General features: G+C 32.3%; 1 pseudogene; it reads left to right on the top strand.

Moving 5' to 3' along the window:
* Positions 1 to 2,970: 2,970 nt before the first annotated feature.
* Positions 2,971 to 3,089, top strand: LOC118609521 (annotated as a pseudogene).
* Positions 3,090 to 144,179: the final 141,090 nt, after the last annotated feature.

Genomic DNA, 144,179 nt, shown 5'->3' on the forward strand with positions numbered 1-144,179 from the left:
AACTAGATGCTCCGTAGAAATACAGATCTGTGATCAAATACTGTCCTTTTTCATTACTGCCAAAGTCCATATTTCTAATATGGCACAGGACTCATAACATTTCCTTTTGTGAATGTGTAATAACAAATTCCTCCTACTAGGACTTTACTCTCTACTTTACTAAAAGCAGGATTAATCTCAGTTACTGATTATTTAAAAGAGTAGCAGTGAATCCTGAGAATGTACTCACTTTCTGAAATGCTTTCATCAACTTGTTTTTTCTTAATTCACTTCCATTTAAAATTGTAAAATAAACATTTTTTTTTATGATACAGCCATGATTATGGAAAAAAGCATTAAACTAAACATACTTCCCTGAGTGTCGCTGATTACATTATAATGCACTCGGTGTATTAATTTTTTATTACTGTTGTAATAAATTACCTCCAACTTAGTGTCTTAAAGCAACAGAAATTTATTATGTTATAGTTCTGGAGATCATAAATATAAAAGTAGTCAGCAGGGCTGCATTTTTTTTTTCTTTTGAATGCCCTAAAGGGGAATTGAGGAGGCAAGGACTGGAATCTGTTCCAACTTCTAGAGACCGTCTTAATTTCTTGCCTCATGATCCCATCCTCACATCATTCGAACCTCTCTGTTTCAGTCATATCTCCTTCTTTGACTTTGACCTTCCTACCTGCATTTCATAAGAACCCTTGTGATTATAGTAGACCCACTCAGATAATACAGGATAAACTTTTCCAGGATTCTTAATTTAACAACAAGAACAACTGCAAAGTCTATTTGCCATGCTAGATAGCATAATCACAGGTTCTGGGTATTTAGACACGGACATCCTTAAAGGATCATTTGTCTGCCACACTTGGAATCAAGAAATTATTATTATTATTAAATATTAAATTTAATATTTAGATTACAAAACCTAGTAAGTTCTTACACACACACACACACACACACACACACACACACACACACGGCATTCCAAAGACTGGTCTCCATCTTAACTTTCCAATAGGCAAACATTTTTCTTTCAATTTATTGAAGGATTTAGCCCCAGAGAGGTACAATTATCATTTTAGATAATAAACATAAGCATTTACTTCACAAACTTCTACTTTAATTATAATTGAAATATATTATTATATACTATTTATATATTATATCATATAATATATACTATATTATACAAGATTAAAACTATGTTGTTTTAATCTTGTATAATATAGTCATTCACAGAGGTGTTTTAGGGTATGTGTGTGTAATAGAAGACAAGTTTTGTGGAATTCTTGTACTTCCTTTTGAATACAATATTAAATATACTGTTTCTACACTGTCTTAATATATTAAATGGATTGATAATTAATTCTAACATTAAGCATATATTTTATACTAAGAAGCATAGTTGAGGTTATTCAGCTGATTTTCTGATTATTTTATCAATCAGTTACAAATAAGTGGAACATATATTAATATGGTTAAAATAACCATTGAAAAATTATTTATTTATATAATTTCAGCTGCTACATTGACAGAAAAACTATAGTATGTTGAGTGTGTATCTGCTAGTTATTCTTAAGTCTGACAGTTTAAATCCTACACTCAATGAGATTTCTGTGTTAATTAAGTATGCAAACCAAATATCTAGCTATTTTTGGAGTGTTGGAATTTCAATATTTGGTCACCTTTTCAGACCATTTTGTTTTGGAAAATACACTCAGAATGCAATTAAGACATACTTTGAGGGACTGCAAGGCACATATTAGGAGAAATGTTAGCACACACATAGAAAATGCCAAAGCTACTTACTTTTGTTAAACAAGCAAAGAATTACTTTGTGTAAGAAAAAAAATCCACATAGTTTTTTGCGAACCCTCAGCTCATGTGTTTTGTTAATTTGAAAAATCAAATAAAAATAAAAACTTTTGTACATGGGATTTTTAACTTACTTAATTTTTTTCTGACATTCTTTAAGGTCTTCCTCTCTCATGGATCATCTTAAAACAAAAACACTTGCATCCCTTTCATTCTTGACTTTCTTAGTTTCTGCCCCATTTCAGTCTCACCTCTGCCAAGTTCCTTAAAAGAACAATCTACTGCTATAATCCTAATTTATATTCCAGTCTACTGCCTTCATATTTCTAATTTTTTTTTAATTTTTCAGGAATTCTCCTTCCGTGTTGACTTAGGATCAAAACTGGGGTCTTCCCATCCTCAGGCTTCTATTTCCTGTCCACCCAGGAAGCCACATCATTAACTTCCTATCTCCAAAAAAGGCTTATTCAGAAGGCAGACCAACCTGTAGTCCACCATTTGTATATGTGGCTTGCCAAAATGGGCACTCATTTCAGTTTTCCTTTATCAGACCTTTCATGTATGAGTAATTAGGTGGAAATAAATTAGTATAATTGTTTCTCCATGTATAATTACATAATAGTATAATTGTTTATTGATGTCCCTATGCCACTTTTAAATTTAAACTTTAGATAGACTTTAGCAAGATGAGAGAATCAGAGGAGAACAAAGAGAAAAGAATGCAAAAGCATGAAAAAAAAAGCCTACATGAACTATGTGATACCATTTAGAGAAGCAATCTGTGAATTTATTGGAGTCCCAGAAGGTGAGAAGGAGAACAGGGCAGAAAGGTTATTAAATAAATAATGGCTGAGACCTTACCAGATCTGGAGAAAAATTTAGTTGCCAAATTTGTCAAGCACATAGGACTCCAAACAAATTCCACTTAAAAATGTCCTTTCTAGAACACATTATAATAAAACTGTCAAATATCAAAGACAGAGAATCTTAAAAGCAGCAAGAGGAAAGAAGCTTGTCACTAAGAGATGAACTTCTTATCATCTTAAAACTATCAGTTGATTTCTCAGCAGAAAACTTATAGGACATGAGAGTGTGGGATGATACATACAGAATGTTGGGGTGTGGGGTTAAATAATGCCAACCAAGAATGCTTTGTTGGTCTATGGCCATGCTACCCTGAACAAGCCTGATCTTGTTTGATCTCAGAAGCTAAGTAGGGTCAGGCCTGGTTAGTACTTGGATGGGAGACCACCTAGGAAGACCAGGTATTATAGGCATAAAAAATAGGGGATTGTAGTCTGACAAGATCCTTGCAATCTGTGAGGTCAACCAAGGGTTGTCTTTCTTTAAAAAAAAAAAAAAAATTAAACAGAATACTTTGTCATGCAAAGCTGTACTTCAGAAATTAAGTAAATGAAAAGGTGTTCCCAGATAAACAAAAGTTAAAGGAGTTCATCACCATTAGACCTGTCTTACAAGAAATGCTGGAAGTTATTCTTCAAGCTAAAAAAAGGATGCTTAATGAGTGACATGAAAACACATGAGAATATATAACACATTGGTAAAGTAAGTATATAGTCAAATTTAGAATACTGTAATATGTTAGTGTTAATCACTTAACTATACTAAAAAGTTAAAAGACAAAAGCTATAGACTGCTATATCTGTAGTATGTTCTATGTAAGCCTTATGGTAACCATAAAGCTAAAGATACAGTTGACACACAAAATATAAAGAGAAGGGAATCAAAGTACACCACTAGAGAAAATCATTAATTCACAAGGGGATTTGGCAAGGTAGGAAGAAATTAAGAAGAGAAATACAAAACAGTAAGAAAACAGTAAAACGGGGAAGTCCTACTTATTAATAATTACATTAAATGTAAAGGGTTAATCTATTCGATCACAATGCATATAGTAGTTGAATTAAAATAATCCAATATTATGCTGCCTTCAAGAGATTTACTTCAGTTTTAAGGTACACACATAGGTTCAAAGTGAAAGGATGTACAAAAAATATTCCATGCAATTAGAACTCCAAAGAGAGCAGGGATAACTAGTTCTATCAGACAAAATAGATTTTGAGATAAAGACAGTAATAAGAGAAAAGAGGATCATTACATAATGATAATAGGGTCAATTCATTAAGAAAATATAATAGTCATGAATATATAGTCACCCCAAATCACCACCTAAATATGTTAAGCAAATACCCATAGGTCTGAATGGAGAAATAGACAACAATGCAATATTAAGGACATTAATAACCCACCTTCAATAATGGGTAGGTCATCCAGAAAGAAATTCAAAAAAGGTTGGACTTCAACTATACTTTAGAGCAAATAAACTAACAGACATATAAACAACATGTCGTGCAACAGAAGCAAAATATACATTTCTCTCAAACGTACATGGCATATTCTCCAGAACAGACTATGTTAGGTCACAAAACAAGTCTTAGCAAATTTAATGATAGAAATCATAATAAGTATTTTTTGTAACCACAATGACATGAAACTAGTAACAAATAACAAGAGGAAAAGTGAGAAATTCATAAATATGTGGAAATTAAACAACACACTCCAGAACACCAATTGGTCAAAGAAAAAATCAAAAGATAAATTAAAATATATCTTGAGAAAAATGAAAATTGAAACACAGCATCCCAAAACTTTACAGGATGCAACACAAGCAGTGTTAAGACAGAACCTTATAGCAGTAAACACTTACATTAAGAAAAATGACATATTATTAATAAACAACCTAATTTTCCACTTGCAGGAGCTGCAAAGAAAAACTAAGCAAAAAGTTAGCAGAAAGAAGGAAATAACTAAGACAACAGCAGAAATATATGTAATAATGACCAGAAAAAAATGGTAGGAAAAAATCAATGAAACTAAGAGCTGTTTTTTGAAAAAAAGATTAGAAAAAAAATTGACAAACTTTAGGTAGACTAATGAAAAAGAGAATACTCAAATACAATCAGAAATGAAGGAGGAGACATTACAACTAATTCCACAGAACTGGGTATCCTAGTCAGAGAAATTAGGCAAGAAAAAGATATAAAATACATAAAGGTATCCAAATCAGAAAGGATGGGGTAAACTTTTCTTTGCAGATGATATGATCTGACACATGAAAAATCCTGAAGACTCCAGAAACAAACAAAGAAACGCAAACTTTAACAAATTCATTATCTTTGCAAGATGCAAATTCAGCATGTGAAAATCAACTGTGTTACTATATTCTCACAACAAAATATCTGAAAATGAAATAAAAAAGACTATCTCATTTACAATAGCATCAAAAATATATATATATATGAGTAAATGTAAGCAAGGAGATGAAAGATCTGTGTGTCGAAAACTGTAAGGTCTCAATGAAAGAAATTAAAGAAGACATAAATGGAAAGATTTGCCATGTCCATGGATTGAAAGAATTAATATAAATATATTCATATTATCCCAAATCATCTATAGATTCAATGCAATATCTTTCAAAAATTCCAGTGATATTTTTCACAGAAAAAGGAAAACAATCCAAAATTTGTATGAAGCCATGAATAATCCCAAAAAGCAAAAGCAGTCCTGAGGAAAAAATAAAAGCTAAAGGCATTACATTTTCTGATTTTTAAATCACATTATAAAGTTACAGTAATCAAAACAGTATGATGTTGGCAAAAAAATAAACACTTGTACCAATGGTATGAAATCGAGAGCCCAGAAATAAATCCTTGCTTATGTCCAAATAATACTCAATGGAGCAAAGAAAATCTCTTCAATAAATGCTGCTGAGAAAACTGGATAATCGCATTTAGAAAAATCAAATTAGATCCCTTTGCAACACCATTCACAGAATTCAACTTGAAATAGATTAAAGACAAACTGAAACTGGAATTCCTAGTAAAAAGAATAGAGAAAAACTCCTGACATTGCTTTCAGCAATGGTTTTTGGATATGACACCAAAGCACAGTGTTTAATAAAAGCAAAAATAAGTAAGCGAGACTAATGAAATTAAAAAGCTTCTGCACATCAAAATCAACAATTAACAAAATGAAAAGGCAACATAAGGAGTAGGAGAAAGTATTTGTAAACTATCCGGTGAGAAGTTAATATTTAAAATAAAAGTAACTCAATAGCAAAAAACAAGTAATCTGATTTTTAAAAATGGACAGAAAACCTGAATAGATAATTTCAAAGAAGACTTATAAATGGTCAGCAGATATATGAAAAGATGTTCAACATCACTAAGCAGCAGGGAAATAAATGCAAATCAAAGATACAATGAAATATTACTTCATATCTGTTAGAATGGCTATATTCAAAAATATAAGAAGCAACGGGTGTTGGCAGAAAAGTGGAGAAAAGGGAACCTGTGCACTGTTGGCGGGAATGTAGGTATTGCTACTGTGGAGAACAATACAGAGGATCCTCAAAAATTAAAAATAAAACTGCCATATGATGGAGCAATCTTATAGGTATGTATTCACAGGAAATTAAGTCATAAATTCTAAATAATATCTGCATTCTCATGTTCATTGCAACATTATCCATAATAGTTAAGACATGGAAGCAATCTAAATTAATTCATAGAAGACGAATTAATGAAAAAGATGTAGTATGTATGCACAGTGGAATATTATTTAGCCAGAAGAAGGAAATCCTGCTATCTATGTTAAGACAGATGCACATTAAAGGCATTATGCTACATGAAATAGACAGAGAAAGACATACTGTATGATATCACTTTTGTGTGGAACCTAAAAAAGCCAAACATGTAGAATCCAGAAAGTAGAATAGTGGTTGCCAAGGGCTGAGAGGTGAAGAAATGAGGAGTGGTCAGTCAAAGGGCATAAACTTCCATTTGAAGATGAGGAAGTTTTGGAGATCTAATGTACAGCATAGTGACTATAGTTAACAGTATTGTATTATATACTATAAAACTGCTAAGAGAGTAAATCTTAAATGTTCTAACTACACACACGAAAACAATTACATGAGGTGATGAAGGTTTTACATAACCTTATTGTTATGACTATTTTGTGATATGTGTATTAAATTACCATGATGTGTACCATAAATTTACACAATACCATGTAACAATTGTATCTCAATAAAGCTGGAAAAATAAAATAAAATAAAACTATTAAGACATTTTAGAATTACAAAAATATGGGGACGATGTAGATAATACAGTTTCCATACCTCTGACCCAGTTACCTTTGAGATTGGCATGTTACATCTTTATATGTTACATTTGTTATGATTAATGAACCAATATTGGTACATTATTACTTAGATTTATTTCATTTTTTTGTTCCAAGGTCCCATACCATATTACATTTAGTTTTCTCATATCCTTAGGCTCCTTTTAACTGTGACAGTTTCTCAGACATCCCTGTTTTCAATGATCAGGTATTTTGTTGAATGTCTGTTGGGATAAGTATGATTGCTTTGCATGAGTACACTGAGGTTGCGAGTTTGGGGAGCAAGACCATAGGCGTAAAATGTTATTCCTATCACATTATATGAACTGTATGTACTATTGACGTGACTTACCACTGTTGATATTGATCTTGATCCTCTAGAAAAATTAGTTTTGGTCAAGTTTCTTTTCTGTAAAGTTCTTTCTTACTCATTTCCATACTGTCACTGTGAAGTCTTGTTTCATTTTATGTCATTTTAAAAATAAAATGCATTTAATGATCCCAATCTTAATTATATGGTGTGTGTGAACATTTCCAATTCTACAAGAGAAACATGATGTTGCATAATTTATATCAATGAAAATTTCTAATATGTGTCTAGACATAATAAAACATTGTGTAGACTTATTTAATGAATACATAAATAGAAAAGGTAATTTAAAAGAAGAATTTCACAAAGAAAAAAAGAAGAATCACAGTGTAAATTCATGTACTTAAACTCTTTGGTATACATGTAAATTTCTTTGTATAGAATGTATTAAAAATCAATTATAAATATTATGCCTTTTTTAAAAAACTTCAAACTTTCATATATTCATCTTTCCAAATTATAGAACCATAGTTCACAGTCCCTTTTCTTTTTTTGGAAGGAAAAAATATATGCTACATTAAATTTTTCACATAAATCATTAAATCATTTCATTTAAAAGGAATTGCTTTATTATTATCAGATTAAATCAGATTTTCCCCACCTCCAGTGATATCAGTGAAATTAAATTGTATTATGCAAAACTATCCAAAAAAAAACATTACTTTTAAAGTTCTGCTTTACTGTTCCATAAAATCAATTTTAATTAATTCTTGCATTTACATTTGATTTAAAGTTGAGTAAAGTTTCAACATTTTTTCCTTGAAATGATTTGAAATATCTGAAATAATATTAAATATTTTGTACTGTGTACAATTATATTTTTCCTTAAGAGCTAATATTAATGTGTTCAATATGTAGCTGATTATAGTTCTGAAATACTATATATCTGCAGAATATAGCTATTAGCAAAGATTTATGACAAAATATAGAGTTTATATTTTCCAAATTTCAATATTGTCACATATTAGTATAAATTTATGAATTGGAGTTTGAAATCTAATTTAAATATGAAAAAATAAAATGTAAAATTTTTAGTCAATATTTCCAGTGAATGATTAGAAAATAATATATTAAGATGAAAAGCAAAGAAAGACTGGGAAAACTCTGAAGACTGAGTTAAAATATAGCATTTGATCTTACAGTGTTCATTAAACCTATATAAGTAAGCCAGTGATAATTTAAAATAAGATTTTTTTTATACTAGTGTTAGATGAGGATAAGAATAGAAATAATACTTTTCTCAAAAATTTTAAGCCTCCAACCCTACAAAGTGATTTTAGACTTTCATCGTTATTTAATATACATTTTATTTAAATATTAAGCTATTGATTTATGGGTTTTTTGGAAAATTTCATCTTTTAGCATCACAGCTACTTCAAATCCATTTGAAACAGTTGTCTAATCAAATTTATTCAGGTAACCTTTAGTAGTTTAAACAGCTTAATTTTTAATGCCACTTATATTTGAAAGGTGCTCAAAATATTATACTATTCAATATTTAATGATATTGTTACCAAAAAAAAATAAGTAATTTAATGCCAGACCCTAGAAGCATAGAGATCACTATTTTTAGCTCTTGAAACCAAAAATGTCTATTGAGATTTATGTCTTTTTTCATAATTTAATCATGTGGTTTAAGTTGTTGCTACCTTGGCAAAAATATAGTGTAACAGCACAGATGTGACTGTTAATTGAAAAGTCTCTTGTGAGAGCAAATAGATTTCTGGGTGATGTTTTGAGCAAGATTTAGAAAAAATTTGAGTATACAAAATCCTGAACTTATAAACATTATGTGCCTAAGAGACCACTATTTTTTTTTTATCCCTAGCAACCCTGCCTAGTGAAGACAATTTAACATAATTTACAAATAAGCCTGAATCCTTTTATATTTTCTTTAGGTGAACCATATTACTTCCAGCGCCAAGACTTTTATTTAGTTTTTGACAATGTAGCTTTGTAATTGTAAAAATATGTTTGTTAAGTACGTAGGTGATAGGCACATTTGTGTCTTTATACCAATTTTCACATCAGTGATACACAAAATAGCTGAAATTGGCTAAAATAAAATTTCATAAATAATTGATTATACCTTACATAAGTTTAGATATAAGAAGAAATTAGTGTGCTTTTCTAAATATTCAGAAAAATACATATAATAAAATATAGCTAATTTTACTATTGGTTACCACTAGAATATTTTGTGCATGATATAAGTTATTTTTGTAAAACTATCAAATTTTACCAGATATTTATTTGTATCATACTGAATATTATTTAACTCACATACATTAAAAATATGTCAAAATATGTACACGAGAGAATCAATGGTTGTTAATATTATGTATATGTAGTGTAATTTAATATAATCTTCTAAAGCATCAAAAATTTTGTAATTTCCAAGTTGACACTTTTTTCCAGCATATAAGAATTCCCTAGGAATAAGTCAATCAACTTAGCAAGCTACTTGACTCTTATAAGGGAATATGCTGATAGCGACTTTATTCTTTAGACATATATAAACACATTCATACATACACATATGTATAACAAAGCCTCACAGAAGCAAGCACACACAGACTCAAATATGTAGAATGTGTATGCATGCATATATAGGTGTGTATATTTAACAGTATATCTTTGCCAAGATACAGAGGAAATCCAGGAGCAGTGTAAATTTATACTTTTATAATTGATGTCTACAAAGACTTCAAATCTGTCACTGCACTAATGAGATTTTTTTTTCTCCTAAAAATTCAAAAAACTTCAGTAAATATGTTACACTCTAGTATTTAGTGTTTTTTATGATTTTCTTACCTTTTTGTTTCTGTACTTCAGAGTTTCACATGCCCATGAAAGTACATGTCATTCTTTTGTAATCTGTCTTCTTCCTCTGAGGACTTTCAAATTTTTCATTGTTTTAAAGGTTCTGCAGTTTCATTAGTAAATACAATGCTTAGGCCTCATTAGAATATTTGAATAAAAGTTTATATGGATTTATTTAATTATGCATATTATGCATAATTAAGCATATGCATAAATACTGTCTATGCCTATTCTGCCATCTCCTGGAAATCTACTTAGAGAATACTGAGTGGGAGTTATGTTCTACCTTCTTGAATCAGGATATCTACATAAATTATTTGGAATTCTTTAGCATAGGAGATCTGTTTCTTTCTGTTTATTAATTCATTTTATCATTTATTGGTATTGGTATATACTAAGATTTTTTTTTACTACTTTGTACTAATACTATATTTTGTTGCACTGTGCATAGTGGCTTTCTTCTAAAGAGTTACAGTATGGAAATGAGTAAGAAGAATTTTATAATGAAGAAACTCGCCAAAAACTAATTCTTCCAGAGGATGAAGGTCAATATTAACAGTGATAGATCATGCTAATAGGCTATAGAGTCAATATAATATGATAGGAATGACAGTTTACATCTATGGTCTTGCTCCCCAAATCATAACCTCAATCTACTCATGCAAAGCTATCATACAAATCCTGATGGACTCCATAGTATACCCGGGTAGAAAAAAAAAATAATGGAAAAAGTCTTAAATTTAAAAAGAAAAAGCAAAGAGAAAAAAATAGCAACAAAAGAAAAAAACAAAGCAAAATAAAAACAAGAAACAAAAGAAAGTACATCTTCCCCTGAGGTAGCAGAGAAATAAGTTATTTCAGATGCAGTTAAGATTATAGGTAGTTGAATATCCTCGATGACTTAAGGAAGTATGAGAAACTCAGAAAATCAAAGCCATCAATAAACATTTTACAAAGCTAACTAGGAAACTGGAAAATTGCGGAAAGATTGCAGAAGTCTCTGAAACTTCAGTGCCGCTCACTGGCAGAGCTGAGTGATTTGCCAGGATAGGATATAACATCCTTGGTAAAAGAAATGGGAATGATTATTGTAGGATTAATACTGGATTGGAGTATGAGGGACAGTTCATCCCAGGGGAAAGGAAATTTTATAAATAATCAAAAATGTGATTGAAATGATGAACTGTATTGTCTAGATCAGCCAAGAAAAAAAAGTCAAACAATAAATAGGGTTATTAACTTAGGAGAAAATGGTTATTTCAAAGACTTGGGTATAACAATAGAGCTTAAAAGTACCAGTGGTAGAAGGAAAGACTTGAGTGAAATGGCATGATAAAAAATACTTAACAAGTAGAGAACAAGATTGTGACATTGAAGAGTCATCGGCCATTTAAGGAACAGCTGTGAGAGTTACTAGAAGAGAAAGCCTTTCATCTTTAACATATTTCTAATGGAGGCAAACTTTCTAAACCTTGGTTTACTTATATAACAAAATAAAATAATGTGGCTTATAGCAATATTGTGAGAATTAAACAATAAATGATTAATACAGATTGGCACATTGTTATGAAATATTTTCCATGTATTAATGCAGTTCTTGAATTAATTTATTAATTTGATATTGTCTCTTTCCTCACTAACAAAGGGGCCACATGATTAGTGTTCCTTTTAGTTACATTTGCCAGAATTTTATTTTTCAAATGAAATATTGCCTCTGTCTGGAACCTACTTTTCACTGGAATTTTATATGTTTTGCTAAGTTGATTTTGTCTGTCCTTTCACAAATGCAAATCTGTACCAAACCTTTCTTGCCTTTTGTGTTCAGTGCGTTGGCCACAAGCAAAGTCGTAAAGTTCATCGAACCTTCTGAAAGTTGTTTTTTGGTCTCTGGGTATCCAGTCCACAGTGGTTTGTTTAATGATTTGACATGTGCAGTACACCTTTTCTAGGCATGGTAGATTGCCTCTTTCCATCATTCTCATATATTTGGTCTTATTTCTTGTTACTAGCACGTAAGGAAATGTGTCTTTACATTGTTCCGCAAACTATTCTGCCTGCATTGTGAGCTATCACAAAAAGAAAAAGAGAAAAGTTAAAGAGTTTCTCTTTATCTGCATCAGTAATTTCACATCTAGTAGTGAAGTTTTTATTTTTATGTAGTTTGCTCAAATGTTCTTTTTTTTCCTATTACATTTTTCATTAAAACGATTTCTGTTTCTCAGGTTGGAGTCAAACTAGAAATAATTATTGACTGATTTCTCCACCATTAACTCTGAGAGTTTCTTGCTTGTTGCTCAGCCATTTGGTTGTAGATATATTAATCTATTTCGCACAATGATTTTGGTATTGTTTTAATATCTCTTGTTTCTTTCTGAAAAACTTAACACCTTGTATGGAAAAATTATCAGCGAGGTATATAACTCTCCTTCTGTGAAATTAAATAGGATGGAAAATTTATGATTAAATTACAACAGTTCTTTTATCTATTCTTCTGTTTATTACTCTATAATAAGTATTTTGGTGTCAAACTAATTTCTCAATTTTGTTCCAAAATAGAGATTTTAGAGGCAGCATGATGTTTTCTTAACTCTTTCAGTTTACCAGGATTCCCATAAAATGAGTCTTTAATATGTGAGAACTAAGAAATAGGAAATGTGTAAACTTTTGATGGCACTTTGATATTAATCACATTTCCTTTCCTGGGTTGTACTCAGTGTTGTAATTGAGTTGCTCTTAAGTGTACTAAACGGTACTCTGGAAGGTATAAAAATGCTATCTGATGATGACCAGACGGTTACGATCCCATGAAAGTCAGATGATTATATTGACCCCTGTTTTACTAATCTTTTTTGCTCACTGATTTTCTACTATATAACTATATTTAGTGCTAAACAGTATGAGTAAATAAATATATATTGGCTTTTTAATGCTGTTATTGAATAGTAATAGTCATATTAGATAGTTCTGTGGTAATTTATTTGGCTCAACAGGCAGCCAATTAGCACTGTAGGACATAGCAATATCACAAACAAGCTTCCGTGTATTTCAGTATTAAATTAGTTTTCTTTTAACTCAGTGAAAATAATGCTAATGATAAGATATAATGAGTGAACATGCATTCTTGAGCATTTTCTTTTATCTCTAATTAATTTTAGCATTCTTTGATTTCACATTGAAGGAGATTCATTAGGAAAAACACACAGATAAAATGTAAAATTTTATATGATGTAAAGAGCACTGTCCAAAGTACAGGTGTATTTCAAAAAATTTTAATTAAAACAATGGGACTCGGGAGGAATTTTAAAAGATGGTAATCTCTAAGCTTGATAAACTGGAAGAGCCATCTAGGTATAGTTAAATATTATCTTTTCTTGGCATATATACATTGAAGAAAATGAAAGATTTAATTTACTATTGTACTAAGAAATATTTTATGTTGACATAATTTTTATTTTAACATTGAGATTTTCCTTTAATTTATGTTCTTTAATAATTCTTTCTAATGGCACAAAACCTTAATTTCATTTTCATTCACTGAGGCATTCCATTCACTAAGGAATTATGTGCTGATTCCGATGTATAGAAAAGTTTCAGAGTTGTGGATCTCAGTTGGTGCGGTTTTTGACAGCACTCGGCATGCAAGGGGTCATAGGACCCAATTCTGAGGAAAAGTAAACCTGGGAGAAATTATATCAACATTTAAATGGTATTTTACACATTACAGATAGATATATGATCCATGTCTACTGACTAGAAAACATTTTTAAAAATCTGGATTGAAAGCAAAAATGGCAGAGAGATGTCCCCAGATCTCTCTCCTTGAAACAATAATAAGCTGAACATCTAAAATGCAACAAAAAACACCATAACTGCACACCAGCATGTCTAAGCTTGGAATCTGTTCATAAAAACTACCACAGGTCAGAACCCTAGGTGTCAAATGGTAGACTGGTAGAAATAAAGAAACTGTCTCTTGCAGGTACCAGAGTTCCCTGTAGGGGGAGGGGAGAAGGTGTGGCGACTTCCCTGAGCAACCCTGCCTGGGAGAGTTTGTGAGTTTCATGCAGTCAGTGGCAGTGCCTAGTTATCAGGATAGAAGGCAGAGAAACAGGAATGGCAGAAAAGCGGGGATGGCAGAGAAACAACAGTTGATTTTTGCCGGCCATGGTTGCAAAACCGAGGCTGAACTGCAACTCCCAAACCCCCAACCCAGAACCCAGAGGAACCCTCCCCCTATACTCTCTGAAACCAATAACTGTGGAGCCCCAGAGGAATCTTAGCAAATGCTGCTGAGCAAACTGCTGCTAACACTGAAAGGGACTGAAACTGAGTGTAGCAAGCATGATTAAATATTTACAAGAAAATAGAGGCATTATACAAAGGGATTATTAAGGTTTTATATAAAGCAGAGATCCAAGAGGCATAGACACCACCTACTGGAAACCAAAAGAAAAGTGCACTCTTTGCAGCAGGCTGAAGAGAGACCTTTATATAATAAATATAAGAAAAAGCAGAGTACATATCCCTTAATGCCCAGGAGGAGAAATAAACCATTAAACACCATTAACAACCAAAGTGACAAGGCATTTCAAAAAGAAAGAGCAAAATCTCCGGAAAATAAGCTTACAGACATAGAAATGTGCAACTTAAATGACAGAGAATTCAGTATGGTACTTCTGGAAAAACTCGATGAGTTCTAAAATGAGTTATATCAACACATTTGGGAACTGAAAAAAATAACTAGATGAGCAGAGCAAGGAGATTCAAACCCTCAAAAAGAACAGAATAGAACTTCTGGAGATTAAAAAGAACACACACACTGCAAGAGTTGAAAAATTAAGTAGCAAGCTTGGGAAATACAGTCGACCAAATGGAGGAAAGGATCAATGATATTGAAGACAGAAATGTAGAAATAAACCAGAAGGAAGAAGAGAGGAACCGAAAAATGAAAAATAATGAAAGAGAAATTCAAGAACTAGCTGATACCGTCAGGAGAGGAAACATAAGCATAATTGGCCTTCTTGAAGAGGAGGAAAAGGAGCAGGGACTAGAAAGTATTTTCAGACAAATAGTTGACAAGAATTTCCCAAGTCTAAGGAATGAGCTGGAGCTTGGAATTCAGGAAGTCAACGGAAACCCCAATTAGTCAACCCAAAAAGGCCTTCGCCAAGAAACATGGAATTAAAATTATCAAAAATCAATGACAAAGACAGAATCCTCAAGGCAACCAGGGAGAAGAAAATGGTAACTTGCAAAAGAAAAACCATTAGATTATCCTCAGACTTCTCAGCACAAATATTACAAGCCAGAAAGGAATGGAATCAAATATTTAAACTATTAAGTGAAAGGAACTACAAGCCTAGAATAATGTATCCAGCAAAGCTCTCTTTAGATATGAAGGAGAACTTAAGACCTTTCCAGACAGACAAAAATTGAGAGAATTCTCCGCTATGAGGCTTGCACTACAGGGAATACAGAAAGGGATCAGCTCACCTAAAACAACATGACAAACAAAACAAAACAAAAACAAAAACAAAAACTTAGGAGTAAAGTGACTATCAGGCAAATAGAAGCAGAAGAGTGCAACCCTTATTAAGAACATTATAATCTTAACAAGAAGAGAATTGCTATAACAAGGTAGTAATGAAATTTCACCATACATAGGGGCAAATTGAGATAATGATGATTGAACAGGGAAGGATTCAAAGATCCAAATTTGCGAAGGAGAATGGAGATAAGGCATGCACAGAAGAAAATGGATGACTATATATATATATTATATATTATATTATATAACTATCTTTTACATATTCATAATGTTAACCACACACAGAATATTCAGAACTGACGTGTACAACATAAAACAAAAAGAACCAGAGGGAAAATCCACAAAAGCCAACGAAAATAAATAAATACAAAGAAAAGAAAGCAATGGAAACACCAAACTACCAGAAAGCAAAAGATAAAATGGCTATAAAAAGAGCTCATATTTCGATAATCACCCTAAATGTAAATGAACTGAATGGACCAATAAAAAGGTACAGAGTTGCAGAACGGATCAAAAAACAAAACCCAACCATATGCTGCCTTCAGAAGACACATCTCAGCTCCAAAGACAAATATAGACTCAAAGTGAAAGGATGGAAAATGGTATTCAAGCAAATGCCATTTAAAAAATAGTGGGAATAGTGGTACAAATATCAGATGAAATAGACTTCGAAATAGCAAAAAAATGTAAAGAAAGATACTGAGGGACACTTCATAATGATGAAGCGTACCATGCACCAAGAAGGCATAACATTTATTAATATTTATGTTCCCAATCAGGGAGCCTCAAAATATGTAAAGCAATTACTAACTGAACTAAAGGGAGAAACAGACCAAAACTATCATAATAGGGGACCTAAATACCCCACTGTCAGATATGGACAGATAGATCATCTAAACATAAAATCAATAAGGAAATAACATTCTTAAATGATACATTAGACCAACTGTGCCTAAATGACATTTACAGAGCCTTCCATCCCCCAAAAAACTGCTTATGCATTTTTATTTAGTGTGCATGGAATATTCTGAAGAATTGACCATATATTAGGACACAGAGATATCCTCAACAAATATGAGGGTTGAAATCATACCCATCATGTTCTCTGAGCACAATGCTCTGAAACTAGAGCTCAACTGCAAAAAGAAAGCAGGAAGAACCACAAATACATGGAAATTAAACAACATGCTACTGAAGAATAACTGGGTCAGAGAAGAAATAAGAAGATCAAGAGATACATAGAAACAGATGAAAATGATAGTACAACATATCAAAATTTTGGGGACATGCCAAAAGTGGTCATAAGAGGAAAGTTCATATCATTACAGGCCTATCTCCAAAAGCAAGAATGAGCCCAAATAAACAACCTAACGCTTCATCATAAAAAACTAGAAGTGAAAGAACAAATGAAGCCTTAAGTCAGCAGAAGGGTAAAAATAAACAAAATTAGAGCAGAAATAAATGAAATTGAAAACAAACAAAAAATAGAAAAAATAAATGCGACGAAGAGCTGGTTCTTTGAGAAGGTTAATAAAATTGACAAACCCCTGGCTAGACTCACTGAAGAAAAAAGAGAAAGGACATAAATATAAACAAAATCAGGGATGAATTAGGGGAATTAAATTTCGACTGACATTACATAAATACAAAGGATCTTAAAGAATACTATGAAAAAGTATATAACACCAAATTTAATAACCTAGAAGAAATGGACCAGTACTTAGAAAAATATAGTCTTCTTAGACTGAATCAAGAAGAACTGGAAAATCTAAATAGACCAATCAGCAGTATGGAAATTGAAACAATCATCAAAAACCTACCAAAAAGTAAAAGTCCAGGACCAGATGGCTTTACCAGTGAATTCTACCATACATTCAAAGAAGATTTCATACCTATTCTCCTCAAACTCTTCCAAAGAATTGAAGAGGAGGCAATACTTCCCAACTCATTTTATGAGTCCAATATTACCCTGATATCAAAACCTGGTAAGGATAAGAAACAAAAAAGAAACCTACAGACCAATATCTGTCATGAACACAGATGCAAAAATCCTAAATAAGATACTAGTGAACTGAATTCAGCAACATATTAAGAAGATTATACACCATGATCAAATGGGCTTCATCTCAGAGGCACAGGGATGACTCAACATACACAAATTGATTAATGTGATATACCACATAAACAAATTAAAAAACAAGAATCATATGATCATATCAATAGATGTAGAAAAAGCCTTCGACAATATACAGCATCCATCTATGATCAAAACACTTCACAAAATCTGTATAGAAGGAAAGTACCTTAATGTAATAAAGATCATATATGACAAACCCTCAGCCAACATTATACTTAATGGTGAAAAATTAAAAACCTTCCCTCAAGATCAGGAACAAGACAAGTCTGTCCACTATCACCAGTGTTACTCAGTATAACATTGGAAGTCCTAGAGAGTGCAGTCAAACAAGGGAAAAATTATAAAAGTCATCCAAATAGGAATCGAAGTCAAACTGTGACTATTTGCAGATGACATGATTCTATATATAGAAAACCCTAAAGACTCCACAAGAATACTACTAGAAACAGTAAGCAAATACAGTAAAGTCTCTGGATGCAAAATCAACATTCAAAAATCCATAGCATTCTTATACTTCAAAAATGAAGTGTCAGAAGAAGAAGTGGAAAAAATAATTCCTTTTGCAATTGCAGCAAAAGAATAAAATACCTAGGAATAAATTTAGTGAAACATGTGAAGGACCTATATAATGAAAACTATAAGACCCTATTCAAAGAAATCAAAGAAGATATAAAGAAATGGAAAGATATTTTATGTTTTTGGATTGAAAGAATCAATATAGTTAAGATGACCAAATTACCTAAAGCATTATACAGATTTAATGCAATCCCCATCAAAATCTCAGCAGCATTTAAAAAATAATAATAAAACATTAAAAATCATCAGATTTGTATGGAACCACAAAAGACCCTGAATTGCCAAAGCCATCCTGAGAAAAAAGAATGAGGCTGGAAGCATCACTCTGCTCAACTTCAAATTATATTACAAAGCGACGGTAATCAAAATGGCATGGTATTGGCAGCAAAACAGACACATGGGCCAGTGGAACAGAATCGAGAGTTCAGAAGTAAACCCATATTTATATGGGCAAATAATTTTCAACAACAAAGCCAAAAACTTACAGTGGAGAAAGAAAAGCCTCTTTAATAAATGGTGCTGGGAAAATTGGAAGGCTACCTGCAAAAGAATGAAATTAGACTGTTGTCTATCACCACACACCAAAGTTAACTCAAAATGGATTAAGGACCTGAATATAAGACCTGAACCAATAAAAATGCATAGAAGAAAACATAGGAATGAAATTCAAGGATTTAGACTTAAAGTAATTTTATGAATTTGACATCAAAAGAGAAGTACAAGCAAAAATAAAAAAAAATGGGACTACATCAAACTAAAAAGCTGCTGCTCAGCAAAAGAAATCAACGAAGTAAAGAGACAACCATTCGAATGGGAAAACATATTTGTAAATAATGCATCTGATAAGGACCTGATATCCAAGATACACAAAGAACTCATACAACTCAATAACAACAAGAAATCAAACAATCCAATAAACATGGGCAGAGAACCTGAACAGACACTTCTCCCTAGAAAACATACAAATGGCCATCAACTGTATGAAAAGAAACTCGACATCACTAGCTATTAGGGAAATGCAAATCAAAACCATAATGAGATACCATCTCACACCTGTTAGAATAGCGTTAATCAAAAGGAAAGTAATAAAAGCTGGAGAAGATGAGGAGAAAAAGGAACCCTCATACACTGCTGATGGGACTGCAAATTGGTACAGCCACTATGGAAAACAGTATGGAGATTCCTCAAAAAACTAAGAATTGATCTACCATATGATCCAGCAATCTTTCTGCTGGATATTTATCCCAAAGACTTGAAAATGCATATCCAAAAAGATAGTTGCACACCAATGTTCACAACAGCATTGTTCACAGTGGCCAGGACATGGAAGCAACTGAAGTGTCTTACGATAGATAATTGGCTAAAGAAGCTGTGGAACGTATATACAAAGAGATGAAATAGTGCTATTTGCGACAACATGGATGGACCTTGAGATAATCATGCTAAGCGAAATAAGCCAGACAGAAAAAGTTGAAAATCACATGATATCACTTATATGTGTGATATAAACCTAAAATGAAACAAATGAAAAGGAGAAACAGAGACTCATGGACATGGACTGTAGACTAGTGGTTACCAGAGGGTAGGGGGTGGGGCAGGAGGGTGGAGGTAGATGGGATAAATGGGATCAAATATAGGAGGGTAGAGGAGTGTGAAGTTGGTAAAGGGGATCAAATATATGGTAGCTGAAGGAAGTTGAACTTTTGGTGGTAAACACGCAATAGAATATACAGATGTCAAATTATAATGTATACCTGAAATTATATAATTTTATTAACCAGTGTTACCCCAATAAACTTAATTTTTAAAAAAGTTATTTTCATATTCAAGAAGTGAATAAAGCAGTTATGAAAGCAATTCCATCATTTAAATCCAGTCAGTCATGACCTTTTGGCATAGTTGTTTTGTTGAACTATCTAGGTACCTTATCTGATGGTATTACTACAAATGTAGTGGGAAAAGGTGCTTTCATAGAAATAGCTAAAGCACTAAGATCTCATTCAAGAAATAGTGCAATGCAATTTATGAGTTAAAATATTTGATGAGAAGTTGAAGGAACTGTCAATAAAAGTAGGGAAGGAAAAATATGTAAAAACATGGCTTATTAAGTTCACATCAGGAGTTTAAAAGTGCCACTGCCAGCATCTTATCAACAACTTAATAATTTTATGGTACATTTGTTATATATTTATTTAATTTTCTAACATTATACTTTACAGTGCCACCCTTTGACCTGGCCAAGAAGTGCTTAGAGTTTCTGAGTTTGGCCCTACATATTTGAAGCTCTCACTCTGGCTCTTGGCTCTTTTCTGCAGGACCAAGAGGAGAGTATACAACTTAATGAGCACAGCCTCCCCATTTTAGATACACTGGAAGTGTCCTATGCTCAAAATCAGCCTCAGTTGAGCTCCAGGGCCTATGCCAGCTTCGTTGCCAGCGTTGTAATGTTTATGAAATTGACATATGTTAAGTAAAGCCGTCAAGTCAGGGTGAGCCATGGTTCAACAAAGATCACAAATAATACACCTTTGGTAACCACACAGGTAGGTCAAAGCAGGGTACAGGCAGAGAGCAAGCAGCAGGACCTGAGGCATGTGCCTTTTTTAGGACCTGTGGTTGGAGTATTTTGGGGTTCCTGGGCTAAGGCCAGATTAGTCAATTCAAACCAAAAAGAGGGAGGTTTTGGTAAGCACTGTGTCTAAGGCAGGAGTCCCAACCCCGGGGCCTCATACAGGATACTAATCCATGGCTTTTTAGGAACGGTGCTGCACAGCAGGTGAATGATGGACAAGCAAGTGAAGCTTCATCTGTATTTACAGCTACTCTCCAGCACTAGCATCACCTTCTCAGCTCCACCTCAAATCATCAGGAGTGCCAGTCTCTGATGCCACTGATATAAGGGGTATACCAGGGGAAGGAGTTCGGATATAAGAGAGACTGTTTATAATTAGGAGCACTGAGAAATTCTTATCAGGAACATGCAATTGCTTGTGACTGTGTGGGCTGTTATCTAGATCATGAAATTGAGGGAGAGGCTAGTGTCAGTTCAAGGTTTCTAAAGACCACTTAGCCACACGAATGGATAAGGAGGCAAAAATATTGTAGAGTAGGAAGGCTAAACTCTCAAAAGCCAGTCAGTAGTTCATAGGACAAAACTCCCACATAGGCCTAAGTCTAATTTCACGAGGCTGCTCAAAGGGGAATGGTCTATAGTTCTGTAGAGACTACACTGTAGACTGAGTTTGAGTGAGTAGGCTAGAGTATACGCATGAGTGAATGGAAGGCTTTTGATAGTATTGGAGTGAACTAGAGTGGAAAGAGAAGGACAGTGTGAGCCTTCTGAATGATAATTAAGATGTATTTATCAAAGTAGGAAGATAGCAAATATTTTACATAATAGTTTGGTAAATAACTTAAATATCTCTACATGTGGCATGTGATTTTTCAGTTTTATTCCTTTCCCAGAACTACAAATGTTCAGGACCTACCCAATGCAATTTTTGTCCAAAACGTCATAGATTATAACATATACCACAATTTAATTTGCTACAAAAAGCAATTCAGAAACATTGGCAACTAAACAATTACACGATTTTTCTATAACATATTTTATACTTTCTGAAAGGAACTTTAGACTAACTTAAATATATATTTTTATAATAGATCACTTTTGTGCTTAATATATCAGAAAAAAAGTTTAATAAAATAAACTTTCATACCTATATCTTTTTTTCTGTATTCATATTAAAATGAACTTTCATACCTAAATCTTTTCTGTATTTATATTCTGGATATTCTGATTTGGTTATAGATTCTGGTGTGTCTATTCTATCTGTGTTTTTCGTGCAGTATATTACCTTGTGTTTTGAAGAGCACTTATCATGCAGGATTTCGCAACAGTACTGTTGTGTTTTCTTTTGAAATTCTTCAGGTTACTGATACCCCTTTTCTAATAGCTGATGTTAGCATATTCTTCATATTATTAATGTCAATAGAAGCATTTCAGACTAAGTTAACACATGTTAAAGAAATGACATCGTCATGAGATTCTCTTAACCAACTATGATTGCAAAACATTTTAATTTAAGAAATATTAAAATGTAAATATGTGTATGCATGCATATATACATGAGTGATAAAACAAACTCATTCATTTAAACAATTATAACAGCATTAACTAGAAAAATCTCCCACTCTCTTTTAGCTGGTTTTTGTTGTGTCAGCTCTTGAGTATTTTAATATTCCTCTCTTTTTCTGCTTCCTTCATCCTTTCTGTTTTCTTTGTGTAATGTAAAGATCATTGGAGATATTTATTTTTTATGCTTATTACTAACATATACCTGATTCATTATCTGAGATACTGATGAAAATCCTAAGGGTTTAGATATCAATTGATATTAACGATAAAGTCCATAGCTTAATCAGCTACATTTTATCATATTAAAAATTAATATTTCATAGATACTTTACATACACTTAATTATATTAAAAAAGTAAAATTATATGTTACAAGAGTTTATATTTTGTTTAGTAAAATGTTTAAAAGTCATTTATTTCATTATATCAGTATGGATTTCATGGTATTGAAAGAGGTTCTTTGCATTGAGTTATAAACCAAAAGTTACTATTTTAAATCTGTTTACTTTTATCTTCCTGTGACCTTATAGATAATTAACTTCATGATTTTATCCTAAAAATTTAATTTTGTTTTTATGACATTCTATAATTTGGTCAATACCCATGACTTTAATGTCATCTTTCATTATTTTCCTTTTTTTTTTTTTTTTTTTTTAAGATTAAACCACACTAATCTTTTTTAATTCCTGCTAACCACCGTGGTACCTCTCTCCGTACTTTCCTGTTACATTTAGGAGTTTACTCTTTTAGAAATATTCATTCTTTTGCTATGCTTATTCTCTATAGATTATTCACCTTTGATAATTTAATTGAAGATAAATATTTAAATTATTTTGTGTTTTTTGAGTCAAGTTATTACAAATGAAGCCGGTATGACATTCATGGGCAAGATATTTTATGAATATATTTTTAAGATCTCTAAGATAAATGCCCAGAAGGGCAATTGCTGTGTCTAATTTTAACTGACAAATTGTTTTCTGGAGTGGTCGTGGTAGGTAGAATTTAAGATAGATTCTAAAATTCTCACCCACTAGTACATACAATATCTATAAACTCTTCCCCAGTTACTTGAGAACCAGTAACAAATGTGAATATGATAAATATTCCTGTAATATAGCCAAAGGAATTTTGTAGATGTAATTAATGTCCAGAAGCAGTTGACTTTGAAATTGTCAAAAGAAATTTTATTCTATGTGGACTATATATTATCATTTGAACCTTTAAAAGGTACTCATAGCATCAGAGATTTATCTGCTGGCCTGAGGAGCAAATTGCCATATTATTGAGTGGGCCATGCTTTAAAGGACATAGATGTGGACACTAGATTCAATAACAGTCTCCAGCCAAGAGCTAGCAAAAAAAAATATGAACCTCAGTTACATACCCACAAACCAATGAATTTTGCAATAACATGAAGGAAATTAAAAGCACCTTATTCCTTGATCTAGTGTCTAAATGAGGACATGGGTAGCCAACACCTTAATTTCAACCCTGTCAGATGCTGAGCAGAGGATCTTTATAATAAATAATTTTGTTGGCTTTTGTCTTCAGTTCTTGGGAAATAGCCTCTAAACACTTGGAATTTGCCAAGTGGTAAGAATCTCTTTACCATTAATCATGAGCCAATCAGATAACAACAGACAGCACGGCAATGCATGGTGGGCTCTGGATAATCTGGGCTAATGAAATGACTCAAGATGGATACTAGTCAAGATCAAAAGACCATGTATTAGAGAGTTGGGGCTTAAGGGAATGAAGTGGATTGGGTTCAGTCTGGATCTTCCCTGTAAGTGGTAAAGACAGATTATAGGATGAATCCAGTGTCTTTGGCATTTCAGTATGCTGCCTGAGGGGCTGGTATTTGTCTCTCCTCACATAGAGTGCTGATGGAATTGCCATGGTTTGGACTCCTGGAGACAGTTAAAGACAAAAAAGGGGCAAACAACTTGTTTACTACAGTTGACATGACTCTGTGAGAGCGAGGAAAAGCAAGGATATGAGGCTTCTTCCCCAGGAGAAGGGCAGTAATGTTGAGTGTGCCTACACATCTCTGGCCTATCAGTGAGCTGCCTGAGGAGGGGAAGGTATTTTGGAGCAGCTAAGAACAAAGGAAATGTCACAGGTAGTTTACTGCATCCAACTTGGTTCTATGAGATATGGAGAAGTCATAGTACTTAGAACTTCTCCATAAGGAAAGAGAGACAGAAGTAAAACATTTCTCTTAACATCCTGGCCCATGGTAAAGCAATCAGACATCAGCAGGTGGCAAGAGATTATGAGATCCTGGGGTAAAAAAAAAAAAAAAAATAGAAAGAAAGAAAGAAAGAAAGAAAGAAAGAAAGAAAGAAAGAAAGAAAGAAAGAAAGAAAGAAAGAAAGAAACCTTTCAGTCTCTTTATTTAAAGATTTATGTGGACAAATCCAGAGAATGAAAATTCATAGGAAAGATTTGAGAGACTTCCAGAATTTCTCTCTGGGATGGTTAGTGAAGGTTTTCCTTGTCAAAAACAGTAGGTAAAGACTGGGAGAGGTAGTCCTTTCTTCAAATACACAGACACATACACAAAGCTGCAAAAATACAAAGAATCAGGGAACCATGACATAATCAATGGAACAAAATAAATCTTCAGTAATAGAGCCTAAAGAAATAAATATCTATGAATTACCTGGCCAAAAAAAAAATCAAAATAATCATCTTAAAATAGCTTAGTGAATTAAAAAGGAACACAGATAAATAAAATTAGGAAAATCATACATGGATAAAATGGAAAATTTAAAAAAGAAATAGAAAAAAAAAACCTCCAAATGTTGTAGCTGAAGAGTACAGTAACAGAACTGACGAACTCAAGAGAACTGAAGAGCAGACTCGATCAAAGAAAAAATTAGCACACTCAAATGAAGACCATTTAAATTGTTCAAGTCAGAAAAACACATAGAAAAATAATAAAAATGAGTGAAAAAAGCCTAAGAGATTTAAGAGAAATCATCAAACAAATTAACATATGCATTATGAGAGTCCCAGAAGGAGAAGAGAGAAAAGAACAGTAAACCTATTTTAAAAATTAGGGGGCAAAAACTTCCCAAATCTGGAAAAGGAAATAATAAACAAGGTTCATGAAGCCCAAAAAATCCATGAATATAGTAAAACCAAATTAGTCTACATCAAACCACATTATAATCAATCTGTCGAAAGTCAAAGACAAAGAGAATTTTGAAAACAACAAGAATAAGTGACTTTTTACATAACAAGGGAATATCTATAAGACCGTCATCAACAGATTTCTCAGTAGAAACCTTGCAGCCCAGAAAGGAATGGGATGATATATACCAAGTGCAGAAAGAAAAAAAAAATGCCAGCCAAGAATGCCATACCAAGTAACTCTCTTTCAGAGATGAAAGAGAGATATAAACACTTTTCTAGACAACCAAACCATAGGATTATTACCAACTGACCAGCCTCAGAGGAAATGCTAAAGGGATTTCTTCAAGTTAAAATAAGACGATGGTAGACAGTAACACAAGAGCATATGCAGTATAAAACTGACTGGTAAAGGTAAATAAATATACAAATAGAGTACTGTGATACCATATGATGATGTGTAAATCACTTTTAGTATAAAATCTAAAAGTATCACAATAACTATAGCTACAAAAATGCGTTAATGAATACATAGTACAAAAAGATTTAAATTTTGACAAATACAACATAAAGTGTATGTGTGGGAAGGAAGTCAGGGTTCTCTAGAGAAACAGAACCTATAGGGCATACATGGAGATACTTATTATGAGAAATTGACTGATACGATTATGGAAGCTCTGAAGTCTCATGATCTGTCAGATATCTGCAAGCTGGAGATTCAGGTAAACTTGTGGTATAATTCAGTCTGAGTCCAAAGGCCTAAGAACCAGGAAATCTGATAATATAGATACCATTCTGAATTCAACAACACATTAAAAATATCGAACACCATAAACAGGTGGGATTTATCCTTGAGATACCAAGATGGTTCAACATAGACAAATCTAAGTTCATAGAGTTTTTTTAGTAGATCATGTCACCTGTTACTAAGGATAATTTTGTTTCTTGCAAATATCCCTATCTTGTTGCTGATTTTAGTGGAAAGCCCTCAGTGTTTTGCTGCTAAGTATGATGTTCAAGCCTTCTTCCTTACTGATTTTCTGTTTAATTTTTCTGTTTAGCTATTTGCAAATAATTTACTAGTGATTTGTCTGTGTTTTCTTCATGCATTCTGAAGGTCTGTTATTAGGTTCAAAAACATTGAGAATTATTAATATCTGAATTTCTCTCATTATTATTAAATAACTCTTTTTATCCTTAGTAATATTTTCCTCTCAAATGTACAGCATTTTATGTTAATACAGCCATTCCACTGACAACCTATGCTTTTTAATGGGGGTTCTTAGCCTGTTTGCATTTAATTTGACTATGGATCTTGTTGTATTTGTATCTGCAATTTTGCTGCATGCTTTTCTTGTTTCATTTTGTCTTAGTTTTCTCTTTTTTTCTGCTTTTTAAAACATTAACTGAGTTTTTTAAATTACATATTATTTGCTGTTGGGTTATCAGCTATAATTCTCTGTGTGTGTTTTAGGTTACATTTCTGCTTATCACAATATACTTTCAAGTAATAATGTATCACTTAAACCTTAAATGAATAAAATGAATATTCCCATATCCACCTCCATATATCTTGTGCTGTTTTTTATACACTTATTTCTACATGTTATGTATCACAATACATTGTTCCTATTTTGTTATAAATAATTATCCTTAAAGGAAATTTAATAGGATATTATTTTATATTTATCTGCCTACTTACCATTTTTAGTGTTCATTCCTCTGTAAAGATCTGGATTTCCATATGTTATTGGTTTATTCTGCCTAATAGACTTCTGCTAACATATTTTTTGTGCAGATCTACTGGTGATGAATTCTTATAGCTTCTCTATGTTTGAGATAGTCTTTATTTTTGCTTTTGTTTTGGAAAATATTTTCACCGAGTATAGAATCTAGGTTGAAATTTTTCTTCTTTAGTCCATAAAATTGTTGCTCTATTGCATTTGAATTTAATTGTTTTTCTCCTTATATTTTCTCTTATATTATATCTTCTTTCTCTGGGTACTTTTAAGTTTTTCTTGTATCTATAGTTTTGAAAAATCGGACAATGATGTGCTTTATGTAATTTTCTTCATATTTCTCGTGCTTGGATTTTGTTGAGCTTCTTGGATCTGTGGGTTTACTTTTTGACTGTACCTTGGGTACTCTCTCCAGTCAGTAAGCTGAGACATTCGTGGGTCTTATGTTTTCTATTTCCTGTATCTCCTGTGTGGCCAGATATTATCTACTGTCATGAAAACCATCAATTTATGTGCTATGTATAGTCTCTGAGGCATTTTAGAAGGGTGGCCAAAACAGTGTGGCCAGAATTAGAAGTGCTGTCACTCTTTTTAAATGCTTTATTCTGAACTGTTTTCAGGATATGCAGCCTGGTTATAGATTCATTCACTTATTCTTGTGACACATGATGTATTTTAGCTGAATTTGAAGTACAAATTAAAAAAATATATATTCAATATCCAAATATGTGACATAAAAATATATACTCACTTAAATTTTTTTTCTTTATCCTCTTCCCAGCTTATAAATGGCAAAACATATAAAGAATCAGCCTTTTAACTTTTTCTCTCTTCCATGTACCTTTGTGTAGATTTCACCTAGTTTTACAGCTTTAAAAAGTCAGCTATATAATGATACAATTAAATTTATAGCTTCTGAATACTTTATCTCATGAACTGTTGTTCGGTTTCTTATATGTGACCATCTACTTAACATTTTGATTGGATATAAAATACAGACCTTAATTTCCTTAAAAAAAAAAAAGGAAAAGAAGATTTTTTTTAAAAAAGGGAGGAAAACAATAAAAGTACTTTAAATTCCATGCCCCAGCTCACCACATTTGCTTTTCAACAAGGTTTTCTATCTTGGTAGGTGGAAAAACTATTCAGGCAGCTGCTTTGGCTGGAGGAAGTGAGAAGAGGTCTTCTAGTTTTCTTATTCTTCCCTTTCTCCTCCAATATCAAATCATGTACTCCGTCTTCTAAATATATCATGTATCCGACTGTTTTCGTTCTTTATGCCAAATAGTGTTTTCATGGACTATTTTAAGGACCTCTAAATTGGTTTATGTTAGTTTGCCTAATTTACCTTTCTGAAGCTTTCCCTTTCCTTCCTAAAACCTTCATAAACTTCATTTCCTGAAGTTTATATTCACTAGCATGCAGAATGTTTCTCTATTTCTCAACAAGCTCTCTCACATTTGATTATTCCGTATCATAATTACAGTATGGCATCTCCTAACAAAACTTATTTCTACTTATCCCATTTTAGAACAACCAAATTTATTTACTTTCTTTGGTCAGTTTAATGTATTCTGAACTCAGAGACTTTGCTCTCTTATCTGTCTGCAATTTACTTTTCTTACATCTCCATATTATGTTTCATTTAAATATTGCCTTCTTGTTATTAACATCATTGAACCTGAAAGTCATCCTAATCTTACTTTGATTATATATAACACATCTCAATTTTGTGGGGAGAGAAAGAACATAATTGTGAATATAGATAAAAAGGCCAAATACGTAACTTATTCTCGAATACCCATTTATCTTATGTCTTCATCATTTTAATATCTGAAAACACCTCAATTTTCTGATGGGAAGGCTCTAAGCAGTGATTTTTCGAGTTATCATTTTAATTAGTGGTTGAGCTGAGACAAGGACATATATCATTAAGCAGGACCCTAAGCAGAATTGCAAAGTGAAATATATCTGCCACACATCTTAATCCCATTTTTGATGCAGAAGCTGTCCTTCCCATTTACTTCTATCCCAGACTTTTCCTCCCCATTTCTTTAATAGAAAGTATATATTCTTGATCAATAAGTTTATATCACCACTAAAGTGGTGTTTTATTTTGTTCTTTTGTTCATGAATATCCTGACACAGTAATGTACACTCATGATTCAACATAGTTTAAATTTATATTCTATAATAGCTAGTATGTATATTCTGATCTAAACATAGTAATTTTGTTTATACAAAGTAATCTGAGGTTTATACTTTCTCTTCGAATTAAAAGAAACTATTAGACAATTTTTTTAAAGGTGGCATATTTATTGCATATTTTCATGAAATAATGCATATAATTACTTGCCTTTAAAGGGAAATTTTTAAGTTAAATATCTTAATTATGTTATCCGATTTTTATGTTTAGATATTAATGTTTCATATAAACAGTAATGCACTGGAATGATTATAAAAGTATTTTAAAATTGTGTTATCCGCTAGTTACTGACAACAGTTTAAGTAGCAGTCATTCGGCCTGGCTTATATAAGGAACTATTATAGTCAGCCTTAAGGGCAGTAAATTACACAATGTATTATTATGTTAATAATGGATTATCTGCTAAATCATCTGATAGCAAGTTAGTAAAAGGTATACATGGTTTTGCAAATAGAAAAGCTGCTAAGAAAGCCCATCTACCATAACAAATCTCTCTGCATCTTGTTTCAGTACCTAACTCTTGTATGTTATAACTATATATTTGCATGTTGGATTTTTATGTAACAAATAAGTTTTATATAATGGGCTTTATTTTCTCCAAACACAAGTCCTTTGATGTTTGAGTATTTGGTAGATTTTATTATAGGATTGAAAATGGAGGGAGAGTTTTATGTAGTGTGTCTTAAAGTGCTGTCAAAGTCTGATCAGCTCAAATTCCTGTAGGTTCTGTGTTAAGAATGCCTATTCCTGTGAATAAGAAAGATCTACAGTATCAGAGTCTATGGACTGGGCCAAGAATACACATTTTTCTCACATTCCTGAGATGAAATTTGCTCAAACTACAGTTTAAACCCCACTGATTTAGGTCACCTAAGATTATACTTTTGAGATAATTTATAATTCGTGTTTCTTCCAATATTATTTTTAAAATATTTAGCTGTCTAGTTAATATGTAATATGTCTAATAAATTTATATATAGTCAATATTTAACACATGTGAATATAGGAAACATATGTTATGGACTTAAGCAAGAAAAAATAGCTTTTTTTTTTATTTTGAAAGGCCTTAAAAGTGGTATTTTGTGGACTTGAATATTTATTAAAGAAACATATAATATAAAATATATTTGTGTGAGAGAGGTAGAAGGACCACGTTACTTTCTTTAAAAAATCATAAACATGTGATAGTGGAAGGGGAAAACTAATAGTTCTTTTAATTTTTGACCTATTAAAATAAGCTTATATTTACATAATTGAAAACATCTTAGAGAACAGAAAAATAAATTTCTGAGACATCTTGTCACCAATAATGACAAGACCCTCCTATAATTTTGGAATGTTGTATTAATAATTTTACATCAACCATAATTTTTATACATGTTCCCATAATATAGTAATGGAATCTGATTGATTGCCCAGCTTGCCGGTGCAGATTTGGAATTTGCTTCCTGATCTTTGTTACAAATTTCGCATTTGTCTTTTTCATTATCATTGAGGTTATACATTTTAATTATTTTGGAAATGAAATTCCTGTCACGTTTGTGGCAAAAGATTATATCCATCTTACAGTTGTTATTTGTTTTCTGGTATGTTTTAAGATTTTTATATTTTTATATAGGAAAATGGACTAATCTTTCATTTGTATTAGTTTTGTTTTGCTAAAACTTCTCCAGGACTTAAAAAAATATATCCTGTAGTTTTTATAATTTTATTTGAACTGTCATTCTTATTTTAAATCTTTATTCAAATAAAGATATTTATCAGGTTTCTGGCAACCCAAAGAATAAAGACCCTAGACAAAAATATAAAGGGTTTTCTCTCTCTTTCATTCTGTTCGGTGCTACTTTCTTCTGGCTATTTTATTCTCAGTTATTTTGCAAATATGGGCAAATAAGGTTAAGAAGATCCAAGATTGCATGACCCTTCTAACTAGTAATCTGAGAGGAATGAGGACCCTCTGTATTCCATAAAATATGTGTCAGATTAGTAAGAACCCTAATCAGGCTGCTTTCGTTCTCCCAAACCAGCCCTGACTCAAATACCATGGATAAAATCAGAGAGGATCTGTTATGTGAACTAGACAATATATCCACTCTGAGAGACGTAATTAGTGTGAGAAACTAGGTAGAAAGTCCTAGGCAAGCCATATAGAATGATAAATAGGTGGAGATAGAATATGTAAGTAATTAAAATGTTTTCCCTTTTGGTTCACTATGTCTGAATTTCATACTGATATTTCATCATAGAGATAAAGGAATAGAGACTCTTGGTCAAATACAAATGAACTATGAAGGGAAGAGATTTTCAGAAAATTATCCTCAAAGCCTTTTCAAGTGGTTCCACAGGGGAAGAGTGCATCATTCAGCATGTAGAGCTCTGTGACTGAAAAGTCACAACATTCTCCTCTCTTAATATTCTCATTTAATTCTTATTGGTTCTGTCTCTGTACTGAAATTCTCATCTATTGACATTTTCACCTTTTCTGCTAGAGCCTTTAATACACTTTCATTAAGTTTTTAAATATTTTCTCTCTGATAGTTTCAACAACTGGAGTGTATCTGAGTTCATATTTGTTGATTACTTTATCAGTTAAGAGTGTTTTGTTTCTTGTTTCTTTGTGTGTTTTGTAATTTTTGGTTGAAAGCTGGATATCTTATATAAGTGAACAGAGACCAAGATGAATACTATCTATGCCTACAGGTGAACACATTTCTTTTTCTGCTAGGTCTTTTATGTGAGATGTTGAGCCAGTATACTTTGTTGTTAATCTGGGTTTGATTTTGTTGTTGGTGTGGTTTTCTCACCATACCACAATTTGAATTTCTCTTGTGTTATCTTGTTCCTAGTGTACGAGCTGGTTTGTTTAAGTGTTTAATTAATGTTCTATCCTCAGTTTTAGGTCTTCTTTTGTGCTCATTTCTCAGAAAGAACATCACTCACTGGGGGTGTGGCAAATTTTCTGTTGTCCTGGTTTAGCTTTAGACTTAGTGAGACCTTGTATATCTGACTTATGGGGATAAGATCTTCTCAGTGATCCTGCCATTACTCCACTTGTTGTACATCTTTAATTGGAGTAAGGCCAGGATATTTTACTGATTTTCCTGTCCACCTCCCAGGAGCAGATGGAATTCTTTTTTTTTTTTTTTTTTTAAATCTCTTCTGTCAGTTGCAATGGATTTTAACCTGTATTACAAGGGAATATAGTTTGCTACTCTCTTCCTAGTAGTTTGAGCTTGTATGCTATACAGGAGAAAGAAGCGAGGATCCTTCTGAAGCATTATCCATTTGCAAATACTATGTGCTGCTCTCCTCCTCCAGGTTTACACAACAAGGAATTTGTTCTCTGGTCTCTCATCCTGACTCCAGTCTTTTTCATGAGTACCTGCCTTAGTCATTTTTGGCTACTCTAACAAATAACCATCAACTATGTGGTTTAAACAACAAACATTTATTTTGTACAGTTCTAAAGTTTGTGAAGTCCTAGAAGAAGGTGATGGCAGAACTAGTGTTTAGTGAGGGCTCATTTCCTGTTTTGCTGATAGCTGTCTTCTTGTTGTATACTTACATGACAGAGAACACAGAAAGAGAATATGCTTTCATGTCTCTGCTTATAAGGGCACTAATCTCATTCATGAAGGCCTTATTCTCATGACCTAATTACTTCTCATGGGCTCCACCTCCATATAGTTATCACATTACGGGTTAAGACTTCAACATAGGAATTTAGGGGGGATGTATTCGGTCAATAACAGTACACAAGTTGGTTCATGGAGAAGAGTTTTAAGTGTGGATGTGGATCTTGCATCCGAAGCTCCCAAAGTTCATGTACCCTCATAATAGCCCATATCTGTCTTTAATTATTTATTGAGAATATTATCTGCTTTTTCCTTGGCACTTTTTATATTGTAGTATAAATATACAGCAGACATGCTAGTGCTTGTGACTTGTAACTCTTTGTTTTACTTTTTTCTTTAAACTTCAGGCTACCTGGTTGTCCTTCTCATTCAATTTTCTTAGAAGTTTGAGAAAAGGTACTTTTTCAAAGGTTATTTGGCTTTTATGTTATGAGTAGGATTGGCACACTTCACTTTCCAGAATTTTCCATCTCAAACAGGAGGAAGAAGTAATTCCCTTTATTTTAAATTACGATGTTCTATTTTATAATTCTTATTGAACAGATAATTTTACAGAGCTTATGCCAATTTCAGACATTATATAAAATAAAACATTTTAAAGATCATAAACAGTTATTCCTCACTCATAACATTTCCTTTCATATGGAGGATATTCCACTAGAAGGCTTCTGATATCTTCCTTCCTCCCTTCTTCTTTACAGGAAGGCGAGTGATATTTTGTTAGTGGCTTTGAAAGTGGACCTAGAAATGTGTAGCTCGGCCCATTTCTTTTTCTCTAATTTTGCAAGACAAAATTATTGGGAGTCCATATTTTGCTCTTCTTCGTTGCACAAGTTTTATGCAAATCAACTGCACATGGAGATGCATGAAATTATCTAGAGTTATCTATAACTGGGTGGGTAAGTTGTCTAGGATTTTTTATTAGAAAATCATTTACTGCCATTCACTTATATCACAGTCCTTTATAAAAACCTTAATAATATTAAAGGTTCTGTTTTGAAATGTGTATGCCTTTTTATTCCTTTCATATATCAGCATTTTAACAAAGGTGGACAGAAAAATAATATTATTATAAGCAAGCTCCTTCAAAACATAAGCAGTGTTATGGTCATCACTAATATTTCCTGATTGATATGTTAATTTACTAAGAATGTAATGCAGTATCTAAACTAGTTTTCATAATAATGTTGTGAGGTTGATATGGATATTTTTTCTTGTGTTATATTATGGCCACCTTGCTAAGTATCATCACAACTCATGATGCTAACCTTTTAAAAAAACTACCTCACAGGATTTTTGCTTGATCAGTTCTGTTCATTCCCTTCCATTTCACTTCAGCTGTTTATAATTGGAATATTTATCTTTTGATGTATAACGAGATGCTTTACAACATAGCAGCTTAAAATGACACTTATTAACTCACAGTTTCTGTGGACCAAAAATCTGAATGAAACTTGACTAGGTGTCTCTCGCTCAGAGTCTCCCACAGGCTATGGCTGCATTGTCAGCTGAGGTTCTGTCATCTCAGTGTTTTACTGGGCAAGGATCTGCTTTTCCAGGCTCTCACATAGATGTTGGGAGGCCTCAAGTCTTTGCTTACTTCTGGCCTGGGATACTAGTTTATTGCCCAGTGGGCTTCTCTATAGGACAGTTCACAACATGTCAGCTTCCTTTTGAGAGAGAGGAGAAGGGAGGGGAGAGAAAGGAAAAGAGAGGAGGGAAGAGAAGAAGGGCATAGAGGGAGTTAATAATATAAGAGAAATCATCCCTGCTGCCATATTATATTCATTAAAAGCAAATCACTAGGTTAAGCTCACACTCAAGAGGAAGCGATTACACAAGAACATGAGAACTAGGGAGTGGGAAATATAGAATGGGGGACTTAAAGTCAACAACAATGACTGTACTTAAGACCTTGTTATATTTTTAATCACTCCACCCTGACATTAAACCTAACACATCATTCTTTGATTTCAACCACTTATCCTTTCCATTATCTTATATATTGACTGCTATCAGTTGATTCAACAGCCTTACTCAGACTTCTAGTGCTTTCATTCTTCTTCAGCACTCTTGTCTCTCTTTTTCATTCCTTTTTGAAGTTAAATCCCAAAATTTATATGGAATCTGTTCATTATACCTGCTGAAATTATAGTCAAAAGCCCCAAATCTTGTCTTATCTAAAATCAATCACTTTCCTTAATAGAGTTCCTGGGGATATTATAGGCAAGGAGAAGTGTACAAATACATAAAATACCATTTTATTATTATGTATATGATTAACCAATTCAATAATGCACAACTATGGGAAAACTGGGCTGGGATATTGGTTGTGAGTTACAGCAAGGTCCAGAAAACACAACTTACCTCTAGAATTTTAAAAAGTTACTGGGTTTTTAACCATTAACCTTCATTGTTCCAGCAGTTATTGCAGAATGAACAATATGATAGTTATACCACTCACAAGGACTCTTAGATAATGGCAAAGGAGTATTACTAACAAAATCCATAAGTTTTTTTTTTTTTTTTTTTTACAATATCATCATAGGTTTTCTTAAGTATATTTCCTAATGCTTTCAAACTGAGCTTTATCCTTCTCAGACCAGATAGCAATCTTACTCCTGTAACACAGAGGATTTTAGGCATGTATCCCGTTGATTTAATGACTCATATGTCAATTTATTTACTGTGTATTTATCTTGATTTCTTCATTTTTTGCCTTCTCCAAAGAGATGAACTTCCTATGTAAAGCCAATTTTTGTCTCTGCATTTTTGAGAATGACCTTTCTTGTTATTTTTGCAAAATAAATGCATTAATTTTCTACTCTCTACTGTGTATTTCCTTTTCAATTGGTTTCTTTACCTGTAAACATAAATTTAAGTTTTTAACACCTTAAAAAGAATCTCGCCATAACCTCACAATTATTTTTCTTTTTATAGCCAACCTTTAAAAAGAGAAACCTTTGCTCCCAGTCTACATTTTTATTTCTGATTTCCTGAAATATTTTAATGTGGCTCTTACACTCAAACTTTCTACTAAAACTTTCTTACTAAGGTTATCAATGATTTTTACCACTAAGTCCATTGAGCACTCTTCAGTCCTATCTTATTTAAACTCTTTTGTAGTATTTAACATTCTTGCTCACTCTTTTGCCTTGAAATTTTTCATAGGTTTACAGATCTTAATGTTGGCTCAGCAGACATCAGTTTATACTTGCATTTAAAAATGCTCAATGTAAAAACAGTTCAGCCATGCACTATGAAACAACTTCATGAACTCATTCTCAAGTCAGCTGTGCAGTAAAGTAAATTCACAACCATTTTCTGAGGTTAATTTTGACTGTCGTGCCTGGAAGCATTGCCAGATCTTATATCTGAACATAGGTTGTATGCTCTTTCAGATGCTTTCATTTCGAGGCCGTTCAGCTTTCGTGACAGGATATTATTCCTCTTCAACTGAGTATGTGTTCAGTGAATGACTTATGTAACAGTTTTTAAGTAAGTGTTTGACAGAGAGTATAATCATATGTTTAACTTCTCTGAAGATTTATCAAAATCTCAGTTTTGAGAAATGATATTGAGGGAATATTGATTAAAAGATAATGCAAGCTATCCCCCATTCTAGAAATGGTAATATACTACATACTAACCTTTCCCAAACAAGAGAGATTTTGTGTGTATCACATTATGTTTGTCCCATATAAATGTGTTATATACGGAGAAGACAATATAGTGATTAAAAACTTGTAGCTTGAAGTGAGACAGTTCTGGGTATGAATCCAATTTGGTAAAGTCTGAACTAGGTGATCTTGTAAAATACTATTTCATATTACTAAACAAAGAAAATAATAAAATTCATTTGTATAAGTTAGTTTTCAATTTAAACCACTTTAGTAATATTTCTTATTCTCTCTCATCCTGCTCTAATAGTACTTCTGATATAACCACTAATATTAAAGTTCTCAAAAATAAGAAACTTCTTTCATACCTTTACACTTCGGAATTTATCACGAGACCAGAAGACCTAGTCTCTGTTTACCAGTCACCAAAATATGTGTAATACCTTCATCCCTGTCTCAGGAAGTTTTTTCTTTCTTTCTTTTTTTTTTCCTTGCAACACCATGGTTTATACATTGTATATAATTTATTTTAATAATATTCACTCCATATTTTCTAAACTCTATGTGTGGGTGTGTATACATGTGAGCATCTTTCTTCATCACTGATGCAAGATGTAAACCTTTTGGAGTTAGAAGGTGTTTTTTTCTTTCTTTTCTTGGTCTTGTATTTTTTTAGCTTTTTAGTTTTTTAAGTTTATTAGGTTATATAAAAACTGGTTATCAGAAAACATTTTTTAAATTATTGGTTGTATGTATAAGTAAGTAAATGATAAAATGCAGCATGTAATGGCTTCATTTGAAGTCCTTCTGTTTTACTTAGATTGCAGCAATAATTTTAGTAAATGTGAAAGAATTTTAATAATTGAAAGATATCTTATCAAATTTGCAAATGACTTGAACAGAAAAGCACAACAAAGATCAGGTAATAATGTTTAAAAATCTTTAACTGGTTGAAATAATAAGCTGATTCTGAAAAGAGCAATTTCCATAAGGATATATGTAAATTTTGCAAATATGATCCCAAACCTTTCTGTACTGGTATAGAATGGAGAGAGCATTGCTTAAAAATAAATAAAAAATAAATAAAACAAGTAAAAATGATTTCAGGTTTATTATGCTTAACTGGATTTTACAGGACCTCTACTCCCAGGAAGATGCAATATCTTCCCTATACCTTTTTCTAAATACAAATAAAAACTCATGGTATTGACACTTCCTGATATTAAACTTACTATGAGGTTAGAGTGTCAAAACAGAGAGGTACTGGCAATAAAGACAGACATGCAGAGGGGTGGGAGGGAGATGGCGGACTAGGTAAAAGTGAGGTTCATCACCTCTCAGATCTGCATTGAAATTGCAACCAAATTATAAAATAATCAATGAGGAGAATCACCTGAAGTACCGCTGATTGTAACACGTACATCTCATATTATAAAGGAGCTACATCCAAGCCAGACTTGGGCTGGACCCAACCGGCAATGGCGGAGGATCATCTGGAGGGAGAGTGAGGCTGCAGAGGCTCTCTTGGAGGAGAGTAGAGTCCTGGTATCACTTGGAGGCTCCCCAATCCAAGATCCCAGCCCAGGGGAGATGAGAGTCCAATAACTCTGACTGTAAAAACCAGAGAGGATTCCGGCTATCTACATGAGACAGAAGGAGATTAAAACCATGGACGCCCCTTTGAAGGACCCATGCACAGGTTTTCTGACCTATGGACACTCACCTCAGACACTGGTGGTGGGTCACAAGCTCACGAGGGATTCATATTGAGAAAGTCAGCATTACCAGCACCAGAAGGAGAGCTGGAAGGGCAGCCACCATTGTGCTTTAGCCCAGCCCCACACAGGTCCATCTACAGACCACCCAGCTTGACTGTAGACTTCTCCCACAGGGTCCTTAGCAAGCACTGGCTGGCCTAAGATCAACCCCCTCCACCCAACCTGCAGATTGCCCGGGGCTTTTGTTGCTGGATAGCTACCACGGCCTGTGCCAATTCATGGCCCAGCATTTGCGGCCAGCCCTCAATGCTGTGAGCCGCATTTCTGAGATAGAGTCAGGCAGATCATTGCTGCCAACACGAACTTGGACAGATATCAGGGACCTGTAGGCCAGCCCCAGACAGCAGCTGGTTTTCCTGTGATCTGGGACTTCTGCAGGAATGTGTGAACAGCTACCAAAGTTGCAAGACTGAGGCTGTATTGATTTGATCATCATCATTTACCTGAGACCCTGCCCTAGTCTACCCACAAATTGCCCCATTGACCTTGAAGTGCCACAGCACTTTCCCTCCCCCAGGTCTCTCAGTCCACACAGGCACAAACTTTGCCTAGCACAGGGCAGCCCTTGCATGGAAATCGGTGGCAGACAGACCTCTGCTGCCTTCAAGAAGTGCAATTTTGCGTCTGGGGAGTGCAGGGGTCTGTGGGAATGCCCTAGACCGCAGTTGGTCTCACTGTGAAGTATGACTACAATGGAAACTCCCAGGAACAGAAGTTGCAGCAAAACTGAGGCTGTGTTGGTCTTATGGCCCTTGTCTCCCTGAGATCCTACTTCACCCACGCCACAGAGTATCTGCAGCCCATGGACAGGCAGCCTCCCATGCCCTGCTTGACTGTGGGATTGCACATTCTGCACAGGCAACAAACCTTTGCTAGTACAGTGAGCACATTTCAGGAAAAACAGTTGTGGACAGACCACCGCTGCCTGTACGAGCTGAAACATCTCGAGGGGATTGTAGGGGTTTGTGGAACTGCCTGATATAGCAGCTTGTCTCCATGTGATCTATAACTATTGCAGGAACGTGCAGACACAGAAATCGCAGAAAGCGCCATTATTGGCCTGATGGCGCTTAACTTTTTGAGCTCCTGCCTCATCCAGTATGCAAAGTACCTGCCACATATTGGTAAGAACCTGCCCCTCCCCTGGGGTGGCACGGTCAGGCCCAAGGTGGGCAGCAGCTGACCTTGCGATGTTTGGTAACTTGTACAGGGAGCCACAGAGACTGCAGTGGCAGAGAGAAGTTTACTCACTAGACCCAGGGGACTCCTAGGGTCCCTGTGCCACCAAACACGCATATCACCCAGAGGCTCTTCTAGTTTCAGAGACTTACAGGCAACTGACAGGCAGTGTCAGGCATTGAGGAGCACTGGTCCCTCTGTTAAACTGCCTTAGGTCAGAGGCAGGGGATAACTGACCGCTGCCTACAACGTTGACTCTTCCACTAATCTTTAGATCCAACATAGGCGGTAATCATCTACAGATTGCTTTGTAGTTCCCACTGGGTAGCCCTGGGAAGTCAAAAACAGTGGCTGACCTTGGCCTATGTGGGAGCTACTTCCAAGGGCCCGCAAAACCAGTGGTTCCGAAGGCTGGCACCAGACCAAAACAGAGCAACTCCTGACTATCCTCACTAGGGGTACACACAAAGGGTGGTTGCAACAAGTACACAAGCCTGCTAGAACAAATCCCACTCAATGGGGTCAGCCCCCACACAGCAACTCTTACCCTGTAGGTGCAGCTAATTCCCACAATTTGTCAGTTTAAGCATTAATCCTAAACACTGATGTACCAACAACAATAAAGGCTTGCGACAACAGAGGATCACACACAACCCACACAAAGGTCACTTCCAGAGCTGCTGGCATAGGGGATCAGGGAGAGTGTGCCACTGGGCCACACAGGACACCTTCCACATTAAACCATTGAGCTAAGATTGAAAGATGAAACAAATATTCTTGACACACAGAAACAAACACAGAGAGGCTAGTAAAATGAGAAAACAAAGAAACATGCCACAAATGAAACAAAAGGCAAAAACTCCAGAAAACAAGCTAAATGAAATGGAGACAAGCAACCTACAAGAGACAGAGTTCAAAATAATGGTTATACGGATGCTCAATGAACTTATGGGGAGAATGGATGAGCACAGAGTAAGAGAGTAAGCATAAAAAAGGACATAGAAACCATAAAAAAGAGCCAGACAGAAATGAAGAATACAATAACTGAAATGAAGAATACAATAGAAGGATTCAACAGTATATTAGACAAAGCAGAAGATCAAATCAGTGAATAGGAAGACAAGGTTGCAGAATACACCCAACCAGAAAAATAAAAAGAAAAAAGAATTTAAAAAAACGCAGATAGTTTAAGAGACCTCTGGGACAACATGAAATGTAAAAATATCTGGATTATAGGAGTCCTGAAGGGGAAGAGAGAGAGCAAGGGACTGAGAATCTATTTGAAAAAATAATGACAGAAAACTTCCCTAAATTGGCAAAGGAATTAGACATACAAGTTCAGGAAGCTCAAAGGGTCCCAAACAAAAGGAATTCAAACAGATCCACACCAAGACACATCATAATTAAAATGCCAAAGGTCAAAGACAAAGAGAGAATTTTAAAAGCAGCAATAAAAAGGCAGCTAGTTACTTACAAGGGTACCACAACAAGAATGTTTGCTGATCTTACAGTGGAAGCTTTGCAGGCCAGAAGGGACTGGCAAGAAATATTCAAAGTAATGAAAAACAAGAATCTACAACCAAAAATACTCTACCTAGCAAGGCTTTATATTAAAATGGAAGGTGAGATAAAGAGCTTCCCAGACAGGAAAAAGCTCAAGAAATTCATCATCAACAAGCCAGTATTATAAGAAATGTTAAAGGGACTTCTGTAAAAAGGGAAATGGTAAAAAAGAAAATAGAAATAACAAATACAAATAATAAAATGGTGGTAACAATGCACCTGTCCATGACCATGAGTCTCAGTTTGTTTATCCTGTTCATTTGTTGCTTTTAGGTTTATATCCCACATACAAATGAAATCATGTGGTTTTCAACCTTTTCTGTCTGGCTTATTTCGCTTAGCATGATTATCTTGATATCTATCCATGCTGTCTCAAATGGCAGAATTTTATGTCTTCTTATGGTTGAGTAATATTCCATTGTCTACATCTACCACAGGTTCTTTAGCCAATCATCTATCATAAAACATTTCGGTTGCTTCTATGTCCTGGCCACTGTGAATAATGCTGCTATGAACATTGGTGTGCAAATATCTTTTTGGATATGGGTTTTCAAGTCTCTGGGATAAATACCCAGTAGAGGGATTGCTGAATCATATGGTAGATCAATTCTTAGCTTTTTGAGGAAACTCCGTACTGTTTTCTATAGTGACTGTACCAATTTGCAGTCCCACCAGTAATGTATGAGGGTTCTTATTTTCTCCGCATCCTCTCCAGCATTGGTTATTACTTGTCCTATTAATTATAACTATTCTAACACGTGTAAGATAGTATCTCATTATGGTTTTGACTTCCATTTCCCTAATAGCTAGTGATGTCGAGCATCTTTTCAAATATTTTTTGGCCATTTGTATGTCCTTTAGGGAGAAGTGTCTGTTTAGGCCCTCTGCACATTTTTGAATGGATCATTTGTTTTTTATTGTTATTGAGTCATATGAGTTCTTTGTATATTTTAGATATTTGGCCCTTATTGAAAGCATTGCTTGCAAATATATTTTTCCATTTGAATGGGTGTCTCTTTACCTTGTTGACAGTATCTTTTGCTGTGCAGAAGCTTTTTAGTTTGATGTAGTCCCATTCATTTATTTTTGCTTTTACATCTCTTGCTTTTGAGGTCAAATTCATAAAATCGTCTTTAAGTCCAAGGTCCTTGAGTTTAATTCCTATGTTTTCTTCTATGTATTTTATTGTTGCAGGTCTTATATTCAGGTCCGTAATTCACCTTGAGTTAATTTTGGCATGTGGTAATAGACAACAGTATAGTCTCATTATTTTGGAGGTGGCCTTACAATTTTCCCAGAACCATTTATTGAAGAGGCTTTCTTTATTCCACTGTATGCTTTTGGCTTTCCTGTTGAAAACTATTTGCCCATATAAATATAGGTTGACTTCTGGACCCGCATTTCTGTTCCACTGGTTCGTGTGTCTGTTTTCTTCCAATACCATGTCGTTTAGATTACTGTCGCTTTGTAGTATAATTTGAAGCCCGGCAGAGTGAGGCCTCCAGCCTCGTTCTTTTTTCTCAGGATGGCTTTGTCAATTCGAGGTCTTTTGTGCTTCCATACAAATTTGATGATTTTTTATTCTATTTCTTTAAAAAATACTGATGGGATTCTGATGAGGATCACATTAAATCTGTATAATATTTTAGGTAATAAGGTCATGTTAACTATGTCAGTTCTTCCAATCCAAGAACACAGAATATCTTTCCATTTCTTTGTATCGTCTTCTATTTCTTTTAACAGGGTTTTACAGTTTTCATTATATAGGTCCTTCACATGTTTCGTTAGATTTATTTCTAGGTATTTTTTTTTCTTTTTGCTGCAATTGCAAAGGAAATTATTATTTCCAATTTTTTTTCTGACGCTTCATTATTAGAAATAAGAATGCTATGGATTTTTGAACATTGATTTTGTATCCAGAAACTTTACTGTATTTCCTTATTGCTTATAGTAGTGTTCTTGTGGAGTCTTTAGGGTTTTCTATATATAGAATCATGTCATCTGCAAATAGTGACAGTTCGACTTCTTCATTTCCTATTTAGATGCCTTCTATATGTTTCTCTTACCTGATTGCCCTTGCTAGGACATCTAATGTTATATTGAATAACCATGGTGATAGTGGACAGCCTTGCCTTGTTCCTGATCTTAGAGGGAAGGTTTTTAGTTTTTAACCATTAAGTATAATGTTGGCTGAGGGTATGTCATATATGGCCTCTTTTATGTTAAGGTACTTTCCTTCTATACAGATTTTGTGAAGTGTTTTGATTATAAATGGATGCCATATCTTGTCAAAGGCTTTTTCAGCATCTATTGATATGATCATATGATTCTTATTTTTTAATTTATGTGGTGTATCACATTAATTGATTTGTGTATGTTGAACCATCCCTATACCTCTGGGATGAAGTGCACTTAATCACGGTGTATAATATTTTTAATATGTTGCTGTATTCTGTTTGCTAGTATTGTATTTAGGATTATTGCATCTGTATTCATGAGAAATAATTGTCTGTACTCTTCTTTTTCTTTGTTATCTTTACCAGGTTTTGGTATCAGGGTAATATTGGGCTCATAAAATAGGTTGGGAAGTATCGCCTTCTCTTCTATTTTTTGAAAGAGTTCAAAGAGAAAAGGTATGAAATATTTGAATGTTTGGTAGAATTCACTGGTGAAACTATCTGGTCCTGGACTTTTACTTTTTGGTAGGTTTTTGATGATTGCTTCAATTCCCATACTGCTGATTGGTCTATTTAGATTTTTCACTTCTTGATTCAGTCTAGGAAAACTGTATTTTTTCTGCATACTGGTCCATTCCTTCTAGGTTATTAAATTTGGTGTAATATACTTTTTCATAGTAGTATGATCCTTTGTATTTTTGCGGTGTCTGTCATAATTTCCCCTCTTTCGATTTTGTTTATATTTGTGTTCTTTCTCTTTTTTCTGGAGTGAGTCTACCCAGGGGTTTGTCAATTTTACTAACCTTCTCAAAGAACCACCTCTTTGTTGCATTTATTTTTTCTATTGTTTTTTGTTTGTTTGTTAGTTTTCAGTTTTATTTATTTCTGCTCCAATTTGATTATTTCTTTCCTGCTGCTGATTTTAGGCTTTGCTTTGCTAGTTTTTTTTTTTTTTTTAACATCAAGTGTTAGGTTGTTTATTTGGGCTCATTCTTGTTTTATGAGATATGCCTGTAATGATATGACTATTCCTCTTATGACCACTTTTGCCGTGTCCCAAAAGTTTCGATATGTTGTCCTATCATTTTCATTCATTTCTATGTATCTCTTGATCTCTTTTTTTATTTCTTCTCTGACCCAGTTATTCCTCAGTAAGTTATGTAATCTCCATGTATTTGTGGTTCTTCCCACTTTCTTTTTAAAGTTGATCTCTAGTTTCAAAGCATGATCAGAGAATATGGTTGGTAATTTCAATCCTCTTATATTTGTTGAGGCTATCTCTGTGTCCCAGTATGTGGTTGATTCTTGAGAATGTTCCATGTGCACTAGAGAAGAAGTATAAGCAGCTGTTTTTGGATGACAACCGCTGTAAACGTCCATTTGTTCTAACGTGTCATTTAAGGATGATATTTCTTTATTGATTTTCTTTTTGGATGACCTGTCCATATCCAACAGTAGAGTATTTAGGTCCCCTACTATGATAATGTTTTGGTCTATTTCTCCCTTTTGTTTTTAAGTAATTTCTTTATATATTTCAGAGCTCTCTGATTGGCAGCATATATATTAATAAGTGTTATGTCTTATTTTGGTGCATGATTCCCTATATCATTATGAAGTGTCCCTCAGTATCTTTCTTAACCTTTTTTATTTTGAAGTCTATTAGTACCCTACTCCTGCTTCTCTCTGAATGCCATTTGCTTGGAATATCATTTTCCACCCTTTCAAGTCTATATTTGTCTTTTGAACTGAGATGCGCCCCTGGAGGCAGCATATAGTTGGGTTTTGTTTTTTGATCCATTCTGCAACTCTGTGCCTTTTTATTAGTGAGTTCAGTCTATTTACATTTAGGGTAATTATTGAAATATTAGGTCTTCTTATAGTCATTTTATCTTTTGTTTTCTGATAGTTCAGTGTTTCTATTGCTTGCTTGTCCTTGTGTTTCTCTTTTCTTTACTTTTGTTGGCTTTTGTGGGCTTTTTCTCTTGTCTTTCTTTTTTTATGTTATATATTTCAATTCTGAATGTTTGATGTGTGGTCACCATTAGGAATATGTAAAAGATAGTTATATGTATATACAGTCATCCATTTTCTTCTGTGCATGCCTTATCTGCATTCCCCTTTGTGAATTTAGATTTTTGAATCCTCCCCTTTTCAGTCATTGTTATCTCAATTTGTCCTTATGTATGCTGAATGTTCATTACTATAGTGCTATAGCAAATCTCTTCTTATTAAGATTATAATTCCTTGTTCTTAGTAAGGGTTACACTCCTCTACTTCTATTTGCCTGATAGTTACCTTACTCTTAATTATGGTTTTTTTTTTTTTTTTTGATCATTTTGTTTTAGGTGAGCTGGCCCCTTTCAACAATCCCTGTAGTACAGGCCTTGTAGTGGAGAATCCCCTCAGTTTTTGTATATCTAGAAAGGTCTTCTTCATATTTAAAAGAGAACTTAGGTGGATATATTATTCTAGGCTGGTAGTTTCTTGCACTTAATTGTTTAAATATTTGATTACATTCCTTTCTGGCTTGTAACGTTTGTGCTGAGAAGTCCGATGGTAATCTAATGGGTTTTCCTTTATAAGTTACTCTTTTCTTCTCCCTGGCTGCTCTGAGAATTGTGTTGTGGTCATTGATTTTTGATAATTTTAATACAATGTTTCTTTGTGAAGGCCTTTTTGGGTTGAGATAATGGGATGTTCTGTTGACTTCTTGAATTCCAAGCTCCAGCTCATTTCATAGATTTGGGAAATCTCATCAACTGTTTGTCTGAAAATGCTTGCTAGTCCTTGCTTCTTTTCCTCACCTTCGATAATGCCTATTATTCTTATGTTTCCTCTCTTGATGGTGTCAGCTAGTTCTTGAATTTCTCTTTCATTATTTTTCTTTCTTCGGTTTCTCTCTTTTTCCTTCTGACTTATTTCTAGATTTCTGTCTTTGATATCACTGATCCTTTCCTCCATTTGGTTGACTGTATTTCCCAAGCTTGCTATTTCATTTTTCAGCTTTTTCAATGTGTGTGTGTGTGCGTTTTAATCTCCAGAAGATCTATTCTGTTCTTTTTGAGGGTTTTAGTCTTCTTGCTAATGAACTCATTTTGCTCATCTAGTTTTTTTCGATTCCTGAAATTGTTAATGTGATTTGTTTCAGATGTCATTGAGTTTTTTTCAGAAATACCATCCTGAATTCTCTGTCATTTAAGTTGCATATTTCTATATCTGTGAGCTTATTTTCTGGAGATTTTTTTCTTTCTTTTTGAGATGCCTTTTCACTTTGGTTGTTCATGATGTTTAATGGACTGTTTCTCTTCCAGGGCATTAATGGCAGCTGTGTTCTTTTTTTCTAGAAAGAAGTTTTATTATATGATGGTCTCTTTATCCTTTTGCAAAGAGACATTTTTCTTTTGGTTTCCAGTAGGTGGTATCTAAGCCTCTTGGATCACTGCTTTATATAAAGCCTTAATAATGCCTTTTTTTTTCTGATAGATATTTAATCATTCTCACTACCCTTAGTCTCAGTCCCTGTCAGTGTTAGGGCCAATTTTGGTAGCGTTTGCTCAGATTCCCCTGGGGCTTTGCACTGTTTAGTCTCAGAGTGTATGAGGTGGGGCCCTCTGGGTCAGGGGACGAGGGCTGTGGCTCAGCCTTGTTTTTTCAGTTGTGGCTGGTAAAAAATCACTGTTGTTTCTCTGCCATCCTGTCCCACTTCTCTGCTTTCTGCCCTGATTCCTGGGCATTGCCATGCACGTGGAACTCAAAGCACTCTCCAAGAGTGCTATTTAGGGAACTGGCAGCATCTTCTCCTCTTCCGCTTCCTCCTACATGTAGCTCTGACTGTGAGAAGCAGCTTCTTTGTTTCTCCCAGTACACCCGGGGTTCTGCTCTCATAAGCAGATCCCATGCTCAGACATGCTGGTATGCAGTTTGGGTGTTTTTTGTTGAATTTTAGATGTTCAGCTTATTGTTTCAAGGAGAGAGATCTGGGGATGCCTCTCACTCCACCATGTTTCTGATGTCACTGAAAAATTTTTAAATAAAGAATTATGAAAGTAATCAAAGTAGATCTCAATAATTGAGGAGACATACTTTGTTCATGGTATTGATGATTCAATATAGGAAAGTTGCTAAATTTCCTCAAATTGAGGAGCTTTAATAAGAATTCTATTGAAATCCCAACAAAAAGTTTTTGCATGTACAGACAAGATAATTCTACAATATATATGTGTAGGCAATGGGAAATGAAATAACTAAATAATTTTGCAGAGGAAGAAAGAGGTATTACTATATCCAATTTCAGGATTTACTGTTTAACTACAGTAACCAGGATGGTATGTTATTGACATAAAGACAGACACATAGATTAGTGGAATATAATAGGGAATTCCGAAGTAGACTCACACTCACACAAATATCTTCCAACTGACTTGTTACACAAAGGTACAAATGGAACTCAATGAAATAAAGGTAGCTCTAAAACAAATCTTACTGGAGCAATTGAACATTTATAAGTATAAACAAACAAACAAACAAATAAATCTATCTTCAGGATCTAGAGCTAAAGAAAGATTCTTTGATTTCATATCATAATCATGACTCATCAAAAGACAACTTGATAAATTAGCTTTATTAAAATTAAAAACTTACTCTATAATTATCATGTAAAGAAAGTGAAAATTCAAAATACAGGCTAAAAAATTGCAATATACATAGACACAAACACACACACACACACACACACACACAAAGTAGTATTTAGAATGTATTAAGACCTCGCAAAACTCAACATTAAAGAAATTCGTATTTTTAAAAAATGGGCAAAAGATATGAGCAGACAGTTAACCAAAGGATATAGAAATGGTAAATATGCATGTTCAAAGATGTTTGACTTTAGGGAATTCATTATTAAAACTATAAAGAGATATTACTACAAATTTATCAAGATGACTAAAATCATAATAAAAAATAGCAACACCAGTAAATGCTAGCAAGTATGTGGAGTCACTGTATAGCTCATACATTAGTGGTGGTGGGAATGTAAAATTGTACAGCCACACTGTAACTGCCACCCTGGCCGTTTTTTTTATTTGTTTTTTTTTGTTTGTTTTTGTTTTTTTAAATTAAGTATGCAACTATTCTATGACCCAAGAAATGAACTCCTAATCACTTCTGCTAGGCTAAAGAAAGTCAAGCTATGTTTTTTTGACACAAAAAATTAAACAATATTTATTCCAGTAATGGCCAAAAATAGGGGTAAAAAAAGACATTCTTTAATGAATGAACAGTAAAATAAGCATCTATTTCACAGAGTACAACTCAGCAATAAAGAATGAACTATTGATATATGCAACAACTAAGATCGATCTCCAGAAATATGCAAAGAGAAAAGAAAAAGCCAATCCCGAAGGTAGATGCAGTATTATTCAATATATATAACATTCTTGAAATGATAAAATAATAAGAATTGAAAATAGAATAGTGGTTGCCAAGGGTGAACAAGATGTAGATTTGGAAAGGAAGTTGGTGTGTTTAAGGGCAAAATGAAGGATCTTTGTGGTGATGAAAATGTTTTGTTTCTTTATTGTATTATAAGTGTCAATATCATGGTTGTGATATACTGTTGTTTTGCAAAGCATTAGCACTGGGGGACTTGGCAATAGATTCATGTGGTCTCTCTGTATTACTTTTGCAATTATCACAAAATATAAAGTTTAATGAAAAAGGAAAAATATAAGAAGCCATTTGTTTGTTACAAAATTTCATTATGACCTATAACACCCTTAGTATCTAGAAATAAGCGATGTTATTGACAATATACACATATAGTCAAAAATCAAGCCAGGATGACTTAGTTTAGTACTTAGGTAAATGGCTTAAGTGTATTAGACTAACAGGGATTTATTCATAAATGTAAAACAGAGGTGAGGAATAACTTGAAACTATATGATATACTGAATTAGCAATTACTTTCAAATATTTGAAAATCTATATAGACATATTCTCTTTTATAGAGTAGAATTGGAAGTAGTAATAGTAATAGTATTGGGGAAACATGCTTTACACTTGAATGAGGAAGTATTACTTACAATATTTAACATTTATTAATTGATTTGTACCTGATGATGTTGGAAATAACTAAATGTATCATTTATTTAGTCCTGAAGGCAATATGATTGTTCATTTTACTCCCTTATAATGCTACTTACGTTGGTCATTACTAATACCATTTTCATTTTACAGATGAGGACTATAGAGGTTAAATTTTATAAATTTACCTGCACAACAGTTACCAGGGCTAGCTTTTAAGTCAAAAGAGTTTGATTCCAAAGCTTTTACTGTTAACCATTGTGTGGTAGTGTATTTAGTATATATGTTCTCCAGCTACTATGGAATGAAACTAGAAATGCATAAGTAAAGGCAATTTGAGTATTCATAAATATTTGACTATTAAACAACACTCCTAAATTATCAATGAGTCGAAGAGTAAATCACAAAATAAATTAGAAAATGGCTTTGAGATGAATAAAATAAAAAAGAAACATAGCAAAAGTTTTGGAAATGAAGCTACTGCAGTACATAGAAGGAAATTTGTACCTATACATGCCTAATTTTAAAAGGGAAATCACCAATCAACAACCTAACTTTACAACTTAAGATACTATAGTAAAGATGAAGCTTTACTCAAAGCAAACAGGAAGAAGGAAATAATAAAGATTACAGTGAAATAAAACAAAATTGAGAATAGAAAAATGGTAGTGAAAAACCAATGAAATCAAGAGTCATTTCTTTGAAAATGCCAACAACTTGACAAACCTTTAGCTAGACTGACAAGAAAAAAAGAGAGAACACACATTATTAAAATCAGGAATGATAGAGGGAAATTAATTTCCAACTTTGTCAATGTAAATAGCATTATAAGGGAATAAAATGAACAATTGTATGACAACAAATTAGATAACCTAGAATAAACAGATGAATTCTTGGAAAGATAAAATACACAAACCTCAAGAATAAATAAAAAAATGTAAATAGACATTGAACTAATAAGGATATTAAATTAGTAATCAAATATGCTCCAACAATGCAGAACCCAGCTCAGGCATCACTATTGATTTCTACCAAACATTTAAAGAAGAATTAATACCAATCTTTCACCAATTCTATAAAAAAAAATGAAGGAGAATCATTTCCAATCTCATTATATGAGACCAATATTATCCTGATAACAAAACTGGGTAAAGATATCACAACGAAAACAAATTACATACTACATAATAATATCTCTTAGTGTGGTTGCACAAATCCTTTAAAATATTAGCAAACAGAATGTAGCAGCACATAAAAAGAATCATGAATCATGGCCAGTTATGATTTATCCCTAAATGAAAAAGTGGTTTGACATATGAAAAGCAATCGGTATAATACATCATTTTAATAGTATAAATACCAAAACCACTGGGGGATCTCTCTAGATATAGGGAAAGCATTTAACAAAATTTAAAACCACTTAATTAAAAAAAGAAAAAAAGTAAACCAAAAAAAAACCTATGAACAGAAGTTCTTTAACCTAGTAAATATTTTTTATGGGAAAAACATATACCTAAAATCACACTTAATGGTGAAATAATTAAAGATTTCCAGTTTAGATAAGGAAGAAAACAAGTATGTCTAAGTACGTCTCTTCCGTAACTTGTACCTAACTTCGAACTGAAACTTCTAGCCAGGGTAAGTAAGAAAAAAGAAATCTAAAAATCATCCCTATTGGAAATAAGAAGTAAAATAATTTCTTTTACTAAATGGCATAGTGAATAGAAAAAGGCATAAAAATTCACTAATATATTTTAGAACTAATAAGTTCTTCAAGGTGTATTGTAAAGATCAATATACAAAAATCAATTGTATTTGTATAAACAAAAATAACCCAGAAAAACTGAAATTAAGAAACTAATTCCATTTACGACAACATTAAAAACAAAACAGGATTAAATTGAATACAAAAGTGCAAGGATGGTATGAAAACTGCAAATCGAAAGAAATTAAAGTAGAACTAGTAGATTTATATCTCATGTTGATTGATTGGAAAACAATATTGTTAAGATGGCAATACTTTAAAAAATGATGTACTTCTCTACAGTAGATCCTCACTATGGGGAACTACAGTAGATTTCTACCGATTCAGTGCAAGCCCTTTAAAATACTCCAATTTTTTTTTAATTAAATTTTTGGGTTGACATTGGTTAATAAAATTATATAGTTTTCATGTATAAAATTCTTTAATACAGCATTCATATATTGCACTGTGTGTTCACCACCTAAAGTCAAATCTTCCATCACCACATATTTGACCATTTCTATACTTATCTACGCCCCCCCTCTTCCCATTGGTAACCACTAAACTGTTGTACATGACCATGAGTCTCTCTTTGTCTTGTTTATTGTTACTTTTAGTTTTATATCTCACATATAAGTGAAATCATGATTCTCAACTTTTTCTTGCTGACATTTTGCTTAGCACGATAATCTCAAGATCCATCCATGTTGTTGCAAATGGCAGTATTTCATCTTTTCTTATGGATGAATAGTATTCCATTATATATATGTACTCTATCCAATCATCTATCGAAAGACACTTTGGTTGTTTCCATGTCTTGGCTTCAGGAACAATGCTACAATGAATATCGGGGTATGTATATCTTTGTGAATAAATATCTTCAAATGTTTTGGCTTACTACCCAGAAGAGGGATTGCTGGATCATAGAGTAATTCAGCTCTTATTTGTTTTGAGAAAACTCCATACTGTTTTCCATAGTAGCTGTATGAATTTTCATTCCCACCAGCAGCATGTGAGGGTTCCTTTTACCCACAACCTCCACAACACTTGTTATTACTTGTCTTGTTGATGATAGCCATTCTTATGAGAGTATATATCATTGTGGTTTAATTTGCATTTTCCTAATAGCTAGTGAAGCTGAGCACCTTTTCATATATCTTTTGGCTGTTTATATATCTTTTTGGGAGAAGTGTCTCTTCAGGAGCTCTGCTCATTTTTTAATTGGAGTGCCTGTTTTTTTTTTTTTTTTATTGTTGAGTTGTATGAGTTCTTGGTATATTTTGGATATTAGATCTTTATGGAAGATGTTCTTTGCAAATATTTTCTTCCATTCTATTGGTTGCCTCATTGTCTTATTGATGGCATCTTTTGCTGTCCACACGCTTTTTAGTTTAATATAGTCCTATTCATTTACTTTTGCTTTTACTTTCCTTGCCTTTGAGGTCAAATTCATAAAATCAATCCTCTTTAAAATCAAGGTCCATGAGTTTAGTACCTGCATTTTAATCTAGACAGTTTATTGTTTCAGGTCTCATATTTAGATCTTAATCCATTTTGAGTTAATTTTGGTATATGGTGACAGAGAGTAATCTAGATTCATTCTTTTGCATGTGGCTTCCCAGTTTTTCCAGCATCATTTGTTGAAGAGGTTTTCTTTTTTTTTTTTTTTTTTTTGCTTCCTTACCGAAAATTATTTGCTCATATTTGGTCATTTTATTTCTGGGCTTTCAATTCTGTTCCATTAGTCTGCTAGTACCATATTGTTTTGATTATTGTCATTTTGTAGTATATTTTGAAGTCAGACAGAGTGAAACCTCTGGGTTTGTTTTTTCTCAGGATTGCTTTGGCTATTCAGGGTCTTTTATAATTCCATAAAAATCTGATGATTTTTTTGTTCTATTTATTTGAAAAATGTCTTTGGAAGTTTGATGGAAATTGCATTAAATCTATATATTGTTTAGGTAATATGACCATTTTAACTCCATTGATTCTTCCAATCCATAAACAGAGTATCTTTCCATTTCATTGTATCTTCTTCAATTTCATTTAATAAAGTTTTGCAGTCTTCAGTGTATAGGTTCTTCACATCCTTTGTTAAGTTTTTCCTCACTAGTTTTTCTAATTTTTTATTGTTAGTACATAGGAATGCAATACAGTTTTGTGCATTGATTAATTTTGTATCCTGCAACTGTACTATATTTGTTTATTTTTCTAAAAAGTTTTTGGTGGAGTCTAAGGTTTTCTATATAAAGAATTATGTCATCTGCAAAAAGCGACAATTTAACTTCTTCAATCTCAGTTTGGATGCCTTTTATTCTTTTCTCTTGTCTGATTCTAGCTAGGACTTCCAACACTATATCAAACAATAGTGGGGGAGAGCGGACGCCCTTGTCTTGTTCCTGATCTTAGAAGGAAGGATTTCAGTTTTTCACCATTAAGTGTGAAGTTAGCTGAGGGTTTGTCATATATGGTCTTTACAATGTTGAGATACTTTCCTTCTATACCAATTTGATTAAGTGTTTTGCTCATAAATGGATGCTGTCTCTTGTCAAAGGCTTTTTCTGCATCTATCGATATGATCGTATAATTTGATCCTTTATTTCGTTTATGTGGTGTATCACATTGGTCGATTTGCATATGTCGTTGAGCCATCCTTGAGCCCCTGGAATTAGGCTCACTTGATCACGATGAATAATCCTTTCAACGTATGGTTGTATCTTATTTGCTCCTATTTTGTTTAGGACTTTTGCATCTATATTCTTCAGAGATATTGGTCTGCAGTTTTCTTTTTTAGTGTTATCCTTACCAGGTTTTGGTATCAGGGTAATGTTGGCCTTATAAATGAGTTAGGAAGTACTGCCTCTTCTTCAATATTTGAGAAGAGTTTGGGGACAGGTATCAAATGATCTTTGAATGTTTGATAAAATTCACTAGTGAAGCCGTTTGGTCCCAGGCTTTTACTTTTGGGGAGGTTTTTGATGATTGTTTCAATTTCCTTACGTTGATCAGTCTATTTCGATTTTCCGGTACTTTGTGATTCAGTCTAGGAAGGCTGTATACTTCTAAGAACTTGTCCATTTCTTCTAGGTTATTGATTTGATGGCAAATATTCTTTCATAGTATTCTTGTATGATCCTTTTTATTTCCGTGGTATCTGTCGTAACTTCTCTTTCATTTCTGATTTTGTTTATTTGTGTCCCTTCCCTTTTTTCCTTAGTAGGTCTAGCCAGGGGCTTGTCAATTTTATTAATCTTTTCAAAGAACCAGGTCTTTTTTTGCATTAGTTTTTTCTCACACTGTCTGATTTTAAAACTTACTAAAAATGAATAATAATAAGACAGCGTGTATTAGCATTGGATAGACATATAGATCAATGGATTAGCATTGATAGCCAATAAATAAACCCACACCTTTATGATCAATTGATTTTGAAAACTGGAAGAAAAATTCAGTGGATAAAAGATAGCCTTTTACCATGCTGGGATGAACGGATATCCACATGCAAAAAAATGAATTTGGAACTCTATCGTACACCTTCTGCAACACTAACTCAAAAAAGAACAGGGTCAAAAATTTAAATGTGTAACTATATACACTTAGAAGGGAACATACAACTTTGTGACCTTTAATTATGCACTGATTTCTTGAGTATGGCATCCTAAACACACAAAACAAAAGTAAAAAAATATTAATTGGACTTCACTAAAATTTAAATAGCTATATTTGTGTTTCAAAGATATTATCAAAAAAGTGAAAAGACAACATGCAGAATCCAAGATAGAAATGTCACGCCTTAAAACACAATAATAAAACTGTAGTTCATCCAGGATAAATGAAATATGTTAAGGTTTTCTGGAAGAGAAAGATAGACTAACTACAAAGAATATCAATAAGGTCGATGATAGATATTATATCAGCAAAACTATATGCTAGGAGGAAATAAATTGATATATCCAAATACAGAAGGAAAATAATACTAAACTTAGAATGCTATGACCAAGTAAAGAAAGTAAAGTTTTGTTTTCTTTTTTTCCCCAAGAATAAGGATGAAATAAATATATTCTTTATACGCTTAATGAAAAAGAAATTTAACCACCTCCGGGCCTCACTAAAAGAACTGGTAAGAAGTTAATTTCAACTAGAAAAATGAGAAAACTTAAGCGCATAGGAAATAGTGAGCTGGAGGGGAAATAGTGAGCCAAGGTACTGGTAAAACACATTTTAAATATAAGTATATCTAGTGATTATTTTTTAAATTATCTTTTATAGAATAAATTTTATTCAATATTAATATAGGCAATGGAACAAATTTGAAATCTGTTTCAAAAATGCTAGTATTACTGTCTCATTGAGAAGTATAGAAATATCCAATAAATTTTAGTTTAGAAAAAAATGTTAAATATATTTATGAAAAATTTAAGGGAAATGACAAACTCAAACCTGCATATATAGCTTCTAAACCTGAAGACTGGGGAAAACAAAAACAAAAACAACAGAATACCAGAGTACCAATTACCAGAAGAAACAGAAATTGAATAAGAAATGCAAATGATATGCAGAAATCATTTCAAATACTTTACTAATCACAATAAATATATATTGATTAATGTTTACTCTGAGAGTTAACAGCAACTGACAAGCCAACAGAATCATTCTAGTTCTTTGTTTCCAACAGAAAAAAAATATTATGCAAGGGTGCTGAAAATAAAGAACAGAAGCAGTTTTACAGGTTGAATGTGGCATGCCACCACTAATCGGGGAAATATAGCCCTCATCAGCCTGGATGGTACATTTCCTGGGCTGTCCAGAGTGTCCCAGAGGCAGATGGTGTTATGAAACCCCATCGACATGGTCTCGTAGGGGTGGAACTTGGGTATCCTGTTAGATCACTTCTTAGTAACCATGCTTTGAGGGCATAGATCATTTCCTAGTAATCAGGCCCGGCTCCTGTGATTCCAAAGCTGAAAGCAGAGGTGGTACCCAGCAAATTAAACACGGGTGAACTAGTAATAGAGAATAAAATTGGTGCTCAGATATAGAGATGTCATAGCCAGGTTCGTGGGGTCCTAGGGCTACAGCAGCTCCTGCACATAAGGGTAGGCCCCGTTTTTGGTAGAGATAGATATTGGCAGTACTCAGCCAGACCACAGTGTCCCCAAAAAAGAGTAGCAGCTTTGAGTGGCAACATAGAACCCAGAGCCTGGAGTTATTTGTGAGCCTCTGCAGGATGATAATCTGAAGAAGGTGTAGTGCTACACAAACTCCGCTTCATGGGACAGACCTCCTCCTAGACCACAGCAGCCATTAGTGCCCCAGACCCACTCCACTGCCACATGCTGTCACCTGCCTCTCTGGATTTATTTGACTTTAACTTTAACACCATTTATGGAGAAAAATATTAGCAGGGTTTAATGATAAAAACTAAGAAGATACAGCAATCATAAGATTGTGTGAATGTAAAAACATATATAAAGCATGAATGAAAATAATGAAAAAAGAGAAACTGACACATCTATGATTATAATGGGAGATATTAAGCAGCTCTTAATACTACTCCAAAGATCCAGAAGAAAAATAATTTGCAAAGATATAAAAAATACAGAGAACAAACAAGTAAATCCCTGCATCCATAAGGAGATAGTCCACATTTATATACAGCACAGTGAGACATTTATAAAAACAGCCCAAGTAACAGTCCATGAGGATGTTTCCAAAAAATTCTAAAACTCTTAATCATATTGGTCATGTTATATTAAATATCAACAATATACAAATAGTCTATAAGTGGTTTTATGAAGACAGCCTACTGGACACATCTCCTTTTTCTATTACTTTTTCTGTTATCTCATTTTTCTATTCTCTAGATACTCCAAGTGAAAGAGTTTCTAGGTCACATAAGAGTAGAGTGCAAGTGAGACCTCACACTTAGATGAGAGCTTGCAGATGGCACTTGGAACAGCTCTCGCCTCTACTGTTAGGGAAATAGAATATCCTATGGCTAATATCTCTATCTTCATCTCTGTTTCTATCAGGCTATACACACACACACACACACACACACACACACACACACACTCACACACACACACACACACACAAATAATGGATGCTATCATGCTGTATTTTAATTTCCTAAAGAATGTTTAATGTTATGTAAGTATAATTCACTATTACTTATACTACATGTTCTGTTCTGTCTCTGTTATAGCACTTTGTTCCCTTCAACTTGAAAGATACTTATTGCACACAATCACATGCTAAGAAAATATACATATAAATGCAGTTCTACAGATTTTATAAAAATTAAATATAAAAATGTATTTTCTTTAAATATATATCTAGCTATGTATTATATAATATATAAACCAGGAAAATATCTTGCCTCATATTTGGGCACAAGTCTGATTTGTTTAATAGTGACAGAAGTAAATTATTTTCAGATATTTTATAATCTGTAAATCTATTGCTTTGGAGCATCCAACCTATTGAAGCCTTGGACAACAGACCTTCAGTGAATGTGTGTCTATTCTATAGAATTGACAATTCATTGATTTAATGTGTTTGTCAATTATGAAATTATGGGTATGAAATCTAAGCACTGTTTAAAAGGAAACATTTTCTTAATTACTTTAGCTCTTGGCTGTTCTTATTGACTATACTAGAGTTTTATGAAATGGAGGACACAGCCAGACAGGCAAGGCTGTGAGCATGTTGGAGATTTTCCTTTTCTGTTACAGGTAGTAGTGTAAAAGTAAGGAGAGAGAAGAAACATTGGCCTATACAACAACCTATTTCTCGAACTCTTCTCTTTCTGTAAAAAGTTGGAGTAATATTGGAGGTTTTAAGGAAAATGGCTAGGAGAAAAGATTTCATCTTTATTCTTGTTTAGCAGTCTGTGCCAACCTTGTTTTGAACACACCAATGCAATGTTATTTAGTCTGGTTATACAAAAGGGAAGTCTCATTTTAACAATTCTAAATTTTCCTCCATTTTTATTTTATATGAATAGTATTTTAAAGGGGCAGTTTCAATATAGGGTAGCTCTGTTGCCAAGAACTATAAATTCTCCTTTTCATAATTATACGAGAACCACAGCAGACCAAAGGAGGCAGACAGAGATTATATAGATAGTCCAGAGTGGTCTGCGGCAACAGTTAGAACTGATGTAGGCAGTCATAGCAGGAATGATAGTTAAGCAAATTAGAACACCATATTATGATTGGACATGAATTATATCAGCTAATGACATCTATTGGATGACATAAGCAAATATCAACTCAGAGGAAAAACTGGCACAGAGACTACTAATCAGAGGCTACTGAAAATAAAGCAGGATACTATTTTTACTGTATTACCACATAGTCAAATAAGTTATATAAGTTTATCGTTAATGTACTCTATATTGTGAGAAGTGATAGTAAAATATATGTGGAAAGTTGAAGGGGGGGGGTGACATTTTACCTGACAAAGACTGGATTTAATAATGGGACTACAGTGAATTAGAATAACTTACTAAATTTTAACAAATACCTTTCCTATCATGGTGGGGAATCTTGATGAAAAAAAAAATGGTTTAGATACATAAGAAAAAAGTAAGGGAAAATTTGCTCTCTGTATATCTAAATATAGTGTCAGTAAATTTGCATTCCCATATAAACAACGATAAAGTATGAATAATGGAGAGAGACTACACTAAGGAGAATTATAAACTCTTTCTATGGAAACATAAGGGAAATTTTTATTAAGAAATTGCCACTTGAATAAAATTGTTAGATAACCAAGCATTCATCAGATGCCAACAATTTGACATTTTATAGAGTAATGAGCCTGAGCAATGGCACTGAATTGCTATATATTTTAGTTTGTTTCTGAAATAAGGAGTTATAGATTCATTAAATTTGAAGTGCAAATGGAGGCATGAAGGAAAGATTAGACTGTAGGAATAGAAAGAATTAGATCATGGATGATCCACTTAAATATTTCACAAAAGAAAAGGCTATAGTTTATTTTGTTTTGGCTTGATCACTCTCCCATTAGTTTGAAAAACCAATATGAAGAGGTAAAATACATTGAACAGAAAAATTACTTGGCAAATATTTGTAAAAGCCTGGAGATCCAACATGAGGACTAAAGTAAGTAATAGACTTTAAGGATGATTAGATAAAAAGAAATTTAAGAGATATTCAAGAGCTAATTTAATAGGGTTTAGTAAGTGGTTCACTAAGCTTATTGATGGAAAAGTAAAGATCTGGACTATTCCTTAAATTTGAGTTTTCCTGATTGGGTGCAAATTGGTGCCATTACACGAAGTTAGCAAAACTATGGATGAAGTGGGTTTGAGCTAGAAAGTAGATTTAGAATCATGGAACAGAAATTAACTGATTTTTTTTTTTTTTTTTGGTGGCCCGTAGGAAGGGAGTAGGGGGATAGGTGAAAGGGACAGGGTATTAAGAGGTACACATTTATAGTTACAAAGTAGTCATGGGAATGTAGAGTATAGCATGGGGAAGGAATATAGTCAGTAATATTGTAATAATTGTGTATAATGTCAGATAGGTACTGGAATTATGGGAGTGATCACTTCATAAGTTATATAAATGTCTAATCACTGTGTTGTACACCTGAAACTAATATAATATTATATGTCAACTATAAAAATTAAAATATAAAAATAAAAGCTCACTTTTTGATATGTTGAATTTTTGTTATCATTAGCACACCCAACAGGAGATGTCCCATAAATATTGTTTGAAAGCTCACAACTAGAGTCTGAATGTGCTGATTAGTTACATAGTTATCATCTCTGCATGTTCCTTAGCTCACTGAGGAAAATTAATGTATCTTATTAATCTTTGAAACTCCAAATCACAGATATAACTCATTATGAATGGTAAGTACTCATGATTTCTTTCTCCATCAAAGAAGTGAGTTACAATGAAATCATGTTTCATGAACTTTTGCAACATTCTTGTATTTTCTATGTTTTAGAGTTTGGGAAAGCTTAAAGTTTTAAATTTGCATAAAATACTTAAATTTATACTAACATTGATTGAAGTATTAAAGGTTATGATCATAAAGGTAAACTCATGGGAAAAATAAAAACTCATGGGAAAAATAAAAAGTCTTATTTTTAGTCCTTAACAGCAGATTTATATGTTGGACAAAAAAAAAATTCTTTGTTTCTTTATAAAATAAAACTACTGTAGCTATTTAAATAATATTGGAGAAATAAAACTTTCAAAATTTTGATTCAAATTCAACTGAGGAAAGCCATCAATCACTACATTGAAATTATTGTAGCATCCATTTTTTCTGAATGGATTACATTGTTTTATAAAAGGTTAGGGGTTTTTTCCCATTCATTTTGATTAGCTAACAATCTTACCAGATATAGCATGCCATGGCTAATGCATCAGTATACTCACCTCAAATGTACAGTATTATTCTTAATACAAATAGCTTGTAGTATCAAATAACATCACTTTTCTTTGACATGAACTAAAATATCTAATAAAGGGATGACAAAAGCACTAAAATGGAAGCCATCATTACACTGAGTTAGAGATTTACTTACTGGTTAAAACTCTGACTGAAATAACTATATTCGACTTGTTAATAGGTCTTTGAGTTTTTTTCATAGGCTGCAAATTTTTAAACTATTCCACTAACAGTTCAACATTTACTAGCTCTAGTTCTGCCTTCAGCACACTACATGGATTTCAAAATTATATTTGATAAACAAGAGGAAATTACCTACAGTGCTTATTCTGAAATATAAAATAAGATACAGTGTTTATTCTTATGTTTTTTAAGCATCTACTGAGGAATTATTTTTATTGGGAATCCAAACAACTAGAATTATTTCATGCTCTATAATTTTATGAGAAGCAAGCAGTTATAAACAGTCTGATACCATGAACTATATTCACAAAGCAACTTAGACACTATGGTCAATATAAATCCTATATTAATAATCACACTTTCTGCCATAAGATATTGAGTGTGTGTGGAACAAAGTCATGCATATTAAAAGTAACTATTGATTTAAATATCAGAAGGAAAGAATAGCTTATTTTCTGAGATTTCAGGCTCTGGTGTCTAACTTCCTCAATTTGAATCATTATTATTCAAATTGTAGTGTCTGATGCAGTTTATATTACTCTAGCTAGGAAAAATTTGGGATCCGTGCATTATGTATATTAATGCACAGTTTGTTGGAAATATTTATTCATTTTTATAATATAGTTTATAAATATTTGATTATAATAATCCCCATTTTACAGGTGAGGATACTGATACGACCATGGTTGACAAACATGCCCAGATTTACTGGCAAGTATAAGTAGAAGCCATGTTATCACACTAGCAGTCATCATAGATGCCTAGGATATTTACTTTATTATAAATGATGTTCTAAATCAGTTACTATTAAATAAAAAAGAGGCCAAATCTAGAGATATCACAGGAGTACCTAAAAGAAGTGTGCAGTACTTAACTTTTAAGATAGTATAATTGGAATTGAAAATTACAGATATCATTCTTTACCCTAGAGACCTCACCAAAATAAAAATCAGTGTTTTAGTTGATAAAGTGAATACAGAGTTATTTTAAGGATATGCACTAGAAAATATCAGCTAATCCTAGTTTAAATTTAACCAGTTTCAGGATAGTGGTTACTATACTGAACAGCACAGTACAAAGCATACATTGTATGCCAAAATTTCATCATCTAGTCTTCTGTAGAATAACATCCAGGTAGTTCCAAGTTTATACTATTATGAATGGTATTCTTATAAAATCTTTTATACGCCTTTGAGGGAAAGATATATGCATTTCCATTGTGTATTTAGGCAGGCATTGCATTACATTATAGTTTTCAACTTCAATGGGCTATGCCAAATAATTTTTCATATTTGGTGTACCAATGTAACAACAATGTACATGTGTTCTCGTTACTTCACATTCACATCAATTATATTTCTGTCTCTTTCACTTTTATTAAGAGGTGTAAAATACAGCAATTACATTTTCAATTTCCACTTTCAATTTTATTTATTTTATTTTTTAATGGCAAATTTATGTATTTCAATTTTAATATAATTTTTAAAATAATAATTATTTATTTATTATTAAATTTATTGAGAAGTCATTGGTTAATAGAATTATATAGGTTTTGAGTATATAATTCTGTAGTATGTCATTTGTTTATTATATTGGGTGTTCACCACCCAAATTTAAATTTCTTTCCATCACCATATATATGATCTTCTAACCCTTATCTACTTTCTTCCCTCCCCGCTTCTTTCTAGTAACTGCTAAACTGATGACTTTGTCCATGAGTCTCTGTTTGCTTGCTTTGTTGGTTTGTTGCTTTCAGTTTTATATTGTATTGTACATGTGAGTGAACTTATATAGCTCTCAACTTCTTCTGTCTGACTTATTTTGCTTAGCATGATAATCTCAAGATCCATCCATGTTGTCACAAATGGCAGTATTTCATCTTTTCTTATGGCTGAGTAATATTCCATTGTTTATATGTGCCACATCTTTATCTAAACAACTATCAAAGTACACTTCAGTTGTTTCCACATATATGGAAAAAAGCTACTAACAGAACTACAATTATAGAAGGGGACCTAAATACCCAACTGTCAGCCATAGATAGATCATCAAAATAGAAAACTATTAGGAAACATCATCTTTAAATGACACATTAGACCAATGGGACATAATCAAAATTTGTAGAGACTTTCATACCCAAAAAGCCAATCGTACATTCTTCTCTAGTGCACGTGGAACATTCTCAAGGATAGACCATATCTTAGGACACTAAACTAGCTTCAACAAATTTAAGAAGATTGAAATCATAGTAAGCATATGTTCTGGCCATATGGATCCAGTTCATTGCATAGGTTTGGGAAGTTCTCGATGACTTTGTGTTTGAATAGGCTTTCTGCTTCCTTCTACCTTTCTTCTCTTTCTGGCATACCTATTATTCTTCTATTGCTCTTTCTGATATGGTTAGATAGTTCTTGTAGAGTTCTTTTTTCTGTTTTTTTTCTCACTCTCAAGTATCTCTCTTCTTCCCTATGTGTCATTTCCAGATTTTTGTTTTTGATGTCATTAATTCTTCCCTCTATCTGGTCAGCTCTGTTTCCTAAGCTTACTATTTCATTCTTCATCTTTTTAATTGAGTTTTTCAACTCCAGAATTAAGATTTGATTCTCTTTTAAAGTTTCAGTCTCTTTGGTAAAGTATTTATTTTGTTCATTGAAAGAATACTTTCAAAATTAGACCATATGTTGGGACACAAAACTAGCCTCAATAACTTCAAAGACAATTGAAATCATACCAAGCACATTCTCCGACTATAATGCTTTGAAACCGGGGATCAACTGCAAAAAGAAAATGGAAAAACCACAAATACGTGGAGATTAAAGAACACGCCACTAAAGGACGAATGGGTCAAAGAAGAAGTAAGTGACCAATAGATAAATAGAAACAAATGAGCATAAAAATATGACAAATCAGAAATTCCAGGATACAGCAAATGCGGTAATAAGAGGAAAGTTTACATCATTACAGGCCTATCTCAGGAAACAAGAAAAATTCCAAGTAAGCAACCTAACATTACATCTTTAGAAAACTAAACAAAGAAAAGCAAATGAAGCCCAAAGTTAGCAGAAGGAAGGAAATAATGAAAATTGGAGCAGAATTAAATGAAATTGAGAACAAAAGACAATAGAAAAAATCCATTAATCTATATGTCTATCCACTGCTAATACACACTGTCTTATTACTATTCATTTTTAGTAAGTTTTAAAATCAGGCAGTGTGAGAAAAATTAATGCAAAAAAAAAAAAAACCTGGTTCTTTGAAAAGATTAATAAAATTGACAAGCCCCTGGCTAGACCTACTAAGGAAAAAAGGGAAGGGACACAAATAAACAAAATCAGAAATGAAAGAGAAGTTACGACAGATACCACAGAAATAAAAAGGATCATACAAGAATACTATGAAAGAATATTTGCCATCAAATCAATAACCTAGAAGAAATGGACAAGTTCTTAGAAGTATACAGCCTTCCTAGACTGAATCACAAAGTACCGGAAAATCGAAATAGACTGATCAATGTAAAGAAAATGAAACAATCATCAAAAACCTCCCCAAAAGTAAAAGCCTGGGACCAGATGGCTTCACTAGTGAATTTTATCAAACATTCAAAGATCATTTGATACCTGTCCCCAAACTCTTCTCAAATATTGAAGAAGAGGCAGTACTCCCTAACTCATTTATAAGGCCAACATTACCCTGATACCAAAACCTGGTAAGGATAACACTAAAAAAGAAAACTGCAGACCAATATCTCTGAAGAATATAGATGCAAAAGTCCTAAACAAAATAGGAGCAAATAAGATACAACCATACGTTGAAAGGATTATTCATCGTGATCAAGTGAGCCTAATTCCAGGGGCTCAAGGATGGCTCAACAACATATGCAAATCGACCAATGTGATACACCACATAAACGAAATAAAGGATCAAATTATACAATCATATCGATAGATGCAGAAAGAGCCTTTGACAAGAGACAGCATCCATTTATGAGCAAAACACTTAATCAAATTGGTATAGAAGGAAAGTATCTCAACATTGTAAAGACCATATATGACAAACCCTCAGCTAACTTCACACTGACTGGTGAAAAACTGAAATCCTTCCCTCTAAGATCAGGAACAAGACAAGGGCGTCCGCTCTCCCCCACTATTGTTCGATATAGTGTTGGAAGTCCTAGCTAGAATCAGACAAGGGAAAGAAATAAAAGGCATCCAACCTGAGATTGAAGAAGTTAAATTGTCGCTTTTTGCAGATGACATGTTTCTCTAATTTTTATTAATACAGATAGGGAGCAATTTTTTTTTTCATATATAATGACAATAAAGGTCCACCACTGTGGTCTTCCTCCCAACCATTTTTTACTCCTGTATAACCATAAGGAAAATATGTGAAAAAATCCCTATGGAAAGACATTCTACAACATACTTGAGCCAGTGCTTCTCATACTGAAGGATATGAAAAATAAAAAAGTCTAAAAATCTGTCACAGTCAAGATTTGTTTAAGCAACGTGACAACTTAATGTAATGTGGTATGCTCTATGGTATGTTGTAATAGAAAAAAGTACATTAGGTAAAAACTAAAAAAGTTCTTCAAAAGGTATGCACTTTAGTTAGCAATGATCTGTCATTTTGATTCCTTAATTGTAGCAAATAGATCATACTATTTTCAGATGCCAATGATATAGAAATCTTCATGTAAGAAGAGTACATGGGAATTCTCTGTAGTATCTACAATTTTTTCTCAAACTTCAATTGTCTTATAAGGAAAAATTTTTAAAAATATATAATGTATTTTTTGCTTTATTGCCACTTTCTAGTCTCCTGCTCTGAAATCTTAAAATACATTTATAATTCTGCTAATAAATATATTGATCAGTTTTAGTTAAATCAAAATTTAAGTTTTTATATCCATGTACAGTTAAAAGAATGAAATAAAATTTTGTCAAAATGCAATATAAAAGGTCACTAAGTACTCAAAGGTGCCTTTTGTATACTCTGAAAGGGAGATTAAAAGGGACATAGATTGCTAAACCGTCTCACTGCACTGATACTCCATGATTGACTTACTGTGACAAATAGTAAATGAGATTTTTTTTAAAGACCACAGTATCACATTGACTAGTTTTTTCTACCTCAAGTATCCATATGTAACAGAAGCCCATATATATATATCTTTTTTTAAAATAAGGAGGAAACATCACGTTTATTTTATCAACACAGGAGATTAATTTCAGCACAGCTGATCTCCATGAATATATTTGCCTTCAGACATTGCCAAAGTCAATGATATTTTGACTTGTCTGGTATATTTGTATTGGATACAAAGCTTAAGCTTTTCTAAAGCAAATATAACTCACAATCTATCAAGTTTGCTTTTTAAAGTTCAAGTTGAATATTTCTATTTCTAGCTCAGCCTTTATATGCTCTGCTAGCTTTTTCTCCTTGTCATATTTCTTGGCTTTTTTTAAATGTACCTAATCTTCAGGCTATATTAAGATTTTTTAGTGAACATTGAAATAAAAAGCAAAGATCGTTGGATTAAAGTGGTAACTATGTATTTGCACTTAGCTTCCAAGACTAAATTCAGGTTGACATTTATTTTAATTAATATTATACTGTAAAGAAAATTTACATTTATATGTCCATGTGTGGAAGAATGATTAACTTGGTGGCCTTTGTAGAACATGTGATTTATGTGATTAATCTGTGTATATTTTTAAATTGATGGCTTTAAGCAATATAAAAAGTATAATAATAAAATATATTACGCACAGATAAAAAAATAAAATTGACTTATATATTTTGCATCATTTGGCTTTAAATTAAATTTATAAGCTTTAGAAATTTATCATCATATATTCAATATATTTGAAAATTCTTTGAAGTTTTAGTGATTTATGATCTATTTCAATGAAAGATTTTGTTGAAGCTGTTCCTCTAAACTGCCGGATTTTCATACACCCAGTTAAATGAAACAATCCTGTACTTTGACATGTAAGATTCTTATTGTATGTTTCAAGAATAAAATAAGATTGAGTCCATCTGTGCTGGTATATTAATAAATTAATATTACTTTAAGTGAAAAACTCCTCTTTTTCAATACATGGACTTTTCTTTCTCACTGTATAATGTAGACATTTTACAATGTACTTTTGGAAATGATGATCTGTGATAATATAAATGTTAGAATTAAAAGTGGGAATTTCAGACATTGAAGGAAAAAATGTTATAGAGGCTAATAAGGGAGATAATTTGGATAGCTCATGGTTTCTTTAGAAACATCTATTGGTCCTCTCCTTTACTTTGGTTAACAGAACCCTTAATTTATTTAGGGATCTGGCCCTCCCTTGCCTGATATATTCTACAAAGGAGGCCTTTGATATAAGAAACACCACAGTAGAATTCTGAAGCAGATTAATGGGTACCATCTCCGTGGACATGACTTTTGGTTGAGAAAACAGCATTTGACCAAAACTGATATTATCAGATTTATTTATTGAAATGAAAGGAACTTAAAAAAATATCACATTTTTCCTTTCAAGATTATTGACAATAATATACCTTTAAGCCTAAATCTTCTGGAATTTACTTGTGCCACCATGTAAAGAAATCTCTCAAGAGAATGGAATCTGCACATATGAGTACATAGACAAAAGACGGACAGAACATTCCTGAAGAACATTTTTCCTTCAGGGAATTTTAGGTTGCCTCTATCAAGCCTTGCCTAAAGCTATTTATAGCTTGATCTTCCCAGTTAGATTTTGAATATATTTGATTTAGATTCTTGTCACTTTCACTGAAAAAATAACTAATACTTGAAAGCATGCATTCAGCTATGATTTTTGACCTGTGGTCTTTTTGTTTTGTTTTGTTTTCTAACAGTGCATAGAACAGTCTATGACAGTTCACATACACAAATTAGGAAAAAAAGGGCTCACAATGCTTTTGAGTAAAATGACAATATAAAACATCTCACTAAATAGACAACCACCTGAAGCTTTCTATGAAGTTAAAATTACTAAAATAGTTATTCTCGTTTAGAAAAGTGATTACGCTTTGTGACAAAAAAACTTAAGAAAAATCAGAATTGTTTAAAAAGTTTAAAACTTTCTCCCTAACAGTGTATAGTCTCCTTCGAATGCATTTGTATTGAAAAATACTAATTGATCTTTGTGGGGATACAATTGAGAAATTAAAATGCATAAGCCAAATCAGTAAAATCTAAATGGTTAGAGTTGAAGAATTTTGTGAATTTTCTGCATTTAGTCCTATTTGTCATACAATAGAGTTATAACCCCATTATTCTGATGTTAAGTTTTAATGTTATACTTTTATGTCAGGGTCTCATTGTTTCCTTTCTTCTGGTACACTTCCGAATTTCACAATTAGAGAACAACATTTACTAATTTATAATTAAATTTTATTAAAATGCCTGAGTGTTTTTCCTCTTTAAAGGAAAAAAAATATTGGAATTAGTTTTAGTAGACAACGTGCCAATCTAATACAGAAATCAGACTCATAGTTTTGAAATTTTGGCACATTTTGCTTTATGTAATATTCTAGTGAGTCTAATAATTTCATGTGGTATATAAGCTTAATGGTGTTGGAAACTGCAGTGCCCTGGCTTGTTTTAAATCAGAATTAAAGATGTGCCAACCTGTCACAACTCCGATGCACAAAGTACACTATAGTTCTTCACACCCCTTTGAGTTCATATCAATCATTTGAAAATAACATTTTTTCCTCAGAATGAGCTGTCACTATCAATTTGAATAGTGGCTGTTGAACTGGAATGCATCCAAATCTTCAGCAAGCCATTTGGTTCATTATATCACAAACCAAATGACTTGCAAAACCATATTTTTTGAGACTGTTTTAAAGCAAATACTATATACTATCTCTTCAAAGATTGCAGTAAAAATTGAAGATATTTTTATTCAAATATCTATTTAGATATGTATTTTTTCTGCTTTATTGGAATTTTTTATTCACTTTTCAATATTAATCTGTAGTCTTTTTTCTTAATATCAAATGTATTTTGATTCAGCAGCACTTTACCTCTGATTACGTGTGATCACGAAACTGCACAGTTCTTGTGATGCCCCACTTCTTTTCCTGATATACAGGTGTAAAACAGTAGCTACTATATGATAAAGATAGTGTTCTGTGTAAAATGATATTCATGAAATGCACATCTGAATAAAAAGTTTTTTTTCTTATCTTAGCACATTTACCATACCTGGCATTTTGCAAAAGTCCTATGATTTAGGATTGTTTTTATATTGTTATTTGTCACTAAGTGTAACACAATCTGTTGCTTCTTTCTTTTTGGGATTTCACTTCCATTTTATTTCAGAATTAATACATAAGCTTTATTTTTCAGGAGAAAAGTAGTTTATCAACCACAGAGATTTCTACTTATATAACCTATCAGTTTCAGTTGTTTTTATAATAAAACTTAATTCAAGTAAACTCTATAAACTCCTATGTATAAGGCATATTTGTAGAAGATAATTACAAATGAAATCAAAGAAACATGACAGAAAACACATTTCACAGTTTGTAGTAAAGATTGCTACCTAATATCTGGGAAGTGTTGTTAATGTAAAATAAATAAAGTCCTGATTGAGCATACCACTCTAAGCCCCAGATCTCAGTGCTACTACAACTTGCTCTGTCACATTGAACTCATTGTGTTAGCTATCTCTGTAGACATCAGCAAGTTCACCCAGAAATTGAAGCTGAAACACTAAACTGCTTGTAGTACTGGAAAGCTCTTAAGGTAAAACAGTGTAACAAATGTAAAAAAAGAATTATTAAATGTATTGAAAGTGTCACAATTCAGAAAGAGTAATCGCCTGTTATAATGATGATGGAAAATACAATTTAATTTACCTACTTTTTCTCATGATGTCTGAATTCACATCTCTTGTGGCACACTTCCTTCTATCTTTTGACAGCATCTGAAACTTAAGTAACATATTTCTGGAGCCAATCAATAAGTTCATTGTAGCATCTCTTCTACTGTTATTTTGCCCAAGGAATTCTGTATTCTCATGTGAACAAAAAGTTTGGTCTTGAACATTTTTAATTATTTAGTTTATTCCCTGGCAATAACTTCCCTTTCAATCAGGGGCAGCATATATCCCATGCCCCACTAATTCATAGAAATGGTGTTAATGAGTCATCATATTTCTACTTACTCACTTTAATTGGCAAATTATTGAACTGCCACTACTATTAAAATTGCTTCATCAGAAGTTCATGCCACATACTTTAGTGTGACTCTGTATTACCATTGCCATTATTTATTTATGTCCAGGAGATTTTCAGCAGCTTCGAGACCTTTGTATGTAGATGTGTTTATGTCATATATCTCAGCAATGTCTGATTTCTTATCGATGACTTCTTTCTCTTCCAAATTTCGCTAAACATTTTTTCAAAATCTTCAAACATCAGTGAATTTTGACTTTATTAGGTATTATTCACAAGCACCACGATTAACACTTTTATCACATAACCCACAGCTATGCATCAATTCTGATTTTTAGCTCTTAACATTTATTGTCTTCCTTGATCCTTTTCTACTTCTCCCAATACCCTCTTCTCTCCTGTAACCACTAAACTGTCATCCATGTCCATGGGTCTCTTTCTTATTCGTTTGCTGCTTTCATTTTTATATCTCACGTAAGATCATATTTTTTTTTATCTTTTGTTAATGTGTTTTATCACATCAATTTGTGGATTTTAAACCATCCTTGCATCTCCGGAATAAATTTTACTTTATCATGTTGTATGATTCCTTTTCTGTATGATGAATTTTGTTTTTGTTTGTTAGTATTTTGTTAAGGATTTATACATCTCTGTTTATCAAGGATATTGGGGTATAATTTTCTTTCAGCGTCTTATTCTGGTTTTGTCATCAAAATATGTAGTGCTGGTCTCAAAATATGAATTAGAAAATTTCCCCTTCTTTATTTTGTGGAAGAATTTTTAAAGCATTGATATTAATTTTTCTTTAAAGTTTGTTAGAATTTACCACTGAAGCTATCTGGTCCTGTACTTTTCTCTTTTGGGAATCTTTTTGATTGCTTATTCAATGAATAGTACTAGTAATTAAACTGTTAAGATTCTGTATTTCTTCATGATTAATTATTGGTAGGTTGTATGTTTCTAGGGATTTATCCATTTCATCTAGGGTGTCTAATTTGTTGGTGTATAATTGTTCATAGTAGTCTCTTATGATCCTTTGTATTTCTCTGGGATCAGTTGTATTGAGTTCTCTTTAATTTACAATTTTATATATTTCTTTTTTTCTTGGTTAGTCTACCTCAAGGTTTGTCAATATTGTTTATCTTTTAAAAATCACCTCTTAGTTTCTTTGATCTTTTCTATTGTCTTTTAATCTCTATTTCATTTTTTCACTCTGATCTTTGCTATTTCTTTTTTTACTAACTGCATTCCATTTATTATTTTTCTAATTATTTGAGGTGTAAATATGTTAGGTTGTTTATTTGAGATCTTTCTTTATTCTTGATTATGCATTTATCACTATAGACTTTGCTATTAAAATTTTCTTTGCTGCCTCCCATAGTTTTGGGATGTTATATTTCCATTTCATTTATATCTGGATTTTTTTATTTATCTTTTTTGACTCATTTGTTATTCAGTAGCATGTTGTTTAATCTTCACAGTGATGTGAATTATCCAGTTTTCTTTGCATAATTGATTTTTAGTTTTATACTATCATGATTAAAAATTATGCTTGATATCAGTCTTCTTATATCTACTAACTTTTTTGTAGCATAATATATGATCTATCCTGGAAAACATTCCCTGAGAGCTTAATAAAAATGTGTATTCTACTGATTTTGGATTGAATATTCTACAAATATCTGTTGATTTCATCTGCCTAGAATGTAGTTTAAGTTCAGTGTTTCCTTATTGATTTTGTATCTGGATGATAAATCCGTTGTTGAAAGTAGGATACTGAAGTCCCCTACCATGATTTTAATGCTGCGTATTTCTATTTTCAGGTCTCTTAATATTTACCTTACATATTTATCTTTTATCAGGTGCATAAATATTTACACGTGATACTTATATGTTAAAAAATGTTTTTCTGATATAAATATATTTAGATTATGCCTAAAATTGATCAATCAAAAATAATATATGGAATAACCAGTCAAGATGAAAGAGTAGGTAAACTCTGTGCTCACCTGCTTCAACTACCACATCAAAATTACCATTAAATTATGGAACAATAATCATTGAGAACTATCTGAATACTAGCTGAAGAGAATTCCTATAGCTAAGGATTTATAAGACTGGTAGGAAAGGTAGAGACATGTAATGGGCATGTTTTACACCCATAATGTCATGATTAAGAATTGGGAGAGATATCTCAGCTTCAGAAGTCCCCCATGAAGAGCAAGGGGTCTCAGCCCCATATTGGGTTCCCAAACCAAGAGCTTCAGTGCAGGAAAGAGGAGCTCCATAACATCTGGTTGTGAAAAATAGTGGATAGGGTGTCTGAGAAAGACAAAAGGCTGCTAGACATTGAGGCTCTCCTCTTAAAGGTCTGTGCACAGACTAACTCGTTCACAAACTCACTTGCTCAAAGCTCCAGCACAAGAGCAGCAGCTCGGAAAGCACTAGGGACATACGGGGGGAAATAAATTGACTAACTTCAGGACGGAGGCTGGAAGGGCAAGGTTGAGACAACTCTTTGGAGACAGAAGTGCTGGCAAGCACCATTGTTCCTTTATTGAGCTCTCCTTCCACTCGACTCACCCTTCACAGTCAGGCACTAAATCTGAACTTCCATTCATTTAACTAACACCATTTGCCCTGCCCTTGTGATTTCCTGAGACTGTTTCCCACCCAACTGGTTCTCCAGGCCTGAGTTTTTCCCAGCAACTCACTAAGGACTTTCCCTAAAGCTCTCTATGGTCCACAAATCCCAATGAAGCAGTAGCTGACCTTGATGTGCCTTACAACCTTAGCTAAGTGGCCCCAAGCCCAGCAAAAGCAGCCACCAGTCTCAATTTGTATTATAACTCCTATCAGGTGGCCCCAAATCAAAGGGCCAGTCTTGGCCTGGAATATAGCTTCAACTCAGTGTACACAAGCCCGGTACAAGTTGTGGCTGGCCTCAGTTGACATTTTAGTGCCCACCAAAGGGTCCCAAGCCCAGAATAAGTGGTAGCCGGCCTTGGTTCACAGTGTAGCTGCTTCCGTGATCCACGGCATACCACAAACAGCAACTAACCACGGATCACTTTGTAGCTCCTACCAAAAGGCCCAAAGCCCAGTACAAGGCTGACATTGGCTTGCACAGAGGCCTCTCTCAAACGGGTCTAGACACAGCACACCCAATGCCCAGCTTCAGACAACACCAGCTCACCATCCAAACATCTCTATCAGAGCCATACTAAAGTGACTCCCACTCTGTGGACCAGCCCCTGCACAACAGCTCCCCCTGTACTAATGGCCAGCCTTCACAGACAGCCTGAGAGTCACCCCACCCACTGGTGTGCCAAAAACAATCAAGGCCCAACTACAATAGGCGGGCACACACAACACACACACACAGGGGCCACCTACAGAGCTCAGGTGAGCAGTGACACTGTATCACTTGACCCCATAGGACACCTTGTACATAAGGCCAATCTCTCAAAACTGGGGGACATAGCACATCTACCAAATATGAGCAGACAAAGAAACTTGTCCCAAATGAACAAACAAGACCAAACTCTAGGGAAAAAAAATGTAATGAAGACAAACAATTTAACAGGTACAGGGTTGAAAAAACTTAAGGGAAGACTAGAATTCAGTAAGAAATTCAACAAAAGATAAAAAATGGGAAGAGGAGATAGAAACCATTAAAAAAATCGGAAATGAAGAATACGATAACTGAAATAAAGAATACACTAGAAGGAATCAACAACAGATTAGATTAAGCAGAGGATTGAATTAGTGATTTAGAAGACAAGGTAGCAGAAAATACCCTCTTAGAACTGTGGGGTTATTAATGGGCCTAATTTCAATATAGTTGTCCCTCAGGGAATATGGGAGCCTGACAAGAGAGAGAGAAGGGGAAATGGCTGGTCAGTGGAGCAGTAAGAACACACATTTATCAATTAAGTTCACTGTCTTAAATGAGTGCAGCTCTCCTGGTGCCCCTGAACAATTCCAATTGAAATGTCAAAGATCACTGATCACAGATCACCAAAACAAATCTAATATTAATGAAAAGTGTGATATATTGCTTAAATCTAAAATGTACTGAAGAGATATAGTGAGCAAATGCTATTAGAAAAATAGCGCCTATAGTCTTGCTTGATGCTGGGTGTCCACAATCCTTTAATTTGTTAATGATGCAATATCTGCAAAGCACATTAAAGTGAAATAAAATGAGGTATATCTGTGTTGCTATTTCAGCTCTGGTATTCTGGAGGTCTCATTTAATTTTAAGATGTCCTAACTATAGAAATCTAAATAATTAATAATGATTTTTTATTTGTTTCTTATATTTAGCCATAATATCTCACTAAAACAATATCTGGGCTCAAAAAATGTCAAGCAAGTAAAATGTGGAGTCAGATTATAGTAAGAATAATAAAAATCAATAGTGTTAGCCAATCTTTACTATCAGAAAAAGTACAAAATTAAAGCTAGAAGAATGTATTATGTGTACAATTGACCATATGCTAGATTGAGAAAGGTCCACTTGATCACAGGCACTGTCATTAACAAGCTCCTTGCATTGCCCCTACTCCACATCCAAGCAGAAAATAGGAACTTTACTCAGAGAATAAGATCCAATTAAAAATTCACACTCTATTCAAATGTCTGTTTATTGGGTAGTATTATCATGAGGTTTACTTTATTTTTAAGTGGTTTATAAGCTAATAAATAAAGAGAAGTGTGATTTAATATCACAGAAGGAAAACATTTTGCTTTAACATTTCTTTATCTCTTTACCATAACACATATATTCTAAAGCATTTGGTTTAGTCCTATGACAACATGACTGGTTTATGGTAATAAATTTGTGCACTGTCTATTTTATTTTAATTGAATATTTAATCATAAGCCCTGTATAGACTCTCTGCTCTCTAGTTCATCTTGATAATTTATTAGTTATTATAACTCAGAGAGATTAGCATAAAGGCATTGTGTTCAATTATTCTCACAGGTTTTGTTTTCTGTGGGTAAGAATTATGTAAACCTCAGAAGGTTTGTATTGAACAATATAATTCCATGAGTTTTGCAACAGTGTCATTGATGGAACCTGAAGTGTATTTTTCAAAGTATTGTGGATTTACATTAAATATTTTTAATCATCTACTCCTTCTAAAAATATATACTCTCTGTATTCTATCCTTAATAAATATATGCATGTATTGTTTTTAGAATGTCTGTTCTGCCAAATATTATTACTTAGTAGGGGAAGAAAATAAAAATAGGAATTTTAATTGCCCTGTTTTTTAGAAGACTACATTTTTATAGTCATTTTGAACTGTTTAACTACTTATTTTTTGCTCTCTTTGCCAATTTTTTTCCCAAGCCACAGATGTCAATTCCTACTCATCTGCTGCTCTGTTTCTTACTGACACCCTGCAGATTGTGTGGTTGTATTCCAGCACAAATTGGGTCATTTGAGTAAGAAAAGAATGTAAAAATCTGTTGCCTTTTCCTTTATCTTCTCTTTACCTCTTTCGGAAACAATTTTATGCTTTGATACATAGTCATTTTTTATTTCAATTTTTAATGTTGGCCAATTTGTGTAGGCCTTGGTTTGGCTTTGGAAAATTCTCAAAATACAAGCAATTTCCTTTCCAACAATAAGTTAAAATAGGAAATTGTATATGTCAGACTCTGTAATACCAGATAATTATGTAGATGGTTAAAGAAATAGACACAATTATTCTATAAAATTAACAGTCATTTATTTAAATATGTTTAATAGCATTTGGATTATAATAATATTAATTTTCAATTATTTTAATACAGTTTAAGCAAAACACTATTTTTGGTAAATGAAAACCTAAAAAATTATATATTTTCAACACTTTAGATACTTTAAACAGCTGATGATCTTTTGCATTGATTTATGAATATTTAATTCTGACAAAAAGTTAATGATTTGAAGTCATACTCATTCAGTTTGTGATATCTCCCAGTGGCATTTTAAAGTATGCAAAATCTATTTTTTCGTGTCTTCTGTATGCACTATCTTCCATTTTCAATACCATCCAAGTTCAACAATTTAAGGGATCTGATATTTTCATGTTCACCCCAAGTTTTATTATTAGGAAAAGACATGTAATCAAATTTATATTATAACCATGGTTTGAAGTTTTATTGTGCACATATATTACCTGAGAGCTTGTTTAATATTCACGTTCAGTCTCTACCAACAGAAATATAATTTGAGATATGTCTAGAAATGTTTAAATAATTAGCACATATGGTAATTCTAATTTTGGGAGTCTTTTGACCACCTTTTAGAAACTTTATACAAAAGAACAGGTTATTAATTACAATATGAAGTATTTCATCCATAATCATTTTTATTTTACTATATTATTTTAAGCAAAGGGAATTAGTCATTTATTAATGGATTTAGAATATTAAAAATGAAGAGGAAGAAAGGGATTTTTTTCATATTAATACTTTTTTCATATTTTTTTCATATTAGTACTTTTACATTTTTTCTACATACAGCACCATCCCTTTCTCTGTGAAGGATACATTCCAAGACCCTCAATGGATGTCTGAAATCGTGGATACTGACAAACCCTACATATAGTGTTTTTTTCCTATATATACATAGCTATGATAAAGTTTATTTTGTACGTTAGGCACACTGTAGGAGATTAACAACAATAACTAATAATAAAACAGAACAATTATGATAATATACTATAAAAGTTATTTGAATGTGGTCTGTTTCAAATTATCTTATTGTACTGTATTCACCTTTATTGTGGTTATGTGAGATGATAAAATGACAAATCTCTTCCTGAATCTGTGTAACCATCCCTTACTTGCAGTGAATGGCTTGGTGACACTGGTTTCAGGGGATCTCTTCCTAAAGTCTTTATAAGATCTCAATGAGTTCTGATGCAACGTGATGCCATCAATCGGGACATGTTTTCTGTTCGTGTCTTCCACACATAAATTTAATGCCTTTTCCATCTTAACTGAGCACTTATCATGCATTATGGCTGTAATTTTTGTAGTTAAAGGTGCAACAACAAAGCTAACACAAATTTCTTGTTCTTTCACAATTTCACAGACAGAAGATTGGTTCTTATACTAGATCTTAGTAACCTAAGCATATGATTTTTCCTTTCCTTATTAAGTCAAGAACTTCCAACTTTTCATGTAAAGGGAATACTTGTGGCTTCTTTTTGGCACATTGAAATTGCCAGCATCACTACTTTTGTGCTTTTAGGTCATTATTAAGTACAATAAGAGTTACTCAAACACAAGCACTGTGATAACACAACAATCTATCTGAAGACCAAGAAGGCTACTAAGTGACTATTGGCTGGGTAGTACATACATATACAGCATGGATATACTAGACAAATGGTGATTCACATCCCTGGTAGAACAAAGCAGGATGGTGCAAGATTTCATCATGCTACTCAGAATGGTTTGCAATTGTAAACTTACAAATTGTTTACTTCTGGAATTTTTCAGTTAATATTTCTGGACCATAGTTGATAGCAGGTAACTGAAACCACAGAAATGAAATTCTGGCTAAGAGGTGGGGAGTACTGTACTATGCCAGTACTATCTGTAAAATTATTTTAGATAAAAATAGTAACTTAACTTACTGGTCTATGAAACAAAACAATACATAAGTTTGTAAAATAACATACTCATTATAGGCCCAGGTTTGGAGCCTCACTACCTAGAATTAAGTCTCAGCTACTCAAGGTACTCGGTGACTTAAAGTTTCTGTGCTCTAGTTAACAAATCTATAAAATTTTATTAAAAAATAGTGCTTCATAAAATTATTATTAAGATGAAGTGGGTTTAACATCTAAAACATTCAGATGAGTTCCTTGTAATAATGCTTATTAGGTGATTGATATCTAACTTTTTGGTGATTTAATTATTACTTAATGGATTTTTTTTTTAATTTTCACTAAGATAGTAATGAAATATGTTGATATCTTTGTGCTATTAAACACAATAAAAGTTTAAAGAAAAGTTTCCTTCTTCTTAAATATTTTAATGGAGATGTTCTTTGATATTTGTAAGAAAATTTATCTATATTATTTTTACAAATCCCAGGATATATATAGAAATTGAACAATAACATACTGTTGGGATATAAATAATCTTAAAGTTCCCTACCCACCCTTAGATTCACAAAATTTTCTAAGAAATGAATTATGCAGTAAATGTACATGAAATTAGATATCTCATTAAATTCCTGCTATGCTTTAATGGCTTCAAAAGTTTAAAGATGTTATATGTAATTAGGGAATTATGATGTATTATAGCTTAATACCATTCAATTATCTTACCTAAAACTTTGTCAATTCATATTTTTCCATTTTATATTTACCTAAATTGATGACTTCTTGACTTGATTCATATATGTGTGTATTTGTATATATAACATACTTATGTATTGCATATATATATCATATATGTATATAGTATGATTATTTGTTTTTAGCAATATCATTTAATCTTGATACTTTATAGTCTTTGGTTACAGAGTGTGTAATCCATGTGAACCATTTCAGTTTTTTGGTCACTGTTCTATCATGTACTGCACCTAGGTCTCTTACGTCTCCTTTATTTTGTTTCTGGCAGCTTTGGATAAATTGGAGTGTTCCTATTCTCATCTGCTCATTCCTTTACTGTCATAACAATCTCATTTTGTATTGGAAATTGGTCTTCTCTGAGGCTTAAATATTGTTTTATGTTCTTTATGGTTTCTATATTCTAAATGAAAACTAAGATTTATGATGCCCTGGAGAAACTACTTCATTTCTGTTCTTCGAGGAAAATGTAACATTAAAGATAGTGTTGGTAACCCTGCAGTGTATCAGAACATTTTATGAAATATTAACTATGCTAGAAAGAGAGATAACAGCATGCTTATTTATGGAGCTGAAAATTATGATATGTGTTAATGTGGTATTATGAATATTCACAACATTTCTTAAATTACTTCCTTTTTTTTTTCTAAGACACTGTTCAATAATAGGCCCTCCCTAGAATTATCTCCCTCCCTCACATAAGTTTGTAAAGTATTTTTTGTGTGTCACTACAGAGAAAGTGCTAAATAACCTCAAGGGAATTCATCTGTAGAAGATTCTTTCTTTTGGAATAAATGCAAAACATTAGTAAGTTCCACAGGATGCCACATAAATTGCATTTCCATCCAAAGCAAAAACAAGCATTATTTCTGAGCTTTCTCTTCAGTGGGTTATTTTTGTTATTTTATTGCCCTGAATTCTAACTAGAAGAGCTCATGAAAAGTCCATGACTTAGTATGGACTTTTCTATTTAAGGTCAAGACATGAATGTTTTCATTGTAATCCCTATATGTAGTCTGATTTCACTTCTTTCTCCTCCTCCTCCTGCTCCTCCTTCTCCTCCAACATATGATATTAGGATCTAGCAGGGTTAGCCTTAGACGAGACCATTTTACAAGAAGAGTTGTTTTTAAGACATGATCTCACTACTCCACAAAATTTCTTTTGCAAAGGTTGTTAATGACCTTCAATGTTGATAATGCAACTGTTTACATTTCTATATCTCACTTTGTATCAGAATCATTGTACCTAGTTAATTGGATTCTCCCTCTACAAACTGTTCCTTCTTTAATTTCTGTGGCACCACATTCTTGCTGTTGGTTGCCTATAAAAAACTGTATCTTTTATCATTTATTTATTTATCTTGCTAACAAAACTTCAATTTTATAGAAATAATCACCATTTTATTTACTTAGGGAAAGTATTGACCATCCTATTCCAACATAAAGAATCTTGGATCATCTAACAGACCACTGTGGTTTCAGTTTTCTTGTTAATATTTAGTATGTGCATGCATATGTGCCAATTACACTTTCTGGAACCTGACAGATGTTGTGCTTATTGGATTCTGGGAAAGGTTTTCCTTGTCAGTACAAACACTTGCGTAGAGAGATACATCACCTTTCTTTGCTATGTATCATTCTGTCTTCTTGCAATGCTTATGATTACTGAAGCCATCCTATGCCCTATCAAGGAAGGCAGTATCAATAACTGTAGATGCCATAATAGAATGAACCCAGTTTCTTCATGGCATTGCTTGGTAAATGAATGAGCAAATCTTCAAATGTTTGTATTCAGTTATTATCTCATTATTTGATCCACATATAATTCTGGCATTTCAGTGGAAAGCATTCTAAATCATATGCCTGGATTTGGAGTTTTTCTTGATGGAGAATGAAAGAGTCAATTCTTTAAGGATGTTAGATGTTCATGTAATATCAAAGCCCCACTTGAGATGTGATGCTCTTCATTACTTGTCAGCAGCTTAGCAGCAGTCATAGAAAACACCATCGGTTAGATATATTTAGGATCACTTTTTTTTTCCTGATGCACTGTCTGAAGTATTTTAGAATTGATTTGTGGTATAATTGCAGTAGGAATCCAAAACATAGAAGATTGCAAATACCATTGCCATCAAGTACAAGACAATAGGCTGTATTTCGAGAGTGTTTAGTGGCTAACATTTTGGTGGTATCAATATCCAAAGCATGATGATATTAACTAATTGAAGTAGAATGGGGAAGAAAATTATTGAATAGTAGTTCAGGAAGCAGAGACAAATTTTCTGGATGGCTATTCCATAGTGATTTTAAACTATTAATATATGTTTTATGATACGTCTTACAGACAAAGTTCAGAAGCTGGATGTCAAAGTCATTTTTAAAGACAAGAGTTCAGAAGTTTTTTTTTTTAATTCATTTATTTAAAACTTTTATCAAGCATCTATTATGTGCTAAATAGTATTCTGAGTACCAGAAGTAACAAAAAAGCAGAAGAAACATGTATTTCATGGGGTTCATATTGTAACAGGAAGATACAGAAATGAATTGAAAAATTGTATAGCACTGAGATAAAAAACACATTTTTATTAAAATATAAAAGAATATGAGATGAATCAAGAGATCAAAGAGATTTTTCTAAAGAAATATTGACCTGAGTACTGAAGTATAAGAAGTTAAATAAAGCATAAAATAAAGGAAGGACTTTGGAGTTTGGCAGGAGAGTCCTTAGCAGGAACAAAATCATGAGGAATAGATATGTATAAGAATGTAATATGGCATAAATCATGGACAAAGATAACACTGTTATATTTTGAACATAAGAGGTAAAGATAGAGCAGGCAAAAGTGTACTAAACTTATAAAGAGTTGGGTAGTGGTTAATCATACAGAATTATTAAAGTCATATGAAGTATTTAGCCTCAATAATAATATAATTTGCAAGTTATTGAAGTGCTTCAAAAAGGAAGTAACATAATTGTAAAACATTAAATATTTTGAAAATGTATATTAAATATAAGTTTTGTTATTAAATATTTGAAATATTAAAAATGTTAAAATGTTAAATAATTGGGGCAATAATGAGTATTGGTGGGTTCTTTAGAGGAATAATATGATTTTTAATGTGGAAGAGATATTCACAATGGAAGTAAATTAATTATTAGCATTTTAGCTGCTAGTAATATAAAAAAAAATGAATATAGCATGATGATAGGTTATTTCTCTTATATACACAGAATAATTCCAGGATGATGATTTTCAGCATCCAGGTGCCTTTTATGTTGTTATCTGGACTTTTCATCAAGTGGATTCTAGATCATTCTTCATAATGGCTGCAACAGCTCTAATTCTAATCAGCAGTTTAATCAGTTTGAAAGAGAGAAAACAAGCAGAAGAATATTTTATTGTTTTACACCACTCCTTTTAGCATCTCAATGGCCAGAATTTAGTCACGTGACTAAAACTAGATTCAAGAGAACCTATAAATATAAACTTTATCTTTTGCCCAGTATGCTGAGGAGAGAGGGAAGAAAGGATATTGGGATCAATGCCTTGTTTTGACATAGGGTATTGGGTGTATATCAATCTAACGTCTAACTCTAAAATTCATGAACTTTGAGAAAATAATACTTACAGGCTGCTACAAAAGCTCTCTTTCTTAGAGTAGGCAGATAGATATGAACAGGGAAAGAGAGAAATCCACAGGGACACAAATGTGATCACCGTAAGCACTGATAGGCCCTTAGAGGAGCTCAAAACCCACCACATCCTGGCCCAGAAACACAGTGATCTTTCGCACAAAAACATATGCACATCCCAAGCCTCATTCATCCTTGACTTAATGACCTTATTTTTTCCTCATTTTATGGCTATCACAACAAATTAACATTGCAGTTAACGCTGTACCCATCATGCACTTGACTTCATGACAATTCTGTAAAAATCAAACATGGTAAGAAAGGAATATCTCTCTACTTCCAAGAAAAAACACTGTTTTTCTTTGAAGAGACCACCCAGAATTATGACTCTTCCACCCCCTAGTTAGAGCAGTAAGTAAAGTCCCCATCCTGCAAGAAAAGTGGGGCAACTCACTCTCGAGCTAGCCCGTTCTCCTGTCTGAGAGCACACTTTTCACTTTCAAAAAACTTGAGCTGTTGCTTCATCACCTTTGTTGTCTGTTCATGAATTCTTTCTCGTGACATTTACAATATCCTGGTTAGCTGTCTGGTGACATCCTGATGTTTAATATTTATTAAACAAAACTAACCAAAGCAATAGCTGCATCATATTGTTTCATAATGAACATCAAACATGGAAGAAAAATGAACATTATCTTTACATATCTAAAAAGATAATGTCTTGCTCTTGTTTAGTAGGTCAAGTCTGTAGGAATTATATGTATCCAGAGTCATCTCTATCAGATTTATTTTGAAAAATGAGGGCTGTGATCAGGAATAATCTAGGGGCTCAAGAAAGAATCAGTGACCTTTTATGAATTAGATAATCAAATACTTGAGGTTATTGAATTATATATCCTTACATTAGCAAGCGTGATTTAGAAATGTGGTTTAGAACTCCCAAATTTTTTATTTTAAGAACTACAAAGGGTAATATTAAAAAAACACTATAACTAAATATATATACAGAATCCCAAAAGATGTTCAAGAAACTCACTGGAAGGCAAAAACAAATAAACAAACAAAAAACAAACAAAAAAAACAAAGGACGACAACCAAAGGATACAAATTAAAATAAGTAAATAAAATGGCTCTAACATCTCAATAATTATCTTAAATGGAAGTAGTCTAAATATACCAATCAATAAACAAAGAGTAAATTTAAAAGGATAACCCAACTATATGCTATTACAAGAAATATCAAATTCAAATACAATTACAAGAATTTTTGAAATAATAGTGGAGTGAGAGACATCCTCAGCTCTCTCCCCTTGAAACAACAATAGCTGAACATTTAAAACTCAACAAAAAAAAACATCTAAACTGCATACCAAAATGTCTGAGTGTGGGATCTATGCTACCACAGGTCAGAACCCCGGGTGTTGGGCAGTGGACAGGGAAAAATAAAGAAGCTGCCTCTAGCAGCTGCTGGGGCTACCTGTAGGAGGAAGATGAGGGGAGAAGTTGCAGAGTTCCCCGAACAGCCCTGCCTGGTAGAGATGTGAGTTCCACACAGCCAGTGGCTGGGTCAAGTCATCAGGGCAGAAAGAAACCTGGACAACAGAAAAAACAAACAAACAAACAAACATTGATTTTTACCAGTTACGGTTACAAAACTGAGGCTGAGCAGCAGCCCCCATCTCCCAACCCAGAGGGCCCCTCTCCCCGTACCCTCTGAAATCGAACACCAGGGGAATCTGAGCAAACTGTTGCTAACACTGACAGGGACTGAAACAGCATAGTGAGTGTGATTAAATATCTATCAGAAAATAAAAAGGCATTTTCTTGGCTTTTTATAAAGCGAGGATGCTACCTACTAGAACCGGCTCCCCCCCACCCCCCAAAAAAAGCAGGCTAAAGAGAGACCTTTATATAATAAATCTTCTACCTGGAAAAAAGGGAGAACACACTGTCATTAATGCCAAGGATGAGAAATAGTCATTAAACACCATGAACAACCAAGGCGAAAAGGCATCTCGAAAAGAAAGAAAAAAATCTCCAGAAAATAAGCATACAGACATAGCAATATGCAACTTATATGACAGAGATTTCAGGATGGTACTTCTGAAAAATCTCAATGACATCTGAAACAAATCATATCAACAATTTCAGGAATTGAAAAAACAACTAGATGAGCAGAGCAAGGAGATTGAAACACTCGAAAATAACAGAATAGATCTGGAGATTTTAAAAAAAGAGAGAGAGAGAGAGAAAAAAACACATTGCAACAGTTGAAAAATGAAATAACAATCTTAGGAAGTAGAGTTGACCAAATGGAGGAAAGAATCAGTGATATCGAAGACAGAAATCTAGAAATAAATCATAAGGAAGAAGAGAGGAATACGAGAATGAAAAATAATGAAAGAGAAATTAAAGAACTAGCTGATACTATCAGGGGAGGAAACATAATGGCATTATTGAAGGAGAGGAAAAGGAGCAGGGACTAGAAAGCATTTTCAGACAAATATTGTTGACGAGACTGTCCCAGATCTAAGAAATGAACTGGAGCTTGGAATTCAAGAAGTCAAAGGAACACCCAATTATCTCAACCCAAAAAGTTCTTCAAAAAGACACGTTGTATAAAAATTATCCAAAATCAACGACAAAGACATAATTCTCAGGGCAGCTAGGGAAAAGAAAAAGGTAACTTACAAAACAAACAAACAAACAAACAAAAAACATTAGATTATCCTCAGACTTCTCATTACAGACCTTACAAGCCAGAAAAGAGTGGAATCAAATATTTAAACTATTAAATGAAAGGAACTATCAGCCTAAAATAATGTATCCAGCAAAGCTCTCCTTTAGATATGAAGGAGAAATTAAGACATTTTCAGACACACAAAAATTGAGGTAATTCTCCACTACAAGGCCTGTACTGCAGGAAATACTGAAAGTGGTCATCTCACCTAAAACAAATTGACAAAAAGAAAAAAAAAAACCATAACTATGAGTAAAGTGAATATCAGGCAAATAGAAGGAGAGGAGTATAACTCTTAATAAGAAGAGGGCATTATAAGTTTAAATAATAAGAGAATTGACACAGTAAGATAGTAATGAATGTTAAGCATACATAGGAAATGATTGAGAAAACAATGACTGGAAAGGGGAGGATTCAGAGATCCAAATTTGCAAAGGGGAATGGAGATAAGGCATGCACAGAAGAAAATGGATGACTGTATGTACGTAACTGTCCTTTACATATTCGTAACAGTAACCACACACCAAAGATTCAGAACTGAAGTATGTAAATCAAACAAGAAAAACCATAGAGGAAACCCACAAAAGCCAACCAAAATAAAGAAAACAGAAACACAAGGACAAGGAAGCAATGGAAACACTGACCTATCAGAAAACAAAAGATAAAATGGCTATAAGAAGTCATCATATTTCAATAACCACCCTAAATATAAATAGACTGAACCAATCAAAGGGCACAGCATTGTGGAATGGATCAAAAAACAAAACCCAACCATTTGCTGCCTCCAAGAGACACATTCAAGATCCAAAGACAAATACAGACTCAAAAGTGTGGAAAATAATATTCTAAGCAAATGGTATTCAGAGAAAAGTGGGAGTAGCAGTACTAATATCGGAAGAAATAGACTTCAAAATAAAATAGATAAAGAAAGATACTAAGGGCCACTTCATAATGATAAAGGGAATCATGTACCAAGAAGACATAACATATTAATATCTTTACTCCCAATCGGGGATCCCCAAAATATGTAAAGCAATTACTAACAGAACTAAAGGGAGAAACAGACCAAAACACTATTGTAGTAGGGGACCTAAATACCCCACTATCAGATGTAGACAGATCATCCAAACAGAAAATCAATAAGGAAAAAACATACTTAAATGACACATTATACCAACTGGATATAATTGACATATACAGAGTCTTAAATCTCAAAACGGCTGCTTATATATTCTAGTACTCATGGAACATTCTCAAGAATCGACCATATACTAGGACACAGAGATAGCCTCAAAAAATATAAGAGGATTGAAATCATACCAACCACGTTCTCTGATCATAATGCTCTGAATCTAGAGATCGACTTCAAAAAGAAAGCATGAAGAACCACAACTACATGAAGATTAAACAACATACTACTGAAGATTAACTGAGTCAGAGAAGAAATAAGAAGAGAGATCAAGAGATACATAGAAATGAATGATAATGATAGTACAACATATCAAAACATTTTGGACATGTCAAAAGTGGTCATAAGAAGAAAGTTCATGTCATTACAGGCTTATTTCCAAAAACAAGAATGAACTTAACACTTCACCTTAAAAAACTAGAAAAAGAACAAATGAGGCCTAAAGTCAACAGAAGGAGAGAAATAATCAAAATTAGAGCAGAAATAATTGAAATTGAAAACAAATAAATATAAAAATGAATGCAACAAAGAGTTGGTTCTTTGAGAAGCTTAATAAAATTAACAAACCCCTGGCTAGACTCACTGAAGAAAAAAGAGAAAGGACATAAATAAACAAAATCAAGGATGAGAAACGGGACATTACAACTGATATCACAGAAATACAAAAGATCTAACAAGAATGCTATAAAAAAGTAACACCAAATTTAATAACCTAGAAAAAATGGGTCAGTGTTTAACAATACGACCTTCCTAAACTGAATCAAGAAGAACTGGAAAATCTCAACAGATCAATCAGCAATATGGAACTTGAAACAATGATCAAAAACCTACCAAAAAGTAAAAGTCCAGGACCAGACGGCTTCACCAGTGAATTCTACCAAACATTCAAAGAATATTTCACACCTATTCTCTTCAAACTCTTCCAAAAAATCAAAGAGGAAGCAATACTTCCCAACTCATTTGATGAGGACAAAATTACTGTGATACCAAAACCTTGTAAGGATAACACACAAAGAAAGAAAACTACAGAGCAATATCTCTCAAGAACACAGATGCAGAAATCCTAAATAAGATACTAGCGAACCAAATTCAGCAACATATTAAAAAGATTATACACCACAATCAAGTGGGCTTCATCCCAGGGGCACAGAGATGGTTCAGCATATGCAAATCAATTAATGTGAAACACCACATAAATTAAAAAATAGGAATCATATGAATCATATGATCAAATCAATAGATGTAGATAAAGCCTTCGACAAGGTACAGCATCCATTTAAGATCAAAACACTTAACAAAATCTGTATAGAAGGAAATTACCTTAACATAATAAAGGCCATGTATGACAATAGGTGTAATCAACAGGACAAATAATAAAAAATGTTGGAGAAGATGCAGAGAAAAAGAAACCCTCATATACTGCTGGTGGGATTGCAAATTGGTACAGCCACTATGGAAAACAGTATGGAGTTTCCGCGACAAACTAAAAATCGATCTACCATATGATCCAGCAATCCTTCTACTGAGTATTTACCCCAAAGATTTGAAAACCCATATCCAAAAGGATAGTTGCACACCGATGTTCATAGCAGCATTGTTCACAGTGGCCAGGACATGGAAGTAACCAAAGTGTCTTGCAATAGATGATTGTATAAAGAAGGTGTGGTACATATACACAATGGAATGTTAGCCATAAGAAGAGATGAAATATGCCATTTGCAACAACATAGATGAACCTCGAGATAATCATGCTAAGCGAAATAAGCCAGACAAGAAAATTTGAAAATCATATGATATCATGTATATGTGGGATATGAACCTAAAAGTTATAAGTAAACAGGACAAACAAGCAGAAACTTGTGACCATGGACTATAGACAAGTGGTTACCAGAAGGTATGGTGTGTGGGAGCGGCAGGGAGGTAGATGGGGTAAAGGAGGTCAAATATAGGGGGGGAGGGAAGTATGAAGTAGGTAAAGGGGATCAAATATATGGTAACTGAAGGAAACTGGACTTTGGATGATAACACACAATAGAATATACAGATGTCAAATTATAATGTTCACCTGAAAATTATGTAATTGTGTTAACCAATGTTACCCCAATAAACTTAATTTAAAAAAAGGGAATACAATTACATAGGTACATTAAAAGTAAAAAATATATATATCATGCAAATTTAAAAAAAAAAGCAAGAGATAGTAATATCCAGTTAAGTAGGTAATATAGAATATTACTAGAGACAATGAAGAGCATTATCTAAGAATAAAAAGATCAATCAGGAAAATATAATGATTTAGATATGTGCATATGAAAAAAAATAGAGTTAATATCAAGTGCAGGAAAAACTGATAGAAGTGACAGGAGAAATAAACCAAGTCACAGTTATGATTTAGGAAATCAACACTTTCCATTCAGCAATTTATGAAACTGCCAGATAGAAAAAAAAAATTGGCAAATAGTTATATTTGAACAACACAATCAACCAACAGAGCATAAGTGACCTATACAGTGCACTTTTCCCAACAGAAGAATAAACTTTTTTTGAAGCAGCCATGGAATACTAATCAATATACACTATATTATGGGCCATTAAACAAACCTCTAAAACTTTTAAGAACTGAAATTGTATAGAGGATATTCTCTAACTGTAATGGAATCAGTTGAAATGAATAACAGAAAGACTACGGGAAAATATTTAAATAGAAAATTCAAACAATACACTCTAAATTAATTATTCATGGGTCTGAGAAGAGGTTTAAAACTAAATTTTATATAAAGATACACATATACATGTGAAATTGAAAATTCAACTTATTAAAATATGCAGGAAGTAATTAAAGCAGTGTTTATAGGGAAATTCATAGCATTTCATTCTTATATAAGAAATGAAGAAAAGGCTCGAATCAATAATTAAAACTCTCAATTAATTACTTTGGAAAAGATGAGCATAGTAAACTCAAACTAAACACAAGGAAAAAAAAAAGACCACAGCAAGAATCAATGAAATTGAAAATATGAAAACAATAGAGAAAATGAAATAGGAGTCTGATACTTCCAAAAAAATAAAATAAAATAAAATTGATAACTATCTAGGAAGACTGGCAAAAATAAAAATAAAGAAGTTATAAATCACTAATATCAGGAATGAAATGAAATATTTTTCCTATCTTGCAGCTATTAAAATAATAAAGGAATATTACTGTTATTTGTCTCAGAAAAATGAAAAGTATATTTATACAAAAATCTGAACACAAATGTACATAGCAACTTTATAATAGACCACACTAGAAACAATGCAGATGTCGTTTAATGGATAAATAGTAAACTAAAACATCCATACTGTGTAATAACTACCCAGCAATAAAATGGAACAAACTACTGACACATCCAACAACTTGAATTAATCTGAGAGAAAAAAAGCCAATTACAAAATTTTAGGTAAAGAGCAGATTAGTGCTTGCCCGGGGTTAGGGCATAGTGATAGGAATGAAGACTTAAGAAAGATGGATGCGGTTATAAAAGGGCAACATGAGGAAGCCTGTGGTGATGTAACCATTTTGTATCTTGATTAATGAAAGGAAATTCGTTGATAGAGAAATTTTATGATCCATATCTGAAGCTTAATGGCATCATAAAAATACCCTCTTTCCTCTTCATTTACCACTTTTTTTTTATGTCAGCCTAGATTCCCTCATGGTAACAAGAGGTATGTAGCATTAAGATATATGACATTCAGAAACAAAAATGCCCAGAGGCAATATATCATATTTTACATACTCCTATAGATCTTTCTGTGAATCAAACAAACTTTTCCTGGGTACTCACCCATTCCTATGTCTGGCCCACCCCATTATGTGCTGACTTTCTTTAATTCCTTGTTACTATTCTTATTTTATTTATTTATGTTTTTGATGTTCAAATCTCCAGAATGGTAATGGAAATCAAATCATCAGAGTTGCTGAGGTAAATTTAAACTAATCCCAAACTCCTCTCTCTCTCTCTCTCTCTCTTTCTCTCTCTCTCTCTCTCTCTCTCTCTCTCTCTCTCTCTCTCTCTCCCCCCCCTCCCCCCTCCTTCCCTCCCTTCCCCGCTCCCCCCGCCCCTCTTTCTCTCTCCAAGTTGTGAAGGCAGTAGGGTCAGACTTCCTGAAGAAAAGGACATATTTTTTCTAAGTCTTCTAGGCTGCTTCCTGTTCACAAAACCTAATGAATACAATGTTGGCATCGTGCTACCTGGGGGCAAGTTATAATTTTAGGTATGATTCCAGCTGTGGAAATGTTTACCTGGACCATTTTATTTATGCATGTAGAAATACTTAATCCATCATCAAATTTCCAAATATTATGTTTTTCTTTCTTATTTTTTTTTCTAAAATATGGTATACTTAGTTGGCCTGACTCCAAACTTTCTAGGTATTCTCTTTGTTGGGGATGTGGAAAAGAGGCCTTTACTGCTGCACTGTACACAACTAAATCAACCTTTTCAATGCAATTTAGGCCATGTGAAAGCCCTGTCTTCAGGTAAGTTGCTTGGTTTTTTGGCCTCTTATATTTTTAAATCTCAACATTTATTAAAATGATTAAGAATCTAATTTATCATTTTAAAGTTTCTTGAAAATAGAAATCTCTATCTCTTCCTTAGTCAGCCTATCCAATTAGTCACTTTCAGTTCAGAAAAATACTTCTAGATGCTGCAGTAATTTTGTTCAGATATTAATAAGATGCATGGACTAACATTTCTATTCTATATGACATTTCTTTTATTCTATTGTTCTCCTTTTCTGTGGCTCCAGACTCTCTGGATTAGCTCTCAAGAGCCATTTTTTTTTTTTGTCTTATTCCTTTAATACAGGTTGAAATCTCTATTGTCAGCCTCTAAGACTTCATTCCAGGTAGGATTGGTCATGTGACCTCACTCTGTTAATGAGATGTAGGCAGAAGTCCCTGGTGAAGCTCTCATCCAAGCTGACAGGACAGTCTTGGTTGGCTGATGAAATTTTGTTCTTTGTATCTTTGTTTCTTTGTTCTTTCTTCTTTCTATCTCTAGTATGTATTTGATGACAGGAGGAGCTATAGCCATATTGCAAACATGAGGGAAAAAAGCTGCACATTAAGAATAGTGGAACAAGAAGACAAAATTACCTAAAGTAGTGATAATTGTCTTGGATTGCTTAGAAATAATTTTAAATGGTAAAAAACAAATCAATATTGTTACACCATTAAGACTGGATTATCTGTTGTTTACAGATACACGCACGACTCACGGAAGCAATCTATAAACTGAAGAGATTAGATAGAGTTTTCCAGTATGTCAATTTTGTAGTTTTGATGATCATTTTTTGTTAAGTTATGAGCCAACTATTGGAAAATTTCTTCAACTTGATGATAATGATGGCAATGACGACAGTGATGATGATAACAATAAAGATGATGACAACCACAAAAAGTAGTAAGTTATTAGCATTTTGTATCATGCATTATTCTAAGCACTTAATAGATACTATTGCCTTTCATCTTTCAATCATTTATTTGATTTAAAATCATTCTGTCTCAATTGTAAAGAAAGTGAAACTAGCTTTAAGTTAAATTATTTACTCAAAATATGACAGCAGGGGAGTGGCAGAGTTCCATCTGGTCTGTATGTCTCCAGAGCTGGATGCTGTTCTCACTAATTCTAAACGTTTTATGATTATGCAAAAGCACTAAAAGATCTGGCATGCGTTTGTCAGTATTTCTCAATATTATCACTATTGAACATTTTTGTTTTATTCTTATAGTTTTCCTTTTATATACATAGACATTTATATATGTAGACATTTACCTCCAAGTTTCAGGCTGTGGCTGGACCACATAGAATTTCCCTGAGTTAGCAGGAATTGTAAAAGAGTCTTCACATAGACTTAATACTGTCTAGGAAATATAGGAACATCATATAATTAATATCTCGGAGAAAAGTAACTTGCTCTTCTAAATATATAAATATGAATACAGATTTTAAAAGTATAGACATTTGAAAGTGTAAACATTTCTTTTACAATAGCTATAATAGTCACTAGACACTTTTTAAATCAATTTTCTTTCTCTCTTAAATAAATTGTTCATTTGGTAAAAAAAATAAATCCAGAACTTTAAGTGGCTAAGGAAACTATCCCATTTCACATTTGAAAGTATATCAAAACTTTTAGAAAGTTTTCCATTTTAAAGATTACAATTACACTGAGCAAAATATCATATGAGTTTCACATTATACTTTATTACCATATTCTCATCTTTTTATTAGTTTAATTTTAATCAATGTACTTTGGACATAAATAATATTTTAATACTTATCATTACAAACTATAGCATTGACAATTAATTTGTGTGGTTTATACACATTTTATGTTCTTTTTATTCCTACCTACACACAAGGATAGTAGTCAATGTATGTGATTTATTAGTATATGTTTTAGATATTTTAACATATATGAGTGTGAATTTCCAAATTGTAAGTGAGTTAGACACAGGTAAGCCTTTATCTGTTAGTATAAAACATTTGAATGTTTTAATCCTCATAATTTATATTGTAATACAATTATAGCAATCTTCATTTGGTAGATGACAGAGTGCCTTTTTACAGTTTTATTGAGATTATATATAATAATATAAATATATTATTTATATAATTAACATATAACATCATGTTAGTTTAAGGTGTACAACATAATGATTTGACATGTATATATTGTGAAATGATTGCCTAAGTTTAGTTACAAATTTTTCCTTATTATGAGTACATTTAAGGTCTACCCTCTTAACAACTTTGTTATACAATACAGTATTATTATTAACAAAATTCACCATGTCATACAGTACATCCCAAGAATTTATTTTATAACTAGAAGTTCATATTTTTTGACCACCTTCACCGATTTCCTGCATACACACCTTTGGCAACCACCAGTCTCTTTCTGTGAATTTGTTTTTAAAAATTCCTCATGTAAGTGAGATTATACTGTATTTGTCTTTCTCTGTGTGAGTTGTTTCACTTAGCATAATGCCCTCAAAGTTCATCCATGTTTCACAAATTGCAGGATTTCCTTCTTTTTTTATGGCTGAGTACTATTCATAGCTACAAAAATCACATTTATTTAATTTATATATTTATTCATCAATGGACACAGGCTATTGTGAATAATGCTTTATAAAGATAGGGGTGCAAGTACTTCTTTGAGATAGTAATTTTGTTTTCTTCAGATATATATCCAAAAGTGAAATTGTAGAATTGTGTGGTAGTTCTATTTTTCACTTTTTGGGAAACCTCCATACTGTTACCCATAGGCTACATCAGTTTACAGTCCCATCCATAGTGAACTCTATGGTTCCTTTTTCTCCACATTCATATGTTATATCTTGTCTTTTTGATGATAGTCATTCTAACAGGTGTGGTTGATATCTCATTATGATTTTGACTTGCATTTGCCTGATTAGTGATGTTGAGCTTCTTTTCATGTATTTATTAGCCATTCATATGTCTTCTTTGGAAAAATGTCTATTCAATTCCTCTGACAATTTTTAAATCAGATTGGTTTTGTTATCAAGTTTTATGAGTTGTTAATAAAGTTTGAATATTACCCTCTTCTCAAATACATGATTGTAAATATTTTCTCCAATTCCATATATTGCTTTTTCATTTCATTGATGATTTCCTTTGCTGTGTGCAAGTATTTTAGTTTGATATAGTGTCATTTATTTATTTTTGCTTATGGCGTCAAATCCCCTAATGTGTGTGTGTGTGTGTGTGTGTGTGTGTGTGTGTGTGTGTGTTTTAAGTTGTTTCCTATTACTTGTTGTACTCTTGAGAGTAATAAATTCCATTATACTTCCTAGATCCCGAAACAACTATTGCTACATCTAGATGCAATATAAAATCAATAATGGATGATATACCAATTAGATAGAATAACTAGAATGTTGTTTTGCTTCCTGGTGTCTCATATAATTATTACCATGATATGTATTCAGAAGAATAACAAAATAGCTGTAATTTCAACAATAAATTTGCATGTATTTTTGTAAACATATTTATAAATACAAAAAAAACCTACAAACCTGCAAGAGCAGATTAGGAAAGATTGTTATGCATATGAAGGTTTTGTTCTTTGAAAAACTGCTTAATTAAGATACTGCAATATAGTCTGTACATTCTCCCCCCTCGATGAGACTCTTTTTCATAGATCACCCTGGAATGAATTATAATACTGACACAATGCTAACCAATACAGTGTCTATTTCTGTTACTACAGTAACAGTAATTTCTACTTGGCTTAGTTTTCATTGTGTGTTCCTGTTCATCTTTCCTTCTTTATTCACTTTTAACAATATTAGTGAAGGGCACCTAATGTATACAATAAACATTACAATTTTGAATAAATATACTGAGGGAGAAATATAAATCCAAGGATTTCACATGAGAGTAGTGTAGCATACCACTCTAGTTTATTAGATTATGAGGTATAACACTTATTTTATTATTAGGTTTCAATTACCCAGTTTGTGTCTATTTGCAAGTATTCAATTTTGGAACTCTAAAATATTTTTGCTTCTTTATTTTAACAAGTTGTTATTTGAAGATGTGTTTAAGCTATATCATTATTAGAATCACTTCAAAATTTGGATGTCTCAGGTAATTATTCTTTTTAATGACATTATAAAAAGAGAATTTCTTAAAATATCTGACCAACCACAGTGATATTTCCTGAAAGCATTTGTCACATTATAATATTTGGCATGTATTTCTATATCTATACACATATATCTATATCTCCTTCTACACACATATATTGATGTGTGTTTTATTTTTACTAATTATAATAAACTTACAAGTTTATTTAAAATTTAAGTTTTTAAGGTTGATTTGTATTTATTATATTTTAACTAGATCTCAGGAAGATCATTCTGTTGCTGCTGCTTTGAATCTGTGAAAAATATAACCAGAAAAAAATAAAAATATGATAAAAGAAGTAGAAATATTTTCATATTATTTTTTAAATATTTTTCTTTAACATCAGATCATCAAAATTATTGTCTGGATTTCTGGTTTTATGAAAGTTCACAAGTCTGAAGGTCATAATCTTAATAGACTAATTTATCACAGTTCTCAGCCAAACTGAAAGTCAAAGCAGAGCAGGCCTAAGTTAAATTTAATCCATTAAGATGTTTTACAGAATTTAAGTTAGAAATTTAGTTGATAAGACTGATAGTGACACATTTTAGGAGTTCTATATAATTGAAGATTAATATACAAATAAAGTAATAAGTATATGCAAAGAATAATGACAAGAATGAGAAAAACAAGGAGACATGAGGGAGAGACAAGAAAGTTTGAAAAAGATAAAGTTAAAATTGTGATAGTTACGAGACCCTGATATATATATATTTTTTTCTTAGCAGGAGTCTGAATTTAACTCTGCATGATCCTAAACTATTGAATTAAACTGAGATGGAATTCCTTAAGCCCACTTCACTCATCTTCTCATATAGTACAGTGAATTAGTATCACCTTATACATTATGCTTTACTGATCTCTTACAAATATTACTGCTACTCTTACTTTTCTTTGCCCAGATTTGATAGTAATACTCCTGATATACTTCATTTCTCTCCTCTATATTTTGGAACAACAATAAGTATAAAGTTGTTTTTTTAATGTCAGTTTTTTAAATGCATAGAATATAAATTTTTCTTATCCTCACTATGAATTTCAAGACTTTAAAAATCATACTTCTTTTATGATTGAGAAAATTGTTTAGGAAAATAAGTAATTTGTCCTATTTATTTTAATTCTAAATAATTAATTGGTTATTCCAGTAATAATTTAATTTTCTCATCATCTAATTAGTTTCCCTACACCTGTGGAGAGATAAGAACTCTCAGTTAATCTATGACTCTCTTAGGTAGTCACAAGTAAACCCATCCTCAGGCTCAGAATACAGCATCTTTGATGTTTACGCATATCAAAGAAGCTCAGGAGGAGACTCACAGGGAAGTAAGACCACATTTTTCTTAGTTTTCCTTTTCCTTCATTAAAGATTAAAAAAAGAAGAAAAGGTCTAAATATCAAAATAACATTCTGATTTCCTTGAGATGCTCAATCCTATCAACAGGGATCAAGGAGAAACCTATGAACTTGGTGCAAGCTTGCCTCTTCTTCTCAGAGTGGAGAACTTCACTCTTTCCTAGGCAGAAATTCTTGTCTCTGCTAGGTCATTTGCCATCCTCGTCAGGGATCAAGAAGGAATCGGTGTAATTGAAATAAGAACCTATATCCCTAGGCCTACTTGTTTCTATGTATAGGGGTCAAGAGAGACCATGGGTCAAGGATTTTAAGTATACAACTCAATTCTATGTCATTTTTATTGCATTGTGTGTTCATCACCCAAAGTCAAATTTTCTCTCACCATATATTTGACCCTCTTTAACCTTATCTACCTTCCCCTTACCCACTTTCCCTCTAGTAACAACTGAACTGTTGCCCGAGTCTATGAGTTTTTTTTTATCTGTTTATCGTTTGTTGCTTTCAGTTTTATATTCTACATATATGAGTGGAATCATATGGTTCTCAACTTTTTATGACTTATTTTGCTTAGCATGACAATCTCAAGATTGATCCAAGTTGTCACAAATGGCAGTATTTCATCTTTTCTTATATTGAGTAATATTCTCTTGTATATATGTACCACCTCTTTTTTACCCAATCATCTATTGAAGAGTACTTCAGTCGTTTTCATGTTTTGGCCACCATAAATAGTGCTACAACGAACATCTGGGTGCATATATCTTTATGGACAATGTTTTCAAATTTTTCAGGTAGATACTCAGAAGGATTGCTGGATCATATGGTAATTCTACTTTTAATTTTTTGAAGAATCTCCATATTGTCTTCCACAGGGGCTTTATCAGTTTACATTCCCATACAGGGGCTGTATCAGTTTACATTCCCATGTAAATTGTATGTCTATCAAGGTTGCTTTTTCCTCAGAACTTCTCCAACACTTGTTATTACTTGTCTTGTTGATGATAGCCATAGTTACACGTAGAGGGGGTATCTTATTGTGGTTTCGACTTGTATTTCCCTTATTGCTAGTGACGTTGAGCATCTCTTCATGTTTATTGGTTATTTGTATGTCTTCTTGGGGGAAGTGTCTGTCTAGGTCCTCTGCCCATTTTTTAATTGGATTGTTCGTTTTTTATTGTTGAGTAGTATGAATTCTTGGTATATTTTGTATATTAGGCCCTTATGGGATGTGTTTGCAAATATCTTCTCCCATTCTGTTGATTACCTCTTTGTTTTGTTAGTTTTTTTTTCTGTGCAGAAGCTTTTTAGTTTAATATAATTCCATTCATATATTTTTACTTTCACTTCCCTTGCCTTTTAAGTCAAATTCATACAATCCTCTTTATAAGTAAAATCCATGAGTTTGGCACCTAAACTTTTATTACCACATATTTGACACCCTTTACACTCTTGAATTTGATTTATGAGTTATTTAGAAGTGTATTGTTTAACCCAGTTATAGGACACTTTCCAAATATCTTTCTGTTAATGAGTTTTGCTTAAAACATTTTGGTGAGAGAGCATAGTACATATGATTTTATTCACTATAATTTTTAACTTTTTTTTTATGCTTCAGATTTGGTTTTTCATAGTGAATGTTCAGATGTTTAGTACATACTTTAGTGTATTCTGTTGCTGGGGTAGTGTTAGATAAATACCAGTTAGGTCAAGTTGGTTGATAATGTTCATGACATGTGTATTTTCTAATTATTTCTAATATATTTCTGACATATTTTACAAATATCGTGCTTACTTGTATTAGTTTCTAAAACAGTGATAACAAATTACCATAAATTGGGTGACTCAAAACAACAAAATATGTAATCTCACAGTTCAGGAGGCCAAAAGTTTAGAATCAAGGTGTCACCAGTGTTGGTTCTTTCTGGAAACTTTAATGCAGAAATTATCCCATAACTCTCTTCTTCTGGTGATTGTCAGTAATTTTCAATATTCCTTGACATCACTCCAGCCTCTGCCTCCATCTTCACATGGTCTTCCCTGTGTGTCTCTCTGCTTTTTCTCTTTTTACAAGAGCACCATTTATATACAAAATGTTTTTATAAATAAATAAATTATTATGTTAAATCAAAAAAATCTGCTCTCAAATAGTCATAACAGCTCTATTTATTATGGACCCAATCTAAAACAACCCAATTGTCCTTCAGCTGGTTAATAGATAAGCAAACTGGTTATGTCTATCCCAAAGAGGGGGGAGAGGGGGCTATCAATACTCTCAACAATGTAGACATATCTAAAATTTATTTTGCAAAGTGAAATAAGGGAGACCCAAAAGGGTATGTGGCTATGAGTTCATTCATATGACATTCTAAAAAGTATTTTAATATAGGGACAAAATACAAACCAGTGGATTTCAGACACTGAGCTGGGGCTAGACTGGAGGGAATTTTTTTGTTTGTTTGTTTGTTTGTTTTAGGCGAGGCAACCCTTGGTTGACCTCACAGATTGCAAGGACCTTGTCAGTTTACAATTCCTTATTTTTTATTTTTTATGCAGAACACCTGGTCTTCCTAGGTGACCTCTCATCCAAGTATTAACAAGGCGCGACCCTGTTTAGCTTCCAAGATCAGACGGGATGGGGCTTGTTCAGGGTGGCATGGCCATAGGGGAATTTTTTAATTAAGGAAAATGATTGCGTCAATATTGTGATGCTGGTGGCCAAAGAGCTCTATGTATTTGCCACAACTCAGTGAACTACAGACCACAGAATGAATTTTGCTGTGAGTAAATTAAAAAAAATAATTAAAAAACATTTAAAGTTAAGACAACCTTAACCACCAAAAGACAGAGAACCAGATGTAAACAATAGAAAATTATTTCAGCCACAATGTACTAAAATTTCTGTAGATATTTAATGTGGGCAAAATTATAATTAACTTCAGAACCTCACTAGAAATCATTTATAGTGCTTCGTATAATAATTATGCTCAAGGTAACTAATATCGTATTTAATTTAACTTCATTAAAGAACATGGATTTAACTTCTCTTAATTTCCTCAATGTGTTCAAGCACATAGTGGATTCTTATTGTTTATTTACTGAACAAATAAATATATTTTACTGTGTTTATGTTGTCATAAGGTTAAATCAATTGCAATAGATGATTTTTGGACTGAGTCTATATGTAGTTAAAGTTTAAAGAATGTAAAGGTACACTAAAGATTCTCTTCTTAGAAGGATCAGAATGCCATAACAACTCTTACAAAATATTTCCTTTACCGGATTTGTACCTGTTTGGGTGAATTACATAGTTACACTCACCAGACAGATAAATATAAATATATTTTGAATAATCTTTGCAGTAAAACAATTATAGCATAACATTAGTATCTTTAGAAAGTGGCATAGTTCTAATAAGCTCCTTATGTTAAATACAAGATTATTGCTCATATATTATGGATGTTGTCATTTATTTTTGTGTATTATAAGTATATGTATGATCCTAATCACAACTCGTTCTCTGTATTTATCTATATGTATTAAGAATTTGGTTAATAAACATAAGTTTCTGGAACATTTTTAAGTGCTATATTACACTTTCTATAATATGTTAGATTATTTTTTGTCTGCATTTGTTTTGCTGAAACACACACACATGCACACATGCAATCAGATATGAAGCCATACTTTCATGTAAACTCGTAGTTTCAATCTATATTCTTACCTGTCATATTTTCTCTATCTTTTCTCTTAAGCTTCAATAAGAGAAATAAGAGCTTCTAAAATTTCTAGGCTGTTTTTCTTTCATTTGACATTTTAATATGTAGGGTTCACAGTCTGTTAATTTACTTTTGCTTTGCCTTTCACTATAAGTTGGCATTAGTTTTAAGATGTGAACAAACCATTACCTTTTCAAAAATTTTGATTGAACATTATTTGTAATATCAATTGTCTTGATTAGCTCTCTTTATTATGTATTTATGGCAACATTCAAATGTTATTTTTCTTATGATCAGATAGAAAATGACCTCAGCTGTCAACCAGTATCCTTTTTGTCCCTTTTCTCTGCCTCAGAGAATTGGTGTTTATGGAAGTTACTGTCATTCTTTTGTAGCTATCAGAATTCTTTACCTTCACAAAGCAGTGTCTCTAAACCTAATTATATAATCAAATATATGTTTTTTTAATCTCATGTCTATTGATAGTGGCTGATTTCTTTTCTTTCCAAGACTCTTATCTGCATTTTTTATATTTATTAATCTTAAAATACATTATTTTCCCTTACACATTTTTTATCCACATTGATGTCCATCTAATTGAGTTTCATTTATATTTTCCTTTTCTCCTTTCTTACTAGATTTTTTCTTTTTCCATTGCATTATCCTTCTCTAAACCTCCTGCTTTTTCGGACTTTGCTTTTTCTTTTTCCTCTGACCTTCTTTTTGAGATGCTAAACTCTCTACGATTATCTCCCATCTTTTTCAGCCCCGAACCCTGACTTTACCATTTGCCAATTAGCTACAACCAGTGCTTGCTCTGAACCTGGTTTAGCCTTTATTGCTTATTTCACAGATGGTAGAATGATCTTTCTGATTTTCATTAAAATTTTTTGCACATTTTCTTCTAATTTTAGTTATATCATTTCTTTTTTTTTTGACCAATTCGGAATATCTGTTCTTTTCTCTCACTTCCTTTTTTGCAGATCCTTTTTATTCATGTTTAATTGCTTCTATCTTCTGTGTCCAGAAACCTATAGTTCATCTTCTCCATGAAAGAATCAAAGCAAGTTTCCTTCTTATTTTCCTATTACATATCCCTCTTCTTGCTATCTCTGTGTTTTTGTCATGTTCAAGCTAGGAAGTTAGCTGGATGAAAGAACTGGCCAATTATGCAGACCTCCTTTGTATATTCTACAGAAAATAAACAAGCAAACCAAAAATTGCAGTTGACTTTTGATTAAAAGCATGAATTAGGCAAGAGGGATGTGAAAAATATACCAAATAGGAAAATCGTAGTTTGAATAAGAAGAGCTAGATATAGAAAATTGTAGATAGGTTGGATTAATTGGAGTAAAGGTATAGTAGAAGTGTTACAAAGGAAGTTATTCAAAATCTGAAATAATTACAGTTCATGCTTTGGAGTGTTAATCTGACACAAATAGCAGTTATGAATGAATTATAGTAACACATGCCCATATAAAATATGTTCTGCTTTCCTCAGCTACTGTCGTTATAATAGAACTGTTTAATAATAAAAAAATAACTGATTAGGCCAGTATGTTGTTGATATTATCTTGGTTGCATTAATTTAAATGTACTCTTATCACATGGGGAAGAAAAAGTTTAGACATACTATTACTATATTTTTATACTTTCCTTAAAAATTTTCTCAAAACATGAAGTTATTAGTTTCTGCATACAGTTTTCACACTTATTTTCATGGTTCGATTCTCTAATATATGAAATTTGACCACTCAGCAAAATTTGACCACCCTTTTAAAATTAAAATGGTAAAATAAAATCTCCAATACACCCTTTTATCAATGTCATTCTTAATAACTTCTGGATTCACCCCGGGTTTTGGGGAGAATAATTCACTTTCTCATAATGGTTTCTATTCTGCATTTTGAAATGTTACACCCTCCGACAACACCTTTTCTGTAAAATGCATTATCATTCTTCATATTTAATGATGTTATCCCAAAAATTAATGTTATTTTTTTTTATGTAAGACTGAAAAAACTAATAACTTCATGTTTTGAGAAAATTTTTAAGGAAAGTATAAAAATATAGTAATAGTATGTCTAAACTTTTTCTTCCCCATGTGATAAGAGCACATTTAAATTAATGCAACCAAGATAATATCAACAACATACTTGCCTAATCAGTTATTGTTTTATTATTAAACAGTTCTATTATGTACTTTTCTTAAATTCTATGGAAATTGTCTCACTTATGAACATTATTCACAATAAAAGGATTATCTATCTCATAATGGGTGGAAATAGTGAGATAAACTAATAAGGATGGGATTTTAAAAAATATATCTAAGGTAGAATTTTAAATAAATTTTTTTCTAAAATGCCACGTGTGTCATAGCTCTTATCTTTTGAAACATGTTACTCTTCAATCCAAACTTTGCCTAAGTCATTTTGCTTTCAGCTTCATGTCTTTTTAAAGGTCAAGATCAGGTAAATATTTTGCTTTAACAAACACTGCAACCATATTTATCAGTTGTACCTTTGGTTTCCCTCATATTCAGTAAGAGGGGTGGCACCCTAAACAGAAACTTGATAGTTGCCTCAGCTTCCGCCAACAAGACCTTCAAATTACCCAGGAGTAAGAGCTATTGATATTTTAAAGCAAGTACTCACCAGGCAAGAAAGAACAAGCATTTCGCATAAACTCTGTTCTAGGTTCCAATCCACTATATTGGATATTTTATCTCAGTAAAAAGTTTGTTTTCTTACTAAATATTTGTTTTTGTTGCTTGAATTAAATTGCTAATCTGCAATGGAAGAACTGTTAAGTTTTCTTAGCCTTTATTTTATAATATGTCTATTCAAACAAAACCAAAAACTGTCCTAAGTTTATTATAATTTTATATTGTCTGTAGTAAATTACATAATATGGTATTTATATATAAATATAGAATATGTTTGTAATATATATTATAACATATACAATGTAGAATATACTTTATAGTATATACTATATAATTATATACTTAATATAGTATATACAACTATATAGTTTTATTGTATATAATTTTAGTATATATGCGGAGCATATGCTATTAATCTAAGTAGACTGACAGATATGTAGTTTCAGAGCTGGCCAGAGAATAAAAATCTGTAAGAATTCTCTTTTTAGTGAAACAAAAAACTAAGTAATTAGCTCAAAATTCAGTTGAGATAAACATGTTTATATTTAAGATAGGAGGAGAAGTTATCAATGGCCATTAACTATGGGAATAAGAAACTGTAATTTTAGGGCAGTCTGAAGAGCCCACTTGAGGATGCTGATCAACTACCGTATATAGTAAAATTAATCAGTGATTGTTTTTCTTTAGCAACACTCAGCTGCAAAAATGTTGGTGAAGCGTTGATATAACCTGGGATGTGGTCCTCTCAAAAAAGTACATCAAAGTAGGAGAAGATATCATTGGGATGAGGAAAATAAAAGTTGGTAGTAATAATCGAGTGGCAGACCAGTTATATTGAAAGTTTTGAGTGGAGGTACTATAGTGAGGTAAAGAGTTAAGAATTTGATTAGAGAGCAGGATCCATGTATATTATCATTAAAGAGGAATTTATGAACATGCTATTGAGTCATTAGTGATTTTTTAATAAGGAAAGGGTTGTCAGAAATTCTTGTTTAATGGTGCCCATTCTACACAGTATTTTTTATGGCACTTTAATAATAATTAAAAAAACTAATAAAATTTTTAAAAATCCCTAAGAGTTCCCTTTACTAAATGGTCATATCTTAATATTTATTTTCTAAAAACAGGAAACTTTTAAAAATAATACACACAAATTGATAATACATTATTTCATTCTTGAAAAATTACAGTTACATTGTAATAGGATGTGTGTGTCTGTTGAGCACTGTACATGTTTTTTTAGAATTTATTTTTTACAGCAGTTTTAGATTCACAGCAAAATTGAGAAAATACAAAGATTTGCCATTTGTCTGCTGCCTTAACACATGAAAAATCTCCTCCATTATCAATATTTCCTCCCAGAGTGGTACATTTGTTACAACTGATGACCTACATAGATAATTCATAATCACCCAAAGTTCATAGTTGTCATTAGGGTTCACTCTTGATGTGGTACACACCATGAGTTTGGACAAATGTATAGTAACATGCATCATTATTGTGGTATCATACAGAATATTTCCACTGTGCTAAAAATTCTCTGTACTCTGCCCACTCATTTCTCTCATTTTTTTGCCCCAACCCCTATCAACTACTGATCTTTTTACTGTCTCATAGTTTTGCCTTTTCTAAAATGTCTTGTGTTAGAATCATATAGTATGTAGCTTTTTCAAATTGGATTCTTTCACTAAGCAATGTGCATTTAAGGTTCCTTCAAGTCTTATTTATCCATTAATATACTGAATGACATCTTGGTTGCTTCCAAGTTTTGCAATTATAAATAAAACTTCCATAAAGATCTCTGTGCAGATTTGGGGCAGATGTAAGTTTTTAAGTCCTTTGGATAAATACCAAGGAGCTCAATTGTTGTATCATATGGTAAGAGTTCGTTACTTATATATTTGTCACTCTTTACTATTTTTTGCTCTTGTCTTTTGTTCCTATTTTTGTCTTTCACCCTTTTCTGCCTCTGTGGTTTTAATTGAACATTTTACATGATGCCACTTTCTCTTCTCTTTGGCATATCAGTTTTACTTTTTTTTTTTTTTTTTTTTACTTCTTTTAGTGGTTGCCCTAGAGTTTGCAGTAGATATTTATAGCTAACCCAAATCCACTTTCAAATAACTTTATATCATTTCAGAGGTACTGTGAGTACTTTATAATAATAAAATTATAGTAATTCCTCTCTCTTGTCCTTCTCTCATTGTTGTCATTCATTTCACTTATGTATGGCCATACATAATTATATATATTTATATATTCATAAACATTTACATAAGCATACATAATCAAATTCATTGTATTTTTTTGAAAAAAAAACTATTATCTGTTAGATCAATTAACGATAAAAAAGTTTTTATTTTACTTTCACTTACTCTTTTTTGATGCTTTTCCTTTCTTTAGGTAGATCTGAGTTTTTGACCTATATTGTTTTCCCTTTCTCTAAAGAACTTTCAACATTTTTTTTAAGACATGTCTACCGGCAACATATTTCCTCAATTTTTGTTTGTCTGAGAAAGTCTTTATTTCACCTTCACCTTTGAAACATAATTTTACAGGGTATAGAAAACTAGGCTGAAGGTCTCTTTTTTTTCCCCTTAACAATTTAAATATTTTACTCCACTCTCTTCTTCTTTGCATGATTTCTTAGAAGTTGATTGTAATTCTTATCTTTGCTCTTCTATGAGCAAGGTGTAATTTTTCCTCTGACTTCTTTCAAGTTTTTTTTTTATCTTTGATTTTTTTTGTAGTTTGAAAATTAACTGTCTATGTATAATTTTTTGGCATATATCCTACGTAACATTATCTGGAATTCAAATGAACTACAATGAGCTACCAATTGAGTGTAAAAACAGTATTTTCAGGAAAAAAAGGCTAAATTCACAGTAGAGAAAAATATTGACAGGAGTGTTCATTGAAGATGTTGAAGATTTGGGCAACTTCAAATTCTAAGGGAACACCGGAAAAGTTTTAAGAGTAGGAAGAAAGAGGTAATAGGAATATCCAGAGCTCAGAAAGATTAGTTAAAGTCAGGGAGAAAGAATTGAGCTGACAGTCTAAAACTTCCTATTAGACGTGAATAGAAATAAAAATTCAAATGATCAGGTGCATTCAATTCAGATAGTGATGGTGAGACTGTGGGTGAAAGGTTTGATGGAAGGATGAGTATATAATGCAATAAGAAGGATACTTCATCTTATGATTTTAACCTAAATCCGTAACTCAATAAGTCTAATTATTTGAATAAGTCTAATTAATTGAATAAGTCTAATTATTCAAAAATATCAGACAAATACTACTAAGAAGATTTTTAAACAGTATTTGACCAGAACTCTTCAAAGCTCTGTAAGTACATGAAAAATAAGAAAAAGCTGAGAAATTACCATAGATTAGATGGTACCACAGAGTAATAATTAAATGCAACATGGCATATTGTCTTAGACTTTCAAATCTAAGAAATTAAACTAAATTAAAATTAAAGAAAGTGGAAAAATATAAATCTAGTTAAGAGTATTGCCTCAAATTACTTTGATGAATATATCACAGTAATATAAGATGTTAATATGCAGGGAACCTGGGAGCGGGGTACACAGGAAATCTGTATTATTTTTGGAACACATCTTTAAATATAAATTTATTTCAATAAAAATAAGGATGGTATAAAAATATCAATTGACCATCACTGCAGTTCTATGTCTTTGTTGTTCCATACATCTATATCTCATTTTTTTTTGCCAATATTTCATTGTCTTAATTACTGGTTTTATAATAAATATTGAAATTAGTTTGTTTGAATTTTTCCAACTTTGTTTTTCTTTCCAGAACTATTTTGATATTCTAGTATCTTTATTTTCTATAATTTTTTCTGCCTTTCTTTGAATTAATCAAGAATTTTTATCTCACACAATAGGATATATAGATGTCAAATTATTATGTACACCTGAAAATTATATAATTGTATTAACCAAGGTTACCCCAAAAAACTTAAAAAGATAAAATAAAATAAAAGAAAAAAAGGAATTTTTATAAATCCATTTTATTTCCTCTATTGAATTATTATTTACCTCTCTTAACTTTTTGAGATGCTTACTCTAGATTTTGTATCATTCACCATTTTATTTAATCATAGCCAACTTTCAAGGACTATTATACTACTTTTACATGTAGTTTAAGGACTTTACAACATGATAATTCCAAATTCTCTCTGTAATACTTATGCTATTCTTGTTATACGTTTTACTTTACGATGCTATTGAAATGAATAAAATATATTGAATTATTTTTCTTTAGACAGATAATTATATTTTATAGCAATTTATAAAAGTAAAGAATTAATTTTATTTTTTCTTCATTTATCTCATTTTTTAATTTTGTTATTTCTTTATATAGGTTTATATTTCTGCATAGACCATGATTCTTTGGCTAAAGAAGTTTTAACATTTCTTGAAATCCCGGTTCTGATGGTAATTAACTATATTGCCAATTTTGTCTGGAAAAGTCTTCATGTGTTATCCATTTTTTTAAATTAATAAACTTTTTATTTTTAGAATAGTTTTAGGTTCACAGAAAAATTGAGCAGAGTATGGAAAGTTTCCATATATCTCCTGCCTCTCCCCACATACCACTCTTTTGCTATTAACATCCCATACCAGAATGGTACATTTGTTACAATCTATGAACCCTCAATGACACCTTGTTATCATTCTAAATCTAAAGTTTACATTTAGGTTCACTCTTGGTATTATACATTTTATGGGTTTTGACAAATATATAATGACATTTCCTGCCATAAAATGCCTCTATTCTGTCTATTCATCCCTTCTTCCCCTCTAACCCTTACCCACTATTCTTATTTCTTTTTACCGTCTCTATAGTTTGTCTTTTTCAAACTGTCCTATAGTTGGAATCATACAGAACATAGATTTGTCAATATTTAATATCCATTTTAGTTCACTCCATGTCTTTTCAAGACTTGATAGATCATTTCTTTTTAGTGTTGAATAAAATTCACTAGCCTGGATATACCACTGTGTATTAATCCATTTATCTACTGAAGGACATCTTGATTGCTTCAAAATTTTGACAATTATAAATTAAACTGTTTTAAATATCTGCATTCATGTTTTGTGTTTTCAGTTCATTTGGATAAATGCCAAGCAACTTGATTGTTGGATCATATGGTAAAAATGTGTTTAGGGTGGGGTTTTTTTTGTAAGAAACTACCAGTTATCTTCCAAAATAGCTGTATTACTTTGCCTTTACATAAGCAATGAATCAGGATTCCTATTACTCCACATATTTGTTCTCAATCGTCTTGGATTTTAGCCATTCTGATAAGTATGTAGTGGCATCTCCTTGTTTTAATTTACAATTCCCTAATAAAATATGATGTAGAACTTTTTTTTCATATGTTTACTTGCCATTTTAACATATTTTCAGGTGAAGTACCTATTTTTGATTTTCCCATATTCAAATCAAGCATTCTGTCACTTACCGTCAAATTTTAATAATCCTTTTTATACTTTGGATAACAGTTCTTTATCAAATGTGTCATTTGAAAACACTCTTGCTTTCTGATTTTCTTGATATTTTTTTGTGGAACAGAAGTTCTTAAATTTAATGAAGTTTAGCTTATCAATTATTTTTCTAATGGAACACACCATTGATGTACATAATATATCATCACCATACTAATTGTTACCTAGATTTCTTCCTGCATTATCTTCTAGGAATTTTATAGTTTGACATTTTACATTTAGATCTCCAATTAATTTTGAGTTAATTTTTGTGAAAGTGTAAGGTCCAGGTCCAGATTCAAATTTTTTTTATTTTTTTGCATGTGGATGTCTAGTTTTTCCAGCACCATTTGTGCAAAGAACTATCTTTTTCCCCATTGTATTGTCTTTGTTCTTTTGTCAAAGATTAACTGATTAAGTTTATGTGAATTCATCTCTAGACCCTCTATTCTGTTTTATTGATCCATTTGTCTCTTCTTCCACCAATACCATGCTGTCTTAATTACCATAGCTTTGAGCTAAGTCATGAGGTCAAGTATTTTCAGTTTTCTGTTGTGTTCTTTCTTTCAATGTTGAGTTGGCTAGTCTGGGTCTTTTGCCTTTCCATATAAACTTTAGAATTGGCTTGTTAATACCCACAGATAACTTACTAGGGTTTTGATGAGATTGCATTCAATCATGATCCAGAAAACATAGTCCATTGAGAGTGTCAGAGTAGATTTTGTAGAAGAAATGATAACTACATTAAATCTAAAGGAAGAGCAAGAATTAGGTCAATGAAAGGTTGAGAGCAGAATATGTGTTTCAGGCTGAGTGCATTGCATGAGGCAGATACTTTTTGCATTATTATGGCACATAAAAATAGTTTCCAATTTCAATAAACTTATACTATACCTTAAGAAGTAAGATATGAGAACATACGACAAAAAATAATATAAGATAAAATATATAATAAATCTCCAAAACATGGAACACTGATACAACAATAATAATACTTATAAGAAAGTGTCTTAAATCAGGATATGGTGACTGGGAATAGTTAAGGTCCTTAGTGGGTCCTTGGAAACCTAAAATAAGCATGCAGAGGTTCATATCAAGAATAGTACAATGAGAATATTTGCAAGATTAAAAATCTCCATTTTTATAAGCTTTATATCCTCACTGTACTAGCTTGGAACATATTCATTTATCCTGCTGCATTTAGGTACATAATAAATAAATAATTTCAACTCCTAGAAATAAATAGCAATGAAACTAGGACAGAAGTGAATAAACAAAAACTTGTCACTAAGTAGAGGTGAAAGTTCTGTGGGAAAAAAAATGTGTAATTCTTTAAAAAAACTAAACAAAAAACTAAAAGAGAAAATTAATTTTAAGATTTAAACACGGTACTTGTTTCTATGTAAAGATATTGATTAATAAGTGGTCAATCTGTCCAACAATCTGGACAAAATTGATTTTCAGAGGGAACAAAATTTATTGTTTTAAAACTAGTTTAGAAAGAAAATGCAAAACCTTTCCAATAAAAATGTTGTGAGGATAAATGAGATGTCACTCCAGAAATTTTTAATAAAAATCTATGAGAGTAAGTTATATAATATAATATAGGTATTATGAGTGTCTTATACAAAAAAACGCTATATCTTCATTGCTCTCCTATTATAGGGTTTCCCTTACCTGTTAGTTATTGAATCTTTAGTGTACATAATATTGAAAAAGAGAAGAAAATGTTTGTAGAAGATGGGTGCAAAGGTTTTCTATACAATGATTTTAAAAAGTTATGTATGTATGTGTGTTTAATATTAAATATTAAATAATTTTATTTAGATAATGTTAAATTTCATGTGTATTTATAGTCTTTATTTATAAATTTTATTAGGTTGAGACAAAGCTAACATTGGAAAAACTGATTTATATAATATAATAATTTTATTCATGTGTTAACCCATCAATTTTTTATTTATCAAAAACCTAAATACTCAGTTACTAGGGTTAAGTATAACATTCTTTAATTGTTTATCAGAAATGAAACATGCTTTATTGGCTCAATGTTGAGGTATCTTACAAAGTATGTGCTACAAATTCACAGTGACAGGCCTATAAGCTGTTAAGTCTTCATACTTAACCTGTATGAAAACATGCTACCAGACAGAGAAAACTAAAGATCAAGATAAAACAGGTAGAGTGAAAAATTAAGTAATTTGCATCTTTTGTGAATACAGACATAAAATGAAGTGTGGTCAATAAATCTCATTTTCAGTGCCATTTAATTTGAAACAAAAATATTTTCCCTGTTCAACAACAACACACTTAGGGAGACATTAACAATATAAGAAACAGATTTATCCATTCAAGTTGCTATTATTTACTATATTTAAGTCAAAGTCACTAAACTTGAATACTCTTATTTTTTAAATGTAGAATTGTAGATAGTGTGAGATTTTTCATCAATAATAAAGATTATCTTTATTCTTTATAACGGTGGCATGTTTCTGGCAGTAGATCCCTTAACTGCAGTTTAGTTGCAGATTTGTGAATTATCCTTCCCCTTTGTAATGAAACGATTTACTAAAGGTTTAAGGCAGAAATCCAGATTTTCAAATGTGGTTTCAGTTTTTCATTGGAAATAAATTAGATTCTCTTTTGGACTGGAGCATAGATACATAGATACATATATACATAGGTATAGACATAGATACAGATATCTCAGAAATATGACAGTAAAAGAAACCTCTGTGACATGTATCTCGAGAGGCAGTGCAGCATATTTAGGTTGAGTGCGGCCTTGGGAATTTGACTGAACCCTAGCTACACTGTCTTAGGAAAGTTGCTTAACTTTGTGCTTTGCTTTCCTGATTCTAAATGGAGATAATCCTAGGGTTGGTGTGAGCAGCTCTATGTAGCTTTCAGGAAGCTAGGTTCTTCTGCACTCTGAGAGCTAGCTTTATTTTACCCTCTTAGCAATACCAGCAGCTGTTGAATAGTGGTCTCTCTGTAGAAGTCTGATGACTTAAAGGTCTTTGCCAGAGCTCCTGCTTATGAACAGCACCCAGAGGCAAGAAGCAAATGTAGCTAGAACCTAATGAGCAAGGGGGCAGGAGTAGTAAATAAGGTCAGAGAAGTTGGTCCCTCAACTCAAAACAACCTTAAGGATATACCTTGTTCCTGTTTAACATATTATTATTGCTGTGCGAATGACTATTTCTCTTACTTTCTACAAATTCACTTTATAATTAGGTTCAAGATTTGCCTCTTTAATATTAGACCCTTGTCAGAGTCATTGTTTGCAAATATATTCTCCCATATGGATGGTTTCCCCTTTGCCTTGTTGGTTTCTTTTCCTGTGCAGAAGCTTTTTAGTTTGATATGGTTTCATTCATTTATTTTTGCTTTCAATTCCCTTGCCTCTGAGGTCAAATTCACAAAATCTTTTCTAAATCCAAGGTCAATAAATAAATAAATATTATATATATATATGTATATATAATATATAAATATATAAAGAATTCATACAACTCAACAATAAACAAACAATTTAACTTAAAAAATCGGCTGACAACCTGAACAGACACTTCTCCCAAAATGACATAAAATGGCTAACAAACATAGGAAATGGTGCCCAACTTCACTGGCTAGTAAAGAAATACAAATCGAAATTACAATGAGATTCCATCTCATACCTGTTAGAATGGCTGTCATCAACAGGACAAGTAATAACAAGTGTTGGAGAGGTTGTGGGCAAAAGAAACTCCCATACACTGTTGGTGGGACTGCAAATTGGTACAGCCACTATGGAAAACAGTATGAAGATTACTCAAAAACCTAAGAATTAATCTACCATATGATCCAGCAATCCTTCTACTGGATATTTACCACAAAGACTTGAAAACAAACATCTGAAAAGATATCTACACACCAATGTTCATAGCAACATTATTCATAGTGGCCAGGACATGGAAGCAACCAAAGTGTCCTACAATAGATTTCTGGATAAAGAAGCTGTGCTACACATATACAATGGAATATTACTCAACCAAAAGAAGAAAGGAGATAATGCCATTTGTGACAACATGGATGGAACTTGAGATAATCATGATAAGCAAAATAAGCCAGACAGAAAAGGTCGAAAACCATATGATATCACTTTTATGTGGGATATAAACCGAAAAGCAACAAATGAACAAGACAAACAAACAAAGACTCATGGATATGGACAATAGACTAGTGGTTACCAGAGGGAATGGGAGTAGTTGTGGTAAAAGGGATCGCATATGCAGTGACAGAAAGAAATCTTAACTATGGGAAGTGAACACACAATGTAAATATATATATATGCATACCTTACTGTTAAAATGTATAGTTGACTACGGCCATGCCACCCTGAATAAGCCTGATCCCTCTGATCTTGGAAGCTGAGTAAGGTCAGGCCTGGTTAGTTCTTGAATGGGAGACCACCTAGGAAGACGAGATGCTGAAGGCATAAAATATAAAAAAATTTTTTAAAAAGAATTGTAAGCTGACAAGTTCCTTACAATCTCTGAGGTCAACCAAGTGTTGCTTTGCCTAAAACAAACAAACAAACAAACAAATAAAATGTATAGCTGAAACTTACTGGATTTCATTAACCAATGTCACCATAAAATAATAATAATAAATTTTTAAAAAAGAGGAGAGGTGGTACATATATACAATGGAATATTATGCAGCCACAAGAAAATATGAAATACTGTCATTTGAGACAATATGGATGGATTTGGAGATTATCATGCTAAGTGAAATAAGTCAGACAAAAAGTTGAGAACCATATGAGTTCACTCACATGTGAGTTATAAAACTGAAAAAAACAAAAAGCATAACAAACAAAAAGAGTCATGGACATAGTGGATTAGTGGTTACCAGAAGGAAGGTGGTGGGGGAGAGGTAGAGAGGCATAAAAGGTGTTAAATATTTGGTGACAAAAGGAAATATATCTTTGGGTAGTGAACATACAATTCAATATGACATACTGTTATACTGTTAAATTGTACACTTGAAACTTACTTGACTTCATTAATGCCACCCCAATAATTTTTAATAAAAAATATTTTCCTTCTTAAGAAATATGTTTTGACTTGTTCATTATTTGTATATATAATTATAATGTATGATTCCTGATACATACCAACTTATTTTCATTGACTATTACAGTCATGTGCTATATAACAACATTTCAGCCAATGATGGGCCTCATGTGTGACAGTGGTCCCATAAGATTACAATGAAGCCAAAAAATTCTTATCGCCAAGTGATGTTGTAGCTGTCCCAACATAGTAGAGCAACTCATTACTAACATGTTTGTATAAATGCTGATATAAACAAACCTATTGTACTGCCAGTCATACAAAAGTATGGCATATACAATTATATGTCACAAATAATGATTGATAATGATAACAAATTACTATATTGTTGGTTTATATAGTTATCATACTATCATTATTGTAGCGTTTACTCTTTCCACTTATAGAAGAATGTTTTGCTATAAAACAATATACCATGTTATACCAGCAGTAGCCTCATATGTGGCTTGTTTATCTCATCTGTTGATTGCATCATTTTCTCTTGTGCTTGATTTAATCTCATGTTGTTTTGTACAGTAACATGCTGTACAGATTTGTAGCCTAGGAGCAATAGGCTGTACCACATAGCCTAGGTGTGTAGTAGGGTATGCCATCTAGGTTTGTTTAAGTGCTCTTTTTGATGTTTGCATGATGAAATTGACTAACGATGCCTTTCTCAGAACATATGCCACCATTAAGCAGCACGTGACTGTACTTTTATTCTTAAATATAGATAAATAAAACTTTAAAGAAACTGGCTTCTTTAATAGGATTGTAAGTCCTCTGAGAACAAAATCTTTGCTTTTTCTTTCTCTCTTTGTCCCCAACTTCAGAGTAGTGTATCGCACAGAATGTGAAAGTCAATTGTTTGTTAAATGATGCTATGTAGCTTTTACTATCAACCAATAAAAAGGATGTATTATATTTTCATTCCCTTACTCCATTCCTTGCTTTCATTCTCCCTAGAGAATTTTATTTCTGTATTCTGAAACCAGTGAACACCTGATATTCTTCAGTTGCTTCTATTTCCTCAGGAAATTTTAATTTTTACTGATTTTTTTTTCAGTTTGTTTTTAGCATGGAAAAGAGCTATTCTGAGAAACAGAACTTCAAATTTTACTGGACATCAACATTTTTGTATGAAAGAAACATTCTTAAAAATTAAATATTGTGTGTTCACCCAAAGTCAAATTCCTTCCATCGCCATATAATTTTATTAACCAATGCCACACTAATAAATTTAATTAAAAAATTAAATAGTATTTGTCACATCATTTAAGGAATTTTACATAAATGTTTTAATAAAACACCTAGCAATAGACTTATTTCACTGGGGCTTAATATAGATTATTTGAAATGTTTTGTCCATATACTCAGTTATCAATTCATGAAACTATATTTAAATGAAAATTTGTGTCTGGAGGGAAACTTAGTAACTAACTGGAGTTGTTGTCTTACAGCTGTTAGAAACCCTCAGCTGTTTGCACTTTCCAGTTTCTTTCTATCCAGGGAAAGAGAGTGAGCCACTCTTGGGTCAGGGCCTGAGAGAGCAACACTATTTTACATTTCATTATGCTGGCTATTTTTTAGCAGGGTTGTTAAATGCTAGCTGCCTGACTTTGCTGCTCTGGACTGACCAAATTAATTATTGGTATTCTGCAGCTGTTCAAGAACATTTTGTAGGCAGCATATTAAGAAGTATGGATTCCTGTTAGTTTCCCAACAATTCATGACCAAATAAGATGTGCATAAAAATTTAAATAAAAATTTAACACACAAGAAATGAAATCATTGAATTTTATTTTCTAGGATTACTGAAATATTAAATATAACAGGCAAAAAAATAAAAATCTTTATTTATTGAACATACCAGAAATCTTTGAGCTATTTTATTGTAATTATCAGGATTAATTGAACCTGTCAATTTATTTTAAATATGACACTAAATTCCTGAAATAACATTTCTTCATTAAAATAAGTATTTTTTAAATAAAAAAAATTCTTAGAACGAAGAATATTCTTATAAGAATAATTTTTGAAAATATCAGAGCTTGCTAAGCTTTTGGAAATATGTAAAAATGTTCTATTTAATCAATTGTAGTGATGGAGAGTTGGAGATCTAAGGTTAGAAATAGTGTGGGGCCAGATTTTGACAGTCTTCAAATACAAGATATGACATGTGGGGTTTATCTCATGATCCACAGGGATGCTTGGAAGGTTCTAAAACGGAATAGTAGCAGGAGGAAGTAAAAGGCAAAACATTAGGAAATGTTTGTTTAAAGTATGCAGGAGAATTAAAAGAATTGAAAATAAATACTCAGGACTAAAATCATATTAAGAAATAAATGAAACAATTAAGTGTATTTCCTTTTTAGGAATAGTGCTCTTCTATTGACATCCATGACACTGAACTTTTTTGGTTTCAAATCTACCCCGTTTTCTTTACTGTGTACCTCCCCCACACACGTGTAGAAGTTCCACATTAGTTATCTGCTCTCTGCTTTCTACCCCTTCCCTCCATGTCTTTTCACCTCTTTTCTTCCCTCTCTGTCCCTGCCCCTTAACCTTTGCTGCTTTGCCCTTACCTTCCAGTTACTTCCACTCTCTCTCTCTCCTCTCTACTTCTTTCCCTTTCCTCCCTTTCTCCCTCCCTCTTCCCCATTTCCCTTTCTCTGTCTCAGGATATCTATTATCTATATCTATCTACACCTATATATCTATATCTATATCTATCTAATCTATATCTAATATATACCTACTTATATAATCTATCTATATTTATATCTATACCAAGATATCTATATATATCTAGATATAGATATACATATATATCTGCATCTATATCATGTTTTCTTCATAAATATTTACTAGTATCATATCTCCAAGTATCATCTTTCAGTGAATGACTACTCAATATATAGCACTAGGTCCTTAGAAATTCACATTTTCTGTCTCTCAAAATATAAATTGCAATTCCTCAAATCAAAAAAAAAATAGAATACAGTAATAAATAAACTCTCTTAAAAAAGGTGAAATCTCCCTCTGATATCTGTCTGGCTTACTATGTAACATTAATAAGGTTAATAGATTGTGAATCTTAGATGCCTCATCTATAAAACGAAGAAAATAATAATGCTTATTTCCAAGGGTTTGTTATAATTCAATTAGATTATTAATATAAAGTGCATAATCCTCTATTATATAAAGTAAGTTCTCATAAAGATTGCTCTTTCATTATTTTATTCTTTTGCAAATAAAATAGAGGACTATCTACAGTTTCTATGGTCTCTAGTCTCTGCCTCAAGAATTATAGCTTAGACTCATGTTAGGTTTTAATTATAAATTGCTCAGATACTACCACTTCCTACTTAGAAATACTTTAAAATAAAGGGGAAACTTAACACTAGGCATATCATTTCCATGATTTGAGCCTAATATTAGTTTTCCTCTGTGAAATGATGAAAATAATTACTGACTTTATTAAGGCTTTTATTAAGTGTCAAAAGAAATGGCATATTTGAAAACATACACATTTAATTTTAACAAATAAGGTATTGCTCAGACTAAAGATATGTAGGAAGATTGAGATAATGTGACTTAAATAAATTTTCCCTGATCAAGAAATTCTGAAGTTTAAACTTTATTTCTAGACATCAACTTTGGATGGGATATAGACCTACCATATTTTTTTCTATTGTTTTCAGAGTTGAGGGAAGAGTATTCAAAATACTCTTGCTTTTTATTAACTAATTGTTATCTACATTTTATTAGGTACTTAACCCAAAGTAATTCTAAGTGATATGAATAAAAATATATATATAAGCTTTAGTTTAATACCAAATAAGTATAAATAACTCATGAAAATCCTATCTATAACACGACCTTTGGTTAAGACCTCTTTGTCTCATGGTCTCGTTGACTGTTTGAGCTGTATTGTATCATAGAGATCAATTAGCTCAACTCTCTTATTTTATTATCAGAGAAATAAAAATTGGAGACCCAGGAAAGGTGAATACCTTGACCCAAACCACTAAAGTATAAAGTGTCAGAAGCGGAAATGGACATCAGGTCTCTTAACCCATTTTCAGGTGCTGTTTTTGTAATAGTATGCCATGATAAGATTCATTTTTTTCAAAAATTAACCAAATTAATTTTTTGAAGTTCTGTTAATGATCATTGAAGTTAGATAATTATTTTTGTGAAATATTATTATGTTAGTTTAAATAATTCTTCAGGAATATCTAAATCACTTTACTCATGTAGGCTTAGTTTGGGGTACATTCATGCAGTGTCTTAACAGAGCCTTATTCTAGATAGTTTCAATTTATTTATATTCTGATCTAATTTAAATAATGTTATGAAAATTACTTAATGGCATCTTCTGTTTACATAATGCAAATATTAAATCACTTTTGTAGTGAGCCATTTAATACAATACTTTTGTTATCCAGAAAATATTGCAATCTTTCATATCTTAAAGTACTTACTATTTTTAATACCAAGGCAGCACTTACGTCAATTTACATAGTTTCATTTACATATGCAGTCTCTGAAATATAGGATGTTGATATTTTAAAAGATAAGTATTGCAGCTATCTTATGAATTTAATTATATTGCTGAGATAAGAGCTTATTTTTTTAGCATAGAAACTCTTCTGAATGAAAGCTAAAACTAAGAATCACATCAAAATATTACATAATTTTTATTTTCATCTTTATTTTTGAACTACTAAGTATAAATAATATACATTAATGAGAGGTACGTCTGCTGCGCTACACTTTTGAAGTAATTACTATGATAGCTTTTCTTCGCTTAATTTGTAGTCATAAAATACCTCATTTGTTTGAAATCATCACAAAGTAAGGTGTTACCAGCGAAATGTAGTTTCTTTAACTTGAACATTAAATGATACCTGCTTATAAAATTTAAGCTTGAAATTTGTTCTTTATTATCGCAATGTTCAAAACATTGGAGAATATATATATGAATTATTATCCATAACATCAGACATTACAATACTACATTTGGGTCTTCATATATACTCTTTCAAGAGCTATTAGAGTACAAAGCATTATTTATTCTAATGCAAAAACAACTATTTGTTGTTTTTTTTTAATTTATATTTTAATGTGGGCTTTTAGATTTGATTTAATATTATTTTAGACAGCTAAAAGTTTGCCTTGACCTCTTTCATCTCATCTTCATATTGCTGCCTCAAATGTTAAAAGTTTTAAAAATCAACTCATCAAAATTTGAAATTATAAGTGAATTAATAATTTTAAAAAATATATTAATCCTTGGTAATGGCTTGTGAGACTCAACCAGAACATAGATATAAAATGTGTTAATTTAATTTTATGATTTTTTGATCTCTCCTTAATAATTATTCAATTTAAAAAATACATTAGAGTTATTAGAGTTATGGTCAATTTTCTAATTAAAAGCCACTCAGCTCTTTCCTCTTTACTGGCAATAGCTCTGGTTTTGTTTAGTTATTTGCCATCTGCAGATCCATGTGCTCAGGAAAATCTTCTCACTGGAAGGATTGGATTAGTAGTGGTCAAGTTCGCATGTACATATGACCCAAACAGCTGATGGAAAAAGTCTGCTGGAGGTCATCTGCAAAAAAGTTGTTATTGATAAACTAGGTACACGTGGAAGGAAATGAAGTCATCTTTGCTGGATATTGATTGTAGTTTCTGCTCGTGACAACTAGACCTGCCTCAGCCATTTTGCAACCATAAGAAATAGATCACCAATATTCTAAGAATGGGGGGGCAGCAAGTTGTAAATACCTTGAATTCATGATGGCAGGAGTGAGCTGAAGTTTATTTATAGTTATCTAGTAACAGTAAATATTCTTTCCGATACGAAGGGCAAGATTGTGTTTGAGATACTTGAAATTACTCTATAAGTGGATTCTTGAAAAACCATATGCTGCTGGAGTTGGTACTAATATTCAAGAGTAAATAGAATATGTCCTTGTCCTTCAAGTACAATCCTTCATTCCCACACGCCCTTTTTCTCTTCTATTTCCTGGCTACACTTCTAAGAATTGAATAATGAGAAACAATATATGCAACATCGAACAGACTCGAGGACTGCAGTTCTGGTGTAGAATGTTCTTATCCTTTAATTTTGTGACTCCTTTAGGAATGCTGTGTCATTAGTATTTAAATCACTTCATAAATATTTCACTTTAAATACCATTGTAATGTCTTGTGTATGCCTTAATTTGTGTCTAACATAATGGTTTTGTATAGTGAGACAATTTCATCAGGGCACTTATACTATTAAAAAGAGATTTAATGGAACACTTTATCTTTACTTTGAGCTGACCATGAAACAGAAAGCAAAGACTATTTAATTCCTGCAGAAATAGCTTTTTGTATTTAAATACTTTGTTTTTTAAAAGAAAAATCAACATATGCATGTCTTACAATACATATTCAGGAAAATTGTAGATACTGCAGCTTAGGTGGAAGAGGAAAGCAGAGAGAAGCAGGAAATAAACCCATCAAAGTCATGAGATAACCTTGTATGGGAAGATTAAAGAAAAAGGTGGCAAAAGTGTGGCAAATTTCTTAGTCTTATTTAATCTTTATATTTTTACCTACTTTTCATTGTTCCTCCATTAGAGTACCATCCTAGGGTATTTAAGAATTTGAAGGCCATATGGATACATTCTACAGGAAAAGCTTCTTAAAGGTAACTATCTCCATCATTCCTTTATGCACACAATGCAAAAATTGTTTGTTTTCTTTCTCTTATGCTAAAAATGTATCTGATGAATATTAAAGAGTTTCATTCTTTCCCCAAGCATTCCATTCTTTATCTAGTTTGTTCTTACTTTAAGTGAAAGCCCTCTTGAAATTACTTAAGAGAGGTTGTATCTTGTGCTTTGAATATTTTATAGTATCCTGACAACTGAGCAATAATTACTGACTCATTAAAAATTTCCTTTTGAAGTTTCGTTTCCTGATAACAGAGTAAAGTTATATGTTCTTCTTTGTCTTCAATCATTATATTGTTAATCATGAAAAAAGATTTTGAGATTTTAAAAATTCCATTCAAATATGGGAAAATAAAATTTGGAGGAAATATAACATTGAATTACAGACAAGAAAAAATTGAAATTTTAACTTGCAGAAAAGTTTCAAGAAAATTAAAACTATTCAGGTTTCATGTAGGTATTAGATACTCATCTTTTTAACTGTGTAGTATACAATTTTGACCTTGAAACAAAAAAGGAGCACTGTAGAGAGCTGAGCTATTGTTTTCAAGGAAAAGCCACTACTTCTTGTGAAGAAACTTATAATGTGAAGCAACATCGAAGAGAATTATGAATCACTCTAAATTTGAAGGGAAATTAGTGTCTGTCATCTAATAGCTAAATCAAAACTGAGTAATCTCTACAGGTGAGAGGAAGGTTCTCATTCTAGATTATTGTCTCTTTTGTCCTACATAACTGTCATTCTAGGAGTAGATCCTATGGAAGAGCATAGCTTTAAGCTTGTATTTTTATAAACTTGCTTAAAGGAATACAAAGGAATAGAAAAATGAAAACTTAGGAGACATTAAAACAGAATGCCCAAAAAATGTTTAGAAAGAGTCCTAGAAGGCTGGAATAGAGAGAATTAGGGGAGACAAATTCAAAAAAAAATGACTGAGGATATTTCAAAGTGAATGAAACAATCCTCATATTGTAGAACTTTAAGAAGTCCTGCCAACTATTTATAGACATAGTCCTCTAAAATATTGGGAAGAGAGAAAAAGAAAAATTTCAAAAAGGAGTTATTTCACAAATAATCAGACTTAGATTAACAGTAGAATTTCCCAAGGCAACAGTAAATATCGGAAGACAAGGGAACGAAATCACGTTATATCTTATTATAAAAACTTCAGCAAGATCAAAACAACCATGTTTACCTGCAAGTATAGACAGATTACAGCTTATTAAGTACCCCAGATCATACGGTAGTCTTCAAACACTTTGCATTGTGAGCTGACTTCGCTCGCCACTACATTTCTTTCAATACCAGAATAAAATCATCAAAGTTGTTACTTCTTTCATAGAATGACCATTTATCATATGGAAGAACATCATGTGAATTTTGACTCCAATGTTCCTCAATTTATAATGGGGTTACATCTTGACAAACCCATCATCAGTTCAAGATATCCCAAATTGAAAATGCATTTAATTGATGTCGACAAATTCACTGCATCATGGATTCGTTTCTCTTTTTTTTTTGTAGTTTATTTTTTATTTATTTTAATTAATAATTAATTATTTTAATTGAAAAAATGATTTAAACATTTTCACCCATTTACTTAATCTTCACGCCCTACCCTGTGGTAACCACTAGTCTATAGTCCATGTTCATGAGTCTCTGATTGTTTGTCCTGTCCATTTGTTACTTTTAGGTTTATATCCCACATATAACTGATACCATGTGATTTTCAACTTTTTCTGTCTGGCTTATTTCGCTTAGTATGATTATTTCAAGGTCCATCCATGTTGTCGCAATGGCAGTATGTTCATTTGTTGCTTTTCGGTTTATATCCCACATAAAAGTGATATCATATGGTTTTCAACCTTTTCTGTCTGGCTTATTTCGCTTATCATGATTATCTCAAGGTCCATCCATGTTGTCACAAATGGCATTATCTCCTTTCTTCTTTTGGTTGAGTAATATTCCATTGTATCTTTGTACCACAACTTCTTTAGCCAATCATCTACTATAGGATACTTAGATTGCTTCCATGTCCTGGCCGCTGTGAATAATGCTGCTGTGAACATCAGTGTGCAAGTATCTTTTCGGATATGGATTTTCAAGTCTTTGAAGTAAATACTCAGTAGAGGGATTGCTGGATTATATGGTAGATCAATTATCAGTTTGTTGAGGACCTCCATACTGTATTCCATAGTGACTGTGCCAATTTGCAATCCCACCAGCAGTGTATGAGGGTTCCTATTTCTCCTCACTCTCTCCAACATTTGTTATTACTTTTCCTGTTGATTATAGCTATTCTAACAGGTTTGAGAGAGTATCTCATTTGTATGTTCTCTAGAGAGAAGTGTCTGTTCAGGACCTCTGCCTATTTTTTGATTGGATTGTTTGATTTTTTGTTGTATTGAGTTGTATGAGTTCTTTGTATATTTTGGATATTAGACCCTTATTGGAGGCATTGCTTGCAAATATATTTTCCCATTTGGATTGTCAGCTCTTTATCTTGTTGATGGTTTCTTTTGCTGAACAGAAGCTTTTTAGTTTGATATAGTCCCAATCATTTATTTTAGCTTTTACTTCTCTTGCCTTTGAGGTCAAATTCATAAAATTATCTTTAATTCAAGATCCTTCAGTTTAATTCCTATGCTTTCTTCTATGCATTTGACTGTTTCAGGTCTTATATTCAGGTCCTCAATCCATTTTGAGTTCATTTTGATGCGTGGTGATAGACAATGGTCTAGTTTCATTCTTTTACAGGTGGCTTTCCAGATTTCCCAGCACCATTTATTGAAGGGCCTTTCTTTCTTCCACTGTATGCTTTGGGCATTTTTGTTGAAAACTATTTACCCATATAAATATGAGTTTACGTCTGGATTCTCAATTCTGTTCCACTAGTTTTTGTGTCTATTCTCTTCCAATACCATGTCATTTTGATTACTGCCATTTCATAGTATAATTTGAAGTCATGAAGTCAGGCAGAGTGATGCCTCCCACTTTGTTCTTTTTACTCAAGATGGCTTTATCAATTTGAGGTCTTTTGTGCTTCCATAAAAATTTTATGATTTTTTGTTCTATTTCTTTAAAAAATACCAATGAGATTTTGGTGAGGATTGCACCAAATCTATATAATGCTTTAGATAGTATGGTCATTTTAACTATGTTGATTCTTCCAATCCAAGAACACAGAATATATTTCCATTTTTTTGTATCTTCTTTGATATCTTTTAACAGGGTCTTATAGTTTAATGATAGAGGTCCTTCACATGTTTCATTAGATTTATTCCTAGGTATTTTATTCTTTTCATTGTAATTGCAAAAAGAATTTTTATTTTCACTTCTTTTTCTGACACTTCGGTATTAAGCGTACAGGAATGCTATGGATTTTTGATCATTGATTTTGTATCCAGAGACTTTACTGTATTTGCTTATTGTTTCTAGTAGTGTTCTTGTGGAGTTTTTAGAGTTTTCTATATAGAGAATCATGTCATCTGCAAATAGTGACAGTTTGAATTCTTTGTTTCGTATTTGGATGACTTTTATATATTTCTTTTGGCCTGATTACACTTGCTAGGATGTCCAATGTTATATTGAATAACAGTGACGATAGTGGACAGCTTTGCCTTTTTCCTGATCTTAGAGGGAAGGATTTTAGTTTTTCATCATTAAGTGTAATGTAGTCTGAGGGCATGTCATATATAGCCTTTATTATATTGAGATATTTTCCTCCTATACTGATTTTATTAAGTGTTTTGAACATAAATGGGTTCTGTATCTTGTTGAAGGCTTTTTTTCTTTTTGCATCTATCGATATGATCATATTATTCTTATTTTTTTAATTCGTTTATGTGGTGTATCACTTTAATCAATTTGCATATGTTGAACCATCCCTGTGCCCCTGGGATGAAGCCCACTTGATCATGGTGTATAATCTTTTTAATATGTTGCTCTATTTCGTTCACTAGTATCTTATGCAGGATTTTTGTATCTGTGTTCATGAGAGATATTGTTCTGTAGTTTTCTTTTTGTGTGCTATCCTTACCAGGTTTTCGTATCAGAATAATATTGGCCTCATCAAATGAATTGGGAAGTATTGCCTCCTCTTCTACTTTTTGGAAGTGTTTGAGGAGAATAGATATGAAATCTTCTTTGAATATTTGGTAGAATTCACTGGTGAAGTCATCTGGTCCTGGACTTTTACGTTTTGGTAGGTTTTTGATGATTATTTCAATTTCCATACTGCTGATCGGTTTATTGAGATTTTCCAGTTCTTGCTTCAGTCTAGGAAGATTGTATTTTTCTAAGTACACGTCCATTTCTTCTAGGTTTTTAAATTTGGTGTTATATACTTTTTCATAGTATTCTTATATGATCCTTTGTATTTCTGCAGTGTTTGTTGTAATTTCTTCTCTTTCATTTCTGATTTTGTTTATATTTGTGTCCTTTCTCTTTTTTCTCTTTTTTAGTCAGTGGTTTGTCAATTTTATTAACCTTCTCAAAGAACCACCTCTTTGTTGCATTTATTTTTTGCATTGTTTTTTTTTTCCCAATTTCATTTATTTCTGCTCAATTTTGATTATTCTTTTTTCTTCTGCTGTCTTTAGGCTTCTTATTTGGGCTCATTCTTGTTTTTGGAGGTAGGCCCGTAATGATATTAACTTTCCTCTTATGACTGCTTTTGCCATGTCCCAAAAGTTTTGATATGTTGTACTACCATTATCATTCATTTCTATGTATCTCTTATCTCTCTTTTTATTTCTTCTCTGACCCCATTATTCTTCAGTAGTAAATTGTTAAATCTCCATGTATTTGTGATTCTTCCCATTTTCTTTTTACTATTGATCTCTAGTTTCAAAGCATTATGGTCAGAGAACATGGTTGGTACGATTTAACCTTCTTATATTTGTTGAGGCTATCTCTATGTTCCAATATATGGTCAATTCTTGAGAATATTCTAAGCAGCTAAGAAGAATGTATAAGCAGCTGTTTTGGAATGAAAAGCTCTGTATATGTCAATTATGTCCAATGGTCTAATGTATCATTTAAGAATGCTATTTTGTTATTGACTTTCCAGTTGGATGATCTGTCCATATCTGACAGTGGGGTGTTTAGGTCCCCTACTTTGATAGTTTTTGGCCTGTTTCTCCCTTTAGTTCAGTTAGTAATTGCTTTACATATTTTGGGGTTCCCTGATTGGGAGCATAGATATTAATGTGTTATGTCTTCTTGGTGCATGATTCACTTTATCATTAAGAAGTGTCCCTCAGTATGTTTCTTTACCTTTCTTATTTTGAGGTCTATGTCATCTGATATTAATACTGCTACTCCCGCTTTTCTATGAATGTCATCTGCTTAGAATATCATTTTCTATCCTTTTGAGTCTATATTTGTCTTTGGAGTTGAGATGTGTCTCTTGGAGGCAGCATATGGTTGGGTTTTATTTTTTTGATTCATTCTGTAACTCTGTGCCTTTTTATTGGTGAGTTCAGTTTACTTACATGTAGGGTGGTTATTGAAATATGATGTCTTCTTACAGCCACTTTATCTTTTGTTTTCTGGTAGCTCAGTGTTTCCATTGCTTCCTTGTTCTTATGTTTCAAGAATAGATGAAATAGATGAAATTAAATTACTTTATAAAAAGACAAAGGAAATTTACTTCAAATAAAACAAAGTTGGAAAATAGTAATAAAGGGTTTGGGAAGAAAAGGAGCGATCTTGTAAGAAAAGTTTGAGAAGAAATATTGACACTTTGGCAAAAATAACGATAATGGTGAACATACAATGAAGTGGACTCGCTATGCTGAAAAAATGCAGTACTTACCACAGGGGCTGGTAATCAGAATTAAAGAATTTTAAGGTTTGTATTATTTTTTTTCAAGGAGACAAAAGATAAAATTAGTTTTTTTAAGTTAAAATTAAAAAACAATTTAAAGGTAGTCAACGAGGAATAGAAACATAACACCAAATGTCTAAATTAAGAAGGATAGAGAAAAATGTGAGGAGATCCTAAAGATTAACCAAATTTAAGGAAGGTCAGAGAGAAGAGAAATGAATAAGAGGAAAAGCAGGGTTAAAGGAAAGCATAAATAATGGGTGGTAGCAACAAATCCAAATATATCAATAATGACAGAAAACCACTAGTTAAAAAATAGATTGTAGGTTTGAATTTTTCTCCAAGTCAAACTATATACCACTATAAGAACACGTAGAGATTGAAATTTAAATATTAGAGGACAAAGTGTTGTACTAACATAGGAAAGGAAGGAACTTTAAATTAAAAATCATTAATAGAGGTAATGATGTTCACTACAAAATGATAATAAAAAATTACCAGGAAGATTCTACAATTTTAAATTGGAAAACACCTAATAAAATACTTATTTTACAGAATTACAAGTAGAAATTGATAAATTTATATTATAGTAGAAAACATTACAATTACACTACCTTCTAAGCATCAAGAATATAGCAAAGCTTTGTGGAATAGAAAATTCTACATTATTCTTGAAGCATTATAGAGTCCAATAAAAGCTATATCCCTACCCCTGAATTTGAATATTCCATTGACATTTTTGAAATTCAGGTGTCTCATTTTTAAAATGATTTACTTGCACTACATTTTTTTCTGAGCTTAAACAAATATTACATATTGTACTACTTTAGAAGTTATATTCACGACTTCTGTTTTCAGGAAGATAGAGTAGACACACTTTGTCTTATTCTATTAAGTATAACTAAAACCTTTGGGCATTACATGTAAAACATTATATTTAAGAAGACTCTAAAAGGTGCATAGTAGAAAGCAGACCAGCCAGGCACTTCAGGACACAAAGAATGATGTGATGGTGACTCTCAGGCTTTCATCTACCCCAGGGTGTGCAGGAGAAGGCAACAACCTAGAAATCCCAATGGGTACAAACAACATAGGCCCCAACAGAAGACTGCTATGTCTAACAAGATAACTAGGAAAGAGGAGGATAACCATACAGAAAACATTTAGCAAATACTGCTCTACTACCCCAGAAAAAAAAATGTAGCCCCATTCACATGTACAATGGCAAAGTCTGCCAGGGTGTAATGAGATGACCCAAAGGATGTTATCAGAGAAGGCTGAGTAGACAACTGGGATTTTCACTCTTTCCAGGAAATAACAAGGCACTTCTTTCAACAATATCAGTGGAGACAACATGGAGGGGCTGGACTTAACCCCTGACCTCGCAGAAGTGGGATGTCTAATATTTGAGAAGGCCTAGTGAAGAGTCAAGACCTATATCAGTGACCAAGGCAACTCCTGACCCCATAATGTCAGGAGAGGCCATGTGGTAAACAGTAATATGGTGCTTCTACTCCTCCCAGTAGAGTGGTATCAAAAGAAGCCTAGAGGAAAACTAGAATTCCCACCCCTACCTGGCATGTCAATGACCTTTACATTTTAGAGCCCACTCCCTCTTTTTGAAGGGCTTGATAATTATAATTAAAAGTGGGGTCTTTGCAGCAACATAATAATTAATTAATTTAAAGACATTTTTAAACTAAATACATTCTTTTAGCCTGGGCTCCTTGTATGTAATCACTTAGCGCTTTTACTAATCGATCCTGAAGTTCTTTCTTAGATATAACCTTCACATGTCTTATTTATTTATTTATTTATTTACTTACTTACTTACTTACTTACTTACTTATTTATTTTATCTCATTCCTTCTTATTCCAATGCCTCTTTCTTCAAATCCGTTGTGTTTCTGTGGTAGGTCTTGATCACCTCATTTGATGAGAAGTGTTAACAGTTCAAAGGCTTTTAAAATTTTATTTTCAATTGTTTGAATAGCTACATCTGATTTTCTAACACTGGCAAGTCATAGATTTATAGGAGCTTTGTATTCTCTTTTCTTCTTATAAATCATTTGATTTCTTTTTGAACTCATCTCTTTCTTGTCATATTTTTCCAAAATAGTAAATATCAACTTACACATATTAACTATGGCATTGTTTTTCAATCTTGTATCTTACAGCTTCCAGCAGAGGCATATAATCATGCAATTAAAGTCAACAATTTTACTAAAATTTTTGCTGATGTAACATAGGTTTTCCAGAATTCAGTATGAAATTCTTTATCACTTACTATCTGAACACTAAGTCAATGACACAAAATTTGTTATCACAGAACCCAATTTCTAGATAAAAATTTCTGTTTTATTTAGAGTAGGCTAAGCTATTCTATGAAAATAAAGAAACCTCAATATCTCAGTGATGTCATGCCCTGCTTAATGATGGGGACATGTTCTAAGAAATGCATTGGTAGTTAATTTGAGCACTATACAAATACTTACACAAACCTAGATGATGTAGTCTGCTACACACTTAGACAGTAAGGAAGTCTGTTGCTCCTATGCTACAAACTTTATACCATGTTACTATTCTGATTACTGTAGGCAATTATAATACAATAGTATTTGTGTATCTAAACATATTTAAATATAGAAAAGTACAGTAAAAATATGATATAAAAGATGAAGCATGGTACACCTGTATATGGTACTTATCATGAATGGAGCTTGTAGCAGTAGAAATTGCTCTGGGTAAACCCGTGAGTGAGTAGTGAATGAATGTGAAGGCCTAGGACATGACTGTTCACTGCTGGAGACTTTATAAACACTGTACACTTAGGCTACACTAGATTTATAAAACAAGAGATTAAATCAAGCATAAGAGAAAACGATATAATCAAGAGACGCTGAAAACCGAAGATGTTTACGGCTTCTGCTGGCATAACATGGCATACTGTTTCAAAGGAAACTGTTTTATAAGTAGAATATACTCTAAAATAATGAGAGTAGTGTGGTAAATATGTAAACCAGTAACATAGTCATTTATTATCATTTTCAAGTATTATGTATTGCACATAATCGTATGTACTATATACTTTTTTAAATGTTGGTAGTGCAGGTTTTCATACAACAGCTGCCGCACAAACATGTGAGTAATGTGTTATCTTATAACATGACAATGGCTATGATGTCACTATGTGACAGGAATCTTTTATTTTCATTATAATCTAATGGAACAACACTGGTATATGAGGACTGTCATTGTGTGGCACATGATTGTACTTTAACACAATAAAGTTTATTTCTGCTTCAACAAATGCAGATGTTCTTGTTTGTATAGGTATTCTGGATGCTTCTCTTCCATGTAGTACCTCAGAGACAGAGACTCTTTCCATCGTATCCACTTTTCCTCACAGTCTTAGAGACCCACCCTGGATGCCTGATATTCAATTTGACAATGATCAGAAGTAGGAGGGCATGTTCATGGGCATTTCTGTGATGAGGCCAGAAAATGGCATTTATTAATTCAAATATTCCAGACTGGTCCATGGTCCCACCAGGATATAAGTGGGTCTTCCTTGCTAATATAGTTTCCAAGTGTATTTAAGGGTATTTTTTTTTATTAGATGATTGAGCAAGTATGAATTAAATCAAAACTATATTTTATAGTCTTTAAAATAAATTATTTCTCTAAAATACACTAGATAAGATAGTACATTTTCCTTAAAACATAAAAAAAATATTAACAACACATATAAAATTACAGCCTTTGACACTATGTTAATTAAGAGTAAATAGACTTACCTGAGATACATTGATCTTGGTTAATACTCCAAAAGGCAGTCAATCACATCAAAAAATTTCCTTTTGGGGTTAAAAACATGCAGAAAACTTTTTCCCACTAAATTTAAAGCTGATACTTTTCAAAAATATTTACACTGTGTCTAGAACTTAAAAAAATGAAATACTCAGTAGGTGTAACACCTATGACTATAATTGCCTTTTATTTCTCATCAGAGACATTTTGACATTCTTATTCATATGCCCCAAATGTCAAAACCAAAACCTAAAATTATTTCAGAATCATTTGCTTTTATAAGATTAGTATTAAGACTTTGCACACATAGGATAAGCATTGAAATAATGTTATTATAAGATATGAATCTTAAATACTAATTGTTTTATAATGTATCAAAAGAGTTCATGCTTCTTGTAATTACTTTTTAAAGTCCCCATATGGGAAAAGAATGAAGGAAAGAAATCTTTTGTATTTTATTCTAAAGATTCTTACCCTGTTCTACCAGTGTTGGTTTTTACCCACCATTTTATGTACTTAACGGCATGAGGTTAGCTTGACTTACATTTCAAAAGTAGGAACCTTTTCTGTTTTAGCTCAGTGCTAGTTGTGGGCTGACTGCCTGCTGCTTCCCAACTACGTACTAGAATTTTGCAGTTTAATTGCCACTTGCACAGTGGTATTGTACATAAACACAGCAGCTGTTACTATATGTTGGAAGTGGCTCAGAAAAATCTATGGACACTGTTCAGCTTTGACTAAAAAGCCCCAATTTTAGACCCAGCTGCATTACTCTAACAGCTTGGCACTCACTATAAAACCTTAACAAAAATAATTCAACACATTGGAAGTCTACTTACAATATGTTTGAGACCACACTAGAGAAAATTGCATGGAGCCATGTGGTCTAGTGGTAAAACTTTCCAGAAATAAAGATCATCTTTCCCTTTTTATCTAGTCACAGAGGTCCTTATATTTTCTTCCTTAGTATTCTGTATTGCTAGAGATAGCCACTAGAGATAAGAAAGCTAATATGAAACTTGGATATCTTCCTGTTACCAGGTAGATATTGTGTTCTTTTTGGTTAAACCAATTAAAAATGTGAAACCAAAGGGGAAATGCAGAGACACCTTGACAGAAGACCTTTGCTGAAGCAGCTTGCAGATTTTAATGAACACTCTGTTATGTGAAAGAGGTGCACTGATGTCACATTTAGATGTAGTCATGAAAAAAAACTCTTCTTAGTTTGTGTGTAAGTGTCTCTACTTAAATATATTAAAGCAGATAATTTTTTCTTATTTCACATACACGGGAAATGCAAGACATTTCAATAAAAGAAGAAATCAAGACAATTTCACTGCTGTGATATTTATCCTTTCCTTATGCAGGATTTTCTGTATTTCAGTATTTAGAAGTCCAAGTATATTCTGCAAAGAATAAAGTTTCCCATGAAAATTTGAAGCTAAACACTATAGGTCCACTATGGAATATTATTGTTATCTTGATATCATATGTTTTTGACTTTGGTAAATTTTAGAATTCCCAACCTTGCCAAGTAAGATCTTGAAATAAAGTCAATTAAAAACATGACACTATTTTCTAATTCTTATGTGAAACTAGGCTATCAAAGAACAATGAAACATTGCCAATAGATAGTTCTGTCAATTTTGGTGTTTTAGATACCTAAATGAGCGAGACTATTAAGTTCTAAGGATTAAGGGATTCCTTCAGAGTACAGTAGATCCAAATCTAGTGACTAATTTCTAGCACTTAAAGAAATAATTCAAACTATTTATTTTCTCTCAGTGTTATAAATATCAAGAGGATTTTGGTACACTTAGTTCAGAATTACATTAAGGGATTTATCTGAGGTACATATTCTTCAATAGCAACCTAAGTTTAAAATGTTTTCAAAGCTTTTATTAAATCAATAGAAGTATCTCTCTTAGTTTTAACCTAATTGACTCAAACAACTATAGTCTAATATTATAAGAAATGGCTAACTAGGTTCTAAATTTATAAAGTTGAATGCAATAGAAGTATATTTAATTTAATTAGATGCTATATATTTTAATTATATATATAATTTAAATTTATATAGTAATTTATATATTTATTTATATCTTTAATTATATATATAATTTTAATTTATAATTAAATGCTATATATTTTTAAAAGTATATCAAATTAAATATTAGTCCTGTTTTCGGGATAATATTGATGCCAATATTTTAATAGTTATCAGTAGATAGTGAAATTTTAAATGCCTTTTAATTTTTTGCTTTATTTTTCTCATTTTCTATAGTTAACATGGTTAATAAAATTTTAATTTCATAAATGACTTTCCAAAAAAATTTGACTATCCCAAGATAGCAGTATTAATACTCTGTAAAGTGAAGGGTTTTTAATGACTTTATTAAATAAAAATATTTTAGTCACATTATTATATAGGCAAAAGGATAAAGGGAGAAGGTATGAACATATTCCATATAAAACATATATCCGAAAATTGATCACAGTTTAGATAATTTCTACAACAACAAAAAATACATCAACAAAAATAATGGAAAAACAAGGTTATCAAATTATACTTCTAAGTCTATAAATTCCACAAGTAAATGATTGGCTTAGGAAAGAGGCATATTGAATAACAGAATCCAATGATATTCGCTGTCGAAACTAGCTCTTATTCTTGTCTCACTTGATCTTTTATTTAAAGAGGCTTTTTATATTATTATAACTTGTGTAATCTTTTATAAACCCATAATCAGTCAGCTTTAATGCTATTATCAAAACAAACAAAAAACAGTATCTCATTGCATACAGGAATAAGCATTTATTTCTTGCTCATGCTACATGAAAGCTACAGTTCAGTCTTCCTTTGCATTTTTCTACTGGTTTGTCTGACTCAGATAGACTTGGCTTCATTTATCTTTTCATTCTAGAATAATGGATGGTGGAATGGCTATTTTGGGAGACATTTTGTTCTGATAATGGAGAGAAATGAAGACGGTCCCAGTAAAGTTACATGAGTATATTTAAAGCTTTGGTTAGACATTGCATGAGAGGTCTGCTCAAATATCATTGAACAAAGCAAGTCTGAGGAAAAAGTCAGTGGATGGATAAGAATATCCCACCTACCATGAAGCACTGATGAAGATAAAATAATTATGAACAAATAATAAGTACCACAGTACCTAGACAGCTTAGTGTGTATGGCAGGAATATTTATATTTGTTGCTTGACAGTACAGTAAATCAATAGGTTCTTGGAATTACCTCAAAATGATATATAAGGAAATCAATTTTACCATAGACTGGTTGATATAAACAAGAGTTAATTTCCTACTGCATCTCAATGTTATAAGAAAATGACATGACAAAATGGCATTATTTGGGGACCTGCTGTAACTCATTCTATTTCATTTTAAGTAACCTAGTTTTGTAAATATTCAATTCTTTAGATTTCTCTCTCCTCTCTATTTTCCAACCTAAGAGGATTTATCGATGTATGAAAGAAATAGGGGGCCTAATGACTTTTCGATACTTGGAGAAATATTGTTCTGAATTTACAAAGGTTCTTGTACTGCTTTAGAGTTTGCTAGTTTGTTTTTCTAATTGGATTCTATATGTTGCTATCTACTGAAATGTAGTAGATGAGCTAGTGAGTTCCCCCTCCAAGACTTAGACTTTTGTTATTTTCAAAGATGTGGTTTTCTATAATTTGCTGTTCCATCTTCCAGTTTAGTTCTAAATAGGCTGTACTTCCTATAGCCACTATAGCGGAATCATTTCTTCCTTTATGGAAGTGGTCCCATTCAGATTTTCTGGCTCTTATTATAGTTAAATTAAGTCATCCCCATTGGACATTTGATAATCCTAGATATTTTCCACTCTACAGTGGAAATGGGGTAGGTGCAGGACTGTGAGCCCTGTAAACCTAGTATCACTATCTTCATCTGGTGTACTCTTTTCTTCAAACCTGTCTGTTTTGAAATGCTTTTTTTGGCTTCGAATCAATAGAAAACAGTTTTTCTTCTGATACAACTACATCTTTACTGTTTTATAAAAGAGACATTATCTTTTTTCAATTCAGAAAGAGAAGCAATTGGCATGTCCTATGATCATTATTTTTATTAGGGATAGTTTTTGCCCTGTATTTAATGCTGCCTTCTGTTTTTTGGAAAATTATTAACATTTCCTTATTTTATATTCTTCCATTTCCTGTTTTCAAAGATTCTTTAATTCATCATGCTTATCCGCTTTATTTACATCTCAGTTTAATTATTAACAAATACAACCACATTCTGCATTTCACTATTTAATATTGTTCCACCTTGAATATTTCAAAATCAGTAATTTCTCTTCTAACCACAAATATTTTCAACTTCCTTCATTTTCTCTTTCTACTTTATTCTGCTAGTCTTCATTATAAACTCCAATTCTTTGAAATATATTCACTTTCTTACCCATTACTACTGCTACATTTACTCTATTTCCTCAACCATTTTGATCTTGTAGTCTGATACATCTATATATTTATACTATGGTACATTTAGTTCCCTGATACTCTTTTCTTGTCAACTTCTGCCAAACTCAACTCCAAATTTTCGTTAGGTTTAAGAAATTTGTATAAAGCTAGGAATAATGCTGAATGATTCTATTTTAAATCCCCTGCCACTGAAATTTTTCTAGGAGTTTATTTTACTAATTCAAATTCATTTATTTTTTTCTTGTCTATCAATTGTGTTTTTCTATAGTAGCTGTCTTAAAAATATTCATGATCTTCAAAAATATCCACACTTCCACAAGACATGGTGTCAGTTGGCTTTCTGACTTCTAAATATTCTCAGAAAATGGATATAAGAACTGCATGTAAATTTCTAGTTTTACCTTGAGCAAACATAGCTTATCTCTCCACTATTTTTTGCAATATGGCTCTAATGTTATTACCTAAAGGACAATGTTCTTAAGTTTTTCAAATATAAGAGATATATATTTTTCTAAACCAATTGTCAAAATACATGATTCGACAAGATGAACTTTACTCAGATAGAAATAGAAAAATATATTTTAATTCAGAATTGTCCCAGAAAGCCAGCCCTGATCATATTCCTGAACCGTTGATCATTCATAACCTTCTCCAGGACATATCGTCCAATTTCTTGAATGCCATACATGAATACAAACTTGCTAAGTGTGTCTAGACTGAGATTCTCCTGCCTGCTGAGCACAGCTGGAATATCATTTCAAGCAACAACAGCATCTTCCTCTAGTGTATCAGAATTCCCTGCCAGAGAATAAAGGGAAGGCTGTCTTAGAAAAGATTTTTCTAACATTTCAAAACATTAAATAGCCTAATAAAAATTATGTGAAAATTAAAAGAGAAGTTTAATTCTGAAGTTAATTATTTGTATGAGAAAAGGTAATCCATAAAAATTTCTGAAGCATTCAATAAAACATTTCTATGAAATCTAAGTAAAATAACTGAGAGAGTACTATGCTTATTGCATAGAAGATAGAACATAGACATCATTTCTATAATACCAGCAATAAATTTAGTTATTATTTCAGGAATCTTAATTTCCAGATTTTGAAATTTAAGACTTTGCAGCTGACATTTATTACACCTCTATTGACATATGTATATGTAATTTGGAGTTCTAATTGTATACATTTGCAAACAATTTAAAATGTTTTGTAATAGATATAAACAAAATACAAAGAGGGGAAAAACCATGATAACAATTTTCTTTTTAAAATATCATTAAAAATCATCTTAAATAATAAAACATTTTGTGACGAAAATGCTAACAATTTCTCTAATTGTGTATGTATTGTATGTATTGTGTGTATTGCGATAGTAAATCCATGTAAGAGAATACCTGTCTATACTAAATATTTGTAATGTTTAAATATTCTGATCTATTTGCTTATAAACCAACCAAAATCAATCTTAATCTAAGAAAATTAAATCATGGATAATTGTTTTAAAATTTATTATACTTACTATTTTAATTTGACAACACTGGTCAAAAATGGAGATTAAAGGGTGAGAAAGACATAATAAAAAGAGGAAACAGTGGAGAAGAAATGAGAAAACATGGTAGATGTTTGAAGAGATAAAAGTAGATAAGCTCTTTTGCAAAAATGTGTAGGCTAGTCTCTGTCTTAGATAAAGGACAAGGTCAGATCAATTATAATAACAAAATGGAAGGAAAAATATGGTAGATAAGCAAAGGTCCAAGCAGTTAAATAGATGAATTGGTTGGTTAGTGGAAGTTCTCTTTTGAATTCTCCCTCCCCTCAAGTAAAATTGGAAGGAAGTCATCAACTGAGAGTAAAGACTGAGAAAAGATATTGGAGAGAGAAGTAGATATGGAAAGTCTTCTAGATTACTAGGAGAGGAGTAGGCTCAGAATATATAGTTTTGTAAACCTATATTGAGAATTATTTATATTTTTACCTTACAATAAACAACTGGGAAGTGTTTAACCAGTGTATGAATTTGTAACCAGATTTACTTAATTTCTCCATATGGTGGTGGTGCAGGAATCCTACAACCAGAGATATTTTATATACCTCTGGTCTTTGGAGATCCAGTCAAAAGGAGGAAAAAGGGTGATTTTTCTTTTTGTTTTTACTTTACAAATAATAGGCAATTTTACTTTGTACTACAATCTATGGGAAACAGTGATATTCTGATTCAGATTCATCAAAGAATATATAAATCACCCATTGTAACAATTATCTGTTGTTGCATAACAAACCACAAACCTTTGTGATTTAAGAAAATGTCATTTCATTTAGTTCAAAATTCTATCATTGGTCAGTGAGGCTGAGTTCATTAGGTAATTCTTTTGCTGCTTGGTAGACAGCTATTGGTTAGATACATGCCCTGCCCTTGGAGATTAGCTGCTAGGGGGATGAGAGCTACCGAGGCCTGTATTTTACTTCATCCAGCAGACTTATGTAATTTCTTTATATGGAGGCGGTGCAGGGATCCCAAAAGCAGCCAGAGAGGAAACTTGAAACTTCTTGAAGCCTATGTTTCAATATTCTTCAGCATTCTATGGTGGCCATTTTTACAATCCAAAAATTAAAGGATCTTCTTTCTCATTTGCCCATATCCACCATGTGGAAAAGTCCTGGTCACTCTACCTTCAAAATATATTCTGGATCCAACCCCATCCCTCTATTTCTACTGCTATCACCTTGTTCCAAACATCCATCCTCTTTTAATGGGTTTATTGCCATGATTTCTTCCTAGTTTCCCTAATTCCCTCCACCTTAATCTGTTCCCAACTAAGAAGCTAGTAATTAAGATCATTGCACTTTTAGCATACATCTGTCCAGTACTCCAATACTTTCTCTAATCATTCAGAATAAAAGCTTAAAGTCCCTTTAATGACTTTAATCCAAAACTATATGCACCACCTCCTCATGCACTCATCATTTCTCTCAGAATTTATTGCCTACTATTAATTCAATTTGCTGTAGATTCCTTACCCCTTCTCAAATGTGCCAGGTACCTCCATTTCACTTTGTACTTACATACTTATACAGACAAATTTTTAAAGGCATATAGTTTTATTCTAATTTCTAAATGCCCACATGGTTTGTTCCCCATCTCTTCAAATGTCACCTTCTTAGCATGGTCTTCCCTGACCATGTTATCTTAACTTGCACTCTTCAATCATGGTTCCTTACCTCCCCTGGCTCATAACACCTTCCAGATATATAGATGATAGAAAGAGAGACAGGTGTGTGTGTATATAATTTTAATATATAAATATATAATTTAAAATAAAAAATATCAAGCAGTTTTTATTTGGCTGTCAATTCTGTGCGTACTTTGAACATACAAACTCATTAATTCACATAAGATAAATATGTAATGTACTATTCTTTCATCCATTTTACAAATAAAGCAATTTAAGATTTATGCAGTCAGATGTCCTAACTGAGATGATTCAGTTACTAAGTGGCAAAGCCATGATTCCAATTAAAGCCATTTGGCTACACAGTCACATCTCTTAACTGGTTCTTCATTTCACTGAATTATCCCATGCTTAATTGTATATTTTAGCACTGGCACACATTATGAGGTAGACACTATTACTAATCAATTTTGACAGAGGAAAAGTGGACATGTCTGTTTGTTATGCTGTCTGTGTAGCCAAGACTCCAACCCCATCAGTCTCATGATAAAGCCCGTTTGTGCCACATCATTTTTTTCATAATCTTACTTTTTCTCACAACTATTCAGAATTGATGTTAGGTTCTAAGATATGTTCTTCTCTTACATGTTTCATGATCTTTTTTTTTTTATTTATGCTATTTCTTCTACTTGGACCATTTTTCCCAATTACTTTTTTCCTGTCTTCTGTTGATCCATCATATTTCTGCATTATATTGTTCCTTGAAGACTTCAACTTGGTGAAAAAGCCTTCCTATGAGTATCTCTTACTAATTTTAAAGTCTTTCTCAGTGGTCTCTTTTTCCCTGTCCCCTCCTTGAGTAATTGAAGCAAGATTATTATGTCTTGATTATCATTGTATCTCCATAATTTTACACAGTAGTTGTCACATACTGAAAGTTCACAGATTTTGAAATAACAGAGAGTGTTATATTTACTAAAAATAGTAGTATATGAATTAAGTGCATAATTAACGCCCTAATTTTGTGCATGTACAATAAAAATACATTAAATAAAACAATGTTTATTTTTTCTCATTAGGTAAAAAAATATTTTTCCAAAAAATAATTTCTTAAAATCCAATATATAGTAAATATTCTCAAGTCAAAAAGCTAGGAGGAGGGGCTGGAAGGCCACTTGCTTTGTCTCTTTTGGCATTTCTTGGAGTACTCTAGGGCTATGAAGATTTTTGACTGGAATCCACTGTATTGTTGGGGAAAGGACACTATATTGTTGAAAGACTTGAGGGAATCTGGATTTACCATCAATTAGATTTGTGACCTTGACCAAACCAGGTTACTTTACTCTCCCTTCTCTTTCACCCAAAAATGTGGTAGATGGTATCAATTTCAAACCTAAAATCCTTTACATAGCAAATAATTGTTAAGTACAACCTAATTCTCCTCCATCTTAAGGTATCTTTCCCCCCCAGTACATATTTAACATTTAACACAAGTCATACACAAAATATGCTATTGAACACACACACACGGAACATATAGTCACTGCACACCAGAGTCAAATTCAGTCTGAGCTACAAGGGTAATTTGAGCAGTGTTAATGTCAGGGGTCATGTGTGAGAGTCTAACTCAGTATATGAATAGAATAAATAGAGTCTTCAAGATAGCTGGAATAAAGAGGCACCTAATGTTATAGAGGTTTATCTGTGAGCTCTTTTGTACCTCAATATTACTACTTCTCAAGCCTAAGTAGAAATATTCCCAATGATCTTCCTAGAGCAGAAACATAGCCTTGTCCATCAGATATTTGGTTTGGGAGTTTGACAGCAGGGACTGGTTTTTATTGGAAGCTCTGATATTAATGAAATGTTTGTCCTGCCTTTTAGGCACTAAAAGCTGTGATGTGTTTGCTCTGATTGTTCTAGTGGCCAAACCCAATCAATGAAAGATTTCTTTCCTGTGTTTTTTTTTTCCTTTCTACCTATTTCTTTAACCATTATTATCACAATCCCCATTATATTAATTTAGATTCTTATCACTGATTTTTTAAAATAAATTTATAATTTTAAATTATTTTATTAAAAATTAAATGCAAAAATTATTTGTACAGGTAGATAAAAATGAAATATAAGGCAGATAAAAGCCTATAGTTTTACCATACTTATTATATCTGAATGCATTAAGATATATGTTATGTTTTTAAATATATAAATTATTTGGTTATTTTTATTATTGGATTTTAATTTAATCTCTGTGTCAGAGGCTATTCCTGTGTGATATAATTTTTAAAGATAATTTCAATTATTTGTACTATAGCGGCATACCGTTGAGCTGATCATATTCCTCAACTTATGTAACATTATCTTTGTTGGTCTATGCATTCTTTTTCTTATTTAACCACTTTATTTGATAAAATGTTTATGTTCATATAAACATTTTAATATATTTCAGTACACTGTACATCTATCTACCAATGCTTTCTCATTAAGCATTATGTTTTTAAAATCCATTCAGATAAGTATTTATACATTATTTCATTACTCCTAATTGATCTTCTAATAACAATCCAAGGTGAAAATTCACTGCCATTTGTGTATCCCCTAACAGTAGACAGGTAATCTGTTTCCAGACCCCTGACATCACAAAAAATGCTGAATAAACATCCTGGTACTTGCCACATGATAAAATGTTAGTTTGATAATTTTGAGGGTGCACCAAGGATCATGGTATTTATGGCACCCACTGCCATATAACTTGAAATACCTTCCAGTGAGAGGTACATCCATTTGAATTGTGTTGATCAATAAAATGTGAGCGAAAATGATATACTCCCATTCAAAGTGGAAGTTCTAAGAGTCTTTGTGTGCTTTCACTAATTCTCTTGCTTTTTCTTCTTTGTGCTATGAAAATGTATATCCCAGATCAAACCTCCTACTTCAGTCCAGATCGCAGAATTAAGGCATGTATTAAGACATATGAAGACACGTGAAACTGAGTTGAGCAGAATCACAGCCAGCCAGAAACTGACTTGTAACGTAAGCAAGAAATAAATTTTTGTTATTGGGAAATTGTGGGGACAGATTGTTACCAGAGCCAGCCAAACCTAGGAAAAAATGACTATGAAGAAATGTATATAATTAGTTTCTGCTATGAGGATATAAGAGATTGTCTTCTAGAATAACCAATCTCCTCACTAAACAGCAATATATAGAAGGTTTTCATTTCCCTACATCAAAGCCAATATTTGACATCAACTAGCTTCCTAAATTTTGCCAAAGTAATAGGAAGAAAATGATATTTAATGATTGTTTTAGTTTTAATGTTTATGATTACTAATGATGTTGAATGTCTCTTCCTGTGCTTGCTGCATTTTAAAGTTTCCTCTTTGTAGATTATGTTAGTTAGTTAAGCAGTATTGCTAGTTTTTCCATCTTCTACTAAATAATCTATCTTTTCTCCCCTCGTTCATGGTGCCTAATTCAATAGATAGTCACTCTATCTCTAAATTTGTCATTTACCACATAGGTCACTTTGTCTGTTCTTGTGAAAATGCCACATTATTTTTACTACTCTGACACAACATTGTCTTATTAACAACTAGGGAAAGAATTTCCTTTTTTTTCTTCTTTTGTTTAAAGGTTGATTTATAGTAAAGATCTTTAGTAGTCCACGTAAATGTTATAATGTTTATTAAATTGCCCAAGAAAGTTTCTGGACTTTTATTGATGTTGAATTTATTTTGTATTTTAATTTGTGGAGTGTCTACTTTTATAATATTATCTCAATATGACAAATCATAAATGCCATGAATCTTTGCTACAACCACTTTCTCTACTTTTTTTTTCCCAGTTGGTCGGTTCCTTTTTTTAAGTCGTTATTATTGCTAGTGTCTTGGTTTTTGTTCCTTTTACTATTTGACCATTGCTATTAGAAATAAATACTTTTATAGGTTAATAATTTTATTTCAAAATTTGGGAAATTTTTCTCATTTTTAGTGCTTTTGCTTCTTATTTTTATTGTCTCCTCCTCCCAAGTTGATGACAATATCATCTTCAAATAATGATGCTTTTAGTGTGTGATAATGATAATAATACCTCCTTTCAAATCCGTTTACTTCTACTAGAAGGGATGCTGGGAAATACCATCTTCCACACATTGCTAGGTGTCATGTTAAATATCAAGGATTATCTCTAAGTAAGAAATGGAGAATAGGAATTTAGTGACAAGAATCTTTGCTGCAGCTGCTTTCTCCAGCTGAAATAATATTTTTTAAAAATTTGTTTTCTTTATCGCCTAGCAAAGGATAATGCACCTAGAAAATTTTTAATAAATTCTTTTTGAAAGATTCCTATCTTGAATAAAGAATGGGTTCTAAAATTTTATGCTCTATTATTAATCCAATGCTAAATTGGAGGAAGAATATAGACTTAAGTTATTCGAAAATGTAAGATTCAGTGTTTTGTTGGGTTATAATAGAGTTTCTAAAAAATAATTCTCTTTCATGCTATTGTGTGTTGGCCAAACCTTAATTTCTGCCAAGTAAAATATGTTATTTTGTCACATAATACTATTTGACATTGAAATAAACAACAATCTATGGAAACATATTCTACAGGAGGATGTACATAAATTCACATTCGTGGATTGGGTGTTGAAGAATAAGGAATTGCAAAATTATGGAATATATTTTATTGTCATAATAAAAAACACCAAATGAAGCAAGCGTCTGACTGCAAAGTATCTTTGCCTATCTTGTTCTCTTTTAGTAAAGTTAGCAAATAATAGTGATATGTTTTATACAATATTTATTTATACTTGCAGGCAATATTAAAACAATTCTTCAGTTAGTTTAACGAGTGTATTTCAGGGAGAAAAAAAAACCTGTTAGTTATTTTTATGTGATTTAGCAGGTGGGAGAGCCACGGCACAATTGGGAAATGAAAATAGTGATGGTGGACTACAGATGTTATTTCGGACAATATTGGAATGGTTATTTCAAAGGGTATCATCCTGTTAGGGGCTGAACTCAGTTCTACTTACCTAAGAGAGAGCACTTTGAAATGGAAATGATAAGAAACTTTAATGTTTTGCCCAAATAAGGAGGTGTGAAAAAATCAGAGCTATGTTTGGCAGTAGATAAGAGGCATTATAAATAAAACTGGGATGAGCAACTATAACATTTCAAGAAGAGATACAGAGGTAGTTAGAGATACCTTCTTTATATGCTATCTTCTAAGGGTGGCTACATAAATATTTATTCTGTGAGTAGGGACATTACAGCAAACAGGATCAAAACGGATGTGTGTATGTGTGTGTGTTGTTATTTAGCTCTAGAAATATCCCCAAAGATTTTCTACTTTGCATTGTTTACTCCATTAACTGAAGTATGAATTCATTTAAATGTACACAGCCTTGGTCATATCATGTATTACACCAATCTATGTAGGAGAAAAGTGAAATTAAAACTGTTAAAAGCTATACTCAGACCTTATGCTAACTGCCAGAAATAAGTGCAAGAAATAAAGAAAGTTTTATATATTTAAAAGTGTCCTCGGAAACATTGTACAAATACAGCAAGTAGAATTATGACATTGAATGTATCTTTCTGAATTCATTCTATACAAACACTGAACCCCAGAAAAGCTTGATCTAAATTCTGTTTACGGGAGAGCTTGTATAGGGGACATCTTACAATATTTATGCTTGTTATCTTTTTTTATTTTTTAATTGTTATCTAGAGAACATTTTTTAAAACGGTAAATGGAGTAGCCACTGTATGTCAAAGAAGAAACTGGTGGCTAAGCATTGGACAGCTGAGCCCAGCAGGGTTCTTCTGCTGAATGGAGATTCATTGATTTTACTCTTTCTTAGAAAAACACCTCTCCATTTACTCTGTTAAGACTCTTACTTCCAGACCATGTTGATGCATGCTGGTTGTGAAGAAAAATCACACTGCTATTATATCTGTGTTTGTGATTGTTCCTTGTTCAGACAACAGTTTTGGAAGACCAATAATCTAAATAAATTATAAAATAAATGAATAAAAATTACAAAATAAACAGAAAAAATAAACCAAAAAACATAGATAAGTTAGTTTATATAAGTTTATAAGTATAAATTATTTAATTCATATTGACTTTCTATATGTAAGCTTTTCCTCTCCAACATATAAATACATATTTATTAATTGGCCATTTCTTCTAAAATGCAAAGTATCTTTTAAAAAAATCCTACTGAGAGAACATTAAATGGTTTATTTAACAACTGCTATCTAACATCTTTAAGATAATTACATTTAACTTATTTTAATTTACTAATGTAGCTCATCGAAATTGAGACAATTTTGTAAACTGAAGTTTATGTCATCTGTCAAGATTCTATTGAATTTTTTTAAAAAGTCTACATTTTCCATTTTTTCAGCAATTTAAGTTTGAACATGAATAAGTAAATGCTCATAATAAAGTTATTTACTTAAATTTTGGAAAAAATATGTTTATTGCATGACTGTAATTCAATTTTTTATTGTTTCTAGGTCATTATGATAATTATTCTAATTGGATTTTAGAGCACATGATCAAAAGATATATTAAAAACTTCAGCTACAAGTATTCCCATTATCTGTAAAATATCTTCAAAACTTGTTTTAAAAATATTTTGAGTATAAGTAAGGTGTCAGTTTTCTAAATCTTACCAATTATTAGATACAAGTCCTAAGAGTACAAAATTAGTAAAGTTGCACTGATTGATTTTGCAAATGCTTATTTAAGGGAATGTGAAGCAACAGTTCCAGAAAAGATCACAGATGAAGATATCAATAAATTCATTGCAAATTCTTCTAGTTTTTGTGTTTTTTTTTTTTTTTTAATAGCACAGGCAACTTTTC

Source organism: Rousettus aegyptiacus, unplaced genomic scaffold, assembly GCF_014176215.1.
Source record: "Rousettus aegyptiacus isolate mRouAeg1 unplaced genomic scaffold, mRouAeg1.p scaffold_m13_p_11, whole genome shotgun sequence".
Lineage (NCBI taxonomy): Eukaryota > Metazoa > Chordata > Mammalia > Chiroptera > Pteropodidae > Rousettus > Rousettus aegyptiacus.